Source organism: Nelumbo lutea, chromosome 3, assembly GCF_056320005.1.
Source record: "Nelumbo lutea isolate HS-2025 chromosome 3, American lotus-T2T, whole genome shotgun sequence".
NCBI classification, from domain to species: domain Eukaryota; kingdom Viridiplantae; phylum Streptophyta; class Magnoliopsida; order Proteales; family Nelumbonaceae; genus Nelumbo; species Nelumbo lutea.
Window position 1 is genome coordinate 31129363 of NC_142686.1, and position 125245 is coordinate 31254607.

Genomic DNA, 125245 nt, shown 5'->3' on the forward strand with positions numbered 1-125245 from the left:
GTTTTGTTTTTGAAAACAAAAACTACTGTCACAGCAAAAAACAATATAATTTTGCTTACAAAAAACAAACCAATCATGTTGTGGTGGAACACACTGTAACCCTAAGCCGTAGAGAAAACTGCATGAGCACCACTGTCGGTGATAAAGAATAAGATAGTAAAAGAATTGAACCAAGAAAATGAGACAGCACCGTATGGCTTCTCCAAAGAATGATAAACATCATCATATACAATAATATCAACATATGAATACAGCATTTTCTTCCAAAAAACAGTAAAATACCGACATTAAGGCCTTATTTTTTTCGGTCTATTTTCAACCTCTGATGTTTTAAAAGCAAAACTTTTTCAGACTAACAAACTGTTCTTTATTTTTTGTCTCCAAAATGCCTTTCACACATTTTATTCATTATTTATTAGTAACAAACTCTTATTATGTTAAAATTTTGCAAATAATAATAAAAATATTAAAAATAATAATGATTATTGGATCAATTTGTTCTATGTACATGATATCTAGTGTTTCCAAGCCACCTTCAACAGATAAAGACAGACAAATCCAGCTGTTTGGCTATTCACAAGCTGTTAACGTAGGTAATACTTAAGCTTTTGTAGAATTACCAACCCCAATTAGCCCCACTAAAGGTCTAGCAAATGCTACCATCCCTCTTCAAGATCATATACCTCCTATGTTGGACATAGTCAACATAGTCGCATGTGTATTTGTACTTCAGTGTGTATTTGGGTTTTACTTTACTCAGCTTCAGATCTTATTTTACTTCATTTATATTGAAATCAAACAAATAAGGTAAAATTTGAAACAAAAATAAGTCAGAATTTGAACCCAAGCCATTTGCACTATCATAATTTTGCATCAGTGCAAATAAATTTGCATTGCAACCAAATGCAGCCTTAGTAAATTTTCTCTGTACCACTTAAACATTATGCATTCCACTGATATAGCTAATCTTGAATATGCTCTAGAACAACTCAACTATAACCAAGTTTTAAAAAGAATACCACAAACTTCTTTGCTGATGGGCAATGGAGTAAAAGGTGGTCGGCTGATTCTCCCTCTCGAAGGCACATAATATACATATGGAGAGAAATCCACAATCTTCCATCTTTCTTCCTTTGCAAAATACCATGTGTTGATTCTAGCCAAACGCACCTTCCATACAAAAGGAGAAACTAATGATGAGATTCCACACCTTCTTAGTTAGAAATTTGTTGTTTTAGGGCTCTAAAACAAGGGCCTTAAAGAAAGAATTAGTAAAAAACCTACCTGACGGTAGGGGTGCAACTTGGGCAGGCCCAGCCCGAGTTCGAACAGGCCCAACCCGGAATTTTACACGGGCTGGGCTCGGGCCCAAGAAGTCGGGTTTTTTTATTTTTTAGGCCAGGCTCGGGCCTAGCCCTTAGGTAGCCCGAGCCCGGCCCAATTATATACATTTATACATGTATATGTGTATATATGTAAATGTTGCATACATATTTACATACATATATATGTATAATATATACATACATATTTGTATGTATAACATTTTTATAGATATTTTGCATACATATTTACATACATACATAAATATATGCATAATATTTGCATAAATACAATTATATATGTATAATTTTAGAGGTGGTTAATTGACCAACCCAAGCCCAGCTCAGGCCTGAGCTCAACCTAAGTGCATCAAATTATAGTCCAGGTTGGGCTCAGGTTGGAAAAAATCGGGCTTGACCTCGGGCTTGGGCCTTAAACCCAAATTTTAGTGTCGGGCCTCGGTTAACCATAAACACGGCCCAACTCGCCTGACTTGCACCCCTACTTGATGAGTGGATTTTCCATGTTCTATGGTTACAAGCAGGAAGGAACACATAAACCCCCCTAATAGAACCCAATATGGTACAACTTTAGAAATCTTAGATTCCTTTAGAGGTCTTTTAAGAAACAAAATAAGACGAGAAAATTGGGGTGTTCTTGTTTTAAAAAGAGGCATAAAAATGGGGAAAGGATTTAGTGAGGGGCCTATTCAGTCTTCCCACTAGAGGTCAATTCAGAACTTAATCCATTTCCCACTTTTCCAAGGATTAGAGGACTTAAAAATGTTCTAAGCGGCGATTACCATTCCAACCATTCACATCTCTCCCATATTTCATGCTAGTGCTAAGTTTGGAACAAGTACAAATACAAATATGTGGAGTGAAAAACCTTGTACTTTGTGTTATTTTGTATGCACTTGCTCTATGTATATTTGTATTTGTACTCTTTCTAAACCAAACCTTAAAATACAAAATACAAGGCTTTGCAGTGTACATGTTTGTATTTTTACTCCTTAGCTGTGTTTGGTTGCAGTGCAATTTTGTTTGCACTAGCACAAATGCATGGGAGTGCAAATGAAAAAAAATGCAAATTATGGTTTCGCTTTGATTTGGGTTTTACTTTATTCTGCTGCATACCTTAACTTACTTCATTTGTGCTACAATCAAACAAAATAAGTTAAAATTTGAAAGAAAAATAGATCAGAATTTACACTCAAATCATTTGCACTGTCATAATTTTGCATCAGTACAAATTTATTTGCATTGCAACCAAACACAGCCTTAGGTTCAGTTTAAAAGGAATACAAATACAAATATACAGAGTGCAAAACATTATATTTTGCATTATTTTGTATATATTTATATTATACATGTTTGTATTTATACTCTTTCCAAACTGAGCCTAATGGTCAGTCCATATCTCTAAAGCCATCTCCTAAGGAGAGCCATGCATCTTTATCAACTATGATTTATATAAGAGCAATGTTCAAGCATTTATTGCCTATTTTGGAACCATCAGTTATATCCCTTTCAGCAACTCTTGCCACCATTTTAGTAAGGCCCTCCATGGAGAATCATCATGTTTTAACCCTCTTAAGCAAGGAAATTTGATTTTAGCTGGACCATTGATTAGCACGAAGGACCCAAGGGTGGAATTGCATTCCTTCATCCAGTTTTGTCATTTTTCTTTGTCATAACTTCAAGCCTTTTCTTGGTCCACCTTATACATAATGTCAAACTTGCTTGATCATTTCATTGGCTATAAGAGTACCGTCCTTAATACATAATGTTGTGAATAAATCAATGTTTTAAAAACCGACCTAGAGGTCGAGTCTTTTTTGCCGACCTCGTGGTTCACTAGTTCAATTGTCTGATCAAAATGGATTATATATATAATGTATAATTATTTTATACATATAATATATGTATGTATATGTATTAATTTATGTTTAATATATTTTTATTTCAGTTTTAAATTTTTTATTTATAAAAAATATATTAAATTTGACATTTGAGAGATTTGAGACAAAGAATGGGATTGTTTTTAGCAAAAATAGTGGGGAAAGGCACTTTGGCCATTTGGGATGCATATATCTTGAAAAGTTAATTACCCCAAATCAATATAAAGATCATCTTAATAAAAAAATCAAGTATAAATTTATGACCTGCAACGTTTAGTTGTGCAACCCATGACTCAATGATCAGGGCCGAATGAGTCAACCGATCAACCACCTAGGTTAGATGGGGTTTAACCAAACCTTAGTGATGTTGGGTGACCCAGCCCAGCCCATTTGAGGCTAGGAGGCCCAGCCCACGAGCACCAGAACGGGGAACGAGATCCGCTACAACAAAGGTTACTCTGCCCCCTTCGTGTAGAGCCAACCGCGGAGTGCCCACGCGTCCCCGGAGGGCTCTTTGACTGCTCTCGTACGGCTCCCAACTCATGCGCTCATCTCTACCTACCTTCAGGTGCCCCCCTCCAGGTAAGGGGAATCGAATATAATCAGCATCTGGGCTTAGAACTGATTTCAAGAGTTACATTCTAACTCCTCCCTGCGTACCCCGTACTAACTTGACCATAAGAGACTGCCTCGGGTTCTCACTCGGGGCCTCTAACGTGTTCTACCTTGTAGTACCTCAGTCATCTGCCTTCGGCTTATACAGTATTTGGAGCCCTCTCTGTCTCGGCATGTACACCTCAGCTTTGACAACAAGCTCCCTGAACCCTTGAAGCCTTCGGCCAACCCTTTGGAGTCTAGGGGCAAAATTACTTTGTTGTCCTCAGCCATCCCGAGCATCAACAATTGGCACCGTATGTGGGAACACGTCGTTGGGACACTCCCTATAAGAACTTTAACAAGCTAACAAGTCCCCAAGCTCCAACCAATCAACATGGTACAAAGAACAAGAAACACGCAAAATATCATCACTAGTGAACAGTCCAGGTGGTGCTCGACTGCCTAGAATACTTGACACAGCAAGTTGAGCAGAGCTACCCCCAAGCAGGAGGTTGCCTCCAGGGTGGTCACCCCGCCGGGGAGTCCACACAACCGAGCCGGTATGGGTCCACCAACCAATCGGTTCCTTGCCTTGGCCACACGTAGCGAACCTTGCCCTGAGAGTCTAGTAGCAATCGCCTAACTGACCCGCTCTCCCAAACCACCAAACCTCCTAGCCGAAGGGAGGAGGAGCCGGAATGATTGGAGAACAACCGTTAGCAGCATCATTGATGCCGAAGGGCCAATCCGAGAGACGAAGACGGACACCGCGATCGCCCCAACACCCATTCCAGGGTCGAGGGCCAGCATCGGGCCTCTTCCCCTCACGTCTCGGACCTCCGGGACATCCTGAATGACCGTCGCACTAAGTATGAGGCACGTGGTCTCAACTCTGAGCACTCCAGAGTCCGCGTCGAGCACACCATGTTCATGAAGTCAGGGATGGTGCGTAGTCCATGCCCGACCCCATGTTTGCCGAGCTCAATGCTGTCAAAGCCTAGCTCCGACAAGTTAAGGAAGGCCGATCCAACACCTCAGCTAGGCAAAGCAACTGCCCAGGGAGAATAGATGCCTTCTCCCCTGATATCGTCGCCAAACTTCTGCTCCCGAACTTCAAGGCTCCCACCTTGGAGATGTGCAGCGGGAATACAGACCCAGATGACCACCTGGAGAGCTTCAGAGAACTCATGATCCTGTACGGATACTCCGACACCTTGACATGCTAAACTTTCTAGGCGACCTTCAAGGGAGTCGCTCGGCGATGGTTCTCTAGCCTCCCTCCTCGATCCATCACCTCATAGGAGTAGTTTTTTAGCATGTTCCTCGCCCGCTTCATCAGCAGTCGATGCCCCCAAAAAAGTGTTGTCTTGTTGATGACTGTCAAATAGATGCGAGGAGAGAGCCTATGGTCATACATAGACTACTTCAAGAATGAAGAACTCGAAGTCCGTGACCTCAACCCCCTGGTCTCCATGCATGCTGCTATCAACAGGCTCCTCCCCAACTCAGCCCTCAAGTGCTCTGTTGCCAAAAGTTAGCCAAAGATGAAGCTGGAATTCCTAGAAAGGGCCTAGAAATACATTACCGTCGAAGAGGCTTTGGCTATGAATGCCCATGAGAGAGGCACAGAGCACCGGGACGGAGCCCCTGAGAAGAAGAGGAAGAATGAAGACCAAGGCCGCAACAACAGCAACAACAACAGGAAGAAATTTATGGAGACCAGGCGACCTACAACTAGTACACGCCACTCAACTCCACCCACACACAGATTTTGATGTAGATAGGGCAGGAGAAATTTATGAAGTGGCCTGAGAAATTGAAGAAGAACCCTCGCAGGGGGAACCCCAAAAAATACTACAAGTTCCACCGAGGTACCGGCCATGACATCGAGGACTGTTATGATCTCAAAAATGAGATAGACTCCCTCATTTGTTGGGGCCACCTCAAGCATTACGTTGGAGGCGAGGATGACGCCTCATCCTCTCGTTAGTAGCACCACCACCACCAACAAGCAACAAGCGTCATTGACATCATAGTGGGAAGCACGGCCTCAAGCAGAGCCTCGGCCTCAGCTCGCAAAGCCTATGCCAAGCATCTGAACATCCAGGGGCCGGCCCCCAAGAAGTAGAAGCAAGAACCCCTCTCCTTCACAGATGAGGACTTGAAGGGGGTAGTAGTCCCCCATGGCGATGCATTGGTGGTCTCAGCCACCATTGCGAACCTCGTAGTCAAAAGGATCCTTGTTGATAATGGCTCCTCAGCCAACATCCTTTTCTATGAAGCTTTCGAAAAGATGAAGATAGCTCCGGAGCGCCTCCAATCGGTAGATGCCCCGCTAGTCGGCTTCTCCGGCAGCATTGTCAAGCCAGAGGGCAAGATCTCCCTACCAGTCATAGTAGGGGTGGAGCCCTAGCAGGTGACAAGGATTACAGAGTTCCTGGTTGTGAGGATTGGCTCACCCTACAATGCCATCATGGGGAAACCAACCCTTCATGCACTCCGGGCAGCCATCTCCTCCTACCACCTCGCTTTGAAGTTCCCCACCGAACACAGCATCGGAGTTGTTCATGGGGACCAACACGCCGCCCGCTAGTCCTACGTGGCAGCACTGAAGGGCAAGAATAAAAGCACTGCCACTAGAAGGACTCGACATCAAGGAGGAGCCAGTAAGTCGAGGCCAGCCGGCTGAGGACCTCATCACGGTCCCCTAGATGAGGAGGAGCCCGACAAAATAGTCCGCGCTGGGTCCAACCTTCCCCCCAAGAGCCTATCTGAGCTGGTAAGTTTCCTTAGACATAGTGCCGACGTCTTTGCTTGGTCCGCCATTGACATGCCCGGAATTGACCCCTCGGTCATTATACACAGGCTGAGCATGGACCCGAGCTCCAGGCCAGTTGGGCAGAACAAGAGGAACTTTGCACCAGAATGTTTGAAGGCCATGGAGGAGGAAGTTGAAAATCTACTCGACGTCGGCTTTATCCGAGAGGTACACTACCCTAACTGGTTGTCAAATGTTGTTATGGTAAAGAAAGCTAATGGTAAATGGCGGATCTGTATTGATTTCACAGACCTAAACCGAGCCTGCCCCAATGACAGTTTTCCTTTGCCGAGGATAGACCACCTTGTTGATGCCATTGTAGGGTACGAACTACTCGGCTTCATGGATGCCTTCTTTGGATATAATCAAATAAATATGCATCCAGATGATGAAAAGAAGACCTCATTTATCACCGAACATGGCACATACCGCTACCGTGTGATGCCCTTTGGCCTCAAGAATGTGGGGGCCACCTACCAGTGCCTTGTCAACAAGGTGTTTAAAAAACAGATGGGGAGGAACGTCAGAGCCCATGTGGATGACATGGTAGTGAAGAGCCCAAAATCCGAGACCCACGTGTCGGATCTAGCTAAAACCTTCGACACCTTGCGGAAGCATCACATGAAACTCAATCCCAGCAAGTCTACCTTCAGCGTCACATCAGGTAAGTTCTTAGGTTTCGTAGTCACTAAGAGGGGCATTGAAGCCAATCCTAAGAAAATACAAGCCATACTAGACATGGCACCCCCGCGGACGATGAAGGAGATCTAAAAACTCTCCGGTCGAATAGCAGTCCTCAATTGCTTTATGTCAAAATCAGTTGACCGCTACCTACCCTTCTTCTGTGCCATCAAGAAGTTGAAAGAGTTTCAATGGATGAAGGAGTGTCAATGCACCTTTGACAAGCTCAAGGTGAACCTCACTTCACCTCCCCTCCTCACTCGGTCGGCCGAAGGGGAAACCCTGTACCTATACCTCTCGGCCGGGGATGAAGTAGTTAGTTCAGCCTCGTCAAGGAAGATGGCGTGCAGAAGTCAGTGTACTATGCTAGCAAGGTCCTCTGCGACGCTAAGACCAGGTATCCTGAGATAAAAAAGTTGGATTCCGCCCTCGTGATTTTGGCAAGGAAGCTCCGGCCGTATTTTCAGGCCCACATTGTACTGGTCCTAACGAACTAGCCCCTCAAGGCCGTCCTTGCCAAACCTGAGACCTCGGGATGCCTAACGAAGTGGGTCATCGAGCTGTTTGAGTTTGACATCTAGTACCAGTCGAGGCCTGCAAACAAAGCACAAGCCCTGACAGATTTCATAGTAGAATGCACCTTTAGTCGAGCCCTTCGCCAGTCCCCAGAGAATGTTGAGGGGGATAACGTGGACGATGAGGCTCAACTTTGATGGAAGCTCTTTGTTGACGGTTCCTCCAATGCTAAAGGAAGCGGAGCGGGCCTCATCCTTCTCACCCTAGATGATGTTGCCCTAGGGTACGCACTAAGGTTTGACTTTCTAGCATCAAATAATGAAGCCGAGTACGAGGCCCTCCTTGCTGGTCTACACCTTGATAGGGACCTCAACTCCTCACACGTCAAAGCCTTTAGTGACTCTCATTTGGTGGTGAATCAAATGAACGGAGAGTACGAAGCCAGGGAACAAAGTATGTCCAAGTACCTCGCCAAAGTTCAAAATCTAGCCCGTCACTTTCAACGCTTCTCCTTGTAGTGGGTTCCGCGAGCTGAGAACACACGAGCTGACGCCCTTTCCCAACTAGAAAGTACCTCAAGTGGATTCCCTGGCCATATCGTGCACGTCGAGAAGCTACTTCAACCCTCCATTGAAGAGGTCCAAGTACTCCCCATAGGGGTCGAACCTTCATGGATGGATCCCATCGTCAACTTCCTATCAATTGAATGGTTACCCGAAGACAGAAATGAGGCAAAACGACTCAGACGACAGACAACCCCTTATACCCTGGTGAAGGGAAAGCTATACCGAAAATCCTTCACCTTGCCTTACCTTTGATGCCTTTGCCCGAAGGAGGGCAACTATGTGCTACTAGAAATTCACAAAAGCATCTCTGGTAACCACCTCGGTGAGAGAGCCCTAACCCAAAAGGCCCTAAGGCAGGCTACTTCTGGCTACCCTCAACAAGAACGCAACTAGATTGGTGCAGAAGTGTGATCCATGCTAGAGGCACGCCAACTTTTTCCACAGACCGGCCACCACTCTCTCGGCCCTCAGTAGCCCATGGTGCTTTGCCAAATAGGGCATGGACCTCCTTGGCCCCTTTACTCTGGAAGTACCTCGTTGTTGCAGTGGACTACTTCACCAAGTGGGTGAAAGCTGAGCCATCCAAAATTTCTTTTGGGAAAACATCATATGCCGCTTCGGCCTACCCTACATGTTAATCACCGACAACAGGAAGCAATTTGATGACGCTAAGTTCCGTGAGTGGTGTGTCTCCCTCGACATTAGGCAACAGTACACCTCGGTAGGCTATCATCAAACTAACGGCCTAACCGAGGTCACTAATAGGACAATACTAAACAGACTAAAAACTAGATTGGATCGCATTAAAAGCCTGTGTGCTGAAGAGCTGAACAATGTACTATGGGCTTTCCGAACTATGCCTCAGACAGCTACGAGAGAAACCTCCTTTAGCTTAACCTACGACATTGAAGTAGTAATCCCAATAGAGATCAGCCAACCAACACTCTGAGTCTATACAATGAAGACGATAATGATGAAGCCCTCAGAGCAAACTTGGACCTCCTGGAAGAAGCTCGAAAGAAAGCACAGATAAGGATAGCCGCTTACCAACAACGAATGGTTTATTACTACAACTACAGGGTAAAAGAAATACACTATAGAGAGTGTGACCTTGTCCTCAGAAAAGTCATGGTCCGCGAACCCGGAGTAGGGAAGCTAGGCCCCAACTGGGAAGGCCCCTATAGAATTAAGCAAGTCGTTAGACCTGAGACTTTTCGCCTGGAACACCTGAATGAAAGACCTATACCTTGGACATGGAATTCGAAGAACCTCCGGATGTACTACGAATGATTGTAAAATCTCTTCAAAATTATGAAATGAATGAAGCAAAGTTCCTCTTCAATTCAATGCTCAGCGTGTGTACCTACTAAGTTTTTAGAACTCTTCGGCCTCGCAACTGGTAGGGACACATGGCCTCCTCTGAGTGTTATACCCCCTCGCTAGACTGACGCCAAGACTTAACGAATACGTAATGAACACCCTATCTATGACTTAACGTGTCACAATACACCAGGACGCCCGAGGGCCCCATGTGCCCCGATGCCCCACCTTGGCGGCGATTAGCCTCCTGAACTTTCACACTTAGTGCTACCAGCAAAGGAAGCCAGCCTCCTCAGAGCATTGCACTCGACCTCGTCAAAACAAGTATGCGGGGATATGGGAGCTAAGCGAGTCTCAGCTCTTCCGAGGCCCCATTGGGCTAGACGAGCCTCAACCCTATATCGGCCACCCCCCCAACATGACAGGCCACTTCGGCCTCGCCAAAGCTAATGCATAGGGTTACGGGAGCCAGGAGAGCCTCAGCTTGGCCTAGGCCCCGCGGAGCCAAACGGGCCTCTACTCTGTCTCGATTGTCCCTCAACACGACAGGCCTTTTCGGCCTTGCCGAATTTAACACTCAAAAGAATGGGAGGCAGGCGAGACTCAACTCAGCCTCGACCTCACTCATGTCAACAGGTCATCTTGCTATTTACCCAAGCATAAGCAAAGAGGGAGAGGGCCAGACGATCCCTACGCTCTGCTTCGGCCTCCCTCTATCACAGGCTTCTTTGGCCTTACCTAAGTGAACACTTAAAAGGGTGTCAGGCCAGGCAAGCCCCGAACTAACCACAGAAGCTTTGCCTCGGCTATCCCTTTGCCAGGCCTCTTATGTATAAACTAAACTAAAATGAACTACACTTGTCTCACACTGTTTCTTTTCTTTTGGAGGGGCAAGGACCCTTCGTCAGCAAAAGCTAAGTGCGAAAAAGACAAGAAAAAACAAAACAAAGCACAAGTGCAACAGTTGAAGAAAAAAATAAAAAAATGTCATTGATTTTCATTATGCACAAAAATTCCTTTGGCTTTACAAATCTATTCCATGACCCCTCAAGCCGATTACATGTACATTGCCAAAAGAAGAAAAAAGAAGAAGAAGAAACAGAAAAAATCCCAGCTTAGCCCTTGTCTCCTACAGGAGGGGGAAGAGCAGAATTGGCAGCCTCCTCGGTAGAATTAGGGATCACCTTCAAAGATTCAACGTCAAAGTCAGGTAGATCCACCACGAGCGTCTTCTTAGTATCCTCGATTCCGTCCAAGTAAGCCCTGAAGGCAAGATCGGCCAGCTCCTCGACTTGTTTTTATGCCTCCTGGTCCCTCTTCTCAGCCTCAGTGGCCTTCTGTTCAGCCTCCGTAGCATGCTTCGCTGCTCCCTCAGCCCTCTTCTCCACCTTGGCCACCCTCTTTTTCACCTCGACCGCATCTCCCTCGGCCCGGGTGAGGCGTCGCTCTGCCTCTGAGAGAAGGCTTGCAATGTGAGCGCTCTCCATCTGCTCCTTGGAGAGGTTCTCCTACGCCTCCTTTAGCTGCGTCTAAGCCTCCATACGGAACTTCTGTTCATTGATGAGGATCTGTCGGAATTTGTGGTACTTCTCCTCGGCAGCAGCGACAACTTGCTGGAGCTTCCCCTTCTCCTCCTCCAACTTGTCCATCTGGGCCAAGGTTAGCTTCAGCCGGTCCCCGAGACCAACATAGTGAATGCAAACCTACAACAAAGAAACGGTTAGATAGGGTGCCCTCCACAGAAAAACAAGAAGGCACAGAGAAGAAGGAAGAAGCGTTACCTCAGCCAGGCTTCCCAGGCCTTAAGTGTAGACCCTCTTGGCTGTGCTCTCTAGCATATAAAAGCGGTCCCTCGGGAGGAGGGCCCCACTCACCAGGGCCTAACCAACCCCCTCCTCTCGGGTGGAGTCCCCCTTGAGAATGTTCCACTAGGGACGAAAGATTTGGTTGGACCACTTAGCGAGCTCATCTAAGGGTGTGGGGGCAGAAAATGGCCCCATTTGCTATCTCTGGGATCCCCTCAAGGCGTCCCCCATTGAGCCCCCAAAACGGGTCACCTTCTATGGGGGTTGACCCCCTGCGGCATCCTCGGGCGACCTCTTTTGCCCCGTCTCTGTTTCCTGGGCAGGCTTTTGCGACCCAATGGTCGGCTTCGGTGGCACAAGCTGCTCCCGCCTCAGTAGGCTTCTTCCCCTTGGCAGGGACTTGTGAAGTTGCTTCCTTCACAGGAGTCGCTGGAGTAGTCTCTTTTACTAGGGACCTGATGAGAGGAGCCCCCCTTTGCAGGGGTAGAGTCCTTCTCCTTCTACCCGTCAGAAGGCCTTTGAGGCATTTTAGCCTGCTCCTTCTGCATGGCGTGAGCACGATACAGAACAGCCTTGCGGGCATCCATCGACACCTTTGCAAACAAAGTAAAGCCATTAGTAATGTAGCAAAAAAAGGGAAGAACAAGGGGGAAAATGACGTGTTAAGGGACCACAGGGCCTCTCCTATCGAGGGGAGTAGGGCTAAGCCTCGCAAAAATTAGTGGGACCTCCTCCACCAAGGGCTGGGCTTGGACTATCCCCAGGTCAAGCAACTGCTCAAGATCATCGTTCCCCTCACTCGTGAGCACGAGGACACTTTTCTCCGCAGCTTGGCTAAACTCTCCCCACCCCAACTGCTCAAGATCATGGAATAAGGGTTGTCTGTCGGCTTGGTCTCACGGGGTTAGAGGTAGTACGTGCCGTTCTCGGAAGAATGCCTCCTTGGCACAAACAATGCTCGGAAAAGCCTTGGCGTCAGTTCCACCCCGTGGAACCTAGCCACCGCCAGCATGGCCACTATGGTCCTAACGACATTGGACACCAGCTGGCTAAGAGTAATCCCATACGCCCTCAACAACTCAGAAATCAGCAGATGAAGGGGAAAACCGAAGACCAAACTGGAGAAAATGTTGGTAGACACAGTTCTCCCCCTCCTTAGGAGTTCATATTGTTCGCCTACTTCGGGCACCCTCATACCATAGGACGAGGGAATGAAGTATTGCCTTGCTACCTAGGCAGCCCTCATCCCGGGAACATGATCTAGGGTTCCCTCCCCCTCGGCTGGGCAAGACCCTTCGACCTCCCTCGGTGTCACAGAAGTAGCACTCTCACAGGGAGGGTCCTCGCCTCGACGGCTGCCTTCGGCACCTACCGAAGGGGGGCAAGAGTAGAAGGACTCAAGGGGGAAGGGGAGAAGGAGTATGGGGAGAGCTCCCATCCTACTCATGTAGAAGATCATAGCACTCAAGACCATAATCTAGGAAAGACATTGCTTAAAGTTACCTAAGAAATGTGGAGGAAGAAAGAGTGAGAGTAAAGTGTTGAAGGTTGGAGAGTTTGGAAGTCTCAGTTCACTCGAAAGCAAAGGCGCTTAGAGGCAAACAACAAGAATGCTGCCGCTAGGGGCCCTATTTAAAGGGGAACGAACGACCCAGATTTCTCGAGATCCAATGGCTGAGAAGCCACCGCCTCCGTAGCCCAATCACGGTGCACCGCGTGACGTTCACCCTCAGAAGGCGAAATGACTCGCTAGCGATGGCATAGGTCGTCCCTGATCCCATAGACACAAAACGCCTCCGCAACTGCGATCTAGCCGCGTTGCACCCCCGAGTGCCTGTCCTCGAAAGGTGAAACAACGCCCGCCCTCGAAAGGCGAAATGATACTACGAGTGAACCGACGTGTCCGTCCGCTATGAACCACTGGCTTATGCAACTCGATCGTGTGAATGCGTGCATCGGTCTGACCGGAAAGCTGACCCATGCATGGATCCTTGGACCTCACAGGCCCTCAGCTTGAGCAGCCTTCGGCTTCGCAGGCCCTCTTCTTAGACAGCCTTCGGCTTCACAGGTCCTTGGCCAAAATGGCGGCACTAGAGCGTCTGCACTGAGCACACCCCCTGGGTCACTTGTTTGAAGCAACAGTGTTGTCGATCACTTGCAGCCTCGACCTAGCCTACGAAGACGAACCAGGCAGAGGCACGAAAGAGGATGCCACTGCAGGGTACACCTCGACTACCAGGTCCCACCGGCGCTCACCATTACTACTCCCATCAGTCGAAGCCAAAATTTTCTTCTCGGCCTCAGGAGTGGGGGGCAAGTGATGTGGGGTGACCCAGCCTAGCCCATTTGAGGCTGGGAGGCCCAGCTCGAGAGCGCCAGAATGGCGAATGAGATCCGCTACAACAGAGATTACTCTGCCCCCTTCATATGGAGCCAACCGTAGAGTGCCCACGCGTCCCCTGAGGCTTCTCTGACTACCCTCATACGGCTCCCATCTCAGGCGCTCATATCCACCTACCTCCAAGTAGCTCAAGTATAAATAGGGGTGCCCCCCTCCAGGTAAGGGGAATCAAATACAATTGGCATCTAGGCTTAGATCTGACTTGACCGTTGGAGACTCTGCCTCGAGTTTCACCCAAGGCCTCTTATGTGTTCTGCCTTGCAGTACCTCGGCCACTTACCTTCGGCTTATATAGTATTCGTAGCCCTCTCTGTCTCGGCCTGTGTACCTCGGCTTTGATAACAAGTTCCCTGAACCCTTGAAGCCTTCGAGCGACCCTTTAGAGTCTAGGGGCGAAATTATTTTGTTGTCTTTGGCCATCCCGAGCATCAACACTTGGATTTTAGGAAATCAAATCTAGAATCATGGCTGAATCAATTTTGATAGATTGAAAACATTGGAACAAACACAACTTTGTGCTCCAACACAATTAAATCCATAGCCTTCCTCAATTTAAAATATCTTTTTTTTTTGCAATAATTTTGTAGAAACTAACAATAAGACAAGAGTATGGAATCCAAATTTAACAGCTCAATAGTTAGAATGCATTGGTGCATGTAGTTAGATCACATAGTCAAATGAGATTTTTCATCTCTAAGGCTACAAAATAAGGAGAAGGGTAGTTTGGGGATTTAAAATTGTCTAATAATTACGTGATAGTCACATAAGAATTTTCTTTTGAAAGGGCAAAATTAGGGATGCAAATGGATCGGATTTGAATCCTATTGATGAGTTAGATCTTCGGATATGATCCAATCTGACTTGTTTTCTTTAAAAATTAATAAATTATTAACAGAAAACTAAAATATACTAATTTAAATAAAGTAAAAACAAAAAATATAAATATTTTTTTATTATTTTTATTATACATATACATGCTTTTATAAATAAAATAAAAACAAATTTTATAAAAATATAATATAAAAAAAATATTTTTGATTGAATCATAATATTTGATCCAAAGATCCGAACAAAGGTTATCCGAATTCAACCAAATAAGATCGGGGTCGGATCATGATCCGATCCATTTGCACCCGCAAAATTGTTGGAATAAAAAAAATTCAGCGGGCTTGTCACCACCCAAAGTACAGGGTGGATGGTAGTATGTAATTTACCCATTCTTGTGATTTCCGTATGCTGGTTCGACCCTTCTGCATATTTTTGCTTCGTCCTCTGTTTTACCGTTAAAATATTTTCATAGCCTTCTCAGTTCTCTTCGAAATCCCGGTTCTTCTTCGATGTTGATGTTAAATAGATAATCATGAAGCTTTAATTGTTGAAGAAAAGAGGCTTCGTTCCGTTTTTGTCACAACGAAGAAGAAGGGGCTATGGAAACATGGAACATGACGGGAGGAAGAAAAATTCTGGATCTCCACATGAATTCGGAAACCCGGGATTGTCGACTTTCTAATATCTGAGAATCTGCCTTACTATTGTTTCTAAAGTTAGAGCTATTATTGGGTTGATTTCTGGAACCGGTTCTACATAACATAATCCAATCCAAACACTCGTGAATCATGCAAACTATCCGAACGGCCTTTTAGGGTTTTATTCTTTTATCTGTCTCTCTAACTCTCTCAGTAGCCGAAAAAGAAAAGCGGAATTGCAGAGTTCTTACTTCGTAGGTATCTCTTTTCGTTCTTTATATTTGATTGGGTCTTGTTCGATGAGTTGTATTTATTTCTGCTGGGATTGGTCTCTCAGTTCTCTATCTCTTGTCTAGGCTTTTTTCTTATTTGGATTTTTGTTGGTATGGATTATTGTATGTGGGTGTAATTGTTCGAATATTCTGCCTATGTTTTTCTTTGATTGTTTTGTTGAAGTGATGAACTTGTTTGTGGGTTTTATGCATGCTGAGTTCTTCTGGTTAAGTAGATGAATGGGAAACGAGAAACAGAAAAGGAGTAAGTAATATTATGGAGTTTTTGAGGGATCAAAGCCATTTCCGCTTGAAGTGGGACTTACCCTCTTGTCTTGGTTTTTTCTGGTCGGTCTTATTCAATCTTGGTACTTTTACATTCTTATTATCAAGTAGTCAAGCTGGTTTAGCCGATTTGTCATTTTGGGTCATAGTCTGAGCAATGAGCATTATGTTGGGGCTTTCCAATGTAGTCAATTCAGTTAGGCAAGGGCTAGTTGTTTGGGCCTCCCTAAGTGATTTCGCAACCAGTCAATGATGCAATCTCATATGTAGAAGATTACAAGCATGCGATAAGTATAAAACATTTAGTATATAATCATTGTTTTGCAAGCATAAAGGGGAAGGTTGGATATGCTGAGATAGACAGTGATAGCATTTTTTTTAGAGATAAAGTAGTTGTGTGTGTACCTTGGTACTGATAAAAAAAGAGTTACAAGATTTCCACTATTTCCCTTTTCAGGCTCTGATTTTATTTTAAATATCTTCAATCAACTACACGTTTGAAATAATTGTTGTAATAATAAAGACATATCTAATACTATTTTAAAAGTTAGAGATAAACAGAAAAAAAGGTTTATGATAACTTTTTGGTGAACTGACTGCTTTTTATTTATTTAATAAGTGGTGTATATATTTGTATTACTATTGTAGCAGCTGAACCCCCCACTCCACCCTTCTCCCCCCAATCATGTATAGAGGAGTATTGAGATGTTGAAATCCTGAAACTTTTTATCCATCCTCATCCAGCTAATCAGGTGCCTTTTGATTCTATTGACAACAGCCTTGGAGGTAGATGTCTTCAATTCAAAAATCTGTTGATTGCCCTCTTTCCATACAGCCCAGCAAAGGGCCAGTAGCAATGAACTCCATAGGACTTTTTTGTTTTTTTGTTTTTTTTTTTTCTTTTGGGCTGAATCCTGGTGCCCACCAATTTGACAGTGCCAAACTGAGATCCCACGTTACTACCCACTTTCTAATAAAGAACCAGAAGAAGCAGGATCATACTTGGGTAGTAAAGGCACAATGGATGAAGATATGGTTGACTGACTCTTCAGATGCTCCATACAGGCTGCAAATATTGTTGATCACCATTTCATTTTACAGGAGGTTATTCCTTATTTCTCAAGGATCACATCATCATCTTCACATGACCTGTATGGTTTTCTTTTACCTGCTGTTGACAATTTTATCACCTTCTGCTATTCTTCCTCCAGAACCACTTGTTACACAGGTTTATTCTTGGAGGACAGCAGTTCAGGCCCTTCCATAACTTGGTTCAACACATGCAGGTCCAAGTTCCCAGCTATAGCCTACTTCAGACCTTGTTGTCCCGATTGCTCACCGTAAAGGTAAGAGGAGTTGAGTGAAATTTTGGGAGGATGATTGCTGTAGGATTGGGAATCTGTGTGGATTATGCCCAGGATTATTCAGATTAAGCATTAGAAACATCACAATTTCTCAATGTTTTGAGGTAAGTGGTAACTCAATGGTGTGTTGTCCCAACTCCCAAGTGTAGAAGGTCTTTGCTGGGTTGGGAGTTTAGTGTATGTAATTTATTGCTTAGTGAACTTGAAGCTGTGCAAGTTTCTCCTTCAGATTGTGATGCTAGGTGGTGGAAAGAATGTAGCAATGGGTACAGTTAGATCTTATTACAAGACAATAAGTGAGGTTGGATATTAAGGGGATTTGGAGAAATCCAATTCCTACAGGGGTGGAAGTATTTGCTTGAATAGTTGCATTGGATAGTATTCTTACGATTGATCTTTTGAAGAAAAGAGGTTTCCATTTTATCAGTTTTTTTTTTGGATAGATATTCCATTTGACCAGTTTTTATTATATGTTTAGAAAGGATGATGATATTAGAAATCTATTCATCTATTATACAGTGGATGATTTCCTTTATGGTTTCTTCTTCTCTTTATTCAGAGTCCAAGCATTACAGCCAGATTGTTCTAGTGTTGTTTCTCTGATTGGCCAAATTTACATGGAAACAGAAAAGGAAGAATTTCTGGAATTATATTCCATTTTCTACTTGTGAGGGATATGGAAAGAATGGAGCAGAAAATTGCTTGAAGAAAACCACAATACTTGTGAAAGGATATGTGCTGATATTGGTAGTATGATTGTGGACTGGATTTTGGTCCTAACAGAATTTTCCAATATTTTTGGAGCTTCTTTTGGTTTCAGTTTTTCTTTTTATTTTTTCTTTTGAAAACATAAGGTGTAGAGTTGCATTGCAGATTAGAAATATCAAAATACATCAGCCCATGTAGATAAAGTAGCTGTGTTTGGAATCTTGCATTGTTTCCAGCTGGGATTTTCTGTTTTATGTGATTTGTGATTGTAATTGCCATTTTATTATGGGCTGCTCAATTTTTATCTCTTTGTGTTTGATTTTGTTTCTAATTCATGAAGTGCTATGAGGTGTGTGACAGTATCATTTTCTATTTCGAAAGAAGATAAAATTCAAAACATCAACTAGTGCATCACCATCATCATCTAAGCCTTGTCCCAAACATATGAGGTTTGCTACATGATTACTGTTTTGCCATTATATTTTGTTTTGTGCCATATTCATTGTTAAACTATGAACGCTTAAATGGGTCGGCTACAGTTGATGTAGTTATTTGTTTAAATTAAAAACATCTACTAGTACTAGTTCATCACCATCATCATCTAAGCCTTGTCCCAAACATATGGGGTTTGCTACATGATTTGTTTTGTCATTATATTCTGTTTAGTGCCATATTCATTGTTAAATTATGAATGCTTAAATATGTAGGCAATGGTTGATGTAGTTATTTGTTTTATTGATTTGCTGTTGGCCTCTTTAAGCTGATGTGCTCTATCTCCTTGTCTTACCAGTTATGATGAATTATTCCTTTTCATTCTATTATCGATGAATCTTTCTTTGCTGATAAACATTGAAGTGGAAAGTTTTCTGATTTTACTTTGGTCAATGTTTTGCAAGTTACAAATGTTTTTTTGGTTAACTTATCCTTTTTTTTTTCTGGTATTAAAGATCTTTAATTGTACTAGTTGGTAAAGTTCGTATCTTACTTTTTCATTTTTCTCGTATCTTTAATTGTACTAGTTGGACTCTAGAACTTGGACCCCGACCCCCACGGGCTCTTTTTTCCTGTGCTTTCTTCTTCAAAGTCTTATGTTAGTCCACCAGTCCTGCAGTCTCCCCTTTCCCGGTTAATGAGGTTTGGTGCAGACCAATTCCTCCTAGGGTTGGTAGTTTTTGTTGGTAAACCTATTTGGAAAGATTCAATACTGGTGATTTGCTTCAAAAGAAGAGACCCAATACATGCCTGTCACCTCATTGGTGTGTTCTCTGCAAATCGGATGGGGAGACTGGTTTTCACTAACTGGTGTCGTGCCAATTTGCAAAGACAATTTGGGAATGGGCTTTTTCTCTTTTTGGGCAGGTGAAACCCTCCATCAGATTTGTAGAGCCTATTTTCCCCTTCTTTTTTCAGGTGGCGCATGAAAAGGGGAAGGACTATGTGGAGAGGACTGAGGGCTGCAGTATGCTGGTCTTTATGGGAAGAAAGAAATCTTAGAATCTTTTCGGAAGAAGAGAGAGGGGCTGAAGAATTGAGGGCTGTGATCCATGTTAGGGCTGTACAGTCGCTGAAATCTTTAGAGCTATTCACAGACTACATAGTGGATGACATGTTGAGGAAGTGGGGTGAGATTTTAAACTGCATGAAGTCCAAATCAGTTGTGAAGGTGTCTTGGACCCCCCCACCTGCTGGATTCCTAAAATTGAACTTTGAAAGGAGCTGTAGGGGGAATCCTGGACAATCAGGGATTGGGGGTGTTTTTAGGGATGAGAACGGGGGTCATTTCTGCCATGTTCTCAGGTCCAATTGGAGTGAGAGATTCTCTTAGAGGTGAGATCTTGGCAGTTACGGAAGGAGTTCAGAAAGCTAAGGAGATGGATGTCAGAAAACTCATAATTGAAGGGGACTCGGAGGTGGCGATAGGGAGGCTGAGGAAAGACAACTGTGGATTATGGAAATACAGCAATGAGAGGAGAAAATTCAAGTGGCTGGTGTGGGAAATGGAAATCAGGATGAGTTGGGTTAAAAGAACAACTAACTCTATAGCTGATGGGCTAGTTAAACAGGTGATAGAAAGGGATGTAATGTTTTGGGCTAAGTTGTAACTAAATTGCTTCTTCTTTTGCTCTTCTTTCTTTGATGACTTAAGTTGTTTTTGGAAGATAAGAGTGTTTGTCTTCCTTGCTGTAACTATTCTTGTGATATTTTAATAAAAGTGCTGAAGTTGTTATTGATAAAAAAAAATTATTTAGGTTGGTATGATTTGCATATTAGAAATGGATTTAGATGACATGTAAGGCTTCCATCAACCTTAAAAGACATGGGGAATGCTGAGACTGATGATACTGCGGTAAAGAAACCAAAGTCATCTGCAGCACAGGTCTGCATGAGTTAACACACTTTATTTGTTAAAAAAATTATGTGGTTGAGTTTTCTCATATTGTTGTTGTTTACTACCATGATACTATCATTATAATTATTCTTGTTTTTTTTGTTCTTCAGGAGCAGCCCCCTGCTAGCAGCCCTGCCACAGTTTTTCCTGATTGGACTTCATTTCAGGTGCCAAGTATCCTAACCTTTCTTGTATCGCCATTTACTGATTTACTCTTTAGTTTTCTACTTTATCATTTTTTTTTTCTAGTTTGAATTTCCCTCAATATTCTATACTTGCCTGTAGGCTTATTATAATTCTGCTGGAGCCTCTCCAGTACCCCCGCCTGGGTTCTTTCATTCTCCTGTTGCATCCAGTCCTCAAGCTCATCCATACATGTGGGGGCAGGTATCTTGTATGTACTTATACTTTGTTTTGATAATGGAACTTGGTTCTGCATAGAAATGATGGCACACAGTCATGGGCTTTCAGTTTGATTGAACCTTGACTTTGTGTTGGAGTCATTTTGGAAGTCCCGGGTTGGATATATTATGCTTTGATTCTGGAGCACTTGTAACATTTCTTCTGCCTGCAGCACATAATCCCTCCATATGGCACACCACCACCACCATATGTTACCATGTATACGCATGGAGTCTATGCCCATCCTTCTATCCCTCTGGTACTTCTTTTGCTGCTTTTTTAATTTTAATTTTTTTTTGGAATTATTTCTTCTAATGGCATTTCTATTAAGCTTGTCTACCATCTAATCTTTTCCCCCCGTTCTTGGTCATCTCTTTTCCATACCCTAATCTGTTTTTTACATTCCTTGCAGGGATCCCATCCATATAGCCCCTATACAGTGCCCTCTTCAAATGGAATGGCTGAAGCTTCTGTGAGTACTGTCACCTTTTCTGGATAGTGTGAGGCATACCATCAATGCCCAGTTGTCCGTTGTTGTAATGCTTGTAAAATTCTCGATGAAGATTTTGAATTATTCATTTGATAAATTTCATGAGTACTGAAGACCATTGTTTTAAAATGCGGATGCTGACACGAAGTTTTCCACTATCCTTAGTTGTGAGGTGTAAATCAGGATGCAAGAGGCATAAGCTTCAATGGATATATTTTTAATTAATAAATAGCTAAAAATAATAACAAATAAATAGAAAAAAAATTATAGGAAGCCTCCCCCCAATAAAAAAGGAAAGTTAGGCTCTGTTTGAGAAGAGTGCAAATACAAGTATGTTAAGTGCAAATTTAAATGCTGTCATTTTTATGAACCTTGCATTATTGGTATTTGCACTCTTCCCAAATGGTGTTGCCTTAGGCTCAGTTTGGAAGGAGTACAAATGCAAATATGTACAATACAAATACATACAAAATAATACAAAATACAAGGTTTTGCACTCTACATATTTGCATTTGTACTCCTTCCAAATGGAGCCTTAGGGAAAAACTGGAAAAATTTGTAGTTGTAATTTCTAATAAGTGTTAGGTTGAAGGGTTTTATGTATTGATGGTTCGGCTGATAAGTGTTCTTATTAGCCTGTATTTGTGTTTAAGTTGTTATGTACTGGGCCTGCGTTAATGAGCCTAAGTTTATTTGGTATTTTAAGTAGTCTGGGTGTCCCATCACTAATCAGGGGCATTCCAGACATTTCCTGTAACATTGTATTGCAATCTAATATAAATGATAGTACTGTCGACTGGGTTAAGCAGTTTGACATTCTCAACACCTCTTGGTCTCCTCCTCTCTTCTACTACTTCGGCTACAACATTTTAGCTTACATGGTATTAGAGCATTAAGCAATTTCCTGGTTACAACCGATGCCATCTCCTCTCTCTTGCTGTCTTTCTTTCTTTTTTTTTTTTTTATCTTGGTTGCTGCGGTGAAACCCTAGGGTTGCAGGAGAACAATACAAGGTTCGGACCTAGGGTTTCCCTTGGTTGTAGGGCGCAAGGGAAGTAAGACCCATAAGTTGATGTCCTACTAGACTGTTTCTAGTAGTGAGTAGCCATTCGGCTGCTAAGAGAGGTTTGTATAGGACAGACCTAGATTGAGGACTGATTTCAGCAGCCCTAGTATTGGTCGTAGGGGGGGAACACTCTCTATAGTTGCAGTAATCGAAGCCCAAGAGAAGTTTGCATAGTGCAGTGGTGGAGAGCTCTCAGCTTCAGGTCGGTTACCAACTCACAGAACACCTTATTTGTTGCTGTAACTGAACTACTTTAGAACTGTGACAGCCTCGGCAAGTCTGAACCAGCGTTGCGAGCTGTCAAAACCTTCTTCAACATTGCAACTAGTCTTTTTTCAGCACTGTGAACACTTCGGCTAGTCTGAAACAATGTTATCTACACAGAGTCTGCAACCAAGATGTCTTCAATATCCGGAGAGGTCTCTTCTAGGGATATCAGACATGGTGGGAGGTCTTCAAATTTGGAAAATCCGAATTTGCATAGCTTGCAGATTACAAGTGTGCTGCTGGATGAATACATTTTCAGGGAGTGGTCCGTTTCTGCAATGCTTTTTATTACTTCCTGTGATCTCACAGGCTAACTTGAAGTTGGTAATGCGGAGTATGTAGTGTGGCGCAAGGAGAATTCCATAGTTATGTCCTGGCTGCTTGCGTCTATGACTCCATGAGTTGCCAGGACTGTTCAACACTTTCCCATAGCATCCAAGATTTGGGAAAATGTGTCTAAAACCTATGGACAAAAGAAAAATAATGTTAGAATCTACTGATTGAATCAAGACATTGCTGCCTTAAGGCAAGGGGATATGACAGTTGCAACATATTTTGCAACTCTGGAAGGACTTTGGGAAGAACTTGACCATCACTTGATTTTGGACTGGGAAAATGCCAGGGACAAAGAGAGACATGATAAGCAGATTGAAGAGAGCAAAGCCTTTAAGTTCTTGGCTGGCCTGGACCCAGTGTATGAGGGCATAAGGTCACAAATTCTAGGAAGAGATGAGCTGCCTGAGTTACATTATGTTTATTATCTGGTAAGGAATAAAAAAGTCAGGAGAAGGGAGATGCAAGTTGACTCTCAGATTCAACCAGCTGAACAATTTGGTGAACACTCGGCCCTGATTTCCACTAAGGGAAACAAACATCCAAACAAGAAGCATCTTAAGTGCACTCATTGTGGAGGTGAAACACATGTAAAAGAAAAGTGTTGGGTCCTGTATCCTCGCCTGAAGCCAACTGCATTGAAAAAAGACAAGAAGCAACAAAAGGGTCAAGTGGCAAGTGGGAACCTTGTCACTAGTAACAATGGTGATAGCTCACAGAGTACATCAACAATGGCTTCTTCTTCCATGGGGCAGGTTGCTAATTCCTCCAGAACCGGTACTTTGGGCTTCACTGCTGATGAGGTAGAGGTCCTTAGCCGGGCTTTAGCCCGTCTAAGGAATAACTCTTTTGCTTCCACCTCTTTTGCCAGATCAGGTATAGTCTTTGCCTTTAGTGCAACTAATCCTATTGACTCTCCTACTTGGGTTATTGATTCCGGTGCAACTGACCACATGACACATATGTCCTCCTTATTCTCTTCATATCACTTGTTGTCTAGTCAGGATAAGATGAGAGTTACTGACGGGTCTTTCTCCACCATCTCTTTATGTTCATAGTCTTACCTCAAATCTTTTGTCTGTTTCAAAACTTACCAAAAATTTGAATTGCAGCATAACCTTCTTTCCCACTCATTGTGTCTTTCAGGACAGATTGACAAGGAGAACGATTGGGAGCGGTCATGAGTGTGGAGGCCTCTACTATTTTGATGCAGACATTGGTTCAGCCTTACAAGCATCTGCTGCTAGTGGTCTTGAGAGTGTGGAGTCAATAGCTAGGTTGCATCTGTGGCATGCTAGGTTAGGTCATTTACCTTTCTCTTCATTAGAAATGTTGTTTCTCGAATTGTTTAAGGGCATTTCAAGTCAGAGTTTAGTCTGTGAAGTATGTCAAATGTCAAAACAATGTAGAACTGTTTATCCAATTTCTAGTAATGAAATTCGAGTTCCTTTTGATTTGATTCATTCTGATGCTTGGGGCCCTTCGTCTATTGTTTCTATTGATGGCTTTCGTTACTTTATCAGTTTTATTGACCACTACTCTTGATGCATATGGATCTACCTATTAAAAGGAAGAGATGAAGTTCCACGGATAACTATGGCATTTTGCAAGATGATTGAAACACAATTTGATAAGCGGATTAAGCAATTCCGATCAGATAATGTTGCTGAATATTTTGAAAAATCCTTGAACTTATTCATGGAAGATGTTGGCATGTTACATCAATCATCCTGTGCTAATACCCCTCAACAGAATGGGGTTGCTGAGCGCAAGAATAGACATCTATTGGAGACAACTCGAACCTTACTATTCTAGCACAAGGTTCCCAAGCAATACTGGTCTCAAGTTGTACTTACTGCATCATGTCTGATAAATTGGATGCCATCTAAGGTGTTGGGTATGAAAACCCCTTTCTCTATTCTGCGTCCTACTCTTCTTGACTTTCCTCTTCCTCCACGGGTCTTTGGCTATATATGTTTTATACATGTGAAGGATCTAAAGAAGACTAAGTTGGATCTTAGGGCTACGAAAGGAATATTTTTTGGGTATTCTCCTACACAAAAGGGTTACAAGTGTTATGATCTTGTCTCCAAGAGAAAGTATGTCACCAGAGATGTGGTCTTTTTTGAGTCTCAACCCTATTTTTAGTCTTCTCAAAATCCTCTTCATGGGGAGACTAGTGGGATAGAAGAGGATTCTCATTCTCCCTCATTTTTTGTTCCTCTATTTGCCTCGAGCTTTCCATCATCTTCTTCTACTCCTAGTCGTGGCATCCTGGGTCAACCTAGTGAGGCTCCCACTGTGCCGGTTACCTCTCTTGATACTGCAAATATCCCTGAAGGCTCCAGTAGGGAACAAAAAGAGATACGAGTCACTTACAACAGAAGGAAAAAAGGGCCCTCAAACTCATGACAGCAACCAGTTGGACTCGGATCAATCTGTCTCTGCAATCCAAGGTAATTCCAACACACATACTTCCGATTTGGATTTTCCTATTGCTCTCTATAAGCCTATCCGTTCTTGCACTACTCGACATCCCATTGCTGATTTTGTTTCTTACTCACATTTATCTCCAGCCTATCATTCCTTTGTGTCTGCTCTTTCCTCTTTACATGTTCCTTCTAGGTACTCAGAGGCCGTGTTTGATCCAAGGTGGAAAGAAGCTATGAATGAAGAGATGAAAGCCCTAATGAAGCAAGAACTTGGGAATTAGTGGATCTGCCAGAGGGGAAGAGCACTGTCGGGTGCAAGTGGGTGTTTACTGTAAAGCATAGGGAGGACGGGTCCATTGAGAGGTACAAGGACATGCTTGTGGCAAAGGGGTTTACTCAAAAAGAAGGGATTGACTACAAAGAAACCTTTGCCTCAGTAGCAAAGCTCAACACAATTCGGGTTCTATTGTCATTGGTAGCAAAATTTTTGCGGGAACTTCATTAGTTGGATGTGAAGAATGCCTTCCTAAATTGTGACTTTCATGAAGAGGTATTTATGGAACCTCCACTAGGCTATAACTTTGATAGAAATGTGTGCAAACTGAGGAAAACATTATATGGTTTAAAGCAGTCCCTTTGTGCATGATTTGAGAGGCTTTGTGGGGCCATGAAGAAAGTGGGGTACACTCAGAGTGGTGCAGACCATACCTTGTTCATAAGGAGACAGGGTAGCAAACTTACATCTCTCATTGTTTATGTGGATGATATGGTGATTATCGGGAATGACTTGGAAGAGATCAAAAGACTAAAGGAGTTTTTAGCTTCTGAATTTGAGATCAAAGACTTGGGCTATTTGAGATATTTTCTTGGAATTGAAGTTGCTAGGTCAAGAGAAGGGATCTACATATGTCAGCGGAAGTATGTTCTTAACCTCCTAGAGGATACATGCATGATAGGGTGTAGACTGGCAGATATACTCCAATAGAACAAAATCATGGCCTACAGGAATCAGTAGGGGAGGACTACTGTGATAGAGAGAGCTACCAAAAATTGGTAGGGAAGCTGATATATTTATCTCTCACTCGATCAGATATTGCTTATGCTGTGCATGTTGTCAGTCAGTTCATGCACTCTCCAAAGACCCCTCATATGAAAGCAGTTGAAAGGATTCTCAGGTACTTGAAGACTTGCCCAGGAAAGGGAATTCTGTTAAGAAAAAACAATAAAATTAAAATTGAAGCTTATACTAATGCAGATTGGGCCGGTTCTGTTGGGGAAGAAAATCAACTTCAGGATATTGTACATTTGTGGGAGGGAACCTGGTTAATGGCATAGTAAGAAGCAGAATGTAGTTGCTAGATCAAGTGCTGAAGCTGAATATCGAGCTATGGCTCACGGGGTTGTTGAACTCCTATGGCTCAGGACTCTTCTTAATGAGCTTGGCATTAAAGCTGAGGGCCCTCTCAGACTGTATTGTGACAACAAGGCTGCCATCAACATTGCAAATAACCCTGTGCAACATGACAGGACAAAACATATTGAGATCGATCAACATTTTGTTAGAGAGAGAATAGTCTTTGGAGAACTCTGCATTCCTTATACTCCATCTGAGATGCAAATTGCAGATGTACTGACTAAAGGGTTGGCTGCAGCAAAATTCGTGGACCTTATTGGCAAGCTAAACATGATTGACATCCATTCTTAGCTTGAGGGGGAGTGTTAGGTTGAAGGGTTTTATGTATTGATGGTTTGACTGATAAGTGTTCTTATTAGCCTGTATTTGTGTTTAAGTTGTTATGTATTGGGCCTGTGTTAATGGGCCTAAGTTTATTTGGTGTTTTAAGTAGTTTGGGTGGCCCATTACTAATATGGGGCATTCCAGACATTTCCTGTAACATTGTGTTGTAATCTAATATAAATGATAGTACTGTCGACTGGGTTAAGCAGTTTGACATTCTCAGCACCTCTTGGTCTCCTCCTCTCTTCTACTACTTCGGCTACAACATTTCAGCTTACAATAAGAACCCACAATGGACTTCCAAAGTCTGAAACCTGACCCTACATCTGATCTGCTTGTTTCAGGTTTGAATGATTTGTTTACATAATCGGATTGGGTTCAATTTTTATAACCTTGTCCAATTAATAATAGGATTGTATGTGCATTTAATCCCTTTAACCAACATTTTATCTGATTAATATCTAAGCCCAATTAATTTTTATAATATATATGTATAAAATTTATACGAATTAATTCAAATTTTCTTATTTATATAAATTTAAAACGAGATGAACTTTTTAAATATTTTATTTTTTTTCCTTTATTTTAAGCGGCCATTGCTTGGTATAATGGTAAAATGTTGGGCTGGCAAGCATGAGAATGTGGGTTGAAGTCTGATTGTGGCTATTTTGTGCAAAAAAAATGTCAAAGGTTATAACCATTTATGGTCTACCCCTCCCAGGGACCTAAATAGTTGGGACCAACATTTGTAAAGGCTGTTTAGTTTTTATGTTATTTTAAAGAAATATGAAGGACTTGTTTTAAATCCGAATCTGATCTAAGATCCCTAGATAATCGAATTGGATTCAGATGTTGCTGGATCCAATCCGAGTCTGACCCGGTTATAGCCCTAACCATCAAATTCAAATAAAAAAAATGATATTTAGGCATGATACCGTTCGTAAAGCTTAGGCTATGTTTGGTTGCAGTGCAAATTTTGTCTGGGTGCAAAATTTATACCAGGTAAAGTTTTGCTTTTGTTTGTTTGTAATTATGATTTACATTCCTACCTGATACAATATTTGTACCTTTTGTCTCTTTTATATTCACTAGCAATGCAAATTTCACATCCCAAAAACTGATGCAAAATTTGTACCACCTTCCTCCTACCTCAATTCTTGCTCATATAAAGTGGTGACTACATCATATTGCATCCTACCTTACTCCTAGACAGATAATCCTCCACCTACCTCCACTCTCTTTCATTCCTACCTGATACAATATTTGTACCTTTTGTCTCTTTTATATTCACTAGAAATGCAAATTTAACATCCCAAAAACTGATGCAAAATTGGTACCACCTTCCTCCTACCTCAATTCTTTCTCATATAAAGTGGTGACTACATCATATTGCATCCTACCTTACTCCTAGACAGATAATCCTCCACCTACCTCCACTCTCTTTCATTTAAAGTGGAGGTCACTTCATTTTTCTTCCTATTTTACTTCTTGCAACGAACAAGACAGTCAAATCTGAAGCAAAAGTAAACCGGAATTTACACTTAGCCCTTTTCCATCACATACATTTAAACCAGTGCAAATGAAATTTGTACTGCAACCAAATGCAGATTTAATGTCAAATTTTCAAATTCAAATAGACAAATGGTTTATGGGCCTGTGCAAGCGATTGGGTTAAAAAAAGGAAAAACAAATAATAAAATGGAAAATAATCAAGGTAGATTGAGATCATTTGAAGTTGCAGGGACTGTTGATGAAGAGGTTGATGAGCTGTTTTCCAGTCAGATTGCAAGACGAATGCAATCTTAGGAGTTAGAAAGGATCTTTGTGAATTTTCAGGAGTTGCAGGTGATTGAGAAGATTCCTAATGCGGTTAGATGTTTTCTAAATGGAAAAACCCATCATTCTGTTGAGGTATCAGAGGTTTTTGCCAGGTTGAAGGGGGGAGTTTATTTGGTGTACCCCTAGTAAGAAGGTGAAGGAAACAAACAAACAAAAAAGGTTTGCAAAAGGAACAAAGAAATTCCTAATCAAGGCTCTGAAGCAGAAGAGTATTTGAGCAAATTATGAAAGGTGTCAAATTGGAGTTTAGTGTTCTTTTTTGCTATTTGTTTGTCTTGTTGGTTGTTGGAGGTGTGGCAGTGGGTTTGTGGCGTTCTTATTTATGTTAGCTTGTTTCTTTCTCTTGTTGGAGGTTGGATGTGTGTTTCCATTTTTGTTTGGGTTGCTGTATTTGATGTTCTTAGTTATGGATGGTGAAAGGTTGTTTTCTTTCTTCTCTTAGGTGACTTCTGGTCACCTTTCTTGTACTCTCTTTTTTTTTCTTAATAAATTTTATTTTACTACCAAAGACAAGGAAGGTTTTAACTCCTTTTTACAATGCTAATATATAATGAGGAGCATGTTAATATTTGCCCACTGGCCCCCCTCCCCAATATTTATAATCTTTTTAGTATTAAAAAGTTGTTTAAAAGGGAAAACAAGTGAAGCGTATGCTTACTGTATAAAGTGCAAAGTTGGCATATTGCCTCTTTGCATCTCTGTACTAGAGGTGTATGTGGTTCTGCACCCCTATATTATGCCTCAAGGCATTTTCCTAGTGCCTTCACCCCTACAGCGCCTTTTAAAAACTGGTCAAGACTGGCTGATAAAATTTTCTCAAAATCTTTATATCAGATCCCTTTAAGAAAAGTTGCTACTTGATTTCCATTTTGTGATCTTGAAATGATCTAGAAATAAAAGAATTAAATCATATTTCAGGTTCCTGGAGCTAATGGTAAGCTAGGTGAACAAAAGAGCAAGATTCCTGTAAGGAGATCCAAGGGAAGTTCAGCAAACTTGGATATGCTTGCAGGCAAGGATAATGAGACAGGGAAAGCATCTGGTGCATCTGCTAATGGTGGCTTGTCACATAGGTAACAGAGCTCCAAGTTCTGCAAGTATTCTGGAATGTTTGAAATATGCTGTAATAATATTTATTATTTCTGTACTGATTATATGCAGTTGTAGTGGGAATGATGGCTCATGTGAAGGAAGTGATGTCAATTCTCAAGATGTAGGTGTTGTGAAATTTGTTATTTTTTTCCCTGCATATATTAGTTATATCTATTGGATACATATGTAGTTTTGTACATGCTCTTCCAAGAAAATTTAGCATGATTTCCAACTCTCCATGCATGTTTGGTATAATAAATTGGGACAGAAGGAGAATTATGGGCAAGTTATTCTTTATTATATGTTTCCCTTTCCTCTTTTTTTTTTTAAATTTAAATTTCTAACATGATTTTAGTACATGATACTAATAAAACAAGATTTAATACTGTGTTCATTCAAGACTTGATTGAACAGTGAAAGAAGAAGAAGAAGAGGAGAAGAGAAAGGGAAGAGAGGAGAAGATAAAACAGATTTTATAATGCCAAAAAAATTCTGGGCTGGGGCACCCCAATCTCTATTTATACTAGTCTGATAAAAATAAAAGCGTTACAATTACAGGCTTGTCCTTGGTGGTCCACACTATTAAAAGAATATAAAAACTTAAGAAAAGAACATTCTAACAGCACTGTTACTCTTTTAACAGGCTGACAACACTCCCCCTCAAGCATAGTTGTCAAGGCGACAAGGCGCTCTGTGAGGCTCGCCTCGCCTCGCCCAATCGCCAAGCAGTTTTGTACTATGTATTGTAAAATACTTTTTTATTCTTTATTCTTGACACTATAATTATAAAATAGGCACTATTAAACTAAAATATTCATTTTGTTTTTTTATATACTAATTTGTTTTTATTATTTTCTTATTTGTTAGGACTTAATCAATACAAACATTGCTAAATGCTGTATTGAACCTTCAAAGACTTAAATCAATACAAACCAAATGCTGTATTGAACCCTCATAGACTTAATCAATACAAACCAAATGCTGTATTGAACATTGCTACTACTACTACTATAACAAAAATAAGGGTTCAGCCCCTATATTTTTTGAATTTTCTTTTCCTTCTTTTTTTTTCTTCTCATGAATATGTTGATTCTCTATACTTTAACATGAACTCTATACTTTTCTTATGAAAATTATGAATAATTATTAAGTGTGGCTATGGTACCTAGGGAATTACCCTAGGATCTATGTTTTCTATATAAAAAATCCATCGTCTAGGCTCTAGGCGACAAGGTGCCCCCTGATGCCCAGCCTCACCTTGGAGCCTTGAAAACTATGCCCTCAAGTTGGGCTATACATGTCAATCATGCCCAACTTGTCACAGAGTTCATTGTGCTGCAAACAAGGATGGCCTTTTGTGAGAACATCGGCCAGTTGCTCTTTAGAGTTAACATTAGGTATGCAGATTTCACCCTTGTCAAGCTTTTCTCTTATGAAATGCTTATCTACCTACCTCAATGTGCTTTGTCATATTGTGAAGTACAAGATTAGTTGCAATGTTTGTGGCTACTTTGTTATCACAATAGAGAGGCATGGGACTGTCAACATTAAACCCAAGCTCTCCTAGCATATTCTTCTAGCACCTTGGCCACCCCATGTGCCATATCTCTATACTCAAGCTTCAGTACTTGACCTTGTAACCACACTTTGTTTTTTACTTCGCCATTTCACCAAGTCTCCACCCACAAAAGTATAATACCCAATTGTGGGTTTTTTTTTGTCATCCATAGCACCTACCCAATCGGCATCTGTATAAGCTTTCACTTTCAAATGATTGTGTTTGCTGAATAGCAAACCGGTTCCTGGATATTTCTTTAAATACCTAAGAATCCTCTTAGCAGCCTCCAAGTGTGGTCCCTTAGGTGAATACATGAACTGGCTTGGAACCCCAACAACATAAGCAATGCGTAGGTGTGTCATAGATTGATAAAACAATCTTCCCACTAATTTTTGAAACAGTTTTACATCTTTAAAGAGGTTCACCATCACAATCACCTAGCAGTTTGGCATCAAAGCACTTTTTCAAGTGATTTGTTTTTTCTGATGTGGCACCAATGCCACTTCAGAAAAAGCGGAACACTTAAACAGGATTATTCTTTGCCTGTTTATTTGAAAAGCACTGTATCAATGTATTATCCTTGGGGAAGTGTCGTTTTGACGTTTCTTGAATCGCTTCCCAATTCAATATTGGCCTATCCGACATGGCTATAGCTGTCATTTAATGTGTCAAGTTACCATGCTAGACAAAGAACAATATGGTGTATCCAGTATTTTAAAAGGCGTTCCTAGTCACAGAGGCAAGGTGCTTTCCAGACTGGATGCCTCGCCCAGGCTAAGGCGCACAACCATTAGACAGGTGCTCGCCTTTGCGCCTAGGTGTGTACCTCAGGCCAGGCGATAGGTGGCGCAGACAAGCGCCTGGATGATGTCTTTTAACCAATTTCGAAAATACATTAAAATATAAAAAACACAAAATAGGAAACATGGGAGAAAAGGAAGCTGAATTGATAGGGGTCTTTGCCAAAACAGCCAAAGGAAGCCTATATATATATATATTTCTTCTTCTTCATACAGAAACTTGCACAAAAACAGGGGCGGTTTTTTTTTCAGTTTTTTCTCATTAAAACAGGGGCGGAACTCCATTCTTCTTCTTCTTCTTCTTCATTCTTTTTTTTTCCACAGTTTTTAGTTGAAAAGCAGAGATCTGCCCTTCCTTCTTCTTTCTACAAAGACTTGCAGACTTGCAGTCTTGCTTCTTGCATAAAAACAGGGGCTTTGCCTCATTTTTTTTTTCAATTTTTCTCATTAAACAGGGGATCTGCAATTTGCCCCATTTTTTATCAGTTATTCTCAATAAAAACAGGGGCTTTGCTCCATTGTTTTTCGGTTTTTCTCATCAAAACTGCCCATTCTTCTTCTTCTTACAAAGACTTGCAGAGTTGCAGTCTTGCTTCTTGCACAAAAACAGGGGCTATGCCTAAGGGTGTCAACGGTATTCGAAAATCCGATTTCGAATTAGATGTTCGACATAATCGAATCGAATTCGGATAATTCAAATATATAATTGATCGAATTTGGATATCTTATTCATACCGAATAGTTAATCGGATTCGAACTCGGATATGACCTGATTCGATTTGATAAATATCCAAATTTGACCGATTATTTATTTCTTATATATAATATATAAAATATTTTATATAATTTATATATACAATAATTAAGTTATATAAATAATTTATATACTTTTTATCAATAAATATTTATTAATTATCTAAAATAATTAATTAATCAAATTGAATATTCGAATATTTAATCGGATTCAAATTCAGATATTGCCTGATCTGATTTGAATTTGATCCATTTACACCCCTAGCTATGCCCCTTTTTTTCCAGTTTTTCTCATTAGAACAGTTCAGTTTGTCTCATTAAAACTGTCCATTCTTCTTCTTCTTCAGTAACTTTTTTTTTTATTGTAAACAGTAGCGTAGAATATTTATTTATTTGTGTTATTATCAAGTAGAATAGTTTATTTATTTTCGAAGTCTGATAGGTTCACAAATATGAGTATTGATAGTTGCAAATTGCAACTTGTTATTTGCCAATAGGAAATTTTACCAACCAAGAAGAATAAAGAGATGGGAGACAAGTCCGACAATACTTAAGAAAGCAATAGGAAAGACCCGGGATGGAAATATTGTTATTTGCAAGATCCAAAGAATACAAATTGTCACTTGTAAATTTTGTGGCAAAGTGACATATGAAAGTCTGTCCTAAATGCCTGAAAGAGGTGAAAGAAGAGATATTAGTGTACATGCAGAGAAAAAAATCAATGAAAGAGGACATGGTTGGAGGGATTTTGATGATTTTGAAAATACAATTGAAGACGAAGATGAGATGGGGGACAAGGTGGAAGTGCTTGGTGGTGATCACATTCCTAGTGTTGGTGGGAATGCAAATTTTGCTTCAGGTTCAAGAAGAAGTTCTAAACAGCCCCCATGAGAAGGCAAAAGGGGCCTTTGGATAAATTCTTTCCTACTCCAAGCTCAGAAGAAATTGTGAATTTGAGAAGAGAACAAAAAAAGATGTAGTGATGCGTATAATAAAGAAGGGAGAGAGCAAGTATGCATACACATAGCTAAATGGTTTTATCAAGCTGATATTCCCTTGAATACCGTATGCTTGAAAAGTTTTGAAGCAATGGTAGAGGCAATAGGGCAATTCGGTTCAGGATTAAAAATCCCAAGTTACTATGAGTTGCGAGTTCCTTTCTTGAAGGAGGTTGATTATATGAAAACATTGCTTCAACACCATAAGGAGTCTTGGGAAAAATGGGGCTTTTCTCTTATGTCTGATGAGTGAATGGATTGAGAGGATAGGACCCTTATACATTTTTTGGTCCATAGCCGTGCTGGGACAATGTTTATAGAGAGCATTGATGCTTTGATCCCTTAATTCCTCTTTCTTAATTTCCTTCTTCTACCTATTGCCATCTCTGCCTTCTACCCATTCATCGCTGTTACTCCCTTCTTCCACTTATTGCCATTATTGTTTTAAGAATACTTCCTTCCAGTCGTTGCTGTCGCTTGCATATATGGTTGTTAGATTGGAAAATAACATGCACATTGTGTGCATGTGTTGCATGGGATAATTATAATAACAAAAATGCAGCACAAAAACTCCATGGCACTAAATACATTTTTAGGTGCTTGGTTTTTTTCCTACTGATGTTTAATGCAACGGAACCAAATACAATTTTACACGAGATGTTTGAAGAATGATTTTTGACCATTATCTTTTTTTTTTTAGCAACGCATAACTAGTGAAACGCTTCCCTGCCAAAACCTTCCTAGTTATGATTAACATCTATAGGTTATTAGCTGGCATTGCACCTAGTTTGCCTGTGTCTTATAAAAGATCAAAGACGTATTTTCTTTGAGAAATTAAGATACTTCTTTGTGAGCAGGCAACTTCAATCTCAAGGAAATACTTTAGGGGTCCCAAATCTTTCACTTCAAAATGGGAAGTTAAGAACTCCTTCAACTTTTGTATCTTAGATCCCTAGTTCCCTATAATGATGATGTCATCCACATACACTATCAACATTACAATTTGCCCTTGACATCTCTTGACAAAGAGAGTGTGATCAGATTGGCATTGTTTGAACCCTACTTGCTGAATTGTCATGTGAAATCCACTAAACCATGCTCTCGGAGATTGTTTTAAGCCATAGAGAGACTGAACCATATACACCGGGTTCCTTTGGCATAGAAACCTTGTGACTGAACCATATACACCTCTTCTAGATCACCATTCAAGAAGGCATCTTTTACATCAAGTTGGTGCAACTCTTAGTCAAGATTTGCAATCAATAATAGAAGAGCCCGAATTGAATTCATCTTTTACATTGGAGCAAATGTCTCATCATAATCAACACCATAGACTTGAGTGTACGTACCCCATTTGCTACCAGCCTTGCTTTGTACCTTTCTACTATGCTATCCGCCTTGTGTTCACTATGAACACCTATTTACACTCCATTGTGTCTTTTGCTTTTGGAAGACCCACAAACTTCTAAGTATGATTCTTATGGAGGGCATTAATTTCCTCCTTCATAGCATTTGTCCATTCAGGGTAGGTCAAAGCCTTTGCCACACTTTTGGGTATGGGAATGTTGTCAACGATAGGTAGGAAGGCACAATAAGAGGGAAAAATATGGTCATAGGAAGGATAATGGGTAACGGGGTGTTTGGTAATGCATGATTTGACCCTTTTTCTTTGGACAATAGGAATGCCAAGATCATTGACAATTGAAATGGGAGTAGGGGAATGGACAGGAACAAGGGTACCTAGCTCTGTTGGACTTTCTCGGGAGTATGATGGTGTCGGTTGTTTGGTATCTGGTACCTCCACATCTTTAGAGCATTGCTGATCTCTACAACACTCATGCAGTAAGACATGCAAAAGAAGCAAGATCCAGAATAAAAGACATACATGACAAGCCTACTTCTTCTCCTCCATATTACTATCCCCCTAAGGAAAAGTAGGGTAGAATGGTTCAGACTCAAAAAGGAAACATATATAGAGACAAAGTACTTATGACCGATGGGATCAAAGCACCGGTAACCCTTTTGAGAAGAGGGGTACTTAAGGAAGATACACAGAATAGATCGAGGGTCCAACTTACCATGGGAAGGAGAAAAATCATGAACAAAGGTATGACAAACAAACACCCTCATAGGAATGGGAAATAAAGGGGACTGAAGGAATAATAACTAATGAGGGGCCTTATAGTTCAATACTCTAGAGGGCATATGATTGATGACATATGCATCAACAAGTACAACATCTATCCAAAACTGTTTAGGTACATTCATATGTAGCATCATACCTTGTGCTACTTCAAGAAGGCTTTTGTTCTTTGTTTTTGCAACACCATTTTGTTGTGGTGTTTTGCACATGAACTCCAATAAAGTGATTCATGGGAAGCAAAAAAAATCATTGAGATTATCATGGAAATATTCTTTTGCATTATGTTATTAAAAAATTTGGATCTCAACATGAAATTGCGTAAACACCATCCTTTGGAAGTCTCTTATAAATTTTCGAACTTTGTCTCTAGTACACATGGGAAATACCCATGTATAGTGGGACAAGTCATCATTTAGTGTGATAAAGTACTTATAACTGACCTATGATATTATAGTGGTAGGTCCCCAAACATCAGAATACACAATATGAAAAGGGGAATTTGATTTTTTATTTTTTATTACTTGAATGAAAAATTGTTCTACATTGTTTCCTTAATTGATACATTTGACACTGGAAATCTGACACTAATAACAAAGACTTCAATATTTCAAAGGACACATGACCCAAATGATTATGCCATAACAATACTTGACTCTTATTTTGATTGACTCAACTGACTTTGTGACTCCGAAGTTGACACTGAGAAACCAGCTTTCTCTACCAATCGTCCTTCCAGAAGTTAGATCTTGAAAAACACATGAACTAGGAAAAAAGTTACATTACATTTTAAGGAGTTTGTGATACTACTAATGGAAAGTAAATCGATAGGAAGTTTAGGTACATGCAATACATTATTAAGGCTGTAAGACTGAAAAAGACTTGGCTTGCAATGGAGGAGAATGATCCATCTCCAAGCCTCACTTTCTCTCTCCTAGATAAAAAGCTTTAAGATTGAAAAAGATTTGGCTTACCGATCATGTGGTTGGAGGCTTGTGAGTCAATGATTTAGGGGGAATTAGTGGCAATCGAGACATGGAAGGCAGAGGCAACATTACCTGATGTAGATGCAAATGAAGTAGAGGGAGTACCAATAGTTGTGCTATTCATCTGATGTAAAGCCTTACCATAAGATTCTAGATGATCATGAATGGAATTGATGATATCCTCCTTGGGGTCAGAACAAGTGTGATGCTTTTGAGTAGTACCATTGGAATCACCACCATGCTGAGTATCTTGAGTTGCCACATCAGCTATACTATACTTCTTTTGGCCCTTCGTTTGGTATTTTTCTGCCCAATTTAGCTTCCCTACAAGATCCCAACAAGTCTCACGTGTATGTCTGAGTGTCGACAATACACCACAACTCTTTTTTTTTTTTGATAAATGAGAGTAGTTTTATTAATTCAAATAACGAAAATACAATCAGCCTAGGAGGCGGCACAAGATGTTACCTCCCCCGAGGGCTGATCCAAATACACTAAACATGCCCAAGCCCGAGACACAATTACAAAGTAGCCCAAAACATATCTCCCCTTGACACCCCTTGCTTGGCTAAACAATCAGCCATTGCATTTGCTGATCTACTGATGACTGAAACCTGACAGTCATATTCCTTGTCATCCATTTAACTTTCTTTAACAGATCCCTGTAGCCCCAACAAGTTGTTTTTGGCTAATCAGCCAGCCTACTACTACCTTGGAATCCCCTTCTACTAACAGATTGTTCACTCCAATTTGACCAGCCATCTGTATACCTTGTACTGCTGCTAGTGTCTCTGCCCTTACAGAATCACCTTTACCCACTGGTCCTAAAAATAGAGACAACATATTGCTGTCTTTGTCTCTCAGAATCCCACCAATTCCGGATGGCCCTGGGTTACCTTGGCAACTTCCATCAAAATTCAATTTTACCACTCCATCTGGTGGGGGTTTCTGTTCAATTTGTGAATTGATCTTGGTGGAGACTATAGAAGCCACTGCAGCCCAGTTTCTCCTTAAGTCATCAAAGGAGTAATCTGCCAATAAGTGTGAAGATTTTAACCATGAGATAGTCCTTGTCAATATGCATTCCTTGATTTCAGCAAGACTTCTTTCCTGTTCTTGAAATATTCTAGCATTTCTCTCCTCCCATAAAGTCCACAAGGTAGCAGCTTTGATACATTTCCACATTAGCTTCCCTCTTTTTGTCAATCTCCCAAAAGCAGTCGAAGTGAACAACAGCTTTACTTCGGAGGGCAAGTTCCACTTGCACCCAAATAAGGAAACAACCCAGTTCCAAATATTGGCAGCAAAGGAGCACAATATCAGCAAATGGTTACAGTCCTCACCCTTCACTTTACACAGAAAGCACTAATTAGGGGACAAACACATAAACGGTTTCTTCTTTTGCATGTTTTCCACAGTATTGATCTTACCATAATAGGCTTCCCAACAGAACACTGCTATTTTGGGGGGAATTGGTCTTGACCAAACCTCTTTAATAGGGAAGACCTAAGAGGAGGGGTTAGAGCAAAGGGCTTTAAAGAAAGAAGCACAAGTGAATGAGCCAACTGAGGTTAGGGACTAGATTCTTTTATCCGGATTAGGGGGGTCCAAACATACAGAATCTAGAAGCAACAACAGTTCTGAAACACAAAGAAACTCTTCATCTCTTAGCCCTCTTTGAAACCCAAAATCCCAGTTAAAGCCAAAGGGCAAAACCGGGGGGAAAGGAACCATGAAGTGGGTTTCTCCTTAAAGAGGGAGATGGAATAGAGAGAAGGGAGACAGTCTTTTAGGGGTTGAGTGCTCACCCAAGTATCTTCCCCCAAAAGAATGGAGTTTCTAGAACAAGCATCGTACTTACAGAATTGAGGAATTTAGGGAGAATGCCAGAGATAGCCTTCCAAGGTGTTGTGAGCAAAGCCCTTCGGGATACCCCCGCATCCCAACTTGATTAAGAACATCCATGGATACTTTTCACTACTTCATGCCACAACCTCTCCCTCTCCAGGGGCCACCTCCAAAGCCACTTACCTAAAAGAGCCTCGTTCTTACTCACCACATTCCCTAAGCCTAGGCCCCCTTCTTCTTTGCTCCGACACCCCACCTCCCACCTAATCAAGTGATCTTTTTTCTCTTCTCCAAGTTCCCATAAGAAATCCCTCATCAGTTTTTCCAACCTCTTTGCCTCCCTTTTAGGAATTCTAAAGACCGACAAGAAATACAAAGGCAAGTTGGCTAAAGTTGCTTTAATCAAAGTAACTCTGCCCCCCACAGAAATATAGTTTCTCTTTCAAGCTGCCAATCTTTTTTCGAATTTTTCCACCACCGGGTTCTAGAACCTACTTTCCTTTGGATTTGCACCTAATGGAAGTCCTAGGTAGGATAGAGGCCACTGAGAGTAGGTGCATTTCTAGCAAAGCTGCTATAGACTCCATCTCCTCTTTGTTCAAATGAACTCCCACAACACAACTCTTCTCAAAATTTACCTTTAAGTTTGATGCCCTTTCAAAATGAATTATTAAATCCTTCATATTCCTTACCTCCGTCAATTCACAACCTTCACAAAAGATTATTATGTCATTTGCAAATTGGAGATGGGTTACTGAAACTCTATCTCTACCTATTCTCCACCCTCTTAAAGATCCAGCTTTGTCTGCTTCTGAGAGGAGTTTACTAAAAGCATTGGCGACTAAAGTGAAAAGGAAAGGTGACATGGGATCACCTTGTCTCAGACCCCTACTAGCTGGGAGAAATCATTAACTACCCCGTTGACTAGGATGGAATAATGGCAATTGGAAAGGCAACCATTTATCCATTTGCTCCATTTATCCCCAAGCCCACACTTCCTTAGCACGAGTAGTAAGAATCCCCAATCCACCAAGTCATAGGCCTTTTCAAGATCTAGTTTACAAACATAACCTTGATGCCATGATCTCCTCATCTCCTCCACACATTCATTTGCTATTAGAATCTAATCTACAATCTGTCTCCCCTGAACAAAATCTCCTTGCACTTGGCTGATAAGACAAGGAAGCACCTTTTTTATCCTCAATGATAAGACCTTATAGCCACAATCTTGTATACACTAGTCACCAAACTAATAGGTCTAAAATCCTTTGGATGCTTGGCATCTTTCTTTTTGGGAATTAAGGCTAAAAAAGTAGCATTAATTCCACGACTCATCACTGGATTATCCTCAAATTCCTTAAAAACTTCAATTAAATCTTCTTTGACTACGTCCCAACAATCTTGAAAGAAAGCCATTATAAACCCATTTGGCCCTGGTGCTTTAGATCTGTCCATGAAAAAAATGACTTTTCTAATTTCTTCCTCCTCAAAATTCCTTTCCAGCAAGCTTCTACAACTTGTCCTTATCATTATTCTTCTTAGACTCACTCTTCTTTATCACATTAGTGATGCCTTTTGCAGCTAAAGCCATCTTCTGCTCCCCCTCAGTTGTAACCATCACACTTCATCTACTTTCCTTGGACTGGTTCAAGGCATACACTTCTTGAGTTGAAGGCAACTCACTGCTTCCTAAGGTCTAAATTCTGAGGGGCTCAGACACAGAATTTAGCCCCAACAAGAAGGTAAAGATCCCTGCTGAGAGACTAGCTTCTTATAAGCCTTGGCATCATCATCATGCATCCACTCTATACTCTGGTAATGATTTAACTCCTTCCATACTGAAGTAAGAGCTGAATAGTATGCTAACAAACTATGACCACCCTATTTACAAGTTGTGGGTTCAGCTTGTAACTGATAAATTTTGCATAATGTATTTACTCAGAATATGTTGTTCTAGCTTGTTCCCAAATTTCACTAGCAGTTTCTGCTCACATAAAGTCCTTCCTTACATCAGGTTCCATGGTTATAAGAAGCCAAGACATCACCATATTATTCTCCTGGTCCCACCTATGATGTTTAGCAGTCCCATTCTTAGGCTCTTTGATCTCCCCATTAATCTTTCCCTCTTGCAGTTATGTAGAGTTTCACACCCTTAGAGCACTCTAGATAATTCAGGCCATTTAAGGGAGTAATTGGCATTATCATCCCCTACAGTAGCTGTTTCCCATGATGTTGTGATCCCAGAAGAAGTAGAATCCTCAAAAGCCATAAGGATACCACTCTCTAACATCCAGGACTTTAAAGAAGGTAGAAACACTGATTTAACTGTCCAGAAATCAGTTCGGACTGCTGAGATTCAAAAACCACCTGTTCTCCTTGGTGTCATGATCAAGGAAGAAAACAAAGACAGGAAAAAGACACTTATCTGATAAGCCAATTAGAGTTCTCTACTCCACAGTCCAAAAAGAGTAGAATTCTGGGGGAAAAACACAGATCTGAATGCTCTTAGTACCCCATGGTCAGTTCTGATACCATGTTTTCATTCAAGACTTGATTGAACAGTGAAAGAAGAAGAGAAGAGAAAGAGGAGAGAAGAGAAAACAGATTTTAGAATGCCAAAAAAATTCTAGGATGGCGGCATCCCAATCTCTATTTATACTAGGCTGATAAAAATAAAAGCATTAGACTTACAGATTTGTCCTTGGTGGTGGCCCACACTATTAAAAGAATATAAAAACTTAAGAAAAGAACATTTGAACATCATGTATGTTCAATCTTTAAGGTCTGCACTTTTTGTTAAAAGAACTTGTAAGTTATACTTTTCATTTCTGTGGATACAGGGTACAATATACTTGTCTTTTGTTGTTTTGTTCTATGAAAACACAATGATAATCTGGTTGAACTCCTACAGGGTTCTCAGCACAAGCCATTGGGTGAACAAAGTTCTGTAGAGGGTAAATCTTCAGCTGGACTAACCTGCTGATATGTTCTCTGCATAATTTTGTGCTGCTATAATTAATTGTTCTGGGCACTGTCTGCATTGATTGCAGCTGGGACCCTGAATGGAAGCACTGCATGTAGTGTATCAAGCAGGACTATGTGGACACCTCCAGCACAAGCCATGTTGAACCAAGGTATGGTTATGGCTGTTCCACCAATATCTGTTTCTGGTCCAACAACAAATCTGAATATTGGCATGGACTACTGGGGAGGATCTGCACACTCTTCTAGTGCTACGACCAGAACAAAACTGCCTGTCATTCCTGCTTCAGCAGCGTTACTTTCCTCTAGTGAAATGGTATCTAAAGATGGCATTCCTTCAGAAGCTTGGTTGCAGGCTTTCCCTCTCTTGTTTCATTGCTTCTCTGTATTCATGTTTCTGACACTGCTCCACTTTGAATTAGGATGAAAGGGAGCTTAAAAGGCAAAGGAGGAAACAGTCAAACAGGGAATCAGCACGACGTTCAAGGTTGAGGAAACAGGTAAAGATAATTGTGTTCTTCACACTTAATTTAAATGTGTTATGTACTGTTAGCATGGGGTCATCTCCTGATGGTATAAACTGCCAATTGACCATGTAATTTACATTTAATTTTTTCTTAAATTACCATTAGAAAATGGCTTTAATTAATCCACTATAGTTAACCATTGTATGATATAACTGGCTTAGTTTTAGTTTACTCTTTTTATTCCTTTTGGTCAATATTAGCAAATTTCTTCCTCTCTTCTATTAATAATGATTCTCTGGATCTACGGAATGACAGATTCTTTGGCCAAACCAGGGGCTCTAAGACAGAAAATGTTTTGGGAAAATCTGTAATCTTTTGCTGTTTTGGGATGGAATTTACACCCAAGCTCTTGTAACTTCTAAATTTACATCAATAAAATTCTTTTCCTGCTGATAAAAAAAGAAAATAATTATTCTCTGGATCCAGGCTGAATGTGAAGAACTTGCCCAGCGTGTGGAAACATTGAAGGAGGAAAATATTTCATTCAGAAAAGAATTGGAACATTTACGGGAGGAATGCGAGAAACTAGCATCAGAGAATGCTTCTCTTACTGTGAGTTTTTTTTTTTCCTACTCTGTGGTCTTTATTTTTGTTTTTGTTTGTGTTCTGTATCTTAGAGTGGATTTTTTTTTGAAAGGTAAGGTAATATTAGAGTGGATAAATCTCAAATCACCCTTTACTTGCTCGTCAATATGTCTGTCTCAAGTGTGGGATCATTTTCTATCTCTTTTTGGCTAGTTGGGAACAGCTCTACAAAGCATCACAGCCCTATTCTTGTATAATACATTGATTGTCACTCAGAAAGAACATAACTGTTATGACATGGTGCAAAGACTGCTATTATGTCGAAAATTTGGGGGCAGAGAAACTTAGAATGTTTGGAAACACAGAACAATATCGAGGAAAAAAACAAAGAACAATGTATGGAGTCCTTAATTATTCTGACTAAATAGAGAACAACTCATTGGTGCTGGTATATGAGGGATTCAAAGGAGTCGTGATGGATGATCTCATGAGAGGATAGCATTATGGTAACTATTTGAGTGCCAAGGGGTGAGGGGTGAAGGAGGTGGAATATTTCTTATCTTCTTTGGGTCTGTTGGATATGGTAACTATTTGAGAGCTGAAATCATGGCTGTGATCCAAGACCAAAAACTGGTAGCACTGCAGAACTAGAGAAATTTGGTTATTGAGGGAGGTTGCTGGAATGCTGGGTAGTTGTATCGTGGTTATGTTCAGATGAGCAACCTCCTTGGTTGTTTTAGTTTTTTATTAGAGGAGCTAAAGCTGTAGGAAAAAGCCTGAGCTGCTTGTTTAGGTCTATTCCTATGTCTGCAAATGTGTTAGTAGATAGTCTAGCAAAAGCCTAGGGTTGCAAGACAAGGTTACCTATGGGTGCTGGGAGCTGGGAATGAATTGTAAGCTGTTGTTATTGACAGTTGAAATCTGTTTTTGTACTGCCCCTGCTGTCTACTTTTGGATAGCATGGTTTCTGATTTTTATATTGATTGCAATACATTTCTGTTGATTATCAAGAATAAAGCAAGAAAGTCTGTGTGGAAAAGCACATGAGTGGCAGAAATACAAATGTTGAGATGGGTGAATGGGAAATCCAGAAAGGATAGGATCACAAATGAACTTATTTGAATGAACCTAGCAGCAGCTCCAATGGGTGATAAAATGAGGGAATGTAGACTAAGATGGTTGGTCAAGTGCAGGTAAGAGCATCTACAGTATCGGGAAGAAAAAGTGATCTTAACAAGTTGAAGGGGACTAGAAGAGCTGGGGACAATCCATAAAGACGTGGGTTGTATTAGTGAGAAATGATTTAAGGGCTCACTATTTAACAGTTGATATGGCACTGAACAGATTAGAATGACGGGACAGGATTCATATAGCTGATCTCATAAAGTTGGGACAAGGCTTAGATAAAGGTGATATGGGAAGGCACTTGTAATAGAAATGGATAATAAAAGCATATGAATTAAAAGTTATTCATTTTCTAGGGGAGCCATAGAAAAGTGACTTAGATTAAGTCATGAAATATAGTGAACAAGTCGTCAATATTGGACAACATTGTAGTGTATTATTTTACCTATAGAATGGAAGAAACTGGTCCTTTGAATGAGGCAGAGAATGGACTTAAATAAAGATGTAGAGGAAACCTTGTTGAGGGAAGAAATAAGTTGGAGGTAGAAGTCAAGGGTTAGATGGATTAAGGAGGGTGATGGAAATACAAGGTTTTTTACATGCCATTGCTAATGGTGGGAGGAAGAACATTATTTTAATGATGGATTTGGAGGGTAGAGTAATTAAACAACAAGAGCATATTGCAGAAGCCTCTGTGGATCATAATTGATTTATAAAAGGCCTTTAAATGGAAGATGGAGTATAGAAGGTTTAGATTGGCTTGTTGTAGAAAGTTATTGTAGTGGTTTTCTGGAGAAGAGGTTTGAGCTGAAAGAAATTAAGGAGGTAGTGGTTTCCATCGATAGACCTAGGCACCAGGCTGGCTGGTAATGACTTTACCATGGTATTTTACCAAAATTGCTGGAGTATTATAAAGGATGATCTTTTTAGAGTTTTCAGGGAGATCCACAAATGCAGGATTTGTCAATTTGGGTATTAATGCTACATTCATTGCTTTGATCTTGAAAATGGTTGATGCTTGTCACCCAAAAGATTTTAAGCCAATCAGTTTGGTTACTAGCATTTATAAAATAATTGCAAAGGTGCTGCCATTGATTATCATGAAAGTACTCCCCTCCATAATCACTCAATTTCAAAGCCTTTATTCAAGAAAGGCAAGTTATGGGCTAAATTCTCATAGCTGGTGAATGTGTAGAGGAATAAAGATCAGGAAGAAGGGGTGCTGTGATAAAGATAGATTTGGAGAAAGCCTATGAGCTTGTGGATTGGGAGTAGTGATTTAAAAGTCATGCCTAGACACATAGGCAAGGTGCATTTTAAGGTATGTGGCTCACCTAGGTGTGTGCCTGGTCTGCCTTGTGCTTCAGCCCAGGTGTGCACCTTTTCAAAATTTGCATATTTTGCTCTTTTTTAAGCCTAGTTGTTGGGCTAGGGGCTTCCCCTTGAACCCCTAACCAAGCCCTTTGAGGCAAGCCCAATGAAGCTTTGAGAACCCCCTATTTGCTAATGTTGTTCATTCATTCATCTTAATAAAACATATTTTTAGAAGACAATTAGAATTATAAAATCATTTCTTTGGTAGGGATTAAGAATTTAAGACCCTAACATGGACTTGTTTGGGTTTTGCCTCAAGGGGCTTGGTACAAAGGTGGCTCATTGATTGAAGAATGCAAAATTTTTAACCTCACATTAGCTATTTGAAGTAATGCAATCGGGGAAAAAATAAAGAGATTGAAAGTTTCACATGCTTGAATATGTTTTATATGTTATGTTTGATTGTATTTTTAAATTTTCATTTTGAATACATTTTACGTGTTATGTTTATGTATTTTAATTTTAGATATTAGGTTTTTTAAAACATTTATTTTAAAATTTAACTTTATATTTTTAATTAATATTTTGTTTTATATTTTTAATATTTTTTAGTTTTTCGCTTTTTTGCACATTTGCGTCGAAAAAGGTACATGCCTTGCCTTGTGCCTTGCACCTTGGGTGCTAAATTCCCCTTATGCTATTTATTTATTTATTGTCTTGTGCATTTAAAACACTGGTTGGGAGTTTCTTCTTGATATAATTAGAAATTGTGGTATTGGGGATATGGGTGGAGTAAATGGATTAGGGGGTATCTGCAAACTTGCCATTTCTTTGGGTTTATAAGGGGTCTCAGGTAAGGTGATCCTTTATAATTTGTTGATAATATAATAATTTGTTGACTAGGCTGATTTCAAGGGTTTGATAGATTGCAATTGATTAAGGGATGGAGTGTGGGAAGAGATAGGGTTGTGGTAACCCATCTATAATTTGTTGATCATATAATAATTTTCTTTTTTGTTATGTGGAGAATAGACAAAGGTTCGAGAATTGAAGTTGCTGGTGAGATTGTTTGAAAAATTTCTAATTTGAAGGTTAATTGCGGCAAGAGTATGATAGTGTGTTTGAATTTAGAGGAAGAGGAGCTGGGATCTATGGTGGCAATATTCGGTTGTGAGTGTGATGACTATCCAATGAAATATTTAGGTTTAGCCTTAGGTGCCAACCCTAGAACCAGTAACTTTTGGACTCTAGTGGTAGAGAAGATGGGGTGGAGATTGGCGGTTTGGAAGAGGAATTACATATCCCTTGGGGGTAGGTTAACTGAGATCAAGTCTACCTTAGATAATTTTTCTATGTATTATTTGTCCGTTCAAGATGTCAAGTGATAGTGAGAAAAATTGAGAAATTGATGAAGGATTTCTTGTGGGAACCAATGGAGGAGAAGAAAGACCACTTGGTTAGATACTTAGATGGGAAAAAGTGAGTAGAAGAAAGGAGGGAAGCCTGGAAATAGAAAATATTAGTAAGAAGAACCTACCCTTTCTTGGGAAATGGTTGTGGAGGTTATATTGTTTGCTTTGTGTTGTTCTAGGGGAATTAGTCTTTTTGCTTTTATTAGTTTGATACAAATTATGAATAGAGGTCCAAAAGCCCTACATTTTGTTGTTCAATTGTAAAGTTGTCTCTTCTCACATAATGTTCTGAAATGGCATGTGCTTAGTGATTTAAAAGGCATTCCTGAGGCATGCCTAGGTGCACAAGCAAGGTGCATTTTAGGGTATGTGTGTGCCTCACCTTGGTCCCAGGTGCAACACTTTAAAAAGACATGCACTTGGTTTATCTTGTGCTTCAGCCCAAGCACACATCTTTTTAAAATTTGTGCATTTTTTCTTTTTTTTTTTTATGCCTAGTAGCTTGGTACTTGTTGGAATAATATTAAAATAACTTAGTTGCAGATGTTAGGGCCTGTTTGGATAATTAAAGTGCTTTTTTATTTCTGTTATGTCTGTCATTGTACCAAGGCACACAAGGGTCTTTTCCCTTGTTATGTCTGTCGCCCTATATATAGTAAAATAAACACTGGCTCTGCCAGAACTGTTACATTGCAAACCTTCTCTCTTCTCTTCTCTATTCTTCTTCTTCTCTTCTCTTCTCTCCTCTTCCACTTATCTCTGGCCGGCTACACTATCAAGATGGTATCAGAGCGGGAATGCTGATTAAAAGAGAGCAGATCGATCAACCCTATTGTCAAGAGAAGATCGATCAACCCAAAGAACAGATCGAATAGACTAGCAGAAAAGAAATTTGATTATGGACTACAGAATAGCTACAACTGGTACAGTTCTCCCTATTTCTTCTCTTCTTTACTCTCCTTGGTCATGTGCCGAGTGAAAACCCTATGAATCTGGGGCAGCTGAATGCTGTCGAACCTGTGTAACCCTAGTTTTCTTGGATCGTGTGATCCTGTTCATGTGTTAAGACAACTGTAGGTCAATGCTGACCTGTCTTCTCAATGGTTTGAGTTGACTATAAGTGAGAAGGATCTCTCCTGCTGATTAGTGGCTGTTAGATTCTGGAATTCTGGTAGGTGGGGATTGATAAAACTATACAGGTCTGAAATCTGCCGAATATTACCTCAGTTTTTGTCCGGAATTTGGTACTGTTTGTGCTCAATCTGGTTGGTAAACCCGAGTGTGAGGGTGTGAACTGAGTGGAGCATTGTTTTGTGGAGTAAGGAGGGGTCCTAAGTCCGGTGTTTGGGACTGATTAACTACTTGACCATGTCGACTGAGAATTCTGCTACTTCAGAGATCTCAGGGAGCCACAATGGACTGAGTGGGGGAATGGATATGAGCTTTCTCATGGCTGTCATTCCCTTTGATGGTCTGAATTACCTTGACTGGTCTAGGGGGATAAAACTCTACATCACTGCTAGGGGGCGAATAGGATACATCAATGGGAGAGTAAAGGAACCGAAGTATGGAAGTGTTGAGCATGATAGGTGGAACCAAGAGAACAATATGGTGATGTCTTGGCTCTTGGTTTCAATGCTGCCACGAGTAAGGAAGACTTTTATGTGGGCTGAAACTGCTTGTGAGATATGGGAACAAGCGAAGTCCACTTATTCAGAACAGAGACACTATGCCAAGATATATCAACTACAAGCTGAATCTTCTACTTGCAAGCAGGGGGAGAGCTCTCGATGTACTATTCTGACTTGACATCAATATGGAAAGAACTTGATCACTATCAGAATGTGAATTGGAAGTGTGATGAAGATGCAAAGGCCTATAAGTCACTTGTATCACAGCAACGCGTGTTTGCCTTCCTCCTAGGGCTGAATCCGTCATATGAGTCCATCAGGGTACAGATCTTGGGTAGTAAAGACTTGCCATCAGTCCAGGAGGTGTATGCCTTGGTGCAGTCAGAAGAAAGCAGAAGTGTGATGAATGGTGTAAAAGGGGAGTCAGTTGCCCTAGCAGTTCGGGGAAATTCAGATACAAATGTCGGAGGTGGCTTTAAAAGGGGTGACACTCAAAAAAAATCAGAAGATAAAAGCAAGCTTTGGTGCACTCACTGCCAGAAGACACGACACACTAAAGATACATGCTGGGATCTCCATGGAAAACCTAAATGGGCACAGGATTTGGGTAAGAAGTCAGTACCGGATCAGGGCAAGAAACCAGGCCAGCAGAATCAAGAAAGGTATAACTCAGCTAATATGGCATCGACAGAGACTAGTCCTTCCGTAACTCAGGAGAGACATCCCGGTTCTGACCCTAAGGAAGATATTATCAACTCCTTCCGTGAACATTTGGAATTGTATGGTAGGACTCTTCGCCAGGTGGATTCTGGGCCTACTCCTACCTCATTTGCGTCTACATCAGGTAATGCCACAACCTTCCATGTGTCATCTCATACTACTGATTCACCTTGGAGCCTCAAATCACATGATCGGTAAGTCAAATTTATTCCAGACATATAACCTTCTCTCTGGGAGAGATAAGGTAAAACTGGCTGATGGTTCTTTTTCTACCATAGCTGGCCAAGGCACCATATCTCTCCCACTTGGCCTTACTCTTCCTAATGTCCTACATGTTCCGAAATTACCTATTAATTTGCTGTCCATTAGTAGTATTACTCACTCTTTGAATTGCTCAGTCACCTTTTTTCCGTCTTCATGTGCGTTTCAGGATTTGGCCTCGGGGAAGACGATTGGTAGAGGAAGCATGGTGGATGGTCTCTGCATGTTGGAGAATAATGCTGGTCTAGTGGCGATTGAGTCCACAAGTTTGTCGAGTGAGAGTCGGGCCTATTTATGGCATAGTCGTTTAGGTCATCTTTCTTTTGAGTTGTTAAAAGTTATGTTCCCAAAGTTGTTTGAGTCATTGTCAGTGAGTCAGTTACAGTGTCAAACTTGTCAGTTGAGTAAGCATTGTAGAAGTTCTTTACCTTTAAGAAATAAAAGATCTGAATTTCCTTTTCATATTGTTTATTATGATGTTTGGGGCCCTGCTACTCTACCTATTGCGGCTGGTTATAAGTATTTTGTTACTTTGATTGATGATTATTCTCGATACACTTGGGTTTACCCTATGCAATCTCGAGATGAAGTGCCACAAATTGTGAAAGATTTTCAACGCATGGTGTTCACTCAGTTCCAAACGAAAATTCATATTTTTCAGTCGGACAATGTAAGGGAATATTTCCATAGTGATCTCACGAAGTTCTTTGCTTCGAGTGGGTCACTTCAGCGAAGCTCTTGTGCCAGGACATCCTAACAAAATGGTGTGACTGAACGAAAAAACCGTCACCTTCTCGAAGTTGATCGTGGCTTGCTGATTCATATGAATGTGCCAAAACAATTCTGGATGGATGCAGTATTGTGTGCGACATATATCATCAATCGCATGCCCTCTTGGCTACTAGAGTATAAGGCCCCATATCAGCTCTTGTTCCCTACTGCCCCGTTGTCCACCATTCCGATGCATTTTTTTAGGTGTCGTTGTTTTGTCCACAACTTGTCACCTACTCGTGGTAAATTTGACCCTCGGGCTATTCCTTGTGTTTGTCTTGGTTACCCTTCATCTCAAAAGGGGTATCGTTGCTATGATCCCATTGCCCGCAAGTACTACGTTTCCATTGATGTCTCATTCTTTGAGAGTCAACCGTTCTTCTCGGTTTCTTCTCAGGGGGAGAGTAGGTTTGAGGAGAAATAGGTGACGACTCAGATTCAACTACCTCCTTTACCCGATCCTCTTCCGTTTCGGGTTTTTCATTGTCGCCATAAGAGCCAGTAGAGTTCAAGAGCTATGGAGCCAGACACTATGCAACCAACATCATCGGATTCACCCGAGGCAGATCCGTCTCATCAGCCAGGTACACTTGCTCCCATTGCTCCTTTAAATGTTGATTCACCTGTCCCCAATGATCTTAATATTCCTATTGCTAAGAGAAAGGGTGTTAGATCTTGTACCACTAATCATCCTATCTCTAACTTTGTGTCCTATGAGCATGTTTCGCCTTCGTACCGTGCCTTTCTCTCTTCTGTGGATGATGTCCCCATCCCTAAGATCGTGGCAGAAGCTTTGTCAAAACCTGAATGGACAGATGCAATGCAGGAAGAAATTGATGCCTTACACAAAAATGGTACGTGGGAGTTGGTAGATCTTCCTGAGGGGAAGGAACCAATGGGGTGCAAGTGGGTGTTCACAGTGAAACACAAAGCTGATGGAACTGTTGATAGGTACAAGGCTAGACTGGTAGCAAGAGGCTTCACACAGGTATATGGAGTGGACTATGCAGAGACTTTTGCTCCAGTAGTGAAGATGAACTCTATCTGGATTCTCCTTTCCTTGGCAACAAATCTTGACTGGGATCTTCATCAATTGGACATCAAGAATGCCTTCTTGAATGGTGACTTGGAAGAGGTGTACATGACCCAACCCCCAGGGTTCTATGCCAAAGGCAGTGAACAAAAGGTATGCAGGTTAAGAAGTCCCTATATGGGTTGAAACAATCACCTCAGGCTTGGTTTAGTAAGTTCCATTTAGCAGTCCAACAGATGGGGTTCAAACAATGCCAGTCAGATCATACCCTGTTTGTAAAAAGAGGTGAAGGTAAAATTGCAGCTCTTATTGTGTATGTGGATGACAGTGATCACAGGAGATTGGGAGGCTGAAATTCAGAGACAAAAAAAATTCTTAGCCACTAAGTTTGAGGTGAAGGATCTAAGCCCTTTACGATACTTCTTGGAATTGAAGTTGCACGCTCTCACAAGGGCATCTTTATTTCCCAACGGAAGTATGTACTAGATCTACTAGAAGATACAAGCAAGTTGGGGGTAAAACCATCTGATTCACCTATTGAACCTAATCACCATCTGGGAGACAGTCAAGGAGAGTTTTTGAAAGATGTAAAGATGTTCCAGAGACTCGTGGGGAGACTTCTGTATTTGTCTATGACCAGGCCTGATATTGCCTATGCAGTGGGTGCCCTTAGTCAATTCATGCACAGCCCGAGGACAACTCACTTTGAGGCTGCAGAGAGGATCTTGAGATATCTCAAGAAGTTTCCTGGAGCTGGTTTGTTGTTCCAGAAACACAATCATTTAAAAGTGGAAGTATATATTGATGCAGATTGGGCAGGAGCATTCAACCGAAAGTCTACCAGTGGTTATTGTGCCTTTGTAGAAGGGAACCTTGTCACATGGAGAAGCAAAAAACAAAGTGTGGTGGCCAGATCCAGTGCTGAAGCAGAGTATAGAGCGATGGCTCATGGGGTTGCAGAAATCATGTGGATAAGAAATCTGTTAGGTGAACTGGGTTTCGCAGTAAGCAATCCTACGTCACTCTACTGTGACAATAAAACTGCCATCAATATTGCTGCTAATCCAGTTCTGCATGATAGGACGAAACACATTGAAGTGGACAAGCATTTTATCAGATAGAAACTTGAAAGTGGAGAAGTGTGCATACCATATGTCAGCTCGGAAGAGCAACTTGCAGATATCTTCACCAAAGGTCTTCATCATGTGCGGCACAAAGATTTGTGTGACAAGTTGGGCATGATTGACATCTATGCTCCAACTTGAGGGGGAGTGTTGGAATAATGTTAAAATAACTTAGTTGCAGATGTTAGGGCCTGTTTGGCTAATTAAAGTGTTTTTTTTTTATTTTTTTTATTTCTGTTATGTCTGTTATTGTACTCAGGGACACACGGGTCTTTTCCCTTGTTATTTCTGTCGCCCTATATATAGTAAAATAAACACTGGCGCCGCCAGAACTGTTACATTGCAAACCTTCTCTCTTCTCTCCTCTCTTCTCTTCTCTTCTTCTCTTCTTCTCTTCTCTTCTCTCCTCTTTTGCTTATCTCTGGCCGGCTACACTGTCAAGAGTACTGAAGCTCCGAAAACCTCATATTTGCTAATGTTGCTCATTCATTCATCCTAATAAAAGATTTTTTAAATGGCACTTGAAGTTCTAAAACCTTTTTTTATAGGGATTAAGAATTTAAGACCCTGATATGGACTTGTTTGGGCTTGCCTCAAGGGGCTTGGTACAAAGGTGGTTCGTAGAATCAAGAATGCATAATGCTTAATATTACATTAACTACATTCATAAAAAAAAAACATCACATTAACTATTTGAAGTAATGCAATTGGGGGAAAACATAAAGAGATTGAGAGTTTTACATGCTTGAATATGTTTTATATGTCATGCTTGATTTTATTTTAAACTTTTCATTTTAAATATGTTTTACATGTTATGTTTATGTATTTTAATTTGAGATAATAGGTTTTTTAAACATTTATTAATATTGTATTTAATATTTTGGATTTTTTGGTTTTTTTTTTTCCGCCTAGTGATTCTAAAACACTGGGTCATGCAGAAATGCAACCACTGCACTTGATCTTGTGGCGACAAACTATTTGTGCTTCCTTTAATTTGTTAGGTTTCCATTGACCATAGTAAAATCTTGCTTCAACCATTGATTTGTATTAAAAGCTCATCATCATTATCTAAGGCCCTGTTTGGTAGTACTTTTCAAAGTACTGCCTGTAACCATTGATTTGTTACAGGATTCATGAATGCTGTTTCGCCATTCTGTTTTATTTAGTACTGTATCCATTGTGAAATCATAAGCTTTAATTGACTTCTTACTACTTCAACTCATGTTCTTTTTGGTCTTCCCCTAGCCCTTCTATCCCCTTTAAATGCAAATGCTTAACTGATTTGTAAATGCTTGTATTTTCAGATGTTAATTCTTAGAAAGTGGTAGTTCCCTCTGAGTTGAGGACTTTTGGAACTGAAGAATGTTTTTTAAGCAACATCAAGATGTTTCATCCTGGGGCAGTGTATAAATTAACTGGTAATACACACAGCTTATGCAGATTCAGGTCTGTGAGGATTCTTTGGCTGTGGAAAGAACTGCACAGGGTGGTGATAGGTCTAGTAGTTCACAAGACTGTCTCAAGCTTGTCCTATTGTGTTTCAAAGGAAGTGGGAATGACTCCCCAGGTTATGCCTATTGAAGTTGGCCCACAGAAACAGAAACACAAATCTTATTTGTCTGAAAACTTATTGATGTTATAGTAATAGACTATCTAAGAGAAGGTATAAGTGTCTTAGATATTTCGGATTAATCTCTCAAGGTAGACAAGGCACTTGATTTTAAGATGATGGTTGACATAAAAGAAGTTGGGAAAGATTTTTGGTTTCTCTTCTTAGGTTTGCTAACATTTTGGGTTGTGGGGTGAGTGATTGGCCTATCAGTTATTTGGGTCTACTAGGGGGGGGGGACACAAACTCTAAGGCTTTCTAATACCCACCCAGTTCTAGAAAGGTTGATGAAGAAGATAGCGGGTTGGAAAAGGAATTTTGTTTCACTTGGGGGAAGAATCACCTTAATCAAGTGTGTGTTTGGAACTGTGGGCATTTATTCACTAAATGCTTGTACTTGATTTGCTTGCAAAACCAAGAAAAGCAATAATGAATCCATTTATTGACACTTAGGCGCCATTAGGCACCACATCAGCAAAACAGTGAATAAATGCCTACCCGTTGGGGGAAGCGCTAAAGTGAAGCTTCCCCAAACGGTAGGTGCACACATAAATCAATGTTTGCTTTTGTAAGTCTCTATGCGTACGGATCCACATAATGAGGGAAATGCTGAAGTGGTGCCTCTGTGGCAGCATTTATTCAATAAGCGCCCACGGTTCCAAACACCGCCCAAGTCTACTCTTGCAAATCTTCCGGTATACTCCATCTCCAACTTTCACATTCCTGCAAAGGATACAAACAAGTTAGAAAAAAATAATGAGGGATTTTTTGTAAGAACTTGATGAAATAAAAAAAGGATCACTTGGTGAAGTGGGAGGTGGTTTCTAGGAGTAAACAAAGTGGGCTAGGGATTGGAAACATTAGAAAAAGAAATCTAGCACTTTAAGGGAAGTGGCTCTGGAGTCTGGAGATTATCCCTTGAGCAGGAGAGGTTATGTCACAAGGGGATAGTGAGTAACCATGGTTCGGTAGAAAATGGTTGGGATATTGGACTCACCCTAGGCTTCACATGCTTCTCTGTGGAAAGCTATTCATTGCACTCTACCCTCTTCTGTTCCTTTCATAAGGTATGATGCTTGTTCTGGACCTCTGGTACTAAAGTGCACTTTTGAGCTTTTGAGAAGACATTTGGATTGGGGATACTCAAGGTTCAAAGTATCAATACGATACGCTCCTTAGTGGACATATTGTATTGTATCTTTTGGTCCCCGGTACACCTGTTTACGGGTGTTTTTAGGGAAACCATTTTTTTTAAAGTTATATATATATAGTGCTTAAAGCTAAAGCTTGAAAAAAAACTAAAATCAAATGAAAGGAGTATGGTTTAAAGTACCGGTACACATAGGTGTATCGATACTTTGAACCATGGGGATACTTCCCTTTAGGATAGATTCCCTTATCTTTACTCTCTTTTACTGCATAAGTTGAAAACAATTTCTTCATTTTGTGGGGATAGGGATTCTTGGGATTTGGTCTAAGGAGAGGCCTTAGGGAAGCCAAAATGGGGGCTGTTGATGAGATCCTTTGGCTCTTTCTCCCGTGCTTCTTTTCTCTCTGCCCTCCTCCTTCGCCCCCACCCTCCCACCCAAGTTAGGCTGTGCCTTTTCTAGCTAATGTGATCATTCTAGTGCCTAAAAAGGTAAGGGCCTTTTGCTTGGAAGCAGCTTTTAATAAAGTTAACACTTGTTATGTGCTTTATAAAAGCATGCTAAACTAGTGCCTGTCTCATGTCTGTATCCTTTATTGTGCCCGTGGTGAGACAGTAACACACTTGCTAATCTCTTGTCCGTTTATATCTTGTATTTGGGATTGATCTTCCTCTCTCTTTGGTTGCAAGTAGCTGTCTCCTCTTTCTATGGAAGCTGTGTTTGATGCAAATTTCCTTAGACAACTCAAGAAGAGGGGAAGGGTTGTTTGGAGAGCCACTAGAGCAACACTTTTCTGGACGGTTTGGGAATAAAGGAAAATTGTATCTTTCAAAACTCAACAAAATCCAAGGAGGAACTAATTGGAAACTTCACCATCAAGGTAGCACACCAGGTAAAAGCAAGTGAACTGTTCAAGGAGTTCTCAGTACAGGATACAATCAGGGGGTGGAAAATATAATTGCAAATCCACCATCTTTCAAAGCTGTGGTTCTGAGAGTTGGGAGGAGTTTTCAGAGATGAGGAAGTGTACCGGTTCTCTATGTTGGCCCAATAGGTGTGGTAGACTTGCTTAGGGTAGAGATTTTGGCCCTCCTCCAAGGACTGAAATTGGCCAAACAATTGGGTTTCTAACAGATAGAAGTGGAAGGTAGACTCTAAGCTTGTGGGTGGATCAAGGAATTTGGGGATGTGGACTCACAGGCAGATCATGAGGGAGATAAATTGTCTAGCAAGGGAGATTGGTGTCCGCTTCAGATGGATTAGAAGATCAGCTAATGGGATGGTCAACTCTTTAGCTAAATATGGGACAAATAGAGGGGGGGGGAATCTCTTTTGGGCTGCATTGTAAATTTGTTTTCAGCTTTCTTTTTGTTGGGTCTCTTGATTGTTTTAAAGTTTTAACTATTAATTGAAAGTTACTGTTTCCAATAAAAAAACGAAAAGCCATTAGTTTGTACCTTTGAAGCTCTGTTTGTATTGTTGAGGTGATTTTTATTTGGAGGATATAGGATGCGAGGTCGGTATTTTAGTGATTCCAACATGGTTTCTTCTAATTATGAAAGAATCTGAACTTGGGCGCCGGGGGGGTGCGTGCTACTGATGTGTAATGGTAGGAGGTTGAGAAAGAATCAGAATACATTTGAGAAGCTTTGGAGTGTTATGGTTTGTTATTTCTTGGTCTGGGTAATTCAGTGGAATTATATGTAGCTGAGTATTTATTTATTTTTCTTAATTGGGATGCTTTGTTTCTTTTGCAGATGATGTTAGGTTTTGTTATGTGTTTGAGTTAGGTGGGATGATATTATGTTTGTTTACTATTTGCTGGTCTCATATCATCATTTCTTGTTATTTCTTTTTTAACAATTTTTTTTTACTATCCAAAAAAGATTTTGTTTTCCAATGAGGTACGTAGATCAAATGACCAGCACTAAAACCATATAATGGGGCACCAATCTTCACCATGCAACTTGTAAATATATTAGACTGGGGGGCCGACAAGTTTTTCGAGTTTTCTGATGATCTAGTATATAATTTCTTTGGGAACTGATGCTCCATTCTTTTAAGATGGGTTCAATCCAGATAAAATCTTTGAACAGCCCTAGATCCTTATTTTCAAGTGCTCTTGAAGTTGTTGAATTTCTGATGAGCTTGTTCATTGGACTGCTACTGATGAGCTTAGTTAACTTTCTGTAGAATCTAGCACTGTTTTTGGTTTTCCTCTTTCCTGAATAGAATATTAGACCACTTGGATGTCCACAAGTTGCTTGTTAAGAGTTTGAAGTGCATTCAAACCAATAGTGGTCTTTTCAACCTCAAGTGATTATCATAAAATGTACTGGCATCTTGTGAATACCTCCTGGGAATATCATATGGAATGGATTTCTAATCAGGCCACTTGGGCTTTGCTAGACAAATCCAGTTTCCGCCATCAGAGATATGGTTTGGCCAAGCAGTCTATCTATTAGATAGGGGATCTATTGGATCTGTCATTTGCTTACATCCCCGCTAAATGTTAGCTCCACCATTTATTATTATAAACACTTGCAGAGCGATGATAATTTCTGAAAGCTTCAAATTTTGCCATATAGGAGGGGCTGCTTGGTTAAAACTTAATGGATATAGGATGGATAGGAGCTAGTGCATACCCCTTTTGGGGTGTAAACCATGTTGCTACATATAAAATTTGTGGTTTATATAGATCTCTTTCTTATTGGTTCATCTAGCAAAATTATGCCCTGTGTATTTAATGGGTGTATGCATGTCGAACTTTCGAAGGTTGCTTTTTCTATGCACATTTTAGCAGATAAATACTGTGAAGTTAAACATTGTGATATCCATGCAGGAGAAACTTAAAAAGTATAAAGCACAAGATTCTGGAGGTCTTAATAGTAACCTGGAGCAGAACCCCTAAAGGCATCTAATGCAGTTAAAACTGATGGATGAGAGCTGGTAATTTTCTGTTTTGATTACCTAAAAGCAAACAGATTAGTTTTCAGAAGCTGACCAATAATGATATTTGTATGCCCTCTGTTGGTCTTTCTTTTTTGTGTGTGAGAGAGCTGCCTCAGTAGGTTTAGATTAAGGGGTAGAAGTGATAACTATTATAATAGCCACCAAAGGAAGGTCAATGAAGATAATTACTATTAGAAGAGTCTAGATGTAGACAGGAAGTGGTTCATATTTAGATTCTTTTTTCTTCTTTGGCTGGCTGGGAAAATTCTAATAGATTATTGATGTATTTATTAGCCAGGACTTTTAAACTCTAACTACAGTTACACCATGCATTCAATTATCATGCATGTATTTTCTAGATGGGCAAGGTAAAGGTGTTTGGATAGTTCTTCATTGTCACTTTTGACTTGTACGGGTAATCCTTACTGATTCAAGTTGTACAGTTGAGAATATTACATGCAAGATTTCTTTTACATAAACTAGCTAGGTATTATTAAGCTACACGGCAATTGATCAAGCTATCGAGGTGCTTGTTGACTATAAATAATTCTCCATTCAGAGTACCTTTGGAGAAAGTCACAGAAGTCTGCATGAATGGTCCATGGCCAAATGTCTCCTCGATTTGTTCTCAGCCACGACTCCTAATGTGCTTTTTTGTGACTTTGAATCAACTATGGATGCACCTCCATTGGAAATCCTTGTCATTTGCATTCTTACAAGATGCTAATGATCATATTGTTCCACTTTTGGCCTTCTGCTTTTTTTTTATTTTGTGCAGATTGGCTCTCTCTATGGAATATTCCATTACTGAAAAAAATATGCTAACGGTTTTCATTTCTGGGGTTCCACTTGTATCTAAGTTGATTCAGCTTGATTTGCACTTGAACTACTCATGCAGGAATTGGTTCCAATCAAATCGTCCAAAACACTTACGACTTAACCCATGATTGTATAATTTGTCCGCTTGCCATCCAGTATTTTTTGACAGACATGGTCCATTATAGGTGCGCCCCTCTTTCAAATGGCAAAGACTGCAGAAGGTATTGTTTCCCTGATAGCATGTAAATTCTTTATTGGCAAATTATTACTTTTTCTACTTTTACTTGACATTCCCAATAGAAAACATTAATTCTGATTGAATAATAAAGAAAAACGATGGAACTACTTTTGAATCATAATTTCCATCATCATCCAAGCCTTATCCCAACTATATGTGGTTGGCTCCATGAATCCTATTTTGCCTCTGTTGAAAATACAAATCAGGGTCCTTGTCATGAGAATTTGGTAAGTTTTAGTGCCAATTGCCAGCCTGGTGCAATCCTCTTTTATCTGGGCTTGGGACCAGCCGTGCAAGGCAAGTTTACACTCGTGGAGTGAGAGATATTTCTTAAATTTCTAGTTGATGCCTTGCTTCCCAACTGATGTAGAGAGCCCTCCAATGGTTAAAGTAAAATAACCAGTTACTATCAACTGAGATTGGTATTTACATCATTAATCCAGCTAGTTTTAATGTGGGCAACAAAAGGTCTTAAAACATGTCGTTAAACCATTCATCTCTTGACTGATCTTCCATGGGTGTGGTGTGGGGTACAACTGTACAAGAGTGGTGGCCCTCAATATTCTTTTGACCGAAAAAGACAGACAGGAGACTGAATGGGTTGACATCTCACTCATGCTCAAGAACGTTTTCAACAGCTAGAGTTCTTTTTTTTCTCTCTTTTTTGTCATCTTTATTTTGACACATCTCTTGAGCTTTCTGCTCACCTGACCTGGATAACTGTAGCACCGATTCAAACTCATCCTCTTTCACATACCAATCAAATTTCCCTTGTCGGCATTTGCGGTGGAGAGAGAGAGAGCTGAAGCCTTCAAAAGCTCTAGTTTATTTTTTTAATTGAATGGTTGCATGGCATTCAGTTCATTTCAGGGACAAGCTCGTGAAAAATAACCTATGCCTTCCAGTTTTAGTAAGTTTATTTTGGTATTGCAGTAGATGAAGCCATGAATTCTTCTTTTGTTTTTGCAAGTTGGAATTTGGAGGAAGCCACACTGGTATAAAACTCATCATGTTTATCGCTTCTAAAGGGTCTCCAGAATTTGGCCTGATAATCAAAGTTTGCAGAGAACAAATGGTCCAGGTTGGACCGTCATTTGTTATGCCACATGTATGTAAGATTACCAGGTCACCAAGATCTCTCCGAACAGCTGGATATTTTCTAGGTAAATCAATCAAATATTTTGCTTTACTCCTTTTGATCAACCTGTGCTGTTCGTTAGATGGGAAACTTTGAGATTGGCCACATGTATGATTTGCCATACCATATCAGCTTTATGGCCCACAATGTAGGGGACCTTTCCATCATAACATCAATTGCTAGAAGTTGAGTGACATGGTCAGCATCCCGAACCCTTTCTGTTCACCTAACAGATTTGTTTGGTAATTGAGTCAGTTACCAAATTTCTTCCTATATATGGTATTCATAATGATCATAACAATCTATAGCAATAGTAAAATATTTGTAGTCCCTTGCTAGCACTGGAAGCTTATTTCTGGGGAAGCTTGTCCGAGGCCTAAAATTAGCAGTAAGGGACTAGAACTAGATTAGGTGCTAGTTGAGGCATTGAAGATGATTCTTTCAAGGCTTAAAATAACTCCAACAGATCCACCAAGATCTTATTATTATTCTTATTTTTTGAATTGCTTTGAGTTGCTAATGGGAAGTGGGGAATGTAACCTTGACACTGTAGTTCATTTCCTTCAATTTTCTTTTCTCATGTCTTGAATCACATCTCGGTGGTCAATGGAATGGATTTGCTAGGATGCATGAAATTGGGTTCCTTTACCTGTTAAATGGGTATAGTCTGACTTTAGAGTCTCAGCTTGTCATTGGAGAAGAAAATCAAATGCATGGTTGATCTGGTTTTGAGGTGAAGATTGAATCTTCATATCTTTACTAATAGACAAATGATATCTGGGTTGAATATGTGAGGACAACAATTTAAGGGGCTCTAGAAATCTTCCTGGAGGCAAAAGAGAGAGTCTAGGATGCTAAGGATAACTCTGTTTTAATTTATAGATCTTTTTGTAGACTTTGCTGGCTCTAGAATGGACTGGCCTCGATTACATCCTATAAATGTAGGCATTCAAAGTTTATTTCATCTTTCAACTTTGGGTGGCCTTTGGGTGGCCATTACCCTCCCTCCCCTCTCTCGACATGGGAGACCTTTGGGTGGCCATAATATTTTTTACTCACATAACCCAATCAAGTTTATTACTCTGTTAAACCCATCATAACTACACAGTTTCAAGTCTAGGGGCTTTCATATTCAGCTTTTGTTCCTGATTGCCCATTGAAATTGTTCTAGAAAAAGGTTCTGATGTTTATGGAAATGGACAACTGGGTTGTGAATGGATTCTGTCTGATGCCCAACTGGCATTCAATTAGACTATTTCGTTTTTGAATTTTATAGCTTGTATCTATTTAACAACCTGACAGGATGTGCAGATTTGACCACATCCAAACTAATTAAGATTTGAGTTTGATTGAATTATATAATATAATATCACGATTATAATATAATATATGGGATTCATAAAAGGGATTATAGTTGATAAGGGCAACTTTTGGGTCTCATTATCAATGAAAATAATCTTTTTTAATATAATTTATAGAATAGAGTAACTTTTTTGTTTTTTTTTAAATATCAAAAAATGGTAGAAACATTGTTCATCTCCTTCCTTCTTCGAACAAATCTCCCCACCTCCGGCCTCTATCTTTCTCTTTCCTCCTTTTGATGGCCATGAAAGAGCTTCATCGCTGCTTCCTGAACCCTTGGCCCTCCTTTCGGATCCACCTCCATGCCCAAGATTGCTGGAACCCTCTGCTTTAGATCATTGAAAGAATTGTTGGCCAGGAATTTGGAATAGCAGAGTGATTGCTGCTTTAGATCATTGAACAATGTTTATACCCTTTTTTGATATATTTTTTTAAAAGGTTATCATATTCTAAAAATTATGTTAAAAAGATTATTTTTATTGATAATAAGACCCAAAAGTTGCCTTGGTCATAATCCCTTTCATAAAACATACCCCATATAGTTGGGACAAGACTTGGGGCTTGTTTGTCTGTATTGATTTGTGACCTTTGGAAAGCAATTCACCTCTGAAAAGAGGAAAAGTTGTAATAATTTGCCTTTTCTGACATCTAAATGTAGAGAATATTGTTTTCTCGGTTAACAATTTTACCCCAACAATATAATGACATGTAATGATTACTTTGAAAAGATGAAATGATTAAACAAAATTACCAAAATGTCCAAATCAGCGATAACTAGTCAATAATAATATATAGTTAATAAATAATTTTAATTAATTAATAATTTAAAAATGCTAGTAATATTAAGTACTTAATTTTTAAATAATTAATTAATATTAAGTAGTTATTTAAATAATATTATATAATTTATAATAGTATTAAATAATAATAAATAATATTAATTAAATAATAGTAATTACATAATCACATAAGGTTAATTAAATAATTGTTGCTTAATATTAATTAAAAATGTTAAAAATAATTATTTAATATTTAAATAATTAAATAAATATTAATCATTATTATTAATTAAGTAATTATTAGTGAGTATTATTTAAATAAATAATATTATTTCGATAATTAATTAATTAATTTTACAATAATATTTATTTAAATATTTGATTATACAATTATTTTATATTGGGTCTTCTCGTAATAAAATACATTTGAAAAATGTAGGAAGGAATTAATTTTGGTGCTTGATAAGTGGTCGAATGGGATAATTTGTTAATAAAATACATATTTTCAACTAATGTACATCAAATGACCATTGATGGATATCAGCTCGTATGGTTTGAAAGTGAAGGTAAAAGAATATTTTACAGTGCCATTTTTGGTAATTTGTTTGTACTACCAAACAAAGGATGGTATGATAGTTTTGTATATCTGATTTGGAGGTCAAATATAGAGGCTCCAAAACCGAGGCTCTTAAAGGAATTATAGCGCAATCTACCGAATGGACACTAAATAGCGGTTGCTTTTTTACTTTTAAGAGGTTAGATTTTTTTAGCGCAAACAAACAACACCTTAGCTGATGTTTGGTAAAAATAATATTTAAAATGACATTTATTCCTATAAATTTATGAGTTTTTTTATTTTAGATAAGGATAAAAAAGAAAAATAAAGGGGGTAGGGAAGAAAATGGTCTCCTACTAGTATTAGCTCCACCTTGTAAAGAGAAACAAGATAGAAATGATAGTGTGTGATAGAGATAAGGTTATAGGTAAGAGTAAAAGTCACGGGCATTTCTGTCATAGAGCGAGGTTATTTTTCAAACAAAAAGTTCTAAAACACCACCTCTTAGCTCAGTAAGGGGCGGATCCGAGCCACTCTTTTAGATTTAAGTTTTAAATAGTCAGATCGAATTCGGGTGTGGCTGAGTCCAAATAGAACCGAACCTAACCTTACTATAGTCCGATAAATGGCTAATTGCAATTTTCTAATGGGCCTTAAAGCCAGTCCATGATGTTCTATGTAAACCCTAAGCCCGATTCAATATAGACAAGACAACCATATTTTAGGTTGTGTTTGGTACCATTACTATTTCTTTTTAAATGTTTTGAATTGATTAAGATATAGTTTGTCAGTCATTTCAGATAGAACGATTAGACTTTACCTTGTTTCACCAAACAGCTTTCCCTACATATAAAACAATCTCAAATAATAGTTGTCTGTGAATGTGAATCTATATTGATGATTCACACTACTAACAAGCAGATACTGTTGTAGGTGGGATCCATCATCCATCCCGTACCAAAGCCTAACCTCTGAACCATACACTATATGCCAACTTGGAGGGCCCCAAAGACGCTCACTCCCTTTAGTTTGGCTTTTTTCTCTTTACGAGAGAAAAAAACTAAGAAACAAGTAGAAAGAAATGGGACCAAATTTGAATTTAGTGAAGTTATAACTCCAATTATGAGCCACCTAGAGAGTTCCACAAGTGGGATGATTGGAATGTTTTGGACAGTTTCGTACATTATTTTTCTGTCAATGGCTGGTTCATGTCCGTAGTAGCCTTTTATGGTCACATCCATCACTTCGGCCATCTCTAGGTGGCCACTTGCAAGTTCGCTGAAGTATGACATGATTGAGGTATCCATCTGTATTAAGTTAGGGAAACCATTTACTACACTTTCCCTGGTAATTACTAAAACTTCATTCTTTGAATATTATTTCTTTTTGTCGCCATTTGAATTTCCGACATTAGAACTCAAAAACCTTTCCTCGACTGACTTGGCATTATTTGGTTAGATTTTTTATAACGAAAAAAACAGAAAAGCCTGATCACTTTTTAAGTCGCCAAATATAATTCACATATTTGGTCTACCCACTTGCACCCTAAGGGTACTTTTGGTTTGCGGGATGGGAATGGGAAAAAAGAGGAATATTATTAAATGATTCTTTTTTCTCATATTTTGTTAATGAGATACAGTGGTTTGGAATGAGAAAAGAGTGAAAAATGAGATCACAAAAACAACTGAGCAGCGCAACCCCAATGAGAAAGGAAAACAGTGAGACACGTCTGAGAAAGATTATCGAGCTGATCAACCACTCAGAAGACATTGAATCCAGATGAAAAGAGAGCGCAGGCTAATAAACCACTTTAGCGATTGAGTTTTAAAATAGATTTTAAGTTGGATGGATTCATGAAAGAAAAACATTTATGGGAAATGACATAAAGAAGGTGTTAGCATTGCCATGTAATCATGTATACAAGGTTTTCTATCAATGTTTTTGAACTATTGTTGATTCGGACGGTTAGACCGTTCAGCCTGAAAACTTTCCAACAGTTCCATTTTAAATTAAAGTCGGTCTCTAGTAAAAAATTATTGAATTGGTCAATGATTCATTGACCCAAGCGGTTGCCCGTACAATGGTTTTGGCTGTTTTTTATTTTAATTATTAAATTTTTCATCAGAACGAACCATCTGTTTGAACCGGATGGTCGAACCACTGACCCAGAAACTAATGACCAATTCCGGTTCCGGATTGGTTTTTAAAACATTGTTTTCTATTGAATTATAAGATAGATTAGGGAAACCATTGAATTATACTTTAATTCATATATGAAAGGATCAACCATCCATCCATCAATCCTTTTAATTCATCCTTAGACTGTCTGGCTGAGGCTGAGGGCGACCTTCTCTTTTCCTAGTTGCCTTGATATTTAACATGGTGCTTTTGAAGGGCCAAGAAAATGTAAAAGGCAAGAAAATGTAAAAGCAGCACTGCCCAAACAAATTGTTTACAGCTTACAAAGTTCTATGGCTTGTTTACGGTTTATTTCTCCTTCCTCATGAAAGTGTTAGCTTTAGTTCATTAGACGGGTATGATAATCTCCTTATTTGACTATATTTATTTACTTTAGGAGTTGCTGCACTCACTTGTTGATGATCAAATTTACCTTGCTTGTCATCTTGTTGTTAGGGCCCATTGAGGTGGCTCAGAAATTAGCTATGCCCGCTGGAGTAGCCCCGGGCTAAAACCATGAATCATGCATGGACGATGGACCTCAACGCATTGCTGTGGGTCCCATCTTGAATTGGATGAAACGAAAAGTAAAATAGGGCCACAACAACGTATAACTAACTAGTGGAGGGATACTCCAATGCGAGTAGCTGATGATAATATCAGTACCAATGATGTTACCATTGGAGAATGCTTTCAATATAGGACGAGATGTGCAGTGGGGCGGCCTTTTATGAGGCGAAGACGTAATCTTGAATTATTGAGAATTTTTAAATAAAGGACATTGAAATGATTAAAAATGAGCTTGGATTTTCTACCCACAAACTCTTCCTACGTCGCTACCCACTAGACATTCTGTCACTTTGTGGGTAGGGATGTGGAAAGAATTCCTGAGTAGGAGATCTAAGTAGTGGTTTATAAAAATGTGGTAACATGAGAACTATAATGGTTAATTGTTATATATGGTAATTAAAAGGTATATTTTATTGATCACTTCTATCTATGTGTAATAAAAATATTTTCCTTTTCTCTGAGCATGTCATTTGTTTCATGGACAGGATTTGAGGTTCTTCTTACTAACCACCTAATAGGACTGATTCCTTATCTTAATTTATTTTATTTATTTACGTATGGTAGATGTGACTGATACCAAGTCAGATGCAATCAATCACGTTGATTATTAAGTTCAACTATTAACAAGTGACACTATCCAAACAGTACTCATCCAAGTGCAAACGAGTTGTCAAACATCACACTTTATCCCACTTGACAATCAGAGCAGGCAGGAATGACTTGGAATCCATTCAAAGGGTTATGAAATTGTTGGAAGTTTGTATACAAGTCCTTGCTCAATCATTTCCCACATGTTGATTTTTAAACTTGGGTTGTCTGCAGAAGCACTAATTTGTTACGCCTACCAGAATTCACCCTATATATTGAGTCTCACAAGCCATGGACAAAACTTAATTGGGCCGTCTGCAGAATCCTCATTTGATAGACCCACCAATTTTTTAATTTAGGTACTCCATTTGGCTCTCTAGCTCTCACTACCACTAGACAACACATATCTGAGAAGAGTGGTTTTCTCATAGAAGAGGTGTGCTTTTGAGACTCAGTAATGACATAGGTTCTATAAAGGTGTTCCCATCAACATCCTTAATTAGTTTCTAACAGACCCTGAGGCTCACCATCTTTTGAGTTTTGAAGGATACTAAACATCTAGCTAAATATATAACAATTTTACAGAATTTGAGTTCACATTATATGGTGGGTTGGTCCTAAATAATCATGTTCATAGATCTTAATTATTTAACATGTATTTAGTAATAATATGCGTATAGACCTACACACTTGAATTTCCCCTTAATTTTTAGTTACAGTAATTAATTAATATAAAATAATATAGATACATTTTTGACACAAAGACAAAGGCAGTTTAATTAGTGGGTATTTGGACTGCATGCTACTTGCATTTGTAATAATAGTTATTGTCGTTGTTGTTCTAATTAACAAGAAAAGGTAGTACTCCACCAGTGGAGCTTCAAGAATAAAGCAGATGGATAAAACCAACCAAATATAAACAATAAAGAACCAATATGAGTGCATATAGACATATTATAATCAACAACAAAAAACAATGAAATAAAGGTATAAACTCAAAGCAGAAGTAGCTGTGCATTGCTTTCTCTATTATATACAATGTATTACGCATTAAAATTAACAATCTTGACCAGACAAAGCCAAAAGAAGAACAAAAAACTGATAATAAACAATAAAAGAAAGAAAAAAAAAAAGTTCTGCTCAGTGGAAATAAATATTAACTCCATCATAACTTGTATTATTGTCTGCACTAGCTTATCTTCCTGGTCATGCTGATATATACCTGGTATAGTATGGTGTAGCGTGGTGTGGTTATAGCATGGTTGATTTGGTGAAGAGGGGACCAATAACTGGACATACGACTCATGGACGAAATTTGCAATGTTTTGTGTTCATTAATGGACCTGAGATTGACAATTCAGGTATTGTTCAGGCGGCACAGACGTGAAACTGTCTGATGTTACCCTAAAGATCAGTGGATGCATGGTTCAGTGCATTTCTATGCCACTTGCATGTGATGGGTCAGGGATGATATATGTGTATATATAGAAAATCTAACTGTGGAAAGAAGAGAAGCAAGAGAGAAAGAGATACAGACAAGATAAGAGTAGTTTTATTTCAAGAGACAAGAAGAAGAATGGGTGGTCTTTATTTCTATAAAACTTGACCGTTTCTCTGTCGTTTTCCTTAGTTTCGTTTACTGCTTTGTTAGTGGTTTATCTTTGGCCAGCTCTTCTTCATGAGTTTGGGGCTACCAACCTCAAATTGCGGCAACCTGTTCCTTCATGCCCATACTTGCTTTGGTTCGTACGTCACCATCCCAAAATTTTGGTCCATTCATTTTCCTCTCTCTCTCTCTCTCTAATACATACACTTACGGGGTGTTTTCCAATGTGTATACTTTTTGTTTTTCAAAACAAAATTTACTGCAACTCAGCAAAAACTTTGTGATTTTGCTGATTGGATACTTGTTTTTTACTTTGAAAAGCAGAGTCATTTGCCTTGCCAAATACCCCCCTAAATGTATCCTATGGAGCTCTCATAACTTGCCACTAGGGGTGTCAATTGGACTGGATTTGATCCAATCCGTCCTAGTCCAATGTGAGTCCATTACAAATGGATCAGGTCCGATTCAATCCAATGAATATTTTGAACCATTTTGCATGGGCTGTGCTGGTCTAATTCAATGTCTGGACCGTCTAATCTGTTCAAATTTGTTTTAATTTAGGTTGGTTCCAAACCAAACCTGGTCCATCGACACCTATATTCTTATCTTCTACCAATGGATCAGATATTGGCTCAATCCAACCCAATCCAATATAAATTTATTATAGATGAACCAGGTTCAACCCAATCCAATAAATACTTTAGAACATTAAGTCTGGACTGGTCCAATTCAATATGTCTTATTGATCCATCCAGCTTGTTTTTGGCTTGGACGGAGTCCAACCCAAAACCAGTCCATTGACACCCCTACTTGTCACGTTGCATATTTAGAAAATCAGAAACCTCAATTGAATGTGGATGGCTACAGGCTTACAGCCTACATCAAAAATATGTTGAGTTGTTTCTGGTAATAATCAGAAGAAAAAAATTGTTTCTTAATTACAAAAAACCACATCTTAATTATATTAATTCTGAGCTGATTTTTTTGCTAACATATATTCTAGCAGGTTGAGATTAGAATAGTTGTCAAGTTAAGAGTTCCCTTAACCCATTTAGGTCTTTACATTTTTATTTTATATCAGAGATGATGTATGGTTTCTGTTTGATTTGATATAAAACAAGAGAGAAACAGAAAGTTGAGGGAAGCACAGCCTATAATTTGTCTAATTGCTCGTTTGGGAGGGCTGAATTAGCTTTCTGAGGTAGACTCTATACATACAATTGATAAGCTATATTTGGTTAAAAATCTGGAGAGCCCAAATCAGCTGTAGTCAGTCATTTGAAAGGCTGTTCTCTTCAGCCTCTTTCAATAATTTATTCTCAACACATTCAAAACAGGTGAAACAGCTTAGTTGAATCTTCAGCTCAGCCCTTCCGAACGGGCCACTAGGTAATTTATAAGTAAAAAAGAGTGTTGGTGAAGGAGAGCTGGATTGATGGTCCAGGAGCCTTGGTCCATAATCCATAGGGTTGTACTATTGTCTAAGTGACTCTAAACATCTGTAAATTATTAAAATGGTTATAGAAGTCTAGCACTTCTGGTTTGATAGGGATTGCTTACCCTTAAAGAATTGTTTTTATATTAGGACCCGACCCGACAATCAAATTGATAGTTATTTATAAAATTGTCTCCAAGTCTGCATTTCTCAACCTTCTCCTAATTGGAGGTGACCTGGCTTAAAGTAGGCCTTTCCTAGGTTCGAAAACCCATAACCATTTGTCATGATCCCAAATGGGTCAATCCATTCTATCTAAATGGGGATTGCATTGCATGCTATTTGGGGGGGGGGGGGTGTGGATAAGTGATACCCATCTCTTAGGTGGGAAAATGATTTTCTCACTTACGAAAAAGTTGTCAAGACTTGGATGGGATATAAATGTCCCTTTTAATAATGGATTTTTATGGCTAAAATGGTGATTTCCATACTCAAGTAGCGGAGTTCTTACTTGGATAAATATGTTTACCTAAGTAAGTAATTTGTCAAAAAACAAAGGGGGCCTTGATGTAATGTGTTTAGTTGGAAGAACTATTGTCTGAGATTGGAAGAATGTATACATACACTAAAACCCTAGATTTTGATGCATGTTTTCCTCAAAGACAAGAAGAGCAGCTACTTTAATAACCTGAACAAAGAATGCAAAAATCTGGTCTAACTAGCTAAGTGTCATGACCTGACTGCTCCCGTTAGTTAAGTCGTGTGGCACTCACTTAGCCCTCCAAGCAAGTCAGCCAAGCTGCTCGCCCAAGACCCTTCTTGCTAGGTTGCTTAAGTGCTAAGGACACTCACCAAGGCACACAAGAGCATACTAAGTAATGTAAGAGGAAAAGGTTGTATTGCACTAGAAGAAAGCTTACAACTTGGATGCCTTCTACAACTTGGAAGCCTTGTTGCAAATGAGGGAGGGGACCCCTATTTATACACTAACCCCCTCAAAGAATCATCTATAACTATGTACAATTGGCATCATCTAGAACCACTTTTAGAACATTCTACCTTTTACACTCTTCTAGGGGATGCCTTCTTCATAAGATATAAGAATACTCTAGAGGAAGTTTGGATTGCTCCCAACCCCTCTAGGTTGTTCTACACAAACCCGGATTGTTCCACAAGGTTCTAGAAAGTTCCACCAACATCTAGACCCTTCTAGGCACATGGAGAACACTCTAGAACATTCCAGAACACTTTGGAACAGCCCAAAAACCTTTACAGAATTGGCTAGAAGCCTCAAGAAACATCTAGAAAACCTCTAGCCAAGCACCCCATTATGTCACTCTGTGACATTCTCCCCCACCTGATTGTGCAACGCCCTTGTTGCACTTAGTTGTCTTGTGCCTCCCATTGCATGATCAAGTTTTCGTAGTCGGCTGCAATCAACTCGTCTATTCGTATACACGATGGTTCCGATGCAGGCAACCCCTTTCATTGATTGTGTACTCTACCCATGGAATTACCCTAGGAAAAGTGGTCATGGTTTCACCAATAACCTCCTCAAGTTCTCTACCCTTTGGATATGTAGCCCTCATAGCTGCTATAGCCGCCCATTTGTTCCAATCTTTATCAATTGTCTAGCTCCTGCCAATGTCCTTGCCTTGGCCCCTACCTTGGCTTGTTCTTGCCTTGGACCTGCTTGCCGTGTTGTGTTGCCCTTGGTTGCTTGTCCACCCCTGGACTAGATTGGTCCCCATGGTCTTGCCCCATGCCCAGTTGTAGAGCTGATAACTTTTTCATTGTTGCGCATGTACCATCCACCAAAGGGACCATGCATGAGGCCCCTGCCTCTATGATGCACAACACCCTTGCATAAGGTATGGGCATAGCCCACACATTGTTAAAAAAGTCCACACCTAATATCATTTGATAGTTGTCCATTGGCACCATGGTCACATCTATGGTACCTTGCCAGCTCCCTAGCTAGATGCTCACCCCTTGAGCAATGCCCTCAATCTCACATGCTTAGGAGTTAACTGCCCTGATCATGCCCGTGCCCTTTGTGACCTTTAAGCCCAAGCACTTTGCCTCCCTAGTTGGGACAAAGTTGTGAGTTTCCCCGTGTCGATCATGGCCTGGGTTTTCTCACCATTGATCAATGTTTCCACATACATCAGCCTTGACCCAGTCGTGGTCTTGGTTTCCCCCTTAGCCAGCCCCTCCAGCTTCTTAACACTGCAAAGTAATTGTAGTGACCCAATCTTGGCCTCCTCATTGTCGTCTTCCTGCTGCCCCATTTGTGCCACTAGTGCACTAAGTGCCCTTCGCTGTGGACAATCACGAGCATAGTGGTCCCTTTCACAAACGAAGCAACTCAACTTTGCCTTGCCATTGTCCACTGACTTAGGTTGATTGGTCTTGCCATCCTGAGTTTTGGTTTGGGCCCCCTTGCCTTAGTAATCACTATGCCTTCCCCGATCATCGCTTATCTCCCCCACCTATGCTATGGCCACCCCTTGCAGATTTGGGCTCCATTGAGCTACGCATGTTGCTCTCCCCTAGCTTCTCTGCCTTGACCATGGTAGTGGCTAGATCCTACACACCCCTGTGTTGCAGCTCCATTTTCGCCCACGGCTGGAGTCCATCCATGAGGTTGAACAACTCCTTGTCAGCCATGTCAGGTATCTCAAGCATGAGTGTGGAGAACTCCCGTACATAGTCTTTAATCGACCTATATGCTTCAATTCCTCAAGTTGCATCACACCAAGTACTCTACGTTCTCCGAATAGAATTGGCGCTTGATGTCCCATTTGAACTCATCCCAAGTGTTGATGTAACACTACCCCTTCTCCATGTTTGCACAGTGTTACCTCCACCATAAGATAGTTGTGTCGGTCAAGTACCTAGTGGCAACACATACCTTGGCCTGCTCATCCCTTATGTGCATGTCTTCAAAGTACTACTCCATGTTCCATAGGAAGTTGTCCAACGTCCGTGCATCCTTGGCACCATTGAAGTGAAGTGGCTCAGTTTCCCTTACCTTTGGCACGTCCCGTAGAGTTCCCACCTCATTTCGTACTAATAGCTTCTTGCAAAGCACCATGTCTGCCTTTAGCTCGTCAAAATTAGCTTGGACCTTGGCCATTCCATCATCTTGGCTTCCAGCGCTTCCCGTTCTTTGTCTTCCCCATGCCAAGCAAGATCCATGACCTCTCCCATGGTTGCCTTGAGCTCCACTAGCCTGCCCTCTAGGCCATCAACTCGGCTACCCATGTCTGTGAACTTGTCTTGCATGTCTCCCATGGCAAGCTCCAACCTCGCCATCATAGCCTCCAAGGCAGCAAGGACGTCCCTTGACGCTTCTCGTGTTTTCTTGGAGTGGCCCTTCTCTCGTTTGTGTGTCTTGCTATTGTCGAGTCTGTCTGGCATCATGTCCATGCACAAGCTCCCATGCGCTCCTAGCAAAGTTGCTCTAATATTGCTTGACTACTCCCGTTGGCTAAGTAGTTTAGCATTCACTTGGCCCTCCAAGCAAGTCAGCCAAACTACATGCCCAAGACCTTTCTTGCTAGGTTGCTTAAGTGCTAAGGAAATTCATCAAGGCACACAAGAGAACACCAAGTAATGTAATAGAAAAATATTGTATTGCACTAGATGAAAGCTTACAACTTGGAAGCCTTGTTTCAAATGAGGAAGGGGACCCCTATTTATACACTAACCCCCTCAAAGAATCCTCTAGAACTATGTACAATTGGCATCAGAACATTCTACCTTCTACACTCTTCTAGGGGATGCTCTCTCCATAAGATACATGGATACTCTCGAGGAAGTTTGGACCCCTCTAAGTTGTTCTACACAAACCCGGATTGTTCCACAAGGTTCTAGAGAATTCCACCAACATCTAGACCCTTCTAAGCACATGGAGAACACTCCAGAACATCCCAGAATGCTTCGGAACAGCCCGAAAACCTACAGGATTGGATAGAAACCTCAAGAAACATCTAGAAAACCTCTAACCAAACACCAATTATGTCACTCCGTGACATAAGTCTATTAGTGGACTCTAAAAAGTCTGAAGCCCAATTCAACATACTATCAAATTATTAAAGATTCGGATGTAACCTCCATCCGTTTAACAATTGGGTTGCATGTGAATTTTACTCTCATTTATATAAATTTATTATATATGTAAAAATTAAAAGTGCTTAATTATTTTAAAACTCTTTAAAAACTCCTTTATTTAAAAAAAATAAAGTGGATTCAGATTAAAACTAAATCTATATATAGAAATTGAGACTAGATTAATTGGATTAGATTCTGGTGTGGTTGGATCCAATTCAATTACAGCCCTACCCTCTGGATAATCAACCTAATACCAACATTGGGTTTGGGTAATGGCTCTCAAATTGATGAACACCCTTTAGTGAGTGTGGGCTTGGTTTTGCTTAAGCCATTTCCATCGCATGTTAGGGCAATAACCACATCTCCGTGACAAGAATGAGAATGTATGTTCAAATCTTAGAGGGGTTAGTAGGGGCCGACTTCCTCAATTGGAAGGATCTCTGGCTAACAACAATTTGGCTGATGTTTATCCATGTTCGACAATATATGCTGTCCACAACTTGTGCTCAAGGCATGGCCAGAATGGACTAATGTGAAAAGAGCAAGCCTGTTGAGAGAAGAAGTTGTTACATGGACAACCAAGATTCTCCTCTAGTTGGTTGTAGGAGTTCTGATCTTTTCCTCACACTGACCTTAATACCTTATATTGTCTTGGCCGCACATCGGGAACATTCCCCGTACTTGCATTTATTATTCATGGGGAGATGTTCCTAATACATGATGTGATGTGGCTGTGAGGTTAGTATGAAGAGTGTTCTGTGAGGAGCAGATCCCAATTCAGTTGTAGTGGAAACTTGTAAGTCCATACCCCTCCCAAGACCCCAGGTAGCCAAGACCAACAAATGTTTCAAGAATCGGCCCGGACTGGATGATTAATGGACCATGAAAATTAAGAACTGGTGGCCTTTGTGGGTCCCATTAAATGACAGTTTTGGTCCCGTTAAAACACCCATTTTTTAGTCTGGTCTAAGTCTTAAAACACAAACACCTTAGTAATTAATTAATATCTCTTAAGTTGATGGATATCCTCTGGGGGAGCAACTAATTATATATGATAATTTTAATACTTAAAGTGAAGGTTCGAAACTTTGATATATATCGGGCTGTATTGGGGGCTTCTCGATGCACCCTTACAGGGAGTGTTTCGGGGTTTAACCCGGTTCAGGGGATAGATAGGCCTTAAACCGATCCCTCTAAACCATATTTAAAAAAAACTAAAAAAAAAGGAAAAATCAGCTTCAATACAGGCTGATACGCCTCGTATCGATATTTTGAACCTTGCTCTAAGTTAAGGTTTATGTTTTGCTAAGATCCAGTAAACATACAACTAAAACTATGCATGATTGGATTATTTGGAGGTATTTGGCAATATGGTTGTTTATGTTTGTAATGGTTTTCAAAATTTCACCATTGTAAAACACAAATTTCTATTTTGGGACATTGTTTTTGTTTTCATTTTGATCAAACACACTAGATTTTGTTTTAAGAAATCCATTTTGGAGGTTGGACCACTTTTACTTCTTAGTTCATGCATGCATCAGCACTTCAATCGTCTGGATAGATTTCTGATGCGAAAAATTAAAAAATATATAAAAAAAAACTACAAACCCATTAAATTGGTCAGATGGTCCAACAATTCAACCATTTACGTTGATGGTTTATTTTGTATAGTGGGTTAGAACTTGGAAGTTGGTCCATGCTGGGATTGTAAATGTACGTGTAGGAGCCAGGGAAAAAGTGGGGGGGGGGGGTTACCATTCAGCTTATCCTTAGAAATCTTAACTCCAGCGTAGTGGAATGAATCGATCGATGCCAAATTTATAGATATGATGCGGTCTATAGGGGCTATTAATAGAGGAGGGGCTGTAATTTCAGATTTTTGAGGAGAAATGCAGTATACTTATCCCTAAAACAAATAAGAGAAGTCTCGGATGCTGATATGTGCTGATGTTAATTAGCAAAAAACAATATAAAAAACAAAGTTGCAACAAAATATCCAAGGACACTTTATAGGCTGTATTTGTTTCCAGAGAGAAATAATGATATGGAAAAATTGTGGGATAATTTCTAATGGATTCCGTAAAATGGCTTAGCAGTTTAGCTCTATTTGTTTGCAGTCGAAATCTGAATCAGATACAAAATTTGCAGTAAGTTCAGTTTTACATTTGTTTGTTTATAATCACAATTATTTCTGTCAGATGCAAAATTTGTATTTTTTATTTTATTTGTATTCATTAGCAGTGCAAATTTTGCTTCTCAAACACTGTTAAAAAATTTGCACCACCTTTCTCTTATCTCAATTCTCTCTCATGTAAAATGGGGACCACACCATCTTTATTCCCACCTGATTCCCAAACAAATAGCCTTCCTACTTCCATTCTCTTGCATATAAGGTGGGACCACACCATTTTATTTCTCACAAACAAGTAACCAGAATTTACACTCAGCCTACATTCACACCAGTGCAAATAAAATTCAAACTGCAACCAAACACAGCCTTAATGATGTTTTCACAAGGGTCCAGATGTAGTAGGCACGTTAGGTGAGCACAATGAGTGAACACCTAATAGCTGTGTTACATCTGTCCCAGTTAATGTGCCTTTCTTCTAAACGATTTTGTTCCCTTAAGAATTATCTACTATTTTATTATTTGTGTCAAAATAATTAAAAAAAAAAAAACAAAAAAGGAAAACATGTCCCAGTTAATGCTTCTTTCTCTCCAACCTTCTGCCGTTTTGGGTTCTCCCACCTCTTTACCTTCAGCCGCTCTTTGAATTGCCCAAACATTGATGAAGACTCTGGTTTTAGCTAGCATATGGTAGCCATTAACATTGGTAGCTCTAATGGACTCTCTTGGACTAAAAAAGGGAGCAGGAGGATGTAATCTTAGAGTCTCTTTGATAACAGCTTTTAAATAAGCCATTTGAGGAATGCCATCTTCTTCAAACTTGGATTTCTTACCCACAACACGTCTAACTTCTCCTTGCTGCTCGGCCACTGGAATGCTCTAAGCGGCAGGGGTTGGCAGGGTGCAGGTCGACTGCTCAGTCATTGGAATGCCCCAACCAACCAGTTGCAGCGGCTGAAGGTCAAGAGGTGGGAGAACCCAAAATGGCAGAAGGTTGGAGAGAAAGGCACATTAATTGTGATAGTTTTTTTTTTTAATTATTTTAACACAAATAATAAAATAATAGATAAATCCTAATGGAACAAAAACGTTGAAAAAAAGACGCATTAACGGGATAAGTGTCACACAGCTATTAGGTGCTCACTCAGTGTGCTTACTTAACGTGCCTATTACATCCCGATCCTTTTCATAATTTTTGCAATTTCAATAATTATCTTTGAAGACAGCCTTACTGACATTTATTTGAGAAAATGACTCTTGCTTCAAACAACCTGCGGGACCAATTTTTTGGAATCAAACATTAAAATAAAACAAATCCCAATATTGCCACAGCCCACAGGCCTCCAAGTAATTAATATATATTCTCATCAATTGGAGTAGGAGAAAGAATAGTTGCATTCATCGGAAAACTCTAAATTGCTACACCAACACAATCAAACAGTAAAATAAAACAAAACCCCATATTGCCACAGCCCACAGGCCTCCAAGTAATTAATATATATTCTCATCAATTGGAGTAGGAGAAAGAATAGTTGCATTCATGGGAAAACTCTAAATTGCTACACCAACACAAGCTATCAGTATTGCACCCAATTAATGAATCTTCCTACTTGAAAGCTAAACTTAGTAAAGATGAAGAAAACACAACGATGGAAGCAAAAGAATCATAGGAAGAAGAGCATCCCAAAAAGAAAACCTGAAATGGTTATTCTCCCAAGCATCCCAGTTCTAAGATAAGCTTTAATGCTGCAGGTGTAGGCACATTGGGGAGCAACCAAAGGATAAAGTTGCAAGAAACTGCTGTCTCAGTGGGGCCAAATTGATTGGTTGGCGTTAGATACAAGTGATTGAAGCATGTCAGAGAGAGACAGAGAGAGAGAGAGGGGGGGGGGGGGGACTGATCTTAGCAAAAACGAGTGGTACAGTAGATAAAAGTTTTGGTTGACAGAAGCAGAATAAATGGTAAGATGCTCACCTTTACAAGTTTACTGACACTGGTTGATGATGAACAACAACTGAAGCTTTTAGTTGGTCAGATGACTTTTTTTTTTTCCTTTTCTTTGGTGGGGACTCAAATTCCATAGTAAATTCTTTGAATAGATATTGGAAGATGGATTCGGTCAGCCCAAATTCATAAATCAAATAAGGGTAGGAATCCCTGACTGAGAACTCCATGCCTCTGCAAGTCTGCATTATTGAATGTAGCAACGGGTCTCATTCGGATCCAAGAAAATCCAACGCAGATCCCAAAATTATTATTACAAAAACCAACAAAGATCAAGATTAGATTCAGCATGGTCAACCCGGATTCATGACTGTCGCTCTGTTCAGGTTGGCATGGTCAAGCCTATAAACTAGTATTTTCCTCTAAGAAAAGGTTGAAAGAGTTTTCATTTTCCTAATTTACAGTCAGTAAGAGATAGAGAGAAGGAAGAAAAGCAAGTACCTCATAGTGAAACACAAAAAGTTACCAACCAAGGGAAGGAACAAATCTCAAAATAGTAACATGGGAGGGCACGTGAAAGTATCAGTTACACATAAATATGAACTCTGAACAAAGAATACTTCTTCCTCAGGTTATATTATTAATGAAAAGCAAGAGTGGTGGTGATGCCACATCCACATCCACATCCGCTATCAATGCTTCTCTGCTTGTTTTGATTCCAAGATCCAACAAAACAAAGCCTCTGCTTTGAAAAGAAGCATTCTCTCTCTCTCTCTACTCTTTTTCCTTTTAATCTCTGATTCATAAATAGATTTCTTCTTTTCCCTATCAATACATGTATAAAATACTATCTAGAGTAGTTTTTTTGTACAATAATGTTCAGACAAATATATAATGTTAAGTGTAAACAGTGCCAATATCTCTATCTGTGTATTGTTCTTGTTCTTCTATTGTTTTAGTTGTTTTTCGACCTATTTTGGGGAAGCGGCAATAAGCATAGGAATTCGGAACCAGACAGCCATCCCCATTTACCAACCAATAGAGCATAGGCTATGTACGACTCTGTAAATGAGCATACCTTTGTTGGAAATAGGAAGGACCACCAGAGAGAGAGAGATTTGAATTTTAGATTTATACTTTCTGAATTGGATTTGGACATAAATGACACAGGCACATGCGTGGATGAGATGAACATGACAGGGCATGAGCATCATGGACTGAGATGCCATGCATCAAGGCTGGATGGAAATAGAAAGGAATTATATCGTTATTGGGGACATGCAGGAAAGGTAATCTGGGATAGAAACCAATGCGTGTGCGTGTGTGTGTGGTGTGTGTGTGTGGGTGGGGGGGTGGGGGGTGAGAGATGGGATTAGCCTAGTACTGCTTGCTTGTTTTCTTTCTCCTGCTCTCTTTCTATTTAGATAGCAGTTGAAGAACCAAAATTCAATAAACAGTGAGAGTGGTGAATGGGTTTGCTACCTAAGTTATCCAACACCTTTTTCTCTGATGAGTGACGACCCACAATCATCTCCCCCAACCTTTCCTTTTCGATAATCAGCACCAGCCGTCTTTCTCTTTCTTTCTACATAATCTCTGATCATGGCCATTCCTTTTCTATTCATCTACTCTGCACTTTTCTCTATGTGGAAATAATAGAGAAACGGAGAAGCCTGTTTGTCTTCTAATTAGGAACAGCCACGCCCAAATGCTACCCGAAGCTGTTTGCAACTTCAAGGCAGTATGTACAAAAATCCCATTACATATCTTAATTCCATACTTTGTATTGAAGCTAAACTTTTTGTTTTGAATTTAATTTCTATTTTTTTTTTGTAAAATTTCAGGCAAGGATGAATGAGTAGCTATTGTTTGTTAGTGTTTGTTTATGCTTCTCTACTTGGGCTTATCGAGTTCTATTCCTCTGGCTTTTGGCTTTCGGTAAGATTAGATTTGTGGGCGGTGTGTAATTTTTCTTGTTAATATTGGGTCTCTGTGTATTTATATGTATTTTATGATTTTGATCTATTTTTCTTTATATTAGTGGTTGTATTTTTCTGGGTCCTCTACCTTCTGGGTATCTAGTGTTGAAGGGCCATCTATTTTTACCATGCCTTCTCTCTAAAAGATTGAGGTCGTTTATTGTATTGGTGAACATGGGGACTTAATTATTGAGAAAAAACATGAAAAATGAGAGTAATATAATAGTGGGTCGAGAGTTCGAACAGTATGGAGCCACATTGATTGCCAAATTGTTTATGGGTATCCATCTTCTTTGGCTCTCTTCTTCTTATCTTGTTACAAATCAATCTTTCCTTTCGGTAATCCTTAAATTTGTGATAGTTTGGAATACAAAACATCTAATCTCAATTTTTTTAATAAAAAAAATTCTTGAAACTTCTAAACAAGGTTCTGATAGGGGTGCAATTTTTTAACCATCCTAGAAGCACAGTGAGATTCAGATTTGCATACTGTACTGGTGTTGGATGGGGGTTAGAAATAATTACATATTTAGAGTTTTTCTTGTTGAAGATCTTTTGGTGCCGTTCATTATTAGAAAGAAAAACATATTATCAGATCAAGTTAGTTTCTCCATACAAAATTACCAAAAGATTTTAATCTGATCGGCCCACTTCTTTTCTTTCTTTCTTTCTTTCTTTTTTTTTTTGAATCACCACATGATTAAGAATTAAATAAAAAACTCAGTCCGTATGCTGATATCAAAATTAAATTAGGATGAATCAAGGGTTTGTCCGGGGTAGATCAAAAGGCTGAACAAAAAAAATGATAATTGTATTTGGGTTAGAATCTCAAATTTGATGGGGTTTTAAATGACATGTGATTCTTTTAAATCAAAAAAAGATGTTGTTGTATTAATCATGCCACATTTTTTCTTTACTTTGTCAAACTCTTATTGTTAGCTTCAAATGAATGGAGGATTGTTAAAATGAAATGCTCTTCATTTCTTAGCTTCCCTGCTGAGTCAAAATGGAATCTCTTGGCTATTTATTCTTTCCAACCCATAGTCATTGGGATTATTCTAGTTATCTTGTCTCTGCTACTTATCCTGAGAGTGTCTCAATTGTCCATGAGAAGATTTGTAAGGGAAAAAGGGCATTGTGTTGAAAAATCTACTGATGCTTTCTTTTCAAATAAAGCATAAGGTGTTCCATTTCCTGCCATAATTCATCCATTGAGCGGATTGTACAGTCTTCTGAGAAACTTGGCCCAAGAACCTTCATCAGGTCTTTCCAAAGCAATGCCATATGATGCAGAAATGGATGCCTTGATATTGTAATATAACTTACATAACTATAAGAATCTTCACTTAAACTCGTATGTGGAAATAAAATTTTATCAAGAATATCTAGATTATAATCAGCCAGAAAATGAACTCTTCTTTAACATGGTAAACAACGTTCATGTCATTTCATCCTGATCTTTTGAATAGACTGGATGACTTCAAATATTGTGCTATTCTTTACTGTTATGGTGTCTTGTCATGGAGTTTGAAATGAATTGGTAATTTAAGCCAAAGTCCTGGAGTTTTTTTATACTTATCACGATGACACATGGCCAACTTTATTCTCTTTGAGCTTCCTCCTACAGCTTGCAGTGCTGAATCTTCATATAGAAGGGAAAGATAAAACAAAGGCATAACATGACAGGTAGACTAAAAGATCCAGGCAAGATCCTCCTAATGTAATCAACTCCATTTGATATGTAGAACCTGGAGCAGAACTATAACTCTTGGGAGACAATATTGCAGAGCCAATTTATTCTTATACCAGAAGGACCATTACTAAAACCAACGGATTCTTCCATGACTTCCCTCATATCACATTAGGAAAGAATGTAACAACAAGAAGCCCTTAACAATGCTTGGAGAATGTTAGGTTTCTTTTTTTTTTTTTTGTGTGTGTGTGAGTGTGTGTGTGTGTGGGGGGGGGGGTATTGAAATTTTACAAGTAATCTCAGCCACCTGTTCTTGGCGCACAATCAGGATATAATAGTTATGTTCTAATATAATCCTACCTTGTAGTTGTCATATAGATTGTTAAGGAGTTTAAAAGAAAAACAAATACCTAAAACAACAACCCAATAAAACTTCTATTTTTTGGTACTTGAACAACTAGACCTGACTTCTCAAGGAATTGGTCACTGGGCATTTTTATAGTTATGGAACCTTTTCATTAGTAGATATCTAGACTATATTGAACATGAACTTTGTTTTTTACTTAATTTTATTCTGCACTAGGATTACTACCAAACAGGATTTTAAAGTTTCTGTTGTTATTATGGAGCTGATTAAACTGGGTTGGCAAACTTGAAACCAGTTTCATTTACTCGGATAGAGTATTTACTTAACTAATTTCCCATATATTACTTGTCAACTTACATGCTCTCTAACTTAGCTCTTTCTGTTATGCTTCTCCATGATCTCTATTTCCGATGACCTAACCTGTAATCATAATTTAGCAGCAAAGCTCCTGATATTAATCTCTTTAGGAAGTTTGACACCAAACTCAACATGCCAATCAATCGCAGCGACATATTCCTTTTTCTTTTATTTCTTTTGATGGGTAAAGTGAAAATATCTATTAAGACAATTTTCTGTCAGTTTTGAAGCTTACTTTTGTCTTTCAATTAAAAAGATGAGCATAAGTCTTCAATCATGCAGAAGGCAAATAATTTGTGGCATCTCTGGATATTGGTAACAAAGAATTGATTGTTTCACTGAACCATTAGAGACATTTGACGCCCATAAATGGTGCATGGCCTTTCTTTACAACAAAAGGAAAGTTTTGTTGAGCTTAAATTTCATGTTCTCTTTTTATGGAATTATGAACCTTTTGTGAGATGAGCCAAAAGGTAAGAAATGAATTTCATGCAATTATAATTTGAGGTATCTTTAGGTGCTAAATTTTCTATTTTGAAACATAACTTTATGGATAGTTTCTTAAATTAAAGAATAGAAAATCTTTATGGATAGGCTAACTGAGAAACAGAACAATGGGGGCACTCGTATCTGTGTTTATAAAATCTGTATACTGGGATAAACAGTTAGGGATGGGTTGAAAATTGTTGAGCTTAAATTTCATGTTATCTTTTTATGGAATTATGAACCTTTTGTGAGATGAGCCAAAAGGTAAGAAATGAATTTCATGCAATTATAATTTGAGGTATCTTTAGGTGCTAAATTTTCTATTTTGAAACATAACTTTATGGATAGTTTCTTAAGTTAAAGAATAAAGATAGAAAATCTTTATTGATAGGCTAATTGAGAAACAGAACAATGGGGGCACTCGTATCTGTGTTTATAAAATCTGTATACTGGGATAAACAGTTAGGGATGGGTTGAAAATTATAGAACTAAGATGGGACAAGTTTATGACCATGTTAGATGTCTGAAAAACCCAAGAATTTCAAAGTTCAATTTCAAATAAGAATAATGATTCTAATTTATGATCCTGATTTTCTTAGAGGACCAGTTAATCCATTTGTGCTAAATATGATGTAAATTATACGTATGCTCTGTTCAAGATAAAAGAATAATGTTAGCGATAGAGCTCAGTCTTTTCTTATGTTTGTTGATTTTAGGGTTTTATCATTGTTCATGTTGGCAATTTCGCAATGGACATTATTGACATTGAGAAGTATCTCAAATTCTAAAGATGTCCATAAGTGGACATTTAATGTAGGGTCTATGATGCCCTAGCAGAGCACAGACAAAACATGTGAAAGGGCCTCTTATGGTGAAATCATGAAATTGACCCAATATTTGTAATTATTGATTCTGGATGTTTTCTCATTCCTCTAAGAGGATACGTTAAATGCGATGCTTTATCTCATCTAATTGGGTTTCCAAAGTAGGTCCATTAAGATAGTGGAGCCTAGCCTTCCTCTAAAATCGACAAAATGGAAAAGGCTTTCTGTTCTATGTGGGGGGTAAATCCAGGTCTACCTAAAATCTGACTTTTCTTTCTAGCTTCTATTTTAGCTTCTCCTAACCCTGGTTAAACCTTGGTTTGGGCTTTGAGATCAGTATCTTATAATTTCACTGAAACTTGACATGATTTATTTGTTTGTTTCCTTGTGTATCTTCCCCAATTTGGTTGTTCCAATTAAATTATTTCATCCCAACTTGGAGATTCTTTGTTCTTTGACAGTAAGCATATCCTTCCTACCTGACATAACTGAATTATTCATCATCTCTCATAAATACAGATGAAGAGCTAGCAACCACCAGCTGTAGGTTGGGTCAATATTTTCTGATCAAACATGAAAGCATCAAACTCTGAATTTGAAGCAGAAGTCTTGTCTGAAGATGAATCAGACATCAGCAGCCAAGTTGCTTCCAATATATATGGCCATGGAACCACTCCAGACCCTTCCAAGGACACCACCAACCCCTCCTCCTGCCTTACAAACCCCATGAAGCTTCAACCCAATCCAAGGCTTCTCTCCCTTGACTTAAGTCTTAGCTTAAAAAATAGTGATGATGATTTAGGGGGCATGGAGTCAGTGGAGCTCTCACTATCTAGCACCACTGAATGTAGCAGCAAAGCTGCTGCTCATACTCCAGCCACCTTCCCAAGAGTTTTCTCTTGCAACTACTGTCAGCGCAAGTTCTTCAGTTCACAAGCTCTGGGTGGGCATCAGAATGCACACAAGAGGGAGAGAACACTAGCCAAGAGAGCCATGCGGATGGGAGTCTTCTCAGAGAGGTATTCCAGCCTAGCATCTTTGCCCCTACATGGGTCAGCATGCCGGTCCCTTGGGGTCCAAGCTCACTCCTCAGTGCACCACAGTCTTGCAGCACGAGAGAATCTGCCTGTGATGAGATCTGTTGCTAGGTTTGAACATGGATACTTTGGACCACCAGTGTTCATGGAGGATGATGAGGCAGAGCTGTTTTGGCCTGGGAGTTTTCGACAAGTCCCTGAAGGAGTTGGTGGGTATCCAGGTTTTGAACTGGCAGGAGGCTCACCCTTGAATATTGTAACAGTAGCTTCAGTGCCAGAGGCAGATTCATCTCCACCAGATCTCACACTGAGACTATAAGAGGTTTCTTTCTTTACATTCAGTTGTTGCAACATTGTTTCTCTATGTATAGTGAGATAAGTACAATCTATGGTGCAAGCTTTCTCTTCACCTCTGATTGGTGTTACCTAAGAGCTTCTTGAGAGGAAATTTCAGTTTCTGTGCAGAATGCTAGCATATTGATTCATGTTGTTTATATGGTTGAGATATCCAGTCATTATGAAATTCTATAATCTGTTTTGTTATCTAGTCCATCTAAATCTCCTTTTGTTGTTACTTGATAGTAACTTCCATTTTAACTTTCAGATGATATGGTTATAACATCAAGGCCTTGAAAATTGTGGACTTAGTGGTGGATGCAATGCAGTCTTCTGGTCTCATCTGTTGGACCTGGATGTTTGGTAACTATCAGATTCATGGATGGGAGGTAGGCTTACAAGGTAATCTTGTGCCACTGTGCTTTGCTTGTAGAGCTAAGTGCTATACCATGCCTGTGTATTATTAGAATCTTACAGATACATTCTGTGAGTCCATCTTGAAGATTTTCTACACCAAAGTTCAGCCTTTGAATAATTTACACTACCTATGATGGATTTTGGTACTATGGGGAGACAAGCATGGAAGTCTTCCAGAAAATATCTCTCTTTGTGGCTAAAAAATCCCAATCAATATAGAATTTTGTCCAGAAGATTCGTTACATTGCATGGCTATTTGTAGGGTTTATATAAAAAAGGTTAGACAACACAATATCTTTGTCTTACATTCATAGGTAATTTGCAGTGCAAATCCAAATTATTTGGTTGTTGTGCAAATCAAATCTGGGTGCATAAAGCGTCTTTTTTGGAAAGATGATTTGGAAAATAAAAACGGATTCTCTATCTGCATAGTTTAGATGGACAATCTTGGAAAATTGAGTTCCCCATATGAGCTGCAAATATGAGAAGTTTAATTTACTGAACTTCACAAAGGAATCAGTTGAACGCTCATTTTGTCTTGTTTCTTCATTGTCACCCCAGTATAATCCATTACATTTGAATCTTTGAAAAAGGTTTTCTAGAGCAATTTCTAAAGCTTCAATTTTTCCCCAGTATGGATCATAAATAATTGCTGAAGAGGTTTTCTTTAACAGTTACGGAAAAAAGCACAATTTCTGAAGGAAAAGGTAGGGAAAGAAAGGGAAAGGTAGAGAAACCCATACAAGGTTTGTAAGGCTATGTTTGGTTTGAAGGAAAAGGTAGGGAAAGGTGGGGAAACCTATACAAGGTTTATAAAGGTTTCCCTACCTTTCCTTTCCTTTCCCTACTTCAAACCAAACACAGCCTAAAGGTTTCCCTACTTTTCCTTTCTTTCCCTACCTTTTCCTTTAAGCCAAACACATCCTAAATAAACCTCTAGGATGGTCTGAAACAGATCCTGGTTTCTAAAACTGAGTTGCATTGCCATTCATTTAATGGAAGGTGAGAAGGTATTTTTCAAACTTCAGCATCACCCGATACCAAAGACTGCATCGCGACTTCTTGAATGTATAAACTATGTAGCCAAGTCGTTTCCAGAGATTTATATTATATTAAACTAATATAATATATAATATTTTCAGCAGGTTTGTTATATTATAATTGGGTTAAACTCGATTGTCCGGAGAACTGATTAATTCGGTTTGGGTCTAAAATTACTGACCTTATTGTGTCTGATTCGGTTTCAGGTTCTTAGTATTTCTTATTAGGTCAGTTCCGGTTCTACCTGGATCCAATCCAGACGCGACCTGTTGACTGCCCTAAGAATTACTTCTTGAATGTATCAACTTATGTAGCCAAGTCGTTTCCAGAGATTGAGCCTACCTTCCCACTAGGACATTTCTTCTTCATTCCATGAAACTTTGGTTGAGTTTTGAGCAAATCGGATTTCATAGTAATGAGCCCACCTAAGGTGCAACTTGTGTGGGCCCAACCCAGGCACGGTCTGACCACGGAAAAGGATAGGTTGGAGTGTTGAACTGGGATTTGTGAGCTTAGGGCTGACATGGGTCTGACCTAAAAAGTTGGGCCTAATCCTGGGCCGGCCTGGGCTTGGTTTGAGGAACAATTTCTGGATCATTTACAACTTTCTTCAGTAAATAAACAACCCGCCTAGGTGCAGAGGTAAACGCCAGTAGAGTCATTATTAAACACTACTTAAGTTTCATTTTAGAAAACATTTATCCACTTTATCTCTAAATTCATCAATCATCATGCCAAAACTCCAAAACTGGACCAACCCAAAACTGGACCAGGTTGTGTTATTGTTTACTTAGGTTGGATTGCTTATATGGGCTGTCCCAGGGGGGCCCACCTTGTAAAACCAAAAGCCACCACAGCAAAGCCCTCCAAAATATGTATTGCAGGTTGGGAGTTCACTTTCGCTCATTCAAGGACGGACGAAAGCATCCGTCCCAAGATTTTTACTGGGCCAGCTGGATCTATTAATCCACGTCAGAATTGCTTATCCCAATGCGTTTGAATGAGAAACGATTGGTTACGGCGTTTGTCTAACTATGTCAGGTTAGATCTAATTTGAATGACTCCAACTATTTCCAACTTTGACGGTTTACATCTATTTGGGTCCGAGTTTTTTTCCCAAAATAAAAAATTGCAGAGCACATGAAAAGCACAACCATTTCCATAATACAAACCGGTTAGCTTTTAACTTTTATTGTCTTTTATTTTTTTTTCATTCTGGTTTCTGTTAGGCCAATAAACCTTTTCATTTCCGCCAATAACCCCTTTGTTTCTATTATTAGAACAAGTTAGCTTTAAGCCTTTAAACAAAAAATCTTCTTTGTTCGGCCAATAACTTCATCAATTTCTAGGTTTAATCTTTAACATGAATTGTTCATCTGCCGACAACTTCATCTATAACTTACAAAAAAACAACTTTGTTTTTAATGCATGAAACTATTTGTTTCTATCTCACCAATATATAAAGAATTATTATACCAACTATTTTATATTTATCTTTTTTTGTTAATTTTTAACATTAACAAAAATATCAACTAAAAATTTAATTCTCAAATGTTTGGTAAATAATATTTTTTATTTTTGTAAACAATAAATATGTTATTATAAAATGTAAACTAAAATATCGATTAATAATTTACGAAAATAAATATATAATCTTAAAATATATCAAATCTATTAAAACTTCGATGATACATATCATATGTAAATTCATAATTTTTAATTACTAAAAACAACTATTCCATTATTAATATTTCTATTTCTTTAAATTATCAATTTTTTGATACAATTGTAGATTAGTGAATTTGATAAATTCAATTTATATTAAATTCTTAAATAATTTATAAAAAATATTTTTATTTTATAAATAATAAATATATTGTTATTTAATACAAATTAAAATATTAATTTATAATTTATAAAATTTTTAGATACATATCATACGCAAGTTTATAAATATTAAATGCTAAAATAATTATTTTATTATTAGTATTTTTGTTTTTATAAATTTCTTGAGGTTGAAATTCATTTTTTGATATAAATGTGGATTTGATAGATTATTTGTTCTATTGATTTATAAAATATTAATTTTAAATATTATTCTTTTTAATTTATAGTTGGGGTGGTTGAATATAATATGTTATTTATTATTTTAATTGGTTGTGGACATTAAATTGAATAAAAGTTAACTATTTCATATATTTAGTATTGATGCCTTAAGATATCAATATAATACACCCTATATCAGACGTGTCATAACGATCCCTTAATCCTTGATCCAAATACTATTTTGATAAATTCTGTTATTGACGCAATGATAAAGGAGGGGAAGGGCCACTGGTTTATAAATTTGAATTCTGATGTTAAGAACAAGAAGGTTGCAAGGCTTGGACCAGACCAAAAACCGGAGTGTTTAACGGGTCACGATTATGCAGGTTAACCAGGTGATTGGCCGGTTCAACTGATAAATATTATTATTAAATTGAGATTTGAAAAAGGTCACACCTATACCTCGTTTTTATGGTCGAACCATTTGGTCCGATCCAAGCCTTACAACATTGGTTAGGATTTAGGAATACCATATTTTTCAATGAAATAATCTTTATTTCCTTACTATCCATATTTTGCTTCACGTCCAAACCACCAAGCGAAAAGTCTAATCCATGTATTATCACGAACACAGATTGATAATATGGCTGAACTGAATGGCATACCTGAGGATATGTTAATAAACCAAACTTCAGCTGTTGAATAACTTATATAAGCCATTCAGTTCTTCCATTTCAGTTGTTAGTTACCAAATGAGTTCACCTAATTAATTAAAGAAAATGTTTCGGGCACTTTTCTCTCTAAATTAGTGCGTGGACGAGAAGAAGTTGAAGAAGGTTTGGGTCAACTCGGGCCAAGTAAATCGGGTATTTTTATTAGTAGTAATTAATGTTCATCACCGATTTCACTATTTGTTAGGGCTGTTCATGGGTCGGGTTGGATCGGTTTATTGAAGTTTTTCCAACCGACTCGACCTGATCGGGTTATCTGAGATGGAAATCGAAATCGACCCAGTGTTAAACAAAACCGACCGGGTCGATTTGAGTCGGGTTGGGTCGGTTTGGGTCGGTTTTGGCTCTAAGTTCATCCATGCCCCCCATGGCCACCTATTTTTCTGGAAATATATTTAAAACTAAAATATGTATTTTAGAAATATATATATATATAAATAAAAATATACATACAAATATATTGGAATATATATTTTCTGGAAATATATATCTAATATATATTTTTTAGATATAGATATTGGAATATATATTTTTAGATATTTCAGTTTTTAGTTAAGTAGGAACCAAGTCGATTCAGTTCGGATCGGTTTCGGTTTTCTTGTGTGATAACCAAAACCGACCCGATCCGATTGGTTTATGAATTTGTACAACTCGAAACCGACTGATGTTGATGAAAACCCGGCTGACTCAAATTGAATCGGTCCGGATTGGTCGGATTGGGCCTTCTTATGAACAGCCCTACTATTTGCTAGTTCGAACCCTTAGGCTATATATGTTTGGTTTGAAGGAAAATGTAAGGAAAGGTAGGGAAACCTTTTTACAAACTTCGTATTGGTTTCCTACCTTTTCCTTTCACAGAACAAAACTCTATCTGATTTTCAATTTTGAAGGCGAAACTGAACCAAAATGTGGGGGACTGTTGTCTGTTGGGCGTGGAATAAAGGTATTTGTAAGGCGCATCCAGCTAGAACATGATGGATTGACCATCCCCAACAGTCCCCACATTTTGGTGGCTTAGCTTGCCGGTTTGCCGATCATGAGTGGTTTAAGTTTAATTTAAGATCAGTGGCCATGCATTTTGGTTTCGTCTCTGGAATCTGGATCGTGGATATCATAGCGCTTTGTTTCTTAGGTGATTATTCTGAAGTAGATATCGTTATCTTCACTGATACATGCATGCTTCTGTGTGAAGGAGGATCAGAGTGTACAGTACTGTTGCGTGGATCGATCATGTGCATGGGCAAATTAAAGACAATTCTAATTTAATTTTCTCAAGGTAGGTAGGTGTTTCGCTGTCCACATTTCGTGAGGTTGATGAGGTGCATGGTTGAAGCAAAAGCAATCTTAAAGGCCCTACCCTACAGTCCTACTACTTCTTTCTCCATCCAGAGTTTGCTGCTTCCAAGATCCTAGCTAGTGTTCAATTCTCTGATAATAATATTAATGTCATTCGTTCGTGCTGTCCCAACTCCCAACCTTGTTCACGGGCTTCTCAACCTGTCATTTCAGATATCTTATATGTAATGCCTAGTCCTTCAAAGCACTAAATTAAGATTGTTGTTATAATGTCTAGTCCTTAGAGATGGCTAATTGGATTGAATATTTGAATTAATTGTTTAGTAAGTCCAAGCCTTCTGGCTATTTGGTTGTAGCCCTTTCACCGCTATATATGAATTTTACTTTAAATCAATCTATGCTTCCTTTATTAGGCTTTCATTTGATACAAAATACCCTACGACTGGCATTGGTAGGATTTGGTTTAAGTGGCACCCCTAGTGCCATTTTTAAGTAGTAAGGTGTTAATTTTGCAAATCATCACTATTAGAGACTGGATGAGAGCAAATGGGTAGGTTCTATCTGGAATCAAATGGAACCGACTTCAAACTGGCCTTGAACCGATCCTACCTAATCTGTTATAGGGTATAGTGATTTCAAATTCTTGGAACCAACCCCCACTCAAGCCGGATCCAGGGTCTAGGTGGAACTGACTTTGTTGGAACCGAATTTACCTTGAAATAAACCCCAGAATATTTCTTGGGATGAAAAGATTTGAACCCAAGCATTCATGGTTACAAAGGTGATAATTTTTGAATGTGTACAATAAGTAGTGAAGATTTTAATGCCATGATATTTTTTGAATGTGTACAATAAATAATGTAAAAAGTAATATTTACAAAGTTTAAATTTAATTTATAAGTTTTTAACCATATAATGATAATCTACATATTACGTTATCCAATTTAATCAATAAAGATAATATAAGTTTTAAACTATATATTATATTTATTAAAAATCAAATTTTTAAAGAACATGCTTTTCTTTTGTGAAGGGGAGAATGAAAAAAGTATAGGTTCTATGGGTAGACCCTAGAACCGAGCCTGGAACCACCAAGGCCAGAAGTGACCTTCACAGGATAGATTCCGGTTCCAAAAACCCAGAACCAACCACTACAAGGTAGGTTCCAAGTTATACCATGGAACCTAAAATGGAACCTAACGGAACTAGCCTATGCTCACCCCAGATTCAATGATAACCCCCTATGCCAATCGTAAAATGTTTGTGGCACACAACCACTCAATTTCTCACTTAGCATTTATAGTTGATGTGCAACTTTATCATTGGTTCCACAACATGCTCTACATGCCATTTTGTTAGGATAATCCAAATTCTCACCGCTAGGGGTCCTCTTTCTTTCTTGTCGTCTCTTTATTTTCCCTCCCTTTACCCATGTCTCAAGATGTGTTTCACCACAAGAAAAGTGTAGAAATATCAATGCCCTCAAGTATATATACATTATCCCTCTAAAGCCATGTTTGGGAGTGTTTATTTGGGTCATTAAACACTTATTCGTATTTGGGAAATAAGCCTGAAATAAGTGCTTATTTTAAAAATAAAGGCTTATTTTAAGCCTGAATTTCCAGGTTTTTTAAGTACTTATACAATAAGCATTTATTCAATTTTTTTCTTTCAAAATTATCCCTAGTTGAATTGTGTAAAAGTGCTTTCGTTTATAAAAGTACTTTCACAAAAGTGCTTTTATAAAAGTGTTTTCGTAAAACTGCTTTCATAAAAGTATTTCTTTAAAAGTGCTATCATAAAAGCACTTTTATAAAATTACTTTCATAAAAGTGTTTTTATAGAAGTAATTTAATAAAATTACTTTCATAAGGGTATATTTTGAAAATTTGAAAGAAAATGAAGGAAAATAGTCACAAATGCTTATTTAAGTTCTTATTGGAAGAAAATACTACCAAATGCCCAATTTTAAAAAATAAGCACTTGAAAAAGTTGAGTGCCAAATGCAAAGAAGTACTTATTTGAATAAGCACTTATGTTAAGCACTTACTTTTAACTTAAACACTCCTAAACATGGCCTAAATTATAATAGGTTTGATCATCATTGTGTATGCATGTAGGGAATCTGATCACATTTTATTAGGTCCAACCCAATTAGGTAGAATCTTTGCCTGCTAGATTGAAAACTAGGAAAGGTAGTGTAGGAAAAAGAAAAAAAAAGAAAGTAAAACACTGTCACATAGGTGCCACTTCAGCAGTTCCCCTCTCATGCTCTTTATTACGCATCGAGAATAGAAAAAGGTGATTTTGATTTTTGTGCACACCTACCGTTTAGGGAAGTTATTTTTTAAATCTTCACCCAACGGTTAGGCATTTTTTCACTATTATGTTGATGTGGTACCTAGTGGCGCCTATTTGTCATAAACGGTTATAAATTACCTTTCTAGGTTTTACAAGCAAATAAAGTACAAAAAAATTGAATGAAAAAACGTAAACAGAACTGATGAGGGCAGATTTGGCCCTCCAATGACATTATGACACCTGGCACCTCAGAACAACTAGGTGACACCCGGGACCACTTTGGCAACAACTTGTCTTTGCTAAGTTGATGGTGTTCCACCAGGCATAGCCTAGCATAGGCGCGACCTAGTGGCCTGGCCCTGGCACGAGCTGGCAGCCTGGCCCTAGCGCGACCTGGCCCTAGCACGAGTTGGCAGCCTGGCCCTAGCGTGACCTGGCCCTAGCACGAGCTGGCAGCCTGACCCTGGCGCGACCTGGCCCTGGCACGAGCTGGCAGCTTGGCCCTGGCACGAGCTGGCGGCCTGGCCCAGGCACGAGCTGGTGGCCTGGCCCAGGCATTGACCTGGCGTCCTGACACAAGTGCCAACCTGACAACCCTAAGGAGCTCACCATCGTACCCCACATTTTACGGGATTATGACTTGTAATGAATATATTAGCTCACCCACTTCCCGAGTCAGGCGGAAATGGGCAACCTTACCAGTTGGTGGCTTTATCCCCACCTAACATGAAAGCAGGTCCCATCACAGTGGGAATCCAAGAACTGCTCCACCTAACCCATGAGAACTCCAGTATATAAAGACCTCACCCCCCAGGGGCGAAGGAGGATGGGTAGCCTCTGCTCTCTATCTCTCTCATTCTCAGCTCTCTACTAAGTGCTAACTTAGGCATTGGAGTGACCTCACCGGGTTAGTCACCCGGGTCCTCTGACATTTGGTTCCTTGCAGGCCTCTAAAAGAGCAGCAAAGCTCATCAAGGCAGTTCGCCACCAGGTAGCTCACCACCAGGTAGCTCATCAAGGTATCTCACCACCAGGCAACTCATCAAGGTAGCTCACCACCAGGTAGCTCATCAAGGTAGCTCACCTCCAAGTAGCTCATCAAGGTAGTTCACCACCAGGTAGTTTGCCACTAGGTAGCTCACCACTAGGCAGCTCGGCACCAGGCAGTTTGCCACTAGGTAGCTCGCCACCAGGGAGTTCCACTTCAGCCTCTAAGTCACATGCCACTTGGGAGCAGACGAGATGACAAGGTACTTAGCCAAAAATAAAATGATACGTGACCAGGAACCATTCCATCAGGAACCAAACATATACTTCTTCTTTTGCATCTTATCAATGTTTTCCATTATAAATGTGGGGAATTTAAAGGACTTCATCAAAATTTGAGAAGCCATACCGATAGTTGATTTTAGCAATGTTACTTTTCCTATGAGCGATAGTCTTTTGTTTCCATCTACTTAGCTTATCAAACTTTCTTCAATTCACTTAAAGCTGTGTTTGGTTTGAAAGAAAAAAGTAGGGAAAGGTAGGAAAATCTATACTAGGTTTATAAAGGTTTCCCTACCTTTCCCTACTTTTTCCTTCAAACCAAACATAGCCTAAATGTATCCCTGTTAACTCTTCCATGGATAATAGGGGCACCAAGGTAAATTCCATTTTATTATCCAATGGCATTATTCTTGATATAATTTTATGTAACTAAGCAATTATTTTTGAATGTATAAGCTTAGATTTTGAGAAATTAGAGTTTTGACCCGATTCTCTTGCAAATTTATCTAAGAGTTTTCTAATTTCAATGGCATTTGTGACTATAACCTTAGCAAATAAAAAAAAAACAATCATTTACAAATTAAAATATTGGAATAATTAATTGGTCCACTTTTCGATGCCTTGGACTATAATTTACCTCTTGTTGCTACCCTTGCTGCAAATAAGTCTAATTAAAGCCTCACCACACAATACAGAGAGAGAGAGAGGTCTCCTATCTAATTCCTCTAGAGGGATTTATAATTCTAGTAGGCGATTCATTAAGGCTGTGTTTGGTTTGAAGAAAAATGTAGGGGAAAGAAAGGGAAAGGCAAAGAAACCTATACAAGGTTTGTAAAGGTTTCTACATTTCCCTTCCTTTCCCTACCTTTTCCTTCAAACCAACATAGCCTAATGTGAATTGAATAAGAAACTAAGGTTATATACTGTATAACTAGATCAATCCATGCATTTTCAAAAAATCCAAAATTTTCTCTGCAGATTCCCATCAAATCTATTATATGCTTTTTTCTGAAACCAGATTTGCTCCTTGCGCCAATCACACAGCACATTAGAGCAATATCTCAGTTTGGAAGGAGTGCAAATACAAATATGTAGAGTGCAAAACCCTGTATTTTGCATATATTTATACTGCACACATTTGTATTTATACTCTTTTCAAACTAAGTCCATGGGGAGATGTAATTTGTCTGTGATGAACAAATCCGATTTCACTTTTTCATGTCAATCTTACATGTCATCATCCTACTTATATCACCATTTTTTTTTTCATTTTCAAAACATTCAACATCTCATGAACAATTAAAATATTACATGTAATTTGTCTATTTGGAGATATAGTTTGAAATGGAGAGAGAATATTTTCCAAAAAAAAAAAAAAACTCTTCATCAAATAATGCTGTCACCCTATTTAATTCCCCTGTCATTATACTAAGTGAAAAGTAACATGGCAACTTTCTCAGTTGAATCTTTAATTATATCCCACTATCAATACTTTTGTTGGGTCCCCTAGTACTGAAATGCATGGCTACACAGCCGCCGGGGGGGAGGAGGGGTTAGCCCTCTTTCTGGGGGCTGTTCGGGAGCTTCCTCTCTGCATGACACGTTATTCCACTCCGTGCCTTGTCTTGTCTAAGAGAATATTGGCTATATAACGTGTCATGCATAAGAAGCTCTGAAACAGCTCAAACAGCTGGGCCGTTTATTCAAAACAGCCAAATTATTTTCCTGCTAACAATTGTTCATCATAATCTCTATTTGTTCCTGACTTTTGCTTTTTTTTTTTTTTTATTAATTCATCGGTTAAGAATCATTAAAAGGACTGTGATCTTTTAATAAAATTTGGGTTTTAATTTTAAAACTCAACCGACATTCCTTATAAGCCTGCCCCATATAGTTCAGATAAGTCTCAATGATGATGGATTGACAACTCCTTAACATCAAAAAGAAAATGAACCCAAAAGAGTCAAACTCTCTATACTTAGCTATGATGGGTCACTGATCTCTCTCACTTCAACTATTTAATAAAATTAGTTACCATCCATTAATTCCAATACAGAGAAAAAAAAAAAAAAAGAATCTAAACTCGACCAGTTGAATTGAACAAGTAGTTTCATAAATTTTATGCACTTCAACTATTCGATGAAATTAGCAAGCATGCATCCATTTACATCTTAGTGGTTAAGCGTGCTTTTGGTGGAGGATGTACATCAGCTGTCATTTTAGTGATGGCCAAAAGTAAAACAACATTGTACATCAAATCTTTCTACCTTGTAATAGGCTAATAGAGCTTTGAAAACTTTTGGTACGTACTCGATTAGCTTTTGTTCATGTTGTTGGACTTTCAAACGTAGGGGCCAGTTCTTGGTGTAGTGTCGATGACAAGCATGAAAACGCAGGCTTGAGTCTCAAAGCGGCCATTTTGTGCAGAAAAATGCTAAGGTTAGGTATACATCCAGTTTTTGGATTATTATTATTATTATTATTATTATTATATGTACAATTCAGAAAATTGTATATAAAATTTTGTTTTTGTTCGTCAAGTGAATTTAAATTTTGTTCTTTTATTTCCTGAGTGTTGTTTCATTATCATTGTATATAAAAATCATACAGACTCCAACAGTTTGACAAATTTCTTGAACGTATCATATGTGGGAAATGTAGTCAATAGTGCAAGTAGATGGTTTCAAGGTTTTTGTTATCTTTTTAGCAATTGAGTTCATTAATTTTTTGTCAATTCCAAGTGCACTTGACCCATTTGGTCACTCTTTCTAATTTAGATGCTAATACATGTTTTTGTCTTTACTATTTTTCCATGTATAATAGGGTTGCCATTAAAATCAAAATATGTTCAACCGAATTAGCAAAATTTGTTGAATGAGCACATAATAGTTCATCTCAAACCTTAATCTCATTGATTTCATTCAAACATCTCCTACAAAATAGATTTTTGTGGTGTGATTCAAAGACCCATTTGATTTCAACTACTCCAGTTTCCATGCATATATACAATTATCTTGATATTAGGTAAATAAGACAACTATGTTGTTATATATAGCTAGCTAGCTAGCAACACTGTTCATCTGTAACTAAAACACTCCATGACTGGTTTAATAAATTAAGAAGGAAATGATTAATTAATATATATCAGTCTGTTTGTATCAAAGCATAATTATCTTTCCAATTTTTCCTTTTATTTTTATTGCTTAGTTCTATGAATTTATCAGAGCCTAATTAATTTGCTCAAATTGTCTGTTCCTTCACAATTTTCTTGAAGAACCGTACCTAAAAGAATCAAATTGCCAGAGTTGAACTTTTTTTGGTGTACTGCTCATAATTTTCTTTGGTTATCTTTATTGGGATATAAAGTATGAAATGACCAAGAGAGATTCTGAGATAGATTTGTGCCGACACTCAAAAAGATAGAACTGCAAAAGAATGCATTTGGGTTAACATTGGAATGATTCAACTCTATCCACTCTGACATGTGCTCCAACATTACTGGGAAAGATTCGTTGCTTGTATAAACCTCATTCTTTTCTACATTCTCTTAAATCATGGGAAATCGAGAGAGGACCCTGGATTATTTGAGAATAAGTTTTGATCATGGTGAAGCTGAGATTGAAGTGTTTGTTTGGAGGAAAACTCTGAAATATTTTTGGCCTTTCATGCAAATATCTTGACAACATTTTGACTAACTTCTAACTAATTAGCAGTGTTGGTAGCTTGGCTTTCTTTAGAGATTCTTATCATCGATCAGAAGGAAGAAAAAAAAATTATAAGAATATAATTTGAGGTGTCCACTTGACTCATCATGTCCCTTGCATAAGATCTTTTACTTCAAAAGAATGGATTGATCTAAATAGTGGATTAACTCATGATACTGGGTTGAACCATGAAAACTAAACAAACAATTGGAAATATAATTATGCATTATGTTTTCTAAGAATTTTTTCCCTTTTCCTTGTGAATATTTATGTGTTTGGATTTCACTTCACAGCAATTCATATAGTACTGTTTGCTGATTTTATTTGTTTATTTATATTAGTTAATCAGTTGCACATGATCATCTATTATAATTAAGTAATCCATGCATAAAATTAAAGGAATATTATTAGATTTGTACTACTTAGCCATATAAGGGAGTTGGGGCATATCTCTTTGACTCTTGATAAATTCGTGAGTTGGAGAAAACAGTGTCATGGGTTGACATTATGTGTCACAAGGTTCGATATATGCCGTGGGCATATAAGTAGGCCACTCCATTTTATGGCGTTTAGCTTTGTTGAAAAATGCCTTAAAATATGTTGAAAGTTCATTCATTCAAAAGAGAAAAGCCTTATTTGATTCTGTAATGTAGTTTGATATTCCACACTCTTGGTGAACTGGGTTGTTTTAGAAATGTCTTCTAGCTAGTATATAAAACAAACTGTATGGGCAAGTTGTGTATTTGTTGACATAATATATTTGTCTTGTGGCCCATGTTGATACAATAGGGATACAACTTGGGTGTGGCACCTATATATTTATTTATTAATTTATGTATATATGTATTTATTTATTTAGAGCTATCCATGTAGCATGACTGACACTTACAGAAATATGGTTTTAATTTCCCCCTTTATTATATTATATGTATATATATATATATATATAAATTCAACTCAAGTCAACAAAACATTCTACCAACTATATGGGATAAGCTACATGCATGAATTCAGTTCATTTCCATATCCTTGTTTAAACTATGGGCCCTCAAATCATTTTCTCACTATTTTTAGAGTTTACATCTCTGCCCCACAATGCCCCACAGCACATTCCTGTCGTGTATTATAAATATCTCCCGATAATAACATTATCGAGACTGATACTATCATCGAGAGATGTTCCCAATACACGGTGAGGATGTGCTGTAGGGCGGAGAAATATGTGATTTCCTACTTTTGATATTCCACAAATTCTTGAACTGTGTTATTTCAGAAATGTATTAACTCTAGTATGTTAAACAAATTAACTGCATGTATGGAAAGTTGTCTTGTGTTCCATGTTGATACAACAAGAATGCAACTTGGGTGCGGCACCTTCTATTTATTTATTTATGAATTTATCTTAGGTGTGTAGGTAACATGACTGACATTTCACAATATCGTCTTGCCGCCTCCTTTATTAGATATATATTGGCTATATACAATTCAACTCAATAAATTAAATTATATATGAACCCACAAAATCATTTTCACTACTTCAATCTATGTTGGTCTGGGCCTGCCTCTAGCTCTTTCTAGACCCTTCAACTTGCAATAGTTGACTTGTTACTGGTTTTGTAGATGTTCTCCAATATATGCACAAGATGAAAGCAACATTTCTAGATCTCCTATTTAAAAAGGACATTACCCAATATATGTTGGTCCCGACTATCTGGGGACTTGGGAGGGGTAGACTGAATATACTTTTAATCTTATATATCTCTGCCATATTATATAAATAGGTAAATAAAAATTATTTTATTTTCTATTTATATTTTTCCAGTCTACTCCTCCCAAGTCCCATGACTCCAGATAGTTGGGACCAATATGGCTTTTTTTATTTTAAGTTATATTTTCAACCATTATCTATATACGCTGCTTCTTTCATACTTTGTGTTAAATAAACTGTAGGGGACAAGTCAGAATTTTGGATTTATTAATGATCTGATGTCATAATATCATTAAATCCAGAGGGACAAACTTATAGACAGGTTCTGGTTTACCTTGTTAGATTATTTGTTTAATTACTTTTCCATATACCAATTGTTGGCATGCAATTACATGTTCTCTAGCTAACTACTTTCTTTCTTTTATTCTTCTCCATGAACCCTATATTTGATGATCTGACCTGTAACTATAATTAGAGGTGAATCTCTCCACATCAATCTCTTGAGGAAGTTTTACACCAAACTCCATATCATTTCCTTCAACCAGATAGTCCTTTTTCTGCCGAAGGAAATATATTTAATTTCACACCAAATCCAATTGTTGATAGTCCATAAATGGTCCAAAACCTTTCTTTATAATTTTCAGTTAAGTTTGAATGAGCTAGTTAATAAGCTTCAGGTTTCTTTTATGGGAATGCAAAACCTTAGTGAGGAGAATCAATAGGTAAGAAGTGGATGTCATGGTTTAAATTGGGATATCATTAGTTGCTACTTCTCTATTTTTAAATATAAATTTAATTATAGTTTCTAAAATTGAATAAAAAAGAAAGGAAGAAAGATTAATGTACAAGCGAATTCATAACTCAATCTCTTTTTTATTTGAGTTGATAAAAATCTGATTATGGGGATTTGCACAGTTGGAGATGATTTCTGATGTTAACATTTAAAATGGATAAGAAAAGTTTAATTCCATATTTATGTCAGAAGTAACTCAAGAATTCCAAAGTCCAATCTGTGGAAGAAACCTAATGATTCTAATTCATAACCAATTTTCTTACTCATAAAGTTAACCCATTTATGTTGCATAAGATGCAAATTGTAGACTTGTTCTCTGGGTTTGTTGTTCTTCTGGAGACCGTCTTGTAGTTCAAGATAAATAAATAATATGTTATAGTTATAGAGCTCAAGTCACTTATTCAATCATGGTGTAAACTTGTTCTGGTTTTTGATACTAGGGTTTTCTCTATTGATCTGTTTGGCAACTTTGCTTGGAGATTACTCAATATTCAATGTTGGGTCTACTGATGTTCTAGTACAAGCAACACACATGCAGGGTCCTTCCAGTGGAAAAACTGACGACCCAAATTGGTAATTATTGGCTTTTATTTTCATTCCGTTAATTTCTTAATGATGTGAAAGATGATATATGTTTTTAGCGCTTTTCAAGGGGAGGGGGGGGGGGGGAAGTCTCCGTTCCAGGCTCCACGTATATCATAACCACGCCAAATGCCTGGTCTCTCCAGGCTCCACGTATATCATAACCAGAGTTGAACCTTGGTTCAGTGTCTGGTATTACCATTTTAATTACTTGTAAGGTTTTTATCTAAAACTCTCCCACACAGCCTCACTTTTCCGGGGATTCTCTTAAATTAACCACCCCGGGCCCCTAACTTTCTAGGTCCAGATCAAGGCCTCTTGTTAGAAATTTTCCGTTAAATGACTAATGTTCTTTATAACATTACCACAATATCCCTCAGTTCATTTCTACCCTCAAACCAAAATACCTTAATTATTTACTTGATCTAAAGGCAAAAGCTGAAGCTTAATTCGTTCATTTTTTTAAAAAGCTATTTACTTGGATAAATTTATTTACCCGGCCGGGTATGGGAAATACTTACCTGTGTTCTTTTGATTTTCAAGGTAAATTATACAAGGGCTCTTTTATCCATAAAAGGTCATTGTTAGAATGAGCAAAATTATCCCAACATATTTTGTTAACTTTTCTTTTATGTGGAAAAGTTATTTATCCACTTGAGAAATGGATATCACTTGCCCAAATAATAAAGTGATACTTCAAAAAAATGATTTTTCTGTGGATCCTACACGAATAAAAATCAAACAAGGGGAAAGTACTTAATGAGAACCACATTCCCATTTTCCCCCTTCAGAATACCAAAAAAAAAACTGAAACCTATTTCCTCCAAAAAAGACAAATGAGATGTTGAAGTGATCATAGAAAATGAGTTCAACTATATATGATACCAGAAAAACTTATGACCAATCATTTGGCATCATAAAAGTGGTAAATAATCAAGTGATTATTTATCAAATTCATGGGGGGTTTTGGTTGGTCAAAGCCCAAAAAGATATCTTTTGGGCAGCATAGTCTTTTCCTAAAAGCACGAGGCTCTTTTGGTTTTTTAATCTAAAAAACATGAAGCTTAATTAATAAGAGTTAAAATACAGTACAAAACCTTGTGTATATATATAGTATTTTTAAACCTTACATTTACACTCTTCCCAAACTGAGACTTAATTATATTAACAGTGCATGTGGTGTGAAGGTGTGTAAACTACTGCGGTCAGGGTCATTAATTAAGTTTAATTAGGAGTAGCCACTGATTATAACTTGACAAACTTGTCCTCATTTATTTGTTTGTTTCCTTATGTGTCTTTGTCAATCTTGTCCAACCAGTTAAATTATTTGCTTCTAGTTTGGAGCTTCTGTTCTCTGTTTTTGGTGACATAACTGAATTATTCATTATAAATTCTCTTAAATGAAGATGAAGAGATAGCAACTACCAACTGTGGGTTGGATCAGTAGTTCCTGGGTGCAACTCATCAGATAACAAGCAAGCTCTCCCAATCTTATTTTTCTAACCAAACATGAAAGCATCAAGCTCTGAGCTTGAAGCAGAAACCTTGTCTGCAGATGAATCAGACACCAACAGCCAAGTTGGTTCTAATATGTCCGTCCATCGAACCACTCCGGACCCTTTCAAGGAGAGCACCGCCTCTTCCTGCCTTACAGACACCATTAAGCTTCAACATGATCCCAGGCCTGTCTCTCTCGATTTAAGCCTCGGCCTCAAAACACATGCAGACGGCAGGAAGGAGTCAGTGGAGCGCTCTCATTATCGAACACCTGTGAGAGTAGCAGCAGGAGAGCTGCAGCAGCAGCGCACCTCTGTCTCGAGAGTTTTCTCCTGCAACTACTGTCAACGCAAGTTCTTCAGTTCAAAGGCCCTGGGCGGGCATCAGAACGCGCACAAGAGAGAGAGAACATTTGCAAATCGAGCCATGCGGATGGAAATGTTCTTCCAGAGGTACCCAAGTAACCCAGCAGCATCGTTGCCCCTACATGGGTCAGCATGCCGCTTCCTTGGGATCAAACCTCGCTTCCCTGTGCGCTATGGCGCTGCGTTACCAGAGAGAACTGGTGCCAGGTTCGAACATGACTACTTTAGGCCACCAGTGGTGGTGGAGGATGATGAGGCAGAACTGTTTTGGCCTAGGAGCTTTCGACAAGTACCTGAGGGAGTTACTGGACACCCAGGATTATTTGAATGGTCAGGAAGCTCATCCTTCAACTTTGTAACGGTAGCTTCAGTTGCAGAGGTAGATTCACCCCCACCAGATCTCACACTGAGGCTGTAAGAGGTCCCTTTCTTTTTGCATTCAATTGTTGCAGTACTATATATGTATTCTCTCTCATGTACAGTACTGAGAAAAACATGAGCTATAGTACAAGCTTTCCCTTCATTTCTGAATGATGTTTTATGAGAGCTAGATACTTGATGAGGGGAAGTTTCAGTTTGCGTTTAATTTGTATGGTAGAGATATGCACTCTCCTCAGTGCCTATTAAGTGTCTTATCATGTTGTCCATCTAAATTTCCTCTTGTTTGTTAGATGCCAGTAACTTTCAGATGGTGAAACCAACACCTTAAAGCCATGAAAATGGTGGATGCAATGCAAGCTTGTGGTCTCACATTTTTTGACCTGGATGTTTGGTAACTATATTATCATATGGGGTTGCACCCATGGATGGTACTAGGCAATCCTGTGCAACTCCATCTGTTTATCTGAATTCAATTTTTTATCTGGTTAAGGGTGATAGAAATTCAATCCGTTTAAAATTGGATTGAATTGAATATGGATCCATCCCTAGATTTGATTCGAAACGAATACGAATGAACCAGAATATGTGGATTTACCTTATATCCAATTCGATCCAATCCATTTGCAGCCCTACCCAAAAACCTGTGATCTGAATAGTTTCTATACCAAAATTGGTGGAATCATTTTGGTGCTGCCTGAAGACAAGAATGCCAGTCTTCAGAAAAATAACTTGTTCTGTCATCGGAAACTTCCAATCAAGATAGAATTCTGTCCGGGAGATGTGTTACATTAATTACCTTGCTACTCGATCGGCACGTTTACACAAAAGAAAGTACACTGAATCACCTTTTTCTTACATAAATGGTTACACCATTTCTGTAGTATTAGCAACCTCTTAACAGAATTTCCAAATCCGTAGTTGTTAGGGACCATGTGTTAGCTGGCCTTGTGCAATCATACCTAGGACACTGCAGCTAGTATATAGTGTGATATATACCCATGGCTACATGCCTTAATTGATTAAACATTATTAATCCCAAGTGTTCTAATTTGTTGTCCCATTTCCTTAGCCCAGAACCATTTATTCCACTTTAGTTCATTCCATTTATTAATGATATTCAAATACGAATTTAATCCGAGGCTGATCTGAATATCCAATGAACAAGATTTTATTCTTTACACTAACAGGTCAAATTTAGATCTAAGCATATCCGATTTGATCCAATCCATTTGTAGCCTCAAAAACTATTGATTAATTGCAGAATCAACTGAATAATAACCTATCATAAATAATCGTTTCTCAAATTTAATAGGTAATAACCCACTTGTACTTAAGCAGAAGTGTAGATTATTCCTGAGAATCCTGGCATAACATACCAGAACAACTGATTAGTGAGACTCATTCATTCCTCAAATTTTCAAAAGCGAACACTGGCCCATTTTCCAATTCTTGGACTGTAGATCAGAACCAAATACTTTAAAAAACTGGGCAGATACAGTGTCCTTCACAAAGACTGATTGGAAAATAAAAAATGGAATGGCTCTATACAGATAAATACCTGTAAATTGAGAAGCTCAATTTACTGTACTTCATAAGTTTCATGCTTCTGTATATTAATTGAACTCTTAATTTGTCTCTTTCTTGTTTATTCATTGTCACTCCAATGATCCAATCTAATCCATTACAACTGAGATTTTGGAAAAAGCTGTAAGAAACAATTCTCTGAAGCTTCAATTCATTTTCCAAAAGCAGACTTTTTCAGTGTTCTCAGCCTCAGAAAGAGGGTAACCGTCAGGGTAAAAGAGAAAAAAGGGGGAAAAAGAAAAAGAGTGTGATCTCAGCAAGTTATGCATGGCCTTGTCTGTAACAAAATCACAGTAGCTTTTTCCTTGCTGTATCCATAAGCCACTTCTTAATGTGCCATGAAAGAAGGTTACAGTTACTAGAAGTATATATGTTCTAAGCAAGAATAACCATATGAACAAGTATCAGTTTCCTCCTTATTTACATAAATTATCATTATCAATCTAACATTCAATCCATTTAAGTAAGAAAGAGGCTTCTTGAGAATCAGGTCATTGGATGTCTAGAGGGCAAATAACCTTCTAGTCTGGTCTGAAAGAGAGCTCTGGTTTATAGATTTTTTTTGTCCAAAAAATATGCTAGTTTAATTGGGAAAAAAAATCCATTCCTACTAAGGACCATATTAAATATAGCCCACCTTATCATTCATTGAATGGAAGCTGTATATTCAAACTTCAACACCATCTATTGATTATTTGTAAAGCAAATTGACAACCATTTATCAACTAACAGAATCAGAGGTTTCAGCAGCCACAATATCTCTGACCCATAGAGGCGATCTATCCAGTATCCAGCCTTGTTTGCATCTCTTCTGACATGAACAAAAGAAACACTATTAAACATTTTACAGAGGTTGAAAATGACATCAATTAAATCTAACCAAGACCAAGAAATTGATGAGGAAATTTTATTAAAAGCAGAGGTAGAAGTTAGGGAGTCTCATTTCAAGATGACCTCTTTCCAGTTTTTATTTGTTGCAAAGCTTTGCTGCCTCCAAATTAGCTTTTAGTTCAGCTTTCAAACATCTTTGAGTAAGATGAAGATAAACTCCTATAGCAGCAACAAAATCAGAGTAAGCAACAAAACCATATGAACCTATTGTATCCGAAACCAATCCTCCATCCCAGTTGACTTTGACAACTAGTACTCCTGCCATGGGAGGCACTGTTGCATGGACTCTCCTACATGGATTACATGTCATGTCGGACATGTGTTCGAGTCTCACAATCCACAGATTTTTGAAGGAAATGTACGACACTTTCTTTTTATCTGCTAACTTCTTTGATACAAATTAGAGTCATACTAGCATGTCGGAGCATTATTCATTCTATAGGGTATAGAACCGCCACAGCCTATCATTTCATGCGACCAGATTTGGTCTAATCTCATCTGATCCAATATGAATCCATTACAGATGGACCAGGTCCAATCCAATTTGATGAATACTCTAAACCATTTTGGACCAGTCCAATTCATTGTCTGGACTGTCCCGTCTGTTAAAATTGGTTTTTATCTTCTATTAATGAATTGGATATTGATTCAATCCAATCCAATTCAATATAAATACTTTACGAATGGACCAGGTCTAATCCAATCCAATAAATACTTTGGACCATCAAGTTTGGACTCATCCAATTCAATATATATTAAACCTATTCATGGGCTAGGCCATGCTTTTACTGGTTATCAATGCAATATATTGAAGTCCGAGCCCGAGCCTACCCCGACCATCGGACCTAAATCTTAAGCCTAAGCCCGGCCTTCATAAAAGCCCAAGACCTGAAGTCCGACATTGCAGTTGCAGACATCTGGGTTCACGGCAGGGTTGGTGAACTGGAGAGAGAGAGGGAGAGAGAGAGAGAGACATAATGACTGGTTGTTGGCTTGCCGCTCCACTGTTGATGCCATCGACCTGATGTTGGGAGTGTTTGGAGCAGAGCAGAGCTTGGAGAAATGGGGACGCCGTCACACCGCTAAGAGAAAATCTAAGACGGAGCTCGGAGAGATGTCGTCACCTCGCCAGTCGCCAAATTGCTGCCTGAGTGTAGATTGTAGAAGCACTACCGCCGGCGCGGGATTAGTTAGTTCAAAGTTCAAACAAAACAGGGATGAGTTCGAATGAAGCCCGTCCTGAAATCAGGTCGGGCTTGGATAACAGGGCCCATGGGCCTAATGATATATCCAAGCCTGACCGTAGCTGGGCCGGGCTATCGGGCTCCTCGGCCCATGAACAGGTCTATATCTTATTGATCTGTTCAATTCGTCTAAATTAATTTTGATTTGGATGGGTCCAACCCAAAACCTATCCATTTACACCCCTATTGTGTGGTCACATTTCATTCTTGTATCATACACAATGAACAGTAATTCAAGGGGCTAGCATTTGCCTATATATTAATAGCTAATCTACAAGACGAATTCATTTTTAACAATCGTCACTTAGTAACAAAGGCAACATTTTTTATAGGTATATAATGTCAAGTTCAAAAAATATGTATTATTTTAATGGTATATACCTTTTTTTTTTATATGTGTCCACGAGTCCATGTTTTCTCATCTTGCCAAGTCAGACTTCATGAGTCAGGATTCCGACTCTTGTGTCTGTGTCCATGTAACACTGATGGGAGGGTTCCAGGTGAGATAGAAGGTCCATTAGATTCACCCGTTGTAAAAGTGTTCTGTCTATTTACATAAATGATTCCATTTATACGATTCAGAATCCAATGAAGCGATCTAGGTCTATTCTAACACTCCATAACGATCCAATCAAGAAATTAAAGAAAGTATTTTCAGTAATGATGTCAACCAAATTGAAGAACAGACTCAATATTGATAACAAGTGATCTACAATGAGCCTACTTCACAGAAACCTCTCTCAAGAAGCACCACTTTCCAACAAGAGTACATCTTTGTCCCACTAAACCCTGATTGAACTTGTGAGGAAATAGGTTTTGGGTGTATGCGGCCCAACTAAGGGTGCAGCTTAAGTGGGCCTAACCTTAGATAGAACTGAGATTTGGGAGTTAGAACTGATTAGGCCCTGTCCTGAAAAGTTGGGCCTAATGCTGGATTAGCCTCAGGAGTCAAGAGTCAGGCCCTCAGGCCTCAGCTTATGTTGAGGAGAAAAGGTTCCCTAGTTAATTGGGTCACTCATTCATGGAAGATCCCCAGACAACAGCACCTAAGTGGAAGAATATTATTGTGGCCACTCTAGACCATCGTTAGATGAGAGACCCGACGCACAGCCTCTCTAGACCTTCCCTGGACAACACCACCTCTTTTAGCATACCAAACATTCATTCATGGTTTCTAAAGGGTTGGGTTTCAACTTTCAACTGGCAGACTCGGACTTCTCTAAGTATGGATGGGCTTTGGACTAGGGGCCAACTCTTCTAGGCCCACTCGATCGAACCCACTCAAGTTGCAAGCTCAAACTTCTCACCTCTCAAAAATATATAAATAACAATAAAATACTAATACCTTTACTTTCCCTGGGTTTTGACCAATTACTTTCCCTGAAGTTTACCCAATTTGACCACCAGACTACAGTCTACAGGGGACTTGTTAGCCGGAGAGACGGGATCTTCGTAGGAAGATATATTTTACCAAAATACCATTGTTAATTGAATATTAGTTTTGTCTTTAAAATATACTTGTGTAAGGGAACGCGCTATGCACATATATTAAGTAAACCTTAGATATATGATATTTGATTTAACTTTTATGACATGTACCAAAATCAAAGCAAGTATCCTCTTTATATTTATAAATATCGGTTTTAATTATTTAATATTATCTTAAATTATTGTTTTGTTTTGTTTTTTTTCCTTAACCTGTCTTCAAGATTTCATTTGCACTTTTTTTTTTACCGGAGGGGATACAGAAGTAGGGCTGCAAGTCAGGCCGAGTTAGGTCGGATTGAGGCCAACCCTAACCCTATGCAAATTTGACCTAATTTTGTCACCCCATAAGATCTCTTCCTTATGTAGAAGCAAATCTAGTTATCGATCTAAGTTTTACAATTTCTAGGGATCAAAACCTTTAGGGGACTGAGTTATTTCTAGTTGTAACTACTCCTTGGTGATTTAAATCTTGTCATAGACTATTCCAAAAACCTTCCTATTCCATTCCTTAAAGCAAACCTCAATTTTCAACAGACCTTCAGATCTATCTATAATTGAATCCCAAAAAAGACCAATTCCTCTCAAGTCTCAATAAACCTGCAAAATTAGAGCCCCAACATTTTCATCTCTTAAGGAAGTAATTTTTTGACACTATAAGAAAGAACATTTTGTTTTATCTAGAAAAATAATATTTGGTTTTTCATAATTGAGAACCGACTTTGTTGCACAAATTGTCAAGGGGGGTTCCAATACCCTTCAAATTCTAACTCAAAATTCTCATGGTTCACTTCACAGTCACCACAACCTATGACACAAAAATTTGCGCCTTCAAGAAAATAAGTAAAAGGGACTTTTGAAAAGCTTTAAATGCCATCCTTCTCTAACATTGATGGTATACTAGTTAGGACTTCAAACAATATCCATGAAACCTGAATTCAAATTCGATATATTTAAAGGTGACCCAAATTCAATTTGCTTATTGAAAAGTCATTTTTAATTATTTTACTAATCATATATTATAATTTGATTTATTAATTCCATTCAATATTCAATTTCTATCCAAATTAATTCTGTACAATCCTAAGATGAATCTAATGGACAGAATTCAATTCAAACCAAATACTAATGCAAGTATATCAGACACAGTCTGATCTATTTGCAGCCCCACTAATGGTGGAGGGGTCAGGATATTTGTGCTTTAAAAGTCCTAAAAGTACAATGCCCCAATTTTAGGTTTTATGATTTGGGGCTAAAAAGTATTTCCGGCATCATGTAATAATTTTTGTTATTGCAACGCTCATCAAATTCTCTTCACTTTTTGGACGAATTTTATTTTCCACATCCTAAAGCTCAAAAGCAAAACTTTATTCAAACAAAGCCTAACAAGTTATCGCTAGTGGACGTATTAGTATTTGACACAGTAGCTTAGCTGAATACAGTGGTTGTTCGGCTGGCTGTGTAATCAATGATAATGCCCCACCACCCACGTTAGGTATAAACATGGTTTTTAAAATTGAATTGGACTGGAAAATTTGAGAACCGGTCACCTGATCAGTTCTGCTTTATCCTAAAACTGTTTTTGGCTAAAACCATTGTTTTAGTCAATGAATTGCTGACCTGACTGCCGTCGACCTAGACAATAATTTTTGGTTGTTTTTTGTTTTTTTAATTCTTTTATTTTTCTATTAGAGCGGGCCATCCATTTGGACTAGATGGTCAGACCACTCGACCTGAAAACCAGACCCCGAATGACTTTATATTCAATCCGATTTTAAAAACCTTAAACATAAATGCTAAGACTGAATTTGAAAAGAATACAATACAAATGCAAATATATACTATGTAAATACATACAAAATAATGCAAAATATAAGATTTTGCAATATATATATTTACATTTATACTCCTTCTAAATTGAGACTAAATGAAAGATTGAATGGTTGTGGGTCTCATGAAATTATGACTGATTTGGAGAATTATCAGTGGTCCGGCCACACCAATCACATCTTAGGGTAAGGGATTAGGACAACATGGTCTATTGATATTACCACACGGAAAGCTTGCACTTATTAAATAGATATGATGCCCGTGCCTCTATATTGGAAGGGAGACCGAATGACCATCTCAGGTACTGGGCGGGTTTCGTCCAATTCAACTAACAAACTTCTGACTTCTTATGGTTTGATCCAGTATGGTCTAGACTTACCTTAAATAAGGTGCAAGAAAAGGAGATTACTAAACTAATAACAACATCAGGAGTCAGGACCACCTTGCCAGTCTGGGGAACAGAAGAGATCCATCTACATCTTTGACTTTTTCCTCAATCTCCCTCTCTCCGTATAGGAAAAAATAAAAATAAAAACTCATTATTTTTTCCAGCCAAACATGTGTATCTGTAACGGTATAATTTCAGTTAATGGCCAAAACTTTCATATACCCACAATACCCTTCCTATTTATCTATTTACCAATTATACCCTTATCCACTGTCTCCTTTGTCTACTCTTACCAACCTCTTGCATGTGCATTAGCACTGTCAGTCAACTTGTGAATGAAAAAGCCCAAAGCAAGTAAGTAATGAGATCGGTTTCAATCATGATTTTCGAACCGTTGTTATTCGGACGGTTAGATTATTTGACTCGAAAATCATTCAGGTAATTGGTTCTATTTTATCATAAATTTGGTCACAGGCCAAAAGTTATTGAATCGGTGAATGATTCATTGAAGTTGTTTTATTTTAATTTTTTTGTCAAAATAGATCATTCGTTTGAACCAGACAATCGAACCATCAACTTAGAAACCGATGGCCAGAATGATTCTGATTCTGAATCGTTTTTTAAAACATTGGTTTCGACCCCATTTGATAATTCCATCTAAGATGAGTCCAGATCAGAAGTCTGCCCCCAAACATTACAGCTGCACACTAAAGACATCTCAGTTGTTATTGATGAGAGATATTCCCAATGTGTGGCTGTAATTTTTTGAAGTATGTATAAATAGCATCTTTATAGCTGGATAGCAGGGCAAAGCCTGTTTGAAGAGTTTTTACTGTATTGTATTGAGATTATCCTTGTATTTATGTGCTTTATTTCATAGGGAGATATTCCCAGTACAAGGTACAAAGTGGGGAAAAGACTGTTATAACGGTGTGGGCACAGGGCAATGTTTGCCCTGATGGAAGCCGATTTCATCCGAGCTCATCTTCATGTTCCAAATTCCAATGCAACTCAAATCCAGACAGAATCTATTGGGCATCTGGGCCTGGGCTTTGATATTCGACGATTCAACGGTCCACACAGAATCTTTGTGCTTCCGATTCATACACCATCTCAATTCTCAAAGTCATTCCTGGCCTCACATCATGCCTAGGAAGATTCCAAAAACTGTCATTTGACTCTGTCAGGTGGGGAAGACCCTCAAGGTACTGACTGGGCAGACCCCATTTATTGATAAGGCATCTTTAACAAATGGACAAAGAAGCCTGTTTGGATAACTTTTGCTTTTGTACTTGGGGCTTTGATAAGTAAAAACGCGACAAAAACAATATATGGGTATATGGTAAGTGTTTCTTTTAAATCATAAACGAAAGTCAAAACACTTTTAAGCTTATTCAAACGAAGGCTAAATCATTGTTGATTCATGGGAGGATGTTCCCTTCTTTTGAAAATGTAGTTTTTTTCATATCTTTTAACTCACAACCAACAACATAATGCAATGTGAAGATAAATTAACCCAAATAGTTGAATTTTGGGTTAGGGTTAGTTGAATATATGAATCTGACCTCATTTTGGGTTGGGTTAGGGTTGAAGATTTGACAACCCAACCCAATCCGAATCCAACATGTTATATGAATATATGCATATGTATCAACTATTTTAAATTTAGGCTTAATTTGGAAATAATATAAAAACAAATTTATACATTATACAGTATAAATACATACAAAATATAAGTTTTTACATTTTACAAATTTGTATTTATATTCCTTCCAAACTGAGCTTTAAAGGCAAAGATATCCCAATGTAGTCCTAAAGAAGTGAAGAAATTGAATAAATTCTACTTGGATTAGGGTGAGGGGTTCAACAACTTGATTGAGTTAGGAACTTAGGATTGACCTAAAAACCATAAAAAATATAAAGCCTAGAAAGCTCATTGATTCACAAATATAACAATGAGTATTCAATTCAAAGAAGTCCTATATATGTTCAACTCTTTCAGCTAGTAGATCCCACCATTAAGGTTGGTCTAAATCAACACTTAGGATGCTTATGGAGATGGGTTGTCTAGGAATTTTGAATTTGGGATCTTTCTTCAATTCTCTCTTTGCTTTGTTTCATCTCGCTGGTAAGCTGTTTAGTGTTATTTCCAATAATTTATTGACTATAATGCCTTTGGCCTCTTATCAAAAGGTCCACACTTATTCCACATTAAACCTATTGTTTAATTAAGAATTTATTAATTTCTCAAGGGACCCGAACCCTAATCCAAGCTCAACCCGACTTGCAATGCTAAGCTTAGAAAATTTGCCTTTTCACATTGATCAGGTTGCTATGACCAACATTTTGGATCAGTTCCTAAAATCAAAATAAAAAACACGATTCAAATCAGGTAAAATCTCTTGTACATTCTATGGAAATTGTTACAACATAATTCATATATATATATATATATATATATATATATAAGAGGAGCTATACAAAACATGGGGTAGCACATCCTCAAAAATCACTAGAACAAATATAAGTTAATGACCAAGGAACATCCTGGAGGTAGAGATTAAGAAAACCTAAACTACACGAATGAGTTTCATGAGCTAACCAGTCAGCAGCCTGGTTGTCCTCGCGGTATACATGTCTATAAGTAATGCCCTTCTCAAAATGGTTCTTCAACTCCCAGAAATCTTCAATGATATTCTTTAGTCTCCATAGAGGGTCCAATACTTTTTGCAAACAAGAGATGACAAGGTTCAAATTGTTTTGAACGATTACGGAGTGGTCCCTAAAATTTAAAGAGCCAGGTTATAGGCTTTCCAAGCATCCCAAGCTTCAACCATGTTTATTGTTGATTGCCCAGGATAAAAAGTTTTGACATCAACAACTTTTCCAAGGTGGTTACTAGCCATGGTTTTTAAAACCGGACTGGATCATATAGGAAAAATCAGGAACCGATCAGGTCCATTTTTCCCCAAAACCAGATGTTTACCAAAAAATGTTGATTTGGTCAGCAAACCGCTGACCCAGGCATTCGAACCATTCAATGGTTTTGACCATTTTTTATTTTTAATTTTTTTTTTTGTTAGAACGAGCCGACCGTTCAACCTGGGAACCAGACCCCTGACTGGTTCGTTCTCTGGATCGGCTTTAAAAACCTTGTTCCTGGAAATTTATTTTGATAGTATCACTATTAGGACTTTTCCAAACATTAGATCTCCAAGACTTTGTCTTCTCTTCTATGGAGTCTCTGCTCAAAATTAAAAAAAAAAAAAAAAAATCCAATAAGCATTCCTAGCTCGGTCAAGGATTGTCAACATCTTCAAAAACTTTTTGGTTTTTACTCTTCCATAGAAACCACAAAATATAAGAAGTCTTCTCCATTCTATTCTCACACCAAAGTTCCTTAATCATGGTTTTCAAAACTGGACCGGATTGAAAAAATTGGGAAGCGGTCACCTGACTGGTTCTGTTTCCGCCAAAACCATTGATTTTGGTCAGAAAACTGCTGAACTGGCTGGTTAACCATTCGAACCGTTTAAACGGTTTTGATCGTTTTCCAATTTTTTTAAAATTTTTTATTTTTTTATCAGAACTGGCCGGCCTTTCGGGTCAAACAGTCAGACGGTTCAAACCGGTAATTGGACCCCTAACCGGTTCATTTTTAAAAACCATGCCTCGCCACTCCATTGGTCCTGCTCATCAGGGCCCTCAATGTTGGGTTTAACAGTCATCCAAATTTATTTTGCATTGATGCAATACTTGAAAATGTGGATAAAATCCTCTTTTTCACCACATCTATTGCAACTTTGCAAGTTTCATCAATATTAGCTCCTCTATTCCTTAAAAATATCTTTGATGGAATTCTAACGAGGAAGATAAAGACTTTAATCTTCAGTGGACAACCAAGATCCTAAACTTTAGAATTCCACTTAAAATTTTCCATAGGTATTTGGATCAAATTGACCTTAGCATAATACATCAATTTCGTGGTAAATTTGCCATTCACATTGAGTCTCCAAATCAACTTTATTTGTTTTTCTCCTTTGAGGAATGAAGATTGTCTTAATCTTTTGCCACACATGACTTGAAACCAAATTACATATTTTATCCTCTCTCCATATTTCCCTTTCTTGATGAACTACTTCACTAACAAGAAAATCATTATTCAATTGAAAGTATACATCCAATGGAAATTAAATAGACCATGTGATATGTGATGTATTTATTGTGATTGGTTGAAATTTATTGTGATTGAGGATATAATGATACCCAATCGGGTCTAAGATCCTGACCCGGTTGGGTCTGGATTCAATCATTTTAAAACAAGGATCCTTTGCAAATGAATCAAACCCCATAGGTAAGGATCTGAGCAGATATCGGATCCAGCCACTCCATTAGGCCCTCTAAATTCAATCAAATCACCAAACTATCCCTAGATGGTAATGCCCACACATTGTGAAACCACTCTCACTAGGGCATCTGTTTTCTTTTGGATTTTTTTGTCGGCTGTAGGAACGAGGTCCCCACCATAACGTATATTTTCTTGTCATAAATGGATTGGATCAGATCATATCGCGCGACGAAGTGCATCTTTTCTATTTGAAGTATATTTAGTCAAACAAGTTGATCAATTATTATCATCAGAATATAACCTTGATGTATCTTTATGGGTCCTCTTAAGAGATCGAATGAGATGATTTGATTTTAGAAAGGGGACAAATTCGAGTTTTTCCTTCTAGTGAGTGCTAAAACAAAATTTTCCCCATCTACAAACTCTTACTTTACAATCTTTGATGTTATACAAGGTTTGAGAAGTATCAATAAATATCAGTTTATTTCAAAGATATCTTCATGTTGCATGGGAGGAATAGCCTTGGTGGAGATCCATGCTCATGAGCTCACCAACAAAGGCATCTTTGTGACCTGTTTTATTAAAGCTATGTTTGGTTTAAATGAAAAGGTATGAAAAGTTTGTAAAGGTTTCTTTACTTTTGCTTTCATTTTCCTACTTTTTTCTTCAAACCAAACATAACCAAAATGAAGAACTAGGAAACTTCAATTCATATAAATAATTTCTTTTGATACAGACCATGAGGGTATCCCACAGAAAGCCTAAAGCAGGTTATGGCCTTTCTCCTAAGGGGTAACCTCATCACAAGGAAGAATAAGAAGGTGGTTATTAAGAGCACTACTAAGGCTGAACACAAGGCAATGGCCCATACTTCTTGTGAGTTAAAGCATTTTTTTATAGGAAATTAGAGTGGGCGTCTATGAATTGATTAAAATGACGCTTGATAATCAAGTTATAATCTATATTACATCTAATCTTTTGCTTCATGAGAGAACCAAACATAAAGAGATCAAGAATTTTTTTCCTTTTTTTGAATTTTTTATTTTTTTTTATTCCATGTCATTTTCAAAACAACCAATGAGATGCACTTTCCCAATAACCTAAATAATCTCTTCTCCTAAAATTTCTCCTAAACTACCTCTCCCACTATCCCCCACTTTCTCCAAAATTATCTCTAATTCCTATTTATCTTATAAATTATCTCTAATTCCTATTTACCCTCTCCCCTACTTTTTATCTATATCTATCTAAAGAAAATATGGATTAAAAAATTTAAGAATTATTTAATTATTCTAACAAAATTATATAATAACTTTAAAATATTTATTAAAAACACAACAAATAATTTTTTATAAAATATATCACGAAACTATGTACTAACAATTTAAATTGTGTTTTTCCGGATTATCAATTTAATTTTTTTTCAAATATTTAATAATATGTAATAGTTTTAAATAAATAAAATTCAAATAATAAAAAATTTAAATATATTATAGATTATTTAAATAACTAAATATTTATCATAACTAGATTTTAAATAGTTAAAATAACGAAATTATGTAATAAATTTTAAACATTTCTTCATAGTAGAAAATTAATTATAATATAATATTGAAACTAATAATAATTTAATATATTACAAAATTAATAATGAAATTATGTAATAATAGTATACATTATAATTTTATGGATAGTTAAATTCAATAAATAATTAATATATTAAAATTTAAATATTTTACATAATATTTAAGTATTTAAATGACTAAATATTTTAAATAACAAAGCATTTAACATAACTAGATTTTAAATAGTTAAAATAAAGAAATTATGTAATAAATTTAAAAAATTTTTAAAAAGTAGAAAAATAATTATAACATAATACTGAAAGTAATAATAATTTAGTATTTCTAAACAATAATGTAAATAATTAATTTCACTTATATCAAGTAACAATTCGAGAAAATAACTTTCAAAAAAAATAATATTTATTAATAATAATTTTAAACTCTTAATCTGTATTTATTATATAATTATATATACTAAAATTAATATTTATTGTATTTTAGTATTTATTTATTTTTTGGGATAAATGTATTTCCAATGATTATGTACAAATTTATTTTGTTTTGTTATTTAACAGAAAAATTTCAATAATTATCCGAGATTAAATTACTATTATTAAATTTTTTTAATTTAATTTATTGTACTTATTGTATTTATTATATTTTTGTTTTAAGTTATTGATTAATATTCATTAGAGATTAAAATATTATTTGAGATTATACTATTTATTGACTAAGTTAATATATTTTTAGTACTTATTGTATTTTTGTAATTTATGTAATTATTGTATTTTTCATTATCAATATATTTTCAATAATTGTGTATTTCCACTATAAATTTTTAATAATTATTGGAAATTAAATTATTGTTATTTATTAGAGATAAGACTATTAATTTAGCTGAAATTATGAGTGTTCATGAGTTGATTCAGTTTGGTCGTAGGCTATTGTGCCAACCAAATTGACCTGGTCAGGTTAAGGAGTTGGTCACCTGAAACCGAGTACCCTTTGTGAAAACCAACTCACTCAAGTTGAATTGGTTTGGTCGGTTTTTTTATTTCGTCAGTTGGTTCAAAAGATTTAAACTTAAAATTTTAATTTAATTTTAAAATTACAGTAAAATTATTAAAAAATAAATTTAAAAATTAGATTTTTTATATAAGACATTTTAGACTAAGAAATATGGAAAATTTCCCACTTTTCCATGTTAAAAATTATATTTAAAATATAATCATTCGCTTTTGGTCAGTTTACAAATGGCTAAAGTGAAACTGATCCAACTTGGTCGAATTGGGAAATTTTTTAACCAAATCCAGCCTAATATACTAGAAAACCAACCAAATCGGGTCGAGTTAATCGGGTTGGTCGGTTTCATCAGTTTGATGAATAAACCTAACTGAAATTAATTATTGTTATTTTTGCATTATAAAATTTTTATTAAAAGTAGTATATAAAATATGAATAATTATTATTTAAAAAGTTAAAAGTATAAAACAATTGTATACTCTTATGTGTTTCTATTAGGGTCATTTACTAGAACACACCTTAGGGATGGCAATTTTCCCCATTCCCGACAGGGACCCGACTTCCCCAACCCAATGGGGTTGAGGATGGGGATTGTTTTGGCAGGGCGGGGTGGGGACGGAGATTAATAGGAATCCCTGGTCAGGGTCAGGGTCGAGGATGGGGATTGAGGCCCCCGCCTTGCCCTAGCCCCGATTATATATATATATATATATATATATATATATATATATATATATATTATATATACTATTATATTATTTATATTATATATATCAAAACATATTTAAAGCATTATTTATAATTAAAATTTTTTATTTATTTAAAAAAATACTATTATCTGAAAACATTTTGGCAATTCGTGTCCCCACGAGGAACCCATCCCCTTTGGTGATCGAGGATGGGGATTAATTTTAAAATCGGGGTCGATGACGGGGAATATGATCCCAGCCCCGAACCCGTCCCGTTGCTATTCCTACACACTTGATAGTTTTACATATTTACTTAAACCTACCTTATAGTTTTCATTTTACTAAAACATCCCATATATTTTATAACTTATTTACTTAATCAACCTTTCATTAAGGAGTGGTTGTTTGGCCATTTGACCCATGATTTTTCGTTCCAAAAATACCCTAAAAACTTTTTTTGTATAGAAAATAAAATTGACCAAATATAGCCAATAGTGTGGTTGCATGTGTCTTATTAAGGGCAAAAATCATATTTTTATTTTTATTTTCTTTTGATTAAATTTATTTAAATGAACATTAGGGTCAATACTGTCATTTTCCATTGTCATCTAATGAAAGATTGATTAAATTCATTGCAAATTATAAGTAGTGTTTAAGTAAAATGCTAACTATAGGATAGATTTTAATAAATATATGAAATTAGAAGGGGTATTTTAGTAAATAACCATTTCTATTATTTAACTTTGACTTAATAAATCACGAACATCACACGAGTCCCCACTAATTTATTAATAATAACATAGGGCAATAGTTAGAGGAGAATAAAATATCCGTCTCTCACTAATAACCCTAATTTTTTCTCTATTCCATTCTCTCTTCCCCCCACCCCACCATATTATACCATGCATCATTCAAATTTGAATTCAGACTTATATCTCTCCATTTTTTTTTCTTTTATTCTTAAGAGCATGCTAGGCTAATCACGGAATCCAAACATTATTGAATTAAATTTGAATCTAAGTATACTCCCTTCATCCAATCCTTTATCTATTTGCAGCATTAGATTTAATGAAGAGAGTGATTTATGAAGGGACTCTTCCTTTTATCAATTTAATATTTAAAATGCATATCTTAGAAGGCAACTATTCGTATTGTGAGAGAGAAGTCATTTTTCATAACCCATGTCAAGGCCCATTTGGAAGGATTTGGATTTCTGTCATTTTGGGATGCTTGAAATGCAACTTCTAACTTTCTGATGTGGGCCCTCATGAAAGCCTATGGCTATGGAATATTTTGGTGAAAAAATAAACAAAGAATTTGAAGGAACCTATTGATTATCAGTCAATTGTTTCCAGGGCTGTCCATTTCAAATCACATCTGAACCAGTTTAATTGAATCTTCAGCTCAGCCCTCCCAAAACGGGCCCTTAGCAATTCTTTTGCTTCAGCTTTCCAAGAAGCCAGAGGAAGAATGTTGTATGGACAGCTATATAAATGAGTAATCCACGATTTAATTTGGTTCTTCCGAATTTATAGGCTTTTCGGTGGGCTCCACTTCGCAAGGCCGAAAAGCCCCAGCATAAAAGCTCTCACAAACTCTGGCACTTAGCATGAAATGATTGGGAGATCGATCCTTCGAGTTTTATCAGAAAAGGCTGCCGTGTTTACGTTGGCTTTTTATCATGCATTCCCACCTGTCAATTTCATTCCCATATTTCTTGCCTTCCCTTTTCAACTTTCAAAAATAAATAAATAAAGAAAAAAAAACTCGGAATTCAACGATATCACCAAACTGACCCTTTATTTATCTCATATTCTCATCTCAATATATCTCATTCCTCACTTTAGTTCCGCCTTGGCCTTGGACCGTTGGACGGCTCGGGGGCCCACCATAACCCATTCGAATCAATGGGCCAGACATCAACTTGAATGGGCCATCAAGTGGGTCTGCACTCGGACTCACGAGGATTCAACGGTCCAGTCTACAGGAACTCCTAGAGCCTGAATGGGAAAGATGAAAGTGAAGGGCGACCAAGCACAAAAAACCGACTTCTGTGCTGCGCGTGAAAATCTGCCGCGTTTACTCGCTTATCCTCCTCCAATCTCCATGTTTGACTTCTCTTTTTCTACGTGTTTGGGTTAAGACTTAAGAGCGTGGTTCAAATAGACAATGGGCCCCATCACTACTAATACGCTTGTTTTGATGTTGATAGTGATACAGCTTTGTTTTTTTTTTTTTTTTTAGTCTGGATTTGGGATATCTGTTTGGCATAGATCTGTTCATGGGCCGGGTAGCCCGAAGGCTCGGCCCAGTCCGGTCCACACCCCGGTCAGGTTTGGTTATGTAATTAGGCCCACGGACCTGACCTCAGGCCTAACACAGTAAGCCTGACTGTGTTTTGAGTTGGGCTCGGGATTTGTCAAAAAAGTTCGGCTCGATTCAACATTATATGTTTTATAAAATATATAATATATATTTTATAAAATAAATAAATAATATAATATTTATTGAAATATATATATTTATAATTTAATATATATACATTTTTTTATTTTTTTCTTTATAATTTTTCTCTCTCTCTCTCTTTCTATTCAGCCGCTTCAACAGTAATAACAGCATGAGCTAAATTTTGGGTTCGGGCCCAGGCCCGGGTTTCAGGCTTTTTATGAGGGCCGGGCTTAGACCCAAGTTGTAGGCCCGATAGTCAAGCCAAACTCGGGCTCGGGCCTTAAAAAAATCTATTAATACAGAATGAAAACCCGACCCTGCCCAAGAACAGGTCTTTCGCATGAACATCACGGCAATTGCAATTTCACAGTTCAAAATTTTGTTAGGCTGATTACGGTTGTGTTTTGAATCAATAAAATACAATAAAATAAAATTTCATACAAATAAGTTATACCCTACATCTGTTCGACTAAAATCCACATCCATTCAATTTCCATCCCTAATGTCTCCCACGTTCCCACCTACCCGATTTACCCTGCTAGCTGAGGAGTTGTGATCTACCAATGAAACACGTTCCAACACCCTTGCTAACAAGATCGGACACCGCACATCTCACCATGAGACTGAGACCCACCAATGAGATGTGTGGTGTTTGGTAGGGCGTTGGAAGGTATTTGGTTGGCGGGTGATCCAGACTGGTAGCTCTGAATTGCTTATTCGGCATCCGTCCCAACATGGACCTTGCTTTAAAGCATTATGGATAAATTATTCAAAAAAGATAAAATGGATAGTTCTTCAAATGACTGACCGATACTTAAATTAAACTTTCTGGATTTTTTATTTTTTTTTTCACCAAACATAACTTAGAAGCTGTGCGTGTGAGATCCACCTTGAAATCATTAGCTGATTCCCTATAGCCCTCCCAAAAGAGCACTATATAAGCGATACGATTTATTGGACAAACAGCTAGGCAGATGACTTCATTATCCATACCCCTAACAAAAAATATAATATTGAACTTCGTTATTTTAGCTTTGTTTGAACAACCTAAAAGACCAACAAGTATAATGGGTGGAAAGACTGTCAAGGTTTTGTTTTGTCCAGACTTGTGAAGGATTATGATGATTTTTTGTTCTTCTTGGGGCCCTATACATCCTCTTCGTTTTGACTGTCAATGATGCTTTGTTGATAAAAATGGCTTGTTCCTAGCAAAAGTACAAAAAAGAGCATAAAAGTCATACCATGGGATGCGCCCAAATAGAAATACTACAGTTTTAAACTGTTTCCAAACAATAAGGAATATTTCATTCTTATCTTGTATATATAATGTAAGCACTTGAATTGTTGAGAGAAACTACTGATAAGGTTGCAACTTGGGCTGGTTAGACCAAATCCAATATGAACATGTTGCGTTGGGTTGGATGGGGTTGAAGTTCAAGTTGGGGTTAGGTTTGAAAAAATACGAACTTCACTTAGGTTGCATTTGGCATTCCTTATTTTAAGGACTAATCTCCTATTTGCAGTTAAAAACTCAGTGTTCATAAGGGTATTGTAGCTACAAAAAGGAGACAAGTCCTTAAAATAAGGAATACTAAATACAGTCTTAATTTTGGATTGGTTTAGGGTTAAGGTTTTGGGCAAACTGCCTCAACATGTCAATGGGTCTGACCAAATCAACATTTTTTTAACAAGATGTGGGTTCAGGGTGAAATGGAATTGCCACGATGGTTTTTGGGCCGAAAGGTCTGACCATCTTGGTCAAAATCAACTATATTTTACAAAATAATGGACTAAATGGTAATAAAATAAAATATGTGAACAATTTTTCATTGAAAGAGTTAAGTTAAATGATCTTTAATAGGGGAGGAGCCAAAATTTTTTCTAGAGGGGCCAAAACCTAATTAAATGTAATGGACATAAGACTCCTTTTACCTTAAATGTACTTGACAAAGCCCGTGCATTGCACGGGTCCAACTACTAATAATACTAAAATGAATTAACCTTAAATCTTCCATCTCAAATTTAAGAAATAAAAAGATTTTAGCAAAAAAGAGATGAAGAAATATGGGAGCAACCTGAACCCAACCCTAACCTCCATGTTGGGTTACGGTTGACCACTTCCAACCTAAACTGGACCGACTTGTAATCCATAAATGTTGCTCCAATCAATCAATCTACATATATTTATCAGAAAAAATCAATCCTGTTTCTTCTCCATTTTTGTTTACGTAACATTGTTCACATTTATAATGCCAAGGATGTGACATGGGCAGTTAGGCACATCTCATTTCTAAGAAATTATTATATGTTTCATTGGCTCCTACCATGTTTATTGGGCGAAGTTTCCTCACCATTTTCCTTTTTTTCTCTTTTCAATAATCTAATAGTCAAGAGTGATTCTTTTGATTTTTATTAGGGCAAATTGTTGAAACTTTTTTAAGTATCTGATTGTTGTTAAAACCTCTTCTAAAATTTGGTAATTGTAATCATGTCCTTTGAACTTTTTAATATAATTGTAAGTAAATTCTATTTATTAGAATCTTCTAAAAAGAGGCATGAAAATGATTATTTTTCAAATTTTCTTCAGTTGAAGCATTAGCCCAAACCTTTCCAATATTTCTTCGTATCAATCACTCAGGTAAAACTGTAACTTTAAATTCTATATTTTATCTTTTTATGTTGTTTATGAATTTTAGATTGTTTTTTTTGTAGAAACCAACCTCAATAATAACTATATGGATATTTTAGATATTTCCATGACTCTTGTTAGAGGATTTTAAGAGAGATTGTCTACTTACAACTACATCATAAAGTTTAAGGGAGATAATTACAATTAACAAACTTTAAAGAAGGTTTCATCAATTTATCCTTTTTATTATTATTAGGAGATTTATCAGAAATGAGTGTGCCCAAATCAGCCCTTTTAGAGTCACTTTCAATCTTTATTATTCAGTACAACATCCTGCTACCCAGTTCTCGGAAGTCCCTCAGCTCCCCCCACCTACAAGGAGGAGGAAGAGATGGAGTTCTCAGAGGTCCCTCAACTCCCGCCACCTACAAGGAGGAGGAAAAGATGGAGTTCTCGGAGGTTCCTTAGCTCCTGCCACCTACAAAGAAGAGGAAAAGATGGAGTTCTCGTAGGTCTCTCAGCTCCCGCCACCTACAAAGAGGAGGAAAAGACGAAGTTCTCGTAGGTCCCTCATCTCCCGCAGCCTACAAAGGAAAGAAGACCACCTCATGCTAAGGGTAGTCGAATTGCGTCGCACCAGGGAGCTCCAACATTCTCTAAGGCATCGACCGCCTAGTAGGGAGTTCGCCAGGCAGTTCGCCCCCAGGCAGTTCGTCACCAGGGAGTTCGCCACTAGGCAGTTTGCCCCCAGGCAGTTCGCCACCAAGGCAGTTCGCCCCCAGACAGTTCGCCACCAAGGCAGTTCGCTCCCAGGCAGTTCGTCACCAGGGAGTTCACCACCAGGCAGTCCGCCCCCAGGCAGTTCGCCACCAAGGCAGTTCGCCCCTAGGCAGTTCGCTCCCAGGCAGTTCGCCACCAAGGCAGTTCGCCCCCAGGCAGTTCGCCACCAAGGCAGTTCGCCCCCAGGCAGTTCGCCACCAGGGAGTTCGTCACCAGGCAGTTCGCCACCAGGTAGTTCGCCACCAGGCAGTTCGCCACCAAGCAGTTAGTTACCAAGTAGTTCTCCCCCAGGGAGTTCGTCACCAAGTAGCTCGTCACTAAGGCACGCTACCACCGGGTGGAATAACGAGGTACTTTGCCAAAAAAAATTTACATCACAAAACATTGGTACGTGGCCGAAAACGGTTACGTCAATAGCTAATCCGATTCTCTAATGCTTCCAACCGAACTATACAAACTGACTTAATAACATGTAGTTTATGAACCCGTCGAACTCTTAAGGGTTCAATCCAATAATTTCAATTCCAACTCTTTCAATTGTAATTTTTTATAACACATTAAAATTGCGAGAGTCATCAATATAAATTGAAATTTGGTTTATATATAGATTTTAAGGTATCACCTCTTCCATAGTCTAGTGAAAGAAGAGAATTAAAATCCGAACCTATCACGCGTTGAAGGATCAAATTATCAAAACACTAACCTATTCAAACAAACCTGGCCCTAACCCAACGTGAAGCCGGGTTTACCATTTAACTGATCCATTGACATTTCTACCCATTTGGATCAAAATAACCAAAGTTTTTCCCTACCTATCACACAAAGAATCCACTTGTGGAGAAATGACAATGAACCCACATTGCACTATAGTTTGCATTGTTTTTTAGAAAACTAAAAGTTCATTTGGTTTGGTTTGCAGGAACATGAGTTTAGAATCCGAATCAAAATGGGCGAATCCAATTCCATCCATTCGGTTGGACAGAATTGGAATTCAATAGCACCCTCCATTTAGAGTCGGTATTATCTATCAATAAAATGCATTCCAGTACCCTCCCAACCTAATCTGATACCGCACATCTAATACATGGCAAGTTCCAATTTCATGGTAAGATGTGTTGTGTCAGATCATGTTGGGAGGGTGTTAGAATGTGTTTTGTTCATGGTTTTCAAAAGTCGGATTAGACTGGAAGGTTGGACTGGAAAAATTGGGAATTAGTCATCTGATTGGTTCCGTTTTTTCTTAAAACCATTGATTTTGGTCAGCAAACCGCTGAGCTGGCCAGTTAGCAGTTCGAATGGTTTTAACCATTTTTCAAAATTTCTATTTTTTTTTATTTTTTTGTCAGAATGGGCTGGCCGTTCGGGTTGAACGATCGGACCATTCGA

At 38.3% G+C, this 125245-nt stretch overlaps 3 protein-coding genes across 13 annotated transcripts; all 3 read left to right on the plus strand.

The window, feature by feature from the left end:
- The first annotated feature begins 15107 nt into the window (after positions 1–15107).
- On the plus strand, positions 15108–60331 carry LOC148864010 (bZIP transcription factor 68-like). Of its 11 annotated transcripts, XM_088979050.1 has the most exons (15): positions 15302–15651; positions 16887–17054; positions 17162–17296; positions 20272–20399; positions 20522–20578; positions 20697–20798; positions 20986–21072; positions 21226–21285; positions 29897–30051; positions 30140–30191; positions 42065–42107; positions 42204–42451; positions 42558–42635; positions 43089–43214; positions 58178–58766. In XM_088979050.1, the coding sequence occupies exons 4-15, from the start codon at positions 20340–20342 to the stop codon at positions 58244–58246; spliced, it is 1137 nt and encodes a 378-aa protein (XP_088835176.1). In that variant the 5' UTR covers positions 15302–15651; positions 16887–17054; positions 17162–17296; positions 20272–20339; the 3' UTR covers positions 58247–58766. The 11 variants fall into 11 exon arrangements, 10 of the variants coding, with proteins under 10 accessions (XP_088835181.1, XP_088835174.1, XP_088835182.1 ...); XR_016110110.1 differs by lacking the exons at positions 16887–17054; positions 17162–17296; positions 58178–58766 and adding exons at positions 59186–59327; positions 60315–60331 and having other exon boundaries at positions 15131–15651; XM_088979051.1 differs by lacking the exons at positions 16887–17054; positions 17162–17296 and adding an exon at positions 59186–59462 and having other exon boundaries at positions 15131–15651; positions 58178–58284.
- Positions 60332–78405: 18074 nt separating this feature from the next.
- Positions 78406–85483, plus strand: LOC148864011 (zinc finger protein 4-like). Its single transcript, XM_088974568.1, has 4 exons — positions 78406–79486; positions 79590–79683; positions 83971–84810; positions 85093–85483. The coding sequence occupies exon 3, from the start codon at positions 84025–84027 to the stop codon at positions 84805–84807; it is 783 nt and encodes a 260-aa protein (XP_088830694.1). The 5' UTR covers positions 78406–79486; positions 79590–79683; positions 83971–84024; the 3' UTR covers positions 84808–84810; positions 85093–85483.
- A 16630-nt stretch (positions 85484–102113) lies between these two features.
- On the plus strand, positions 102114–103227 carry LOC148864012 (zinc finger protein 4-like). The gene has a single exon (XM_088980599.1). It carries the CDS (start codon positions 102222–102224, stop codon positions 102990–102992), a length of 771 nt encoding a protein of 256 aa, XP_088836725.1. The 5' UTR covers positions 102114–102221; the 3' UTR covers positions 102993–103227.
- Positions 103228–125245: the final 22018 nt, after the last annotated feature.

Bases quoted from the DNA above. Each gene is read 5' to 3' on its own strand.
- LOC148864011 (XM_088974568.1), top strand. From the start codon at position 84,025: ATGAAAGCATCAAACTCTGAATTTGAAGCAGAAGTCTTGTCTGAAGAT.
- LOC148864010 (XM_088979048.1), top strand. From the start codon at position 20,340: ATGGGGAATGCTGAGACTGATGATACTGCGGTAAAGAAACCAAAGTCA. The intron at 21,286-29,896 runs GTGAGTACTGTC...ATCATATTTCAG, and splicing joins ATGGAATGGCTGAAGCTTCT to GTTCCTGGAGCTAATGGTAA. The intron at 43,215-58,177 runs GTGAGTTTTTTT...ATATCCATGCAG, and splicing joins CAGAGAATGCTTCTCTTACT to GAGAAACTTAAAAAGTATAA.
- LOC148864012 (XM_088980599.1), top strand. From the start codon at position 102,222: ATGAAAGCATCAAGCTCTGAGCTTGAAGCAGAAACCTTGTCTGCAGAT.